The sequence below is a fragment of the Capricornis sumatraensis genome, chromosome 13 (genome assembly GCF_032405125.1).
Source record: "Capricornis sumatraensis isolate serow.1 chromosome 13, serow.2, whole genome shotgun sequence".
Classification (NCBI taxonomy): domain Eukaryota; kingdom Metazoa; phylum Chordata; class Mammalia; order Artiodactyla; family Bovidae; genus Capricornis; species Capricornis sumatraensis.
Window position 1 is genome coordinate 16,490,237 of NC_091081.1, and position 144,179 is coordinate 16,634,415.

The 144,179-nt window shown below is 37.9% G+C and overlaps 2 protein-coding genes across 5 annotated transcripts; one reads left to right on the forward strand and one right to left on the reverse strand.

Moving 5' to 3' along the window:
• The first annotated feature begins 8,043 nt into the window (after positions 1–8,043).
• Positions 8,044–42,586, forward strand: SERINC1 (serine incorporator 1). Its single transcript, XM_068984836.1, has 10 exons — positions 8,044–8,165; positions 25,879–26,040; positions 28,816–28,985; positions 35,120–35,199; positions 35,417–35,554; positions 37,326–37,495; positions 37,603–37,693; positions 39,223–39,367; positions 39,488–39,718; positions 41,049–42,586. The coding sequence occupies exons 1-10, from the start codon at positions 8,127–8,129 to the stop codon at positions 41,182–41,184; spliced, it is 1,362 nt and encodes a 453-aa protein (XP_068840937.1). The 5' UTR covers positions 8,044–8,126; the 3' UTR covers positions 41,185–42,586.
• Positions 42,587–48,451: 5,865 nt separating this feature from the next.
• Positions 48,452–87,784, reverse strand: HSF2 (heat shock transcription factor 2). 4 transcript variants are annotated; one of them, XM_068985086.1, is made up of 13 exons: positions 87,673–87,784; positions 68,564–68,672; positions 68,271–68,398; positions 67,297–67,421; positions 64,964–65,039; positions 61,493–61,554; positions 60,482–60,569; positions 58,653–58,801; positions 57,990–58,229; positions 57,232–57,337; positions 53,099–53,152; positions 49,843–49,924; positions 48,452–49,423 (listed from the first exon to the last, which is right to left on the reverse strand). In XM_068985086.1, exons 1-13 carry the CDS (start codon positions 87,763–87,765, stop codon positions 49,131–49,133), a joined length of 1,605 nt encoding a protein of 534 aa, XP_068841187.1. In that variant the 5' UTR covers positions 87,766–87,784; the 3' UTR covers positions 48,452–49,130. The 4 variants fall into 4 exon arrangements, with proteins under 4 accessions (XP_068841187.1, XP_068841189.1, XP_068841188.1 ...); XM_068985088.1 differs by lacking the exon at positions 57,990–58,229; XM_068985087.1 differs by lacking the exon at positions 53,099–53,152.
• Between the last annotated feature and the right edge of the window lie 56,395 nt (positions 87,785–144,179).

Below are 144,179 nucleotides of genomic sequence, written 5' to 3' on the forward strand. Positions count from 1 at the left end.
TTGAATGGCATCACCAACTCGATGGACATGAGTTTGAGTAAGCTCCAGGAGTTGGTGATGGACAAGGAGGTCTGGTGTGCTGCAGTCCATGGGGTCACGAAGAGTCAGACACGACTGAGTGACTGAACTGAAAATAGCAATATTAGGTCTTTCCAGTGGCTCAGTGGTAAAGAATCCCGTCAATGCAAGAGACTTGGTTTTGATCTGTGGTCCAGGAAGATCCCATATGCCTTGTAGCAACTAAGCTCATGTGTCACAACTATTGGGCTTGCACCCTAGAGCCTCGAGCCACAGATACTAAAGCCTGAGTGACTTAGAGTCTTTGCACACAGAAGCCACCACAGTGAGAAGCTTGTGCACCACAGGTTACTAGAGGGTTGCCCCCACTCTCCACAACTAGAGAAAAGCTTTCGCAGCAATGAAGACCCCGCACCATCAAAAATAAATAGATAAATAAAATTATAGAAAAAAGAGAATTGCTAAGGAAACATTCTCCTTGGAGGAGGAAATGGCAACCCACTCTGGTATTCTCGCTTGGAAAATTCCATGGACAGAGGAGCTTGGCTGGCTATAGTCCACTGGGTTGCAAAGAGTCAGACACAACTGAAGTGACTTAGCACACACAGCACAAGGAAACACTCCATGCAAAACAATTTTAAAAAAAATGGCAGTATGATAGCCAAAATACTTGAAAGAATTTAACATTTACCCTTCTTTCTAACAGATTTGATTTTTATACAAAATATCAGTTAGATGAAACAGATTCAACACCTGAAGTAAATACACAAGCTTAAAACCACTTTATCTTGAAAAATCTAAATAATTTATGCAAAGAAAAGTATGTTGGCTTGTTTGTTTAGCTTGGACTGGATCACCTGAATAACTGAGTTTTCTCTCTCAGCTTTAGATATGTGTCCCGTAGAGGAGCTAGTGAACTCATTATGTGACTTATCTGAATTGAGATGTGCTGTAAGGGTTATGTTATAAATCAGATTTAGAAGGCTTATGAAAGATAATGTGAAACATATTATTAATAGTTTTTCTTTTAGTGTCATGTAGAAATGATAATATTTTGTATATATTGAAAGTGAAAGTGTTAGTTTCTCTGCTGCTGCTGCTGCTGCTGCTGCTGCTGCTGCTAAGTCGCTTCAGTCATGTCCGACTCTGTGCGACCCCACAGACGGCAGCCCACCAGGCTCTGCCATCCCTGGGATTCTCCACGCAAGGACACTGGAGTGGGTTGCCATTTCCTTCTCTAATGCATGAAAGGGAAAAGTGAAAGTGAAGTCGCCCAGTCGTGTCCGACTCTTCGCGACCCCATGGACTGCAGCCCACCAGGCTCCTCTGTCCATGGGATTCTCCAGGCAAGAGCACTGGAGTGGGCTGCCATTGCCTTGTCAATGGTTAGTCGCTCAGTCGTGTCCGACTCTTTGTGACCCCATGGACTGTAGCCCACCAGGCTCCTCTGTCCATGGAATTCTCCTGGCAAGGATACTTGAGTGGCTGGCCAGTTCCTTCTCCAGGTGATCTTTCCCAACCCCAGAATTGAACTTGGGTCTCCTGCATTGCAGGTGGATTCTTTTACCCTCTGAGCCACCAGAGAAGCCCAGTATATTGGGTTGAACTAAATTAATTTTATCTGTGCTTTTTCTTTTTAATGTGGCTATTACAAAATTTTATTTATTTATTTTTAATATAAATTTATTTAATTGGAGGTTAATTACTCTACTATATTGTATTGGTTTTGCCATACATCAACATGAATCCACCACAGGTATACACGTATTCCCAATCCTGAACCCCCCTCCCACCTCCCTCCCTGTACCATCCCTCTGGGTCATCCCAGTGCACCAGCCCCAAGCATCCTGTATCATGCATCGAAACTGGACTGGCAATTCATTTCATATATGATATTATACATGTTTCAATGCCATTCTCCCAAATCATCCCACCCTCTCCCTCTCCCACAGAGTCCAAAAGACTGTTCTATACATCTGTGTCTCTTTTGCTGTCTCGCATATAGGGCTATCGTTACCATCTTTCTAAATTCCATATATATGCGTTAGATGTGCCTTATATTCCTGTTGCAAAGCACTGACTTAGACATTACCTTAATAATATATTTAATAAAAATTCAAAAATCTGATGAATGCTTAAACAGAAATAGTTAGCTTTTTTGTACAGCATAGCAAGTTATATTTTTGGTACATGAATGCTTGATTTTAATATTTTAATATATCTTCATTACATGTAACATTATATTTGATCAACTTCTATGTGAGATCAGTAAATCTTAAACATATTTTGGCTAAGGGTTCTTGAGATGGTGAATGTTTTAGAAGTGCAATTAGCATTTCATCAAGTAATCATTCCCAATGTCTATAAAACAACATTTTAAACATTAGAAACATTTAATTCTCTATCTATTTCATTATTTTGATGGGGAATATTTGCTCTTTGTCTTTAAATATACATATGTTCTACTTGAAATAAGCATTATATTTTTGTAGTCATCTGCTTCACTGGTTTAAATATATCTGACTTTCTGTGAAAATTACTGGCTTAGATTTGGGGAAGAAAAAAAAAGAAAATCTGTGTAGAAAGAAAATTGTTCATTTATATTTTTAGTATTAAGTTAATAATTTAGGGGAGTGTGCCTTTAATATTATTATTACTATTATCATTTTAAATATCAAAATCACTAATAAAACCATACCTTTAATCAGGATATAGTCTCTTACAATTTTAAGTTTATGCTGACCCCTATTGGTTATTATGTCCTAATCTGTTTCTGGCTTATTCTTATAGAACATATGGTAAAATATTTAAACCTGTTTACATTTAGAATTACAACCATAAAATACTTTATAAGCCTTTTCTTTCCTTCTAGATGTAAAATTTTACTCATCCTTTAAGACAATTTATTTCAAGTGCCCAAGGTGTTTTAGCCATCAATAGTTTCAGTGTTGGTCTACTGAGGACAGGGGAACTCAACAGCATAATCCATAATTTACAGTGAAATATAACCTGATTATTTTCCTTTAAAAATCTGTTCTATTTTCACAGTGTTCCATATCTATAGCCCATTAAGAAATTATCTTTAAAGTTTATGCAGAAATTTGTACAAAGGCAGGAAAACCTTGGGACCAAAGGTAAGTCTGACTTCAGTTAACCTTGGCAGAGGGACACTAATTCCAGGTTAAACTGGGAACTTTCGAAGTGATGTGCAAGATACCATACTATTTCCTTGTGGGTATAGCTGAGGAATTACAGGAGGGTAGAAGGCTGTAGACTGCTGGTTTCTGGACATGGGCATCTCCAGCAACAAGTGGTGGGGGAAGAACTGTCTGTGGATGACCACTAACAAACATAGAGTGGACCGTAGCAGCAGCAACCAGCTAAGATAACAGTGGCAATTGTCCTTTAGGTCATTACTGATAATCTGCAACTGGAACTCTGCACATTCCATATGCTTCCAAAAATTGCCAGTCCCTGAATGAGATACTAAACCAATTTCTTCACAGTCTATGTTTTGCAGAGATAGTAAGAAAGGGAAAATCTCAACCTCTTAAGAGTTTCAGCAGTGCTAATTTTCAGGGATCAAAAACTGCAGCAGCCCAGGAGTTGGTGCAGGGTAGTTCCAAAAGGTACAATGTCAGGAAACCCAGAATGTCAGTTCCATATCACTGTAATAATGAACCCTCAAGAAGGAGTAGTGTAAGGCATCCATAACTAATTTTTATTCACCAGGTGGTACTAGTGGTAAAGAACCCACCTGCCAATCCAGGAAACTTAAGAGATATGGGTTTGATCCCTGAGTTGGGAAGATCCCCTGGAGGAGGGCATGGTAACCCACCCCAGTATTCTTGCCTGGGAAATCCATGGACAGAGGAGTCTGGCAGGCTACAATCCACAGGGTTGTAAAGAGTTGGACATCACTGAAGCGACTTAGCACACATGCACATCATTATTTACAGTTATTCTGGAGGAAAAAATCAGTCATGGACTATGCTGTATGAATTTAATCTGAAGCATGGCTTACTCTTGTTTTTCTTAAACTTGTATTTTAATATAACCTGAGAATTAGGGATAATAAAAATGGTCCCCTTACATATCAGATAGTAAATGTCCAGAATATTAAAGAGCAAAGATGTATTTTGATCTTATTCTGACTTGAAACTAGGCATAGATTGCCATAGAAAACATAAAACTAAGTATTTTCCTTTACACTGAAGATATGGTTTTATTCCCATGAAGGTACATTCTGAAAGCAAAATTATTACTTGGGTAGATACTCTCATAATACTTAATGACTGATAGTCAGTAGGTCTAGATTTCAGAGTAACTTACTTATTTGGTTACATTAGGGTAAATTTTGTGCCCAGTTCATCCTGGGTATTACATTGGCCTAAGTTGACTTTTATTAATGTATTATTGAAACTTTTACTATTACCAGGATAACCTTGGTAACCCTGCTCTCCATTTTTCTCAGGTTACAATTATCACAATCATCCTCTACTTGGGAGCTTTGATTCTTTGTTCATCCATATATGACAATGAACCCAGAATGTTTCCTGAGGAAAACCTTAACCCTGACTGTCGTATTCCAGAATTTTCTCAGCCCACTTCTTGTCCATGTCTGTTCTGACCTGTGTCTTGTTCTTACTCCTGAATTTCCCCAGGAGACTATTAATTTTCAATTTCATTTGTTTTAATGCCAAAATCTCTATCTTGTCCTTAATTGGCAACATAGAGCCTGCTCACATTCTTGGCAAAGAATATAACCTTGAGCTCTCTAGTGCTCAGAAAGATCTAGTCTTTTGATCTAATGATCAAAAAGCTCAATTATGGAAAATTATATTTTAGGAGGATGGCCAGGAGTCTAGGCAGTCCATCCTTCATGAGAGATATTAACACATATTTCATGGAGGAAAAAAAGGTTTTTAAAAGTCAAATAAGTTTCCAATGTTAATGTGCAACATTAATCACAATAATATAGTGTGCTGCTGCTGGTAAGTCGCTTCAGTCATGTCCGACTCTGTGCGACCCCATAGATGGCAGCCCACCAGGCTCCCCCGTCCCTGGGATTCTCCAGGCAAGAACACTGGAGTGGGTTGCCATTTCCTTCTCCAATGCATGAAAGTGAAAAGTGAAAGTGAAGTTGCTCAGTCGTGTCTGACTCTTAGCAACACCATGGACTGCAGCCTACCAGGCTCCTCCGTCCATGGGATTTTCCAGGCATTGGAAAACTTACTTGAAACTTACCCAAACTTACTTGAAATCTTTCTGAGGGTGGCTACCTAATACCATCTCAAAAAATTATTATTCTAATATTTTTGAAGACTGCCCATTTGAGATATTTTAAATTCGACTCCTGAATCAGGTCACACCATAAGAGAACTAAACAATTACCATCTTTTAAAACTCCTAATTTACTTACCTTTAGTAATTTGTGCTTTGGCATTATGACTTTGACATGCTATAAGAAGTAGCCCGGGGAAACTGCTCCTCCTGAATTGCTGGTTTGTACTGAAAACATGTATTGGATTGTGTTTGAATACAAATCTTAAAAGCCATCTTTTTAACTCTCTCACAGTTGGCAAGTGGAAAATCCCAAGGATGGCGGAGCCTGGTAGGCTTCAGTCCATGGGGTCGCTAAGAGTCGAACACAACTGAGCAACTGACTTCCCTTTCACATTTCACTTTCATGCATTGGAGAAGGAAATGGCAACCCACTCCAGTGTTCTTGCCTGGAGAATCCCAGGGATGGGGGAGCCTGGTGGGCTGCCGTCGATGGCGTCACACAGAGTTGGACACGACTGAAGCGACTTAGCATATATGTAGCATAGCATACAGCCGGCAAGTAGACAATTTGTTAATTATTTACCTTATAATAATAATTATAATAATTATTTTATAGCTAATAATTATTTACCTAACTATTGATTTACAACGAATGGATATATTGTTCCTTCAGTTTAGTTCAATTCAGTTGCTCATTCGTGTCCGACTCTTTGCAACCCCATGTATCACAGCATGCCAGGCCTCCCTGTCCATCACCAACTCCTGGAGTTCACCCAAACTCATGTCCATCGAGTTGGTGATGCCATCCAGCCATCTCATCCTCTGTCGTCCCCTTTTCCTCCTGCCCCCAATCCCTCCCAGCATCAAGGTCTTTTCCAATGAGTCAACTCTTCACCTGAGGTGGCCAAAGTATTGGAGTTTCAGCTTCAACATCAGTCCCTCCAATGAATATTCAGGACTGACTATCAAGATTTGTTTTAAAGCAACCATAATTAAAACTATTTATTAGGGAGACAACTATAATTAAATCTATGTGTTAGTAAACTATGTATAGACAACCCAATCCATAAAGTTCAGAAATATGGGTATGGGAATTGATGTATGACAGCAATGGTATTACAGATGAGAGAGAAAGGATTATTATTCTCTTATTTATACTAGGACAACTGGTTGTCTATAAGAAAAACTAGAATACAGTCGGACTTGGTGGTATGTTGGCACTAGATCAAACCATTCCTAAATGGTCAGGAATTTCACAAGTGTCTTCTTAAAACACTGATAGATGGGAATTGCCATAGTGGGAGTACTTATACTAGAAATCTGCAAATGCTATGTATCAGGGCTATTTTTCCCCCAGAGAGCCAGTTTACCATCACATCATTGATTGGATTTCACCTACCATACCCCAAAATCAGTTCTTTAAGTGGATTAAAAACTTAAGCATTTAAGAGCAAAACTTTAAAACTGGAAGAAAATATATGGAGGAAAATGTCTTTAAAATCTTGATACTAGTGAGGAGTTCTAAACAACAAAATCATGTAACTTTAGGATCAAGTTTGTTACATTTGACTATAAGAAATTTTAAAACATGTTAAGGTGTCCTCAAAAAGTGTTAAGTCGCTCAGTCCTGTTCGACTCTGAAACTCCATGGACTGTAGCCTGCCAAGCTCCTCTGTCCACAGAATTTTCCAGGCAGGAATACTGGAGTGGGTTGCCAAATCTTCAAAGGATACCACAAAAAGAAAAAGGAAGTCCAGATTGGGGGATGTATATTGCTCCACACATAACAAACAATTTGTATCCAAAAATACATTAAAACCATCTACAAATCAGTAAAGAATAGATGGATAACCCAATTGATGAATGGGCAAAATACTTGAAAAGGCATTTTATTCAGAAGAGGATGCCCCAATGGTAAACTACAAGTTCTTAACCTTACTAGTTATCAGGGAAATGCCGGTTGATAATATAATGAGACATTTCACTTCTCTTTATTAGTTAAATTAGAGTGTGAGAAACCCCAGGCTGATAAAAATGTGACACACAATTCTCACTGCTGGAGAAAGTTTACATTGGTTAAAACCACTTTGAAGAGCAATTTGCAAATCAGTAAATTGAAGACATCCTAGCACAGATTGCCGGTTCGACTCTGACATTCATTCATTATGACCATCTTTTGGTGGAGGATAAGGAGAGATGCAATCGGGAGCAATGGTTTGAAATGTTATTTCTTGAAGACAGGAAAGTTCACGATTATAACGTTTTTCACTTTACCTTTTTTGTAGGTCAAAATAATTTTAAAGATGATTATAGCTTATTGGGTGATAAATGTCTCCTCGACCGCTCGTGACATTCAATAAAATCAATAACATGTTTGCGTTGTTATTCGTAAGTCTTATCTAACTAATTTACACATTTTAAATGTGCAAACTTCTTGTAACATCTTAACAGGACAAGGTATTAAAATGTTAAAACCGCAAACAGTGATAGAATTGGAAGCACCCAAGTGAATAGAAATAAGTGGGCTTCAGGAATAAATCGAGAACATAAGTGCGAAAGTGGGAAAACAAGACGCTTTTTGCCAGCTGAATTAGAAGAGTTATCGCGGAACGACAGAGGCCAGGAATCCAGGGCGGCGCGTGCGGAACCCAGCACGATGCCCTCCCCCTGCCGGCCCAGGCCGCGAAGGAAGTGACGCAGGCTGAGGGGCGGGGTGGGCTCTGCGCCGGAAGTGGGTTGTAGTTAGTAAATAAGCTGGGAAAGGCGAGAGAAGGTGCTGTCTCCATCTTGTTGGCATACGCTCCTCCTGCGACGTTGTGGAGATGGGGAGCGTGTTGGGGCTGTGCTCCATGGCGAGCTGGGTAAGTTGGCTGGTAGCGGCCTGAGGGGTGCTGGCGTGAGAGATGAAAGAGAAAAGCCCCCGAGCGAGCCTGGGTGAGGCCCGGCGGGACCGTGTTACCCCACCCAACAGGGAGGCCTTTCTTCCCCGTTTTCTCCCTGTCTCCCTTGGCCACTCCGCCACAGCTTCGCGGCCCTGAGTCTTTGGAAGAGCCTAGCCGGGTAGCCACGAGGAGCAGTGGCCATGAGTGAGTGACCCGGAGGGGAGGTTTCGAGCTGAGAGCTGGTAGTTTTTCCTCCCCCACCCGCTTTTCGTGAAGGCGATTCCCTATTCTTCCAGGCCCCTTTTTGTCCTTTATGTCTTCTGTCTGCCTGGGCCCTTTCTGCAAAGGCCTTAGGCCTCTTCGTTTGGTGGAGTACCCCATCTCTTCTCGTCATCTCCTCCCAGCGACCTCAGACTGCAGCACTGTCGTCCCCGGAGGCCTCTTTGTCGCGCAGACTGCAGTTAAATGACGGATATGTGGGGCAGCCCGGCAGTAATACTGATATAGTTACAGCCTTTTTAAATAGTCCCAGCTCTGCGAGTGAGTCCTCGAGCTTAATGATATGAGAAAATTATGTATTTCTCAAATATGTGTTTGAAAAAGCTGGTCAGTTCTGTGGTTATCAGATACCTGTTTTTTGACAGAAAGATGCTTGTGTAATTCGACATCTCACTTTTAATTTGGTGTACGTTGCATTTTGATTAGATAGCGTTGTTAGAGTGAAACCATTCTTCATTATAGTGGCAGGATTTTTTTGATTCAGGTGGTACAAATAAATTTGAGTTTGATATAAACACTCCCCCATCCCCCAATAGACAAAAATTGACTTTACAGTTAATAAAGGTATTTGTAATATGGGGCGAGATATTAGGGTTCAGATCTTAGTTCTTTAACCCATGATTTCTAAATTCTGTTTCTAACAATTGCTTGTCTGACTTCCCAGATGACTCCATTATGTACATTAGGTAGCATTTCTGTTGTTTTTGCATATCTCTTTTTAAAAAGTTTTCAATGTGGCTTGAACTATAAATGTTAAATTTTAGTAAAATGCTACATAGAGGTTACTCCAACCCAGGTCATTGTCTTGATTTTAAACACACGCACACATTTTTTTTTTTTTTTTCCTTGCAGCTGGGCGTAGAAAACTGGTATATTTTTCTTTCTTTCAAAGCTGGTATATTTTTATCTCAGTATGAAAGTAGAGAATCTACTTGAAACCATTGAGTATCTCATAAGAGGCATATTTAGGGTAATAAACTTAATGTATTGCAAAATGATTATTATAGAATTGTTTTAATTGAGGGAGGGTGAGATGTTGTGTAATTCTGTTTGTAAAGTCAGATTTTGTCCAGTTAGCAAATGGGCATGTTCTTTATATATTAGGGATACACGTTTTCCATTTTGTTTTCAATTTCTAGACCTGTGATGAGCAGTCTTTTTGGCCTTGAGGACGATTATGGTTAAAAAAAAGATTTGGGGGATTAATAAAAACGTGTGTTTTAAATCGTTTTAGTGAATAATGTTGGAAAAATTACATTCCTATTAAAATTTTTACAACTTAGTTCTCCACTTAGTCACAGTTCTACAGACACAGCCTTTTAGTTACTGTTAATATGAAGGTGCATTGGAAAGGAAACACTTTCTTACCTCCCAGTAATTAGGTCTCTGGTGGTTAGAGAGGCTAGGTGGCTAAGGCTGCTCATCATGGTTCTAGGCAATTCTGGTTATTTTTTCCCCTTTCTTTCCTGGTGTCTCTGTCTCTCTATTTCTGAATTGTTCAGTTTTAGTGCAGTTCAGTAGCAATTAAAAGAGATTATGCCTTGTATTTTACAAATCCCTTTCTTCCATGATCTTAACAGTCAATATGCTCATTTACTTAGAAGTTTTAACATATTGAAATTTAATCAAATATTCAAAAGTGTTCAGGTCATTAACTTAGATCAGTTAAGCCAGAATGAAAATGAACCTCATTCTTTCTTTGCTCAAGTTTCTTTAGACTTAATTGGTTTTTACAAAGATTTTTTTGTTTGTTTCGGGAAATGGTAGAAAGTGTCTGAACTATGAAGAAAAGTGTAAAAAATTACTTGTGATACTGTTGTGTATCACAGAGATTGGAGTGTTTAATTTTTTAAATTTCATTTTGTGGGGTTTTTTGTTTTGTGTTTTTGCTGTTGAGTGGTCTAGAATTAGATTGATCGTAATCCTTGGTTCAGGCATGGCTATCTATCTGATTGGTGATTAAGCATTTTTATAAACACAAGTGGACCTGCCACCTAATCCTGTAACTACAGCATCACCAGCAATTGATGCTTACTTAAGTGCTTTCCCCACCCCAGTCTTAAAATGATGCAAGTGAGTAGTGTCGGAGAAGGCAGCGGCAACCCACTCCAGTACCCTTGCCTGGGGAATCCCATGGGCGGAGGAGCCTGGTGGGCTGCAGTCCGTGGGGTCGCTAAGAGTCGGACACGACTGAGCGACGTCACTTTCACTTTTCACTTTCATGCATTGGAGAAGGAAATGGCAACCCACTCCAGTGTTCTTGCCTGGAAAATCCCAGGGACGGGGGAGCCTGGTGGGCTGCCGTCTATGGGGTCACACAGAGTCTGACACGACTAAAGCGACTTAGCAGCAGCAGTGAGTAGCGCTGACTTTTTGAATCACTGTATTTTGTATACAGTAACTATCATTTTTTGCCCAAGATGTTAAGTGATTGAGAAGAAGCTTGTGATTCCCGCCTGCTTATTTTGTGCAGTCTCTTGCTAGATTTTTATTTTTTAGTACAATGACTTGATTTTGTAGAAATGATTCATAGTTGCTATAAATAGCCAAGCAGTGCAGAGTACAAAATGTAAATGTCACCAACAAAATCCCACCACGTTTCTTCTCTCTCAGTGCATGCATACACATGGGTGAATAAACAAATATTTTTTTAAGGAGTGGTAGCATGCTGAACATATTTTTTTCTGAATTTAACAGAAGAATGTAAAAGTAAAGGAATTGCTGAGTGTTAAATACTTCATCAGGAGAGGTTCTGAAAGAGTTCTCTCAAGAGATGTTTCTAGAGCAGTGGTTCCCAGCTGTCCCCCAGGGAACATTGGACAATGCCTGCAGATACTTTTCATTGTCACAACTTGGGAGAAGGTGCTAAGAGTGTCAGGTGGATAGAAGGCAGGAATCCTGCGAAATGTTTTACCATACACAGGGTAGCCCTCAACAGCAAAGACTTATTTGGCCCCAGATGTCAATAGTGCCATAGTTGAAAAATCCTGCCTTATCCTCTTCAGTTGGCCAGTATAAGAAATGAAATGAAATCTAAGGGTCTTAACTGCACTTTAAAAAATGGATTCAACTAATCATTTTATTTTCACCTCTACCTTCAGCCTCTCTTACGGAGTTACGCGGTGCCACCTATCCCTGATATGTTTGATGATCCTGTACACATTTTATTTCTTAACTTTTTTCCTTTGATGATTTAGAATTTAACTTTCTGACCTGTTAACTCAGTATTAGTCTGTTTTTTTTAATTTGTTTACCTTTTAATTTTATTCCTTCTGTTAAAAATATTTTATTTTTCATTTTATTGGTGTTTCTAAAGTAATTCATATATTCATTTTGCCAACTTTAACTAGAATTTCTTTGTATTATTTTTATATGACTGTTTTGTTTTATAACCATAATTCCCTCAGTTGTTTAATCTTAGAACTAAAACAGTCATTCTTAAAGTATATCCTGGACTAAACTTACTGGAAATGCTGACTGGGTCCCAGCATTGTGGTTTAATATTCTCTCCAGTGATTCTGATGGAAAACCACTGTTCTACTCTTAAGTGGATTCATAGTTCAGAGCATTCTTTCTTTATTTTTTTAACCATAGCTTCCTTCAGTTTTCTTTTTTTATGTGTCATCTCATAATTGACCAAATTGGGTCATCTAATAGATTTTTTTCAAAAAGAATTCATGAATGTTGAAATCCCTGAATTTTTTCATATTTAAAAATGCCTCTTGCTTTCTTGAGAAACATTGTGGACTGGTATACCTGTTCTTTCAGGACTTGAGATATTTCTATGGATTATGTTCTGTCTTACCCTGCCCTGGTGGCCATTTCCTTTTAACATGTCTCATATACACAGCATCAGCAGCTTCTGCCTGGGTGTCTGAAGAGTTTTATTTATCTTTAAAATTAACGAAATATGTCTGACTTTAAATCTTTTATCACTTTTTATTCTTCTAGAAAATAGTGGATTTTTCTGAAGATACAGATTTATTTCTTTAAGGAAATTCTTATTGTATCTTTGAATGTCCTTTTTGTTACATTTATTTAGAGGATTCTCCATTTTAAAGACATGAGTTAATTCCGTTACGTTGTCTTCTTTTTTCTTCCATATTATTTTTCCTATATTTTTGTCATTTTTCTTTAGTTGATTTAATTTACATAAAATTCATGCTTTGTAGTGTGTGGTTCTGTGAGCTTTGACAAATCATGTAGTTGTGTAGCCACTAAAGAACATTTGTCACCTTAAAAAGTTACGCCATCTGCATTCTGGACAACCCCTGGGTTTTTTTTCACAGTTTTGCCTTTCCAGAATGTCCTGTAAATGGAATCATACAGCATATCGCCTTCAGAGTGTGGCTTCTTTTACTCAGTGAATTAGTATAATTCATTTAAGATTCATTCATATTATGGTATCTGTTAGTAATTTCTTCCTTTTTATCGTTACATAGTATTCCATTGCTTGGATTCCATTGCTCTACAGCTTGTCTCCAACAGCTGAGGGTCATTTCCAGATTTTGGAAATGAAGTAGCTGTTAGCGTTCCTATGAAGTTTTCTTGTGTGTCTATAACTTCTTATTTTATTTACCTAGCTATCTTGCAGTGGGATTGCTAAATCATACGGTAAATATACATTTGACTTATAAAAAATTTTCAAATTTATCTCCAAGATGGTCATACCAGGTTGTATTCCCACCAGCAGATATGTCCTTCAAGTCTGTGGCTTGTCTTTTCATTCTCATAGTGATGGCTTTCAAAGAGTAGAAGTGATTGTTCTTTCTGTATTGATCTGCTTTGACACTTTTAGCGAAAGCCTCTTTACCATATTTGTTTTTCTTAACTCTGTTGTTCTGTTATTTGTGTCCATAGTTTTGCGTAAATTACCCTAGTTTGATTAGTGTTGCTTTCAAGTTAATCTTGAAATCAGGTAGTGTGATTCGTCCTACTCTTTCAACATTCTTTGGGCTATTCTAGTTCTTTTGCCTTTCTCTAAAAGTTTTAGAAGCAGCTAGTTTGTTGCTACCAAACACCTGCTGGAATTATGATTGGGCTTGGGTTAAATTTATAGATCAGTTTGGAAAGAATTGTTACCTAAATGAGGAGTCTTCCAATCCATGAACTCAGTTTATCATGCCATTAACGTAAATATTTGATTTCTTTCATCAGTTTTTTTTTTTTTTTAATTTTCATCATTTGAAAGCTGGTGTATATTTTACTAGGTTTATAAGTATTTTTGTTTAGTTTCACTTTCCAATTGTTTGTTGTTAGTGTGCGGAAGTATAATTGATACGTATATACTGACCTTGTGTCCTGTGACCTTATTAAACTTCCTTGTAGTTCTGGTAGCATTTTGTAAGTTCTTTGGGATTTTTCATGTTGACAATTATGTGTGAAGGAAAGCAGCTTTATCTCTTCCTTTCCAAAGTATGTACTTTTCTTTATTTTTCTTGTCTTACTTTATTTTTTGTTTTGTAAATGCCTTTTATCATAGCATCTACAAGATAATTAAAGGTATCCTCAAGTCGAGCATATTCTCTTTGTTTGCTGAAAGTTTTTTCTGTTCTTCAGTTGCTCAGTCATGTCTGATGCTTTGTGACCCTATGGACTGCAGCACACCAGGCTTTCCTGTCCTTCACCATTTCCTGGACCTTGCTCAAACTCATGTCCGTTGAGTCAGTAATGCCATCTCATCCTCTGTCATTCCCTTCTGCCTTCAGCCTTTCCCAGTATCAGGGTCTGTTCCGATGAGGTGGCTCTTCAAATCAGGTGGCCAAAGTATTGGAGCTTCAGCTTCAGCATCAATCCTTCCAATGAATATCCAGGACTGATTTCCTTTAGGATTGACTGGTTTGGTCGCCTTGCACTCTCAAGAGACTTCTCTAACAACTCAGTTCGAAAACATCAAATCTTGGGCACTCAGCCTTCTTTATGGTCCAACTCTCACATCTATACATGACTACTGGAAAAACCATAGCTTTGACTATATGGACCTTTGTCAGCAAAGTGATGTCAGAGACCAAGCATCTTTTAATTTCATGGCTGCAGTCACTGTCCACAGTGATTTTGGAGCCCAAGAAAATTAAGTCTGTCACTGTTTCCACTGTTTCCCCACCTATTTGCCATGAAGTGATGGGGTTGGATGCCATGATCTTTGCTTTTTGAATGTTAAGTTTTAAGCCTGCTTTTTCACTCTCCTCTTTCATCTTCATCAAGAGGCTCTTTAGTTCCTCTTTGCTTCCTACCCTAAGAGTGGAGTCATCTGCCTATCTGAGGTTATTGATATTTCTCCCTGCAGTCTTGATTCCAGCTTGTGTTTCATCTAGCCCGGCATTTCACGTGATGTAGTCTGCATATAAGTTAAATAAGCAGGGTGACAATATATAGCCTTGACACACTTCTTCCCAATTTGGATCCAGTCTGTTGTTCCAGTCTGGTTGTAACTGTTGCTTCTTGACCTGCATACAGATTTCTCAGGAGGCAGGTCGGGTGGTCTGGTATTCCCTTCTCTTTAAGAATTGTCCACAGTTTGTAGTGATCCACACAGTCAAAAACTTTAGTATAGTCAGTGGAGCAGGAAATGTTTTTCTGGAATTTTCTTGCTTTTTCTGTGATCAGCAGATGTTGGCCATTTGATCTCTGGTCCCTCTGCCTTTTCTAAATCTAGCTTGTCCATCTGGAGTTCTCAGTTCACGTACTGTTGAAGCCTAGCTTGGAAGATTTTGAGTATGCCCTTGCTAGCATGTGAAGTGAATGCAGTTGTGTGGTAGTGAACATTCTTTGGCATTGCCCTTTTTTGGGATTGAAATGAAAACTGACCTTTTCCAGTCCTGTGGCCACTGCTCAATTTTCCAAATATGCTGGCATATTGAGTGCAGCACTTTCACAGCATCATCTTTTAGGATTTGAAATAGCTTAGCTGGAATTCCATCACCTCCACTTTGTCCTTAGTAATGCTTCCTAAGGCCCAGTTGACCTCACACTCCCGGATGTCTGGTTCTAGGTGAGTTTTTAAATTTGTTTTATAATGAATGGGTATTGAATTTTTCAAATTACTTTTTTGGATTGTGTGAGATGGCCCTGGTGGTAATTTTCTTCTTCAGTCTGTTAATGTGGTAAACTAATTTGATTGAATTTCAAAAGCTTAACCAAATTTGCTGTCTCCGAGCTCAACCCCACCTGATTACAGTGTATTAACCTTTTGTATGCTTTTTTAAAACTATTTTTAAAAATCGGGTTTAGCTTTACAGAACAATTGAGAGGAAGATAGAGATTTCTCATATATGCCCTGTGTCCCGATATGCATAGCCTCCCTTGTTGCAAACATTCCCCACCAGAGAGGTGCATTTGTTAGTTACTAAGCCTACACTAACTCATCATCATCTCCCAAAGTCTGTAATTTACATGAGTCCTAACTATTTGAATGTGAGCCAGTCTTGCCTTTTGGGACAAATCCCACTTGGTTGTGGTGTGTAATTCTTTTTCCTACATTGTTGGGATTTAATTTGCTAATATTTTATTGAGAATTTATGCCTTTATTCATGAGAAAGGCTAATCTTTTATTATAATATGTTTGTCAGGTTTTGTTATTAGAATGATGCTTATTTTATAGAATAAGTTAGAAAGTATTCCCTCTACTTGTGTTCTCTGAGATTGTAGAGAATTGATGTAAATTCACCAGTGAACCTGCCTGTGCCTAGTGCTGTTTTGGAAGGCTGTTAATTATTGATTACATTTCTTTAATAGAGGTCTATTCAGATTGTTTCTTGTGTGTGAGGTTTAGCAGCTTGTATCTTTCAAGAGTTTTTTCCATTTATGTAGGTTCTCAAATTTGTGGGCATAGAATTGTTCATAGTATTCTTTCATTATCCTTTTCATGTCCACAGGCCCTACAGTGACCTCTCTTTCATTTCTAACATTTGTGATCTGTGTTACCTTTTTTGTTAGTTAGCCTGGCTGGGGGCTTATTTGTATTGATGAAAGAACCACGTTTTGTTTTCACTGGTTTTTCTCTATTTTCTGTCTTTGATTGCATTGGTGTCTAGTCTAGTTCTTTTTTTTCTATTTTCTTTCAGTTTAGTTTGCATTTCTTTTTCTAGTTTCCTAAGATGGAAGCTTAGATGATTGATTTTAGATTTTCTTTTCTGGTAAATGCATTCAGTGCTGTAAATTTGCCTAAAAGCACTGCTTTCACTACATCCCATAAGTTTCTAAAAACTGTTATTATTTTAATTCAGATTTTTAAAAATTTCTCTTGAGACTTCGACTTCTGTGTTTATTTTAGATACGTACATTGCTTTAAGAATTTGGGGGATTTTCCAGTTACCATTTTGCTGTTGATTCCTAGTTGATTTGTAGTCTGAGAGCAGTCAGTGCTCTTCCAAGTTTGATAGTGTGTTTTATTGTCAACAGTGTGGTTTCGGTTAATATTCCGTGTCATCTTGGAGAAGAACGTGTGTTCTCTGGTTGTAGGGTAGAGTGGTCTGTAGAGGTCAGGCACCCATTTGATTGGTGGTGAGTGCAGCTGTCCTTACTGATTTTCGGCTAGCTCAGCCTGTCCATCTCTGAGAGATACTGGAGTCTCTTTAAGCTGTGACAGTGGAGTCATCTTTCTGCTTGCAGTTTTAGCGGTTTTTGCATTCACAGTTTGATGCTCTGTCATAAGGTGCATACATATTTAGAATTGATAACATCTTCCTGGAGAATTGGGTCCCTTTATCGGTACGTAGTGTCTTTCTTTATTCCAGGTAACTTTGCTTGTTTTTAAGTCTGCTCTACCTGCAGCTACACTTCCCTTCATTTAGTGTTCACATGTTACATTTTTCCCCCTTCCCATTTGCTTTTATTCTGTGTGTCTTTATATTTAAAGTGACCTTCTTGTAGACAGTATAACTGGGTCTTGTTTTTTGAACACTCTGACAGTCTGTCTTTATTGAATAAATTTAGGCCTCTGAACTCCAAGGTGATTACTGATAGATTTGGACTGGTATTTACCATATTTGTTACTGTTTTCTATTTGTTGCTCTTGTTTTTCCTGTTGTGTGTTGAGGGAGAAGGGTGTTTAAATTAAGCACTGTGTATGATTCCGTTTTCTCTCCCTTTTTAGCATATCAGTTAAACATCTTTTAACTTTTATGAAGTGTTACTTCTTTTTCGGTTGTTGCCCAATTTATTAGTCCATTTGGGCTCTTGTAACAATACCACAGGCTGGGTGGCATGTGAACAACAGAAATTTGTTTCTCACAGTGCTGGAGGCTGGCAGTCCAAGATTAGGGCGCCCGCATGCCTATCTTTTGTACTTGGTGAAGGCCTCTTCAGGGTTGCAGATGCCAGCTTGCTGATGTGTCCACATATAGTTGAAGAGGTGAGGTGCTCTCCCTGCCTCCTTTATGAGAGCATTAACCTCATTCATGAGGGCTCTGCCCTTTGGACCTAATTCTTCCCAAAGGCCCCATCTCATAACAGCATCACCTTGTGCATTAGATTTTCATCATGCGATTTTCGGTCCATAGCACTCCAGAATTTGAAATATACATTTACAGCTTATCCACTTTGGAGTAACAGCATACTACGACACTACACACTTCAGTATAATGCTATACCACTTTACAGCTAGTGTTAATACCTTATGATAGGAAAACAATCCTAATTCCTGTCTCCTGTCCCTTCTGCATTACTGTCATTCATGAAACACACAAACACACGCCTATGTGTCTACACACATGTATACAGAAGTATGTGTATAGGCATAACATGCATATGCATATGTAACAATACATTGTTGCTCTTACTTTGAGCAAACAAGTTAGCTCAACTAAGAATAAGAAAAGTAAGTTTTAATTTTACATTTATTTATAAAAGTAATTTTATATGTAGAGTTTCTGAATTATATTATTTTCCTCCTCTAGAGAATTTTGAACATTTCTTGCAAGCAAGTCTAGAGTTTGGCAACAGATTCCATTTTATCTGAGAAAGTATTTCTTCTTCTTTTGAAGGATAATTGGCAGAGTATAGAACTATAGGTTGGCGGGTTGTTTTCTCTCAACACTAAAATATTTCACTTTACTCTTGTTTGCGTGGTGTCTGAGGAAAACTTGAATATATTGATAATTCATCTTTGTTTCTCTGTAGGTAAGGTGTTTTTCCTCTGGCTTCTTCCAGGATATTGTATTTTCTGTTGCTTCAAAGCGATTTATCTAGGTGTAGGGGTTTTTGTTGGTGGTAGTGTTTGTGTGTGTGTGGTTTTTTTTTTTTTGTGGAGGGTGGGGTGTGTATGTCTGATGTTAATTTGGGGGAAGTCTGTCATTTAAAAAAATATTTCTTTTCCTTGTGATATTCACATTGTTTTACCATTTGCAGTTATCTGACAGTTCTTGGATATTTTGTTGAACATAATGTCAGTCTTTACTCTCTTGGCTTTTCAGTTTGGAAAATTTCTATTGATACAGCCTTACGCTCAGAAATTATTTCCTCAACCATGTCTGCATTTTTCATTTCTGCTACTGTTTTTTGTTTCTAGCCTATTTTTTTTTGAAGGATTTCATTTTTGCTTCTTGTATGCTGTCTACTTTATTCAGTAGAACCCTTAACATATTATGTTGTTTTATATTTTTGGTTTGATAAACTTAACATCTCTGCTGCGTTTGGTTTTGACAGTTGCTGTGTCTCTTCAGATTGTGTTTTTTGCCTTTTGTAATGTCAGTAATTTTCCTGATAGCCAGACACTATGTACCAGGTAAAAGGAACTTGATTGTGTCCTGGTGGGGTGTGGGTGAAAGAGAAACATTCCATTATTCTCTGATTAGATTTTGGTCTTTTAGCAAGCTTATGCCTCTGGATTGTTTACTTCCTAATGTTTCTCAGTCTCCCCTCCGTCCCCCTATAAATGGGAGAGGTTGGCTTGAATAGCTAGAGTTGAGTACTTCTCTTCCCCTAGGTTATTTATCCTCTAAATAAGTTAGACTCTGTTTAACTAGTTTCTCTTAAGGTCAGGTGTTCAGAAAAAAAGTGTTTTAATATATTTTAAAATGGATCTCTCCTTTCCTACAAGAAGCTGGAAGGAATTTTTCTCTCATGTTTACTATGAGAACCTGATTGAACTAGTAGTAAAATTCACAAATTTGTAGGGCCCTTTAGCTGGGTTTTCCTGGTTTTTTTAACTCTCAGACTTGTCCACTATGAGGCTCCAGCAGATCTTCAATTATCTTTCAGGATTTCCTCCCTGCACACTGGTTCCCAAGTCAGTTTCCACTTGTGGACACTAATAAGCGGTGATTCCCTGTCTGTCTTTCAGTCTAGGGGACAGAGACTTACCCTGTGTTCTCACATAACTTATGGATCTTAGAAGAATTGTTGATTTTTTGAATCTCTTTGCTTTTTTCTTTTCTTTAGGATGGAGTCATGGTTTCTAGTCTCCTTATATGTGAAAATGGAACAGGAGATCTTTGTATACTTTTTGTATTATTGACTTGACAGGATATTAGGGATTATTATTTTTTTTTGTAATGTTCATAAAGGATATCAGTATGTTGTTTCCTTGGTTTTATATCAGTTTTTTGCCTCTTTAGTTTTCCGGAAGAATCTGGGTAGAGTTGGTTTGGTTTATTCTTTAAATGTTCAATGGAATTCACTAGTGAGGCTGTCTTTGCCTGTGAAGGTTTTTAACTACAAATTCAGTTTCTTGACTAGAAACAGGACCATTCATCTTATATATTTCTCATCGAATGATTTTTGGTAGTTTGGATTTTTCATGGAGTTTATCTGTTTTATCTAAGCTGTTGAATTATGCAGTAAAATCGCTCATAGTTTTCTCTTATAATCAATCCTTTGATGCTCACAGGATCGATAATAATACCTTCTCTCTCATTTCTGGTTCTGAGGATTTGTATGTTCACTTTCTTGCTATTTTTTAACCTGATCAGTCTGACTATAGGTTTCTAAATTGTAATGGTCTTCTAAAACTAGCTTCACTGTCTGTCTTCTTTTCTGTTGTTTACCTCATGGATTTATCTTCTGTCTATTTTGGCTATAATTTGCTCATTTAATAACTTAAGATGAAAGCTCTGGTCATTGATTTATTTATTTTTGTCTAACATAGCCACTTAAAACTGTAGGTTTCTTTTAAACATTGCTTTTGGTACATTCCAAAAATCTGATACCTTATTTTCATTCTGTTTCTTTTTTGACCTCTTCTGCTTGTGAGTTCGACTGTGTTATTTAGTTTCTGGAGAAATAAATCCTTCGGTTACTGAACAGTATTTAATTCCATTGTGGGCCAAGAAAACATGTATGATTATATTTATTGAGATTTGAGATTTGTTTTATGGCCCAGAATATGCTCTTTTTTGGTTAAGTGTTCTCTGTGTTTTTGAAAATAATTTTTATTATGCTTTGGTTAGATGGAATATTCCCTGAATGTCAGAGATAATTAATGATATTATTTAAGGTTTTCTATATGGATATTGAGGTTTTTTTCCTACTTCAGTTAATGAAAGAGCATAGATGTGGACTTGTTATTACTCTTTCAGTTTTAATAATTTTTCTTTGATGCATTTTGAGTTCTTTTTTACATGCAGAAATATTTAGGATTGTATGTTGTATGTCTCCTTAATGAATATCCTATATCACCATGTATGTCTTTTATTATAAAATGGCCCTCTTTGTTCCTGATGAAATTCTCTGCTCTGAAATCAACTTTGTCTGATACTGGTATATGTGTGTTTATGTGTATATGTGTGTATATACATACATACACAGACACACATATATACCCATACGTGTATATATATAATTTTCCACCAGTTCTGTCTTTTTGTGTAAGTGGGTTTCTTGTAGAAAAGATAGGGTTGGATCTTAACTCTTTAATCTGACAGTATGCTTATTATTTAGTAGTGTTTAGTTTCTTCATACTTAATGTGAGTATTGATTATGTTTGGGCTTAAATCAACCATCTTTCTATTTGTTTTTTGTTTATCCTACCTGTTCATGGTCTCTTTTCCCTAGTTTTTGCCTTATTTTGGATTAATTGGCAATATCTTAGTGTTGTTTTTTTTTTTCTTTTGGCTTACTAGCTGTGTTGCTCTGTTTTGCATTTTTAGACTGTAGGGTCACTGTAGGGTTTATAGTAGTTATCTTTAACTTATTACACTGCCTTTGTGTCATATCCGTTCTGTTTCTAATTTATACAGTGGTGGAGTTGAATGTCTCCTTTTATAGCCTGTTTGTAACTGTCACATCCAGTAACTGTACTGCCATCTTGGTTATTACCACCCAGAATACTTTGCTATTTTGCTTTAAAAAGGTAATAATCTTTTCTAAGTAACCTTTTATATGTAAAAAAAAATACACAGTTGACCATTTCTTTTTTGTTGTTGTTCATTTCTTTTATGTAGATCCACGTTTCTGGTGTAACTTTCTTTTCACATTTCTGATAGTTTAGATTTGTTATTTTGGGGTTTTTTTCTGTGCCTAAAAATGTCTTTACAAAGATATCTTTGCTGAGTATGAACTTCTGTACTTACAGTTTTCTTCATCCAGTACTGATTTTTGCATTGCAATATTTCTTACTGGAAGTCTGATATCTTTCTTCTTCTTTATATAAGGTTCCTTCATTTTCTGACTGCTTTTAAGATTTTTTTCTGTTTATCATTGTTTTTAAGCAATTTATTTTTTTAAACCATTTTCTTCTTTTAATTCCGTTTATTTCTGTTTGGCTGTGCTGGTCTTTGTTGCTGCACAGGCTTGTCTCCAGTTGGGAGAGCAGGGGCTGCTCTTCACTGCAGTGCACTAGCTTCTCATTGTGGCGGCTTCTCTTGTAGTGACGGGGCTCTGGGACGCCCGGGCCTCGGTAGGTGCAGCACACAGGCTCAGTAGTGGCAGTTTCCAGGCTCTGAAGCTCAGGCTTAGAAGTTGTGGTCGTGCATGGGCTTAGTTGCTCCGCGGCACCTGGGATCTTCCCTGCCCAGGGATCAAACCTGTGTCTCCTGAATTGGCAGGTGAATTCTTTACCACTGAGCCACAGAGGAAGCCCTAAACAGTTTATGATGTAACTTGGTGTGTAGTTTTCATTGCGTTTTTATTTAGGTTCTTGGATCTGTGAGTTTATAGTTTTCATTAAGAACATTTTGGCAATTACTTCCTCAAAAGGACTCTCATGTCTCTATTTTTCAGAAGCCCCAGTTTGACGTGTATTAGGCTATTTGAAGTTGTCTGACAGCACTGATTCTCTGTTGTTTTTGTTCTAGTCTTTTTATCATTTTTTCATTTTGGATTGTTTCTTTTGCTATGTCTTCAAGTTCATTTGCCTTTTCTGCAGTGTACTTTTTGGTTCAGATACTTTACTTATCATTTTCAGAAGTTTGATATGGACGTAACCTTCCATGTCTCTCTTTGACATGCTGTGTTCTACTCTACTTGAGCAAATGAAGTATCGTTACAGTAACATAGTCACCAAGTCGTGTTCAGCTCTTTGCAACCCCATGGACTACAGCACACCAGGCTTCCCTCTCCTTCACTGTCTCTCAGAGTTTGCCTACATTCATGTCCACTGAATCAGTGATGCCATCTAACCATCACATCCTCTGCCGCCCCCTTCTCTCCTCCTGCCCTCCATCTTTCCTAGCATCAGTCTTTTCCATTGAGACAGCTCTTCATATCACATGGTCAAAGTATTAGAGCTTCAGCTTTATCAACATTCCTTTCAGTGAATGTTCAGGGTTGATTTCCTTTAAGATTGGCTGGTTTGATCTCTTTGCAATCCAAGGGACTCTCGAGAGTCTGCTCTAGCACCACATTCGAAAGCAACAATTTTTTGACACTCCAGTCTTTTTTTATGGTCCAACTCTTGCATCCATACATGACTACTAGAAAAACCATAGTTTGAGCATATGGACCTTTGTTGGCAAAGTGATGTTTCAGCTTTTTGATATGCTGTCTACGTTTGTCATAGCTTTTCTTCCAAGGGGCAAGTGTCTTTTAATTTTGTGGCTGCAGTCACCGTCCTCAGTGATTTTGGAATGCCATTTTTATAATTAAATTTAGTTATCTGTGTAATTTTCAGGCTGGTTTTTATTTGTTGACTTTGTTCTTCATTACAAGCTGTATTTTCCATACTGGCATGCCTGCCAATTTCTTATTAGCTGTTAGATATTGTAAATTTTACCTTGATGGGAGCTGGATATGTTGTATTTTTTTTTTTTTTAATTCTTGCTATTCTTAGACATAGGTGAGTTATTTGAAGAGAAGCTTTTCAAAGTTTGCTTTTAGGCTTTGTTGAGATTAGAATGGCTTTTTTAGCCTTATGGCCAGCTTCCGCACCACCTCCCCCCCCCCATACTGTGTAGTAAAAATCTTATAATTTTACTCAAGGATTATAATGTTTTTTCCACACGGATTGGTAGTAATACCACCCCACCCTGCCCCCTAGAGGAATTTAATAAAATAGATGTGCTGATCAGTGCTCTGTGCTGAAGACAGAAATGGAAGCAAACCTCTGCAGATCTCCAGAGTTCAATCTCGGTATAGCTTTCTCCTTTATTTTTTTATGTCCTGTGAACTCTTATGTTCCTTCACTTCCCTAAACTCTCAACTCTGCCCCAGCTGTGTCTCCAGTTCAGTAGACTGCTGGCCTCTGCTGGCCTACACTGGAAACTCTTCCCAGGCAGAAAAACTGGGCCAGTCCTAGACTTCACATTGTTTCATCTCTCTTAGAAATTAAGTATCCTAAATTGCCTGTTGTTAACTGTCTGGAAAACCATTGTTTCATCTTATTTTTCCCCAGGGATTAAGGCAGTCGGGTAAGTCTGGTCACTGTTACTGTGTCTTGGCCTGAGTTTATGGTACTTAATCCAAAATTTATCTATCAGTATTTTTATTTTCAGCAGAGACATTACTTTGCCAACAAAGGTCTGTCTAATCAAGGCTATGCTTTTTCCAGTAGTCATGTATGGATGTGAGAGTTGGACTGTAAAGAAAGCTGAGTGCCAAAGAATTGATGCTCTTGAACTGTGGTGTTGGAGAAGACTCTTGAGAGTCCCTTGGACTGCAAGGAGATCCAACCAGTCCATCCTAAAGGAGATCAGTCCTGGGTGTTCATTGGAAGGACTGATGTTGAAGCTGAAACTCCAATACTTTGGCCACCTGATAGGAAGAGCTGACTCATTTGAAAAGACCCTGATGCTGGGAAAGATTGAAGGCGGGAGGAAAAGGGGACGACAGGATGAGATGGTTGGACGGCATCACCAACTCGGTGGACATATTTTGGATGGACTCCGGGAGTTGGTGATGGGCAGGGAGGCCTGGCATGCTGTGGTTCATAGAGTCGCAAAGAGTTGGACATGACTGAGCAACTGAACTGAGCTGATTTTTATTTCCAGCATTTTTGTTTTGTTCCAGCTTTGTTTTGTTAATTTTTTTTTTAGCAGGCTTTTCCCCTTCTCATTTCTCCTCAGCCCTGCAGTCCTTTTTTTCAGCTTGTTCTGTTCTTTTCTGTTTGAACTCTCCTTTTTGCTTCAGGTGAACCAATTTTCGGGAATTTCCTTTTCTTACTGACTTATGTTTTATTTCAGATTGGATTTTTCAAATGCTTTTTATTTTTTTTCGGTTGGGGCATGTTTGTTTATTTTTTGCTAAAGTGTGTTTGTGTTGTTGTCATGCCATTTATTTTTGAAGTTTTGTATAAATACTGATCCTAACCTTATATGGGTTACTGTAGTGTGTCTGACTTCTACAATACTCCCTTCCTGTGTTATCTGGTGGGTGGTGGAGCTCACCCTAGATTAAGGTCAGTTGTTACTAGAATACTTTCACTTTGCCTTTCTGAGATATTGTTAAATTCCATTACCGGTATTTGCCTCACGTGTTTGGGAAGATACCTTTTCCCCTGGGATCTACTACTAGTTTAGTGTGGAATTCTGTTAGAGAACGCTAGCTCACCCGACTTGTTCTTTTAATCCTATTTTGCCTAATTCTAATAGGAACTTTTATTTGGTGGTTATCACCACCACCAAGTCAGAAGAGGGAAAAGGTGAAAATACCAATTTACTTCTTTTTCTTCTCTGAAGTATCTGAGAAACCTCAGACTTTTGTGAATTCAGCCTGATTTCTGGGGGTTAAAAGGTAGGAGTTGGAGATCCACTTATAATTAATGAATATTCCATTTCTTTTCTCAGCTAAACTTTGGGTCTTGTTGCTATTTTTTTCCCTTTTTAACTGAATTTACTCATTTTGCTTGATATGAAGGGCACTTTTTTTTTTGCTTTATTTTGCTTCATTTTTACCCAGAAGTTACCAAGGTTTATAGTTTATAGATAACTTATGAACCAGATCCCTTTTTAATCAATTTAACTTCATCCTTTTTTGAGTAGATAGAATGTAAATGTTCACTGTATCTTTTAAACTGTACTGATATGTAACCTTCTTTTTCCAGATACCGTGTTTGTGTGGCAGTGCCCCGTGTTTGCTGTGCCGATGCTGTCCTAGTGGAAATAACTCCACTGTAACCAGGTTGATCTATGCGCTTTTCTTGCTTGTTGGAGTGTGTGTAGCTTGTGTAATGCTGATACCTGGAATGGAAGAACAGCTGAATAAGGTAAGTCCTTTTTTTTTTTTTTTTTTTTAAATGATTAACTGAACCTTTAGTGTGTGTGCCTACTAAGTCACTTCAGTTGTGTGATGCTATGGACCGTGATCTGTCAGGCCTTCTGCCCAGGGGATTCCCTGGGCAAGAATACTGGAGTGGGCGGCCTGCCCTCCTCCAGGGGATCTTGCCGACCTGCCTCTCTTAGGTCTCCTGCATTGGCAGGCAGATTCTTTACTGCTGGTGCCACCTGGGAAGCTTGAACCTTTAGTATGTTTATGCGTAAAGTTGCTTCCAGTGTGTTGGAAACAGAGTACTGTGAAAAGGAAGATGATGCTTAATCCCAGTTTTAGTAGCTCATAATTACTTAGGAAAGACAAACACTAAAAGTGGTTTATGAGATTGTGATGGTGGTGCAGAAAAGTGTGCTGTGATAATAAGTGGAAATAGATAATTTCCAGCCAGGGAAATGTCAGAATTGCTGTGGGTCTCGTGGAAAAAGTGGCATTCTAAGAATCAAGAAATTTTTATATTCAGAAATTGAAAAACAGGAAGCAGAATGAGGATAAAAGCTTTTTGAGCCAAGTATGTATGCCTTAGGAAGATTTATTCGATAATTAGGAAAAAAGGCAAGCAGTTAAGTGTGGAGGCTGTTAAAATGATGTAATCAAGAAGGACATAGAGCGCCTGAAATAGATTCCTTGAACATAGAATTGACTGGATCTGGATTTAAATATAGGCAGTGATAGAATAATAAACGAGGTTCTGATCCTAGATAACTGAGAGGAAACTGTTGCTGTCAACTAAGAAAAAGAAAAAAAAGGTATTTTATTAAACTTATCACCTGCCCTGCCCTCCGCCCTCCTCCTGCGCCCCCACACCAGGGAGTCAGGTTGTGAAAGAAGATGGGGAGAATATAATCTAGTTCAGTTCATAGTATGTTGCCTTGGCGGTACGTCACTACGTTTGTATCTCTGTATGTGTCCAACAGGAAGTGAAAAATTCGAGTGTGTCAGTCAAACCAGGGATAGAGATGAAGTTCAAACTGTGGCAGCATATGCTGAAGAGGAGGACGATTTGGAGTGAGCAGAGCTAGAACTTTGACAAAAGGGGGTTGGTGGAGAAAGGGAAGCTCTAACGGAACAGTGAAAGAAGTGAACCAAAAACATGTTTTGTAGATCTTAGGAGCAGAGCTTTGAGAATGACAGGATGATAATGTCTGTAAAAATGGTGTAAGGGAGTGTGAGGATTAAGTAGTAGCCATTGGATTTGACAACCAGTATATGTCTAGTGTCTGAAAAAAGCTGTAGTTTAAAGAATGCTGGACCTAGGAGGTTTGGGAGGGAAAGTTATATGGCTGTGAGGAAACATATGCAGTGAGTATAAACTGCTAATTTGAGGATCTTTGTGATGAAGATGGCAAGTGTTAGAGGGAGGCTGAGTTTAAAACATTTTTAGAATGGAGAGATTTAATCATTTGCTTTTTGAGAAGTCATAAGGGATCTAACTCGTAAGAGATGAGAGAGAATGTGATCCAGAGACAGCATATAAAAGTTAGTTTACCTCCAAGGAAAGATGAATGACAATAGAAAATTTGAGATTGAAAAAGTATTTATGTTAGATAACTTGCATTTTAAACCATGATTATCTGCTTTTGACTTTGGGGTAAAGAAAAATCATGCAAGTTTGGAAAATGAGCTTTATCACAGTTGTGAACGTAGCATTGTACATGCCATAAATAGATGCTCAGTTAATTTTACTTAAGTCCTGGGTATAAGCAAAATGGTTTTGTCATGAAACCAGTTGACTTCTTATGAATGGTTTTAGTTGAAACTATTAGTTTGTTTCACTCATTTATTTCACTTAAAAATATTTTGAAAATACTTCCTTGTACTCTGTTTTCAGTGTGATTTTCTGAAATGGTCTTCAGTCTTTATCAAGATTTTAAGTTAGAAAAATAAAAATACAGCCAACCCTTTTGCTGTTAATCCAATTCTATCTCTGATAGCTCAGTTGGTAAAAAATCCACCTGCAGTGCAGGAGACCCTGGTTCAATTCCTGGGTCTGGAAGATTCACTGGAGAAGGGATAGGCTACCCACTCCAGTATTCTTAGGCTTCCCTGTGGCTCAGCTGGTAAAGAATCCATCTGTAGTGTGGGAGACTTGGGTTCTAGCCCTGGGTTGGGAAGATCCCCTGGAGAAGGGAAAGGCTACCCACTCCAGTATGCTGGTCTAGAGAATTCCATGGACAGTCCGTGGGGTCACGAAGAGTCAGACACAACTGAGTGACTTTCACTTTCACTTTACTTTCAGATCTATCCATTATCAAAAATAATATTTGTAGAATCAGGGACCAGATCTCAGAATGAATTTAATAGCATTGGCTTTGAAAAGCCATCATTGTTCTCTTTAGTATTTAGAAACTGATTGAATTACTCTGTAATTCTTTAAACTTTTATTGATTGTGTTTTTCTTTTATAACATGTGATTCAGCATATCACAGTGAAATGTAAGTTCTAAAAAAAACTTAGAATAAACTTGAATAAGTCTGCAAGTTAAAATAAGCATTCACTTTAGGATTGGCATTTGTAGTTTATCCTGTGTGCATATAAAGTGAAAAAAGGGTTAAACTTCTGTTTATGAAAGTGTGTAGACTTACCATGATTACATTTCAGCATAAACTGTAAAAAGCGAACGTCAATTTTCTGAACCTTAAGCTATTTAATTACACAGAATTGTCATTTTTCCTTGAAAAAATTCTCGATGAGAAATTCTTGTTTTTTTCAGATTCCTGGATTTTGTGAGAATGAGAAAGGAATGGTCCCTTGTAGCATTCTGGTTGGCTATAAAGCTGTATACCGTTTGTGCTTTGGCTTGGCTATGTTCTATCTTCTTCTCTCTCTCTTAATGATCAAAGTGAAGAGCAGCAGTGATCCTAGAGCTGCAGTACACAATGGGTAAGTATTTTAATAACCTTCATTTTAAAGTCTGGGTAGTCTCTTCTCAGTAATTTTGAGTCTGTCTAAAGAAAGTTTAAAATAAACTTGAACAATCTGTAGAATTATTTTGTTCATGAATGACAAAGTAAGAAAATCCTCTTGTCTCTACCAGAGAATGTCAGAATTTAGAAATATAAATACTAAATAGTAGATTTGAGTCACTTATTGCTGTGCATAATATTTAGTAAAGTTTACCCTTGTGAACAAACAGGTGTAAACTGTGCAGGTCCACTTAGAGATTTTTTTCCCAACAGTTAATAACTATGGTATTAGCACACTCCATGATCTCTGATTGACTGAATTCACAAATGAGGAACCTCTGATACAGAGGGCTGACTGTAAGTTAGAGGTGGATTTTCAGCCATGCAGAGAGTTGGAGTCCCTAACCCTAGCATTGTTCAAGGTTCAACCATGTTTTCATCCTGAAAAGAAGATTTATCACATCTGTGACTAATGAGCTTATTCTTCCTCCTCTTAGCCTTCTGTAGGCCAGTCTCATTACATAAAACTGAACTCAGTTCTTTACATGTGCAGTGCAGCCAAAGTGAAAAACTTTATTGCTTTGAAACAAGGTGGTTGATTTTCTAAACGGTTATAATGGACAACCTAGACACTTCAAGGTTCCTTTTTGTCAGTCGCCTTTAATACGGAGCAATGCATCTCATACTCAGTATTGAATGTTTTGAATTTTATCACTGTTCCACCCCATAAATAAAAATAGCTTTAAGTATCTGATATTGCTTATCTATTAACATACACTATCAAAGATGGGAAGAATCAAATAAAATATTAATGAAAAATGATGTTTTGTGCCAGGTTGATTTTTTTTTTTTTTAATTCTCTTAGTCATAGGTTGTTTTGATTATTTAACTTTAATTTTTTTGCACTGTTAAAACATCTTTATTAAATGTATTTTTAAACAACTCTCAAAATACATTACAGGATGACTATCACAATCATTTCCTGTGATAACATTCTTCTCAAAGTATGTACTAAGCACTCTTACATCATGCTAATGATTTTTTTTTCTTTTTTTGCAATATAATTGATGATATTGTGTTAGGTTTAAAGTGTACAAAATGTTAATTTCATATGTATTATATATTATAATATGATTACCATCATATATTAGCTAACACTTCTGTCACATCACATATATTTCTTAGTTGTGATGAGAACAATTAAGATCTCTTAGCAACTTTAAAGTACATTTTTTTTTTCAGATTCCACATTTTGGTAATATAATTTTTTTTTAATTTGGATTATCTCATTTTAGCATAATTCCCTGAAGGTCCATCAGGATCATGTTGTTGCAAATGATAGGATTTCCTTATTTTTCGTGGCTGAATAATATTCCATTGTGTCTCTATACTATGGTCTCTCTATTCGTCTGTTGATGCACACTTAGGTTGTTTCTGTATCTGCAAGTTAGGAATATTCTGCCGTAAACATGGATGAGCAGATACCTTTTCAGTGCCCTGTTTTCCCTTTCTTTGGATATATACCTAGAAGTAGTATTGCCAGACTGTATGGCGGTTCCATTTTTGTATTTTTTCAGGAACCTTCATACTGTTTTCCATAGTGGCTGAATTAGTGTACATGCCCATTAGCAGTGCCTAAGAATTCCTATTTCACCACGCTGTCACCAACGTTTGTTGTTTCTTACCATCTTGGTGGCCATTCTATGGTTTTGATTTACATTTCTCTGATGATTAATGATGTTTAGCACCTTTTCATATGCATGTTTGCCATTTGTATGCCTTCTTTGGAAAAATATTTAGTTTTGTCCATTTTTTAATTGTTTTTTTGTAAATTATTGAGTTGTATGGGTTCTTTATATAGTTAATTTGGTATTAACCACATTTTGATACTTGGTTTGCAAATATTTTCTCCTATAGGTTGTCTCTTCATTTTGTTGATTGTTCTGTTTTTTCTGTGGAAGGTTTTTTGTCTGAAGTATTCCCACTGGTTTGATTTTTACCCTTGTTGTTTGTACTTTTGTTGTCTCCCCCAGAAACTCATTGCCTAGACTAATGTCAGGGAGTTTCTTCCTTATTTCCTTCTTCCCAGTATCAGTAGCTTCCAAGTAACTTTTATGGTATCAGATCTTAACTCACTGACTAGGGGATTTTTGCTGGAAACATAGGCCTGTGCCTGGCAATTTTTATTTTTGTTGACCTGATAGTTCTGTTATTTAATTAGCACTTTGCAGATTATTACATTCAGTAGTTACACCTGACCTGTAAAAAAGCATCATGCATTTCATTTTCACTTTGCATGTCAGAATCAATCACTAAGGTTTATTTTGTCTTTTTGTTGGTCTAATATTCATATTGTCTGAGTCAGAACTATATTCTGAAGAACTGTCATCTTCTGAGATACTAGTATTTATGTTGCTTGGACAGTCAGAGAAAGTATCTGCATAAAAGTCACCAAAAAATTCTTCTTTGTTCAAAATTTCATTATGCATCATTTTTGAAAAATTTTTGGTCATAAGCTTGTGTTTATAACATACACAAAATTGGAGCAGAACCCTAACAGGGAAATGTGAATGAAAACAACAATCATAAGTCTGTAATGAGCCTTTATCAGTTTTAAGCTCTAACTAAACACTGTGATGTTAATTGTATGGCTCTCTAAAAGCATATGATTCATCTCCTAGTCAATAACACTCGGGTAACAAAAGACATGTTAATATATCTCCAGTCAACAATGTGTTGCTGATGCTGCTAAGTCACTTCAGTTGTGTCCGACTCTGTGCGACCCCATAGACAGCAGCCCACCAGGCTCCCCTGTCCCTGGGATTCTCCAGGCAGGAACACCGGAGTGGGTTGCCATTTCCTTCTCCAGTGAATGAAAGTGAAAGTGAAGTCGCTCAGTCGTGTCCAGCCCTTAGCGACCCCATGGACTGCAGCCTTCCAGGCTCCTCCATCCATGGGATTTTCCAGGCAAGAGTACTGGAGTGGGGTGCCATTGCCTTCTCCAATAATGTGTTAAGTGTCTTCCAGTCAGTTTGAGTCGATTCTGTGAATGGTGTAAGAAAGGAGTCTGGTTTCATTTTTCTGTATGTGGTTATTAATGGCTTTCCCGAAACCGTTGGAGAAACTGTCCTTTCCTACTGAATATTCTTGACTCCCTTGTCAAATACTAGTTGATCCAAAATGCAAGGGTTTATTACTCTTCTGTTCCATTGCTGCTGCTAAGTCGCTTCAGTCGTGTCCGACTCTGTGCAACCACATAGACGGCAGCCCCCGTCCCTGGGATTCTCCAGGCGAGAACACTGGAGTGGGTTGCCATTTCCTTCTCCAGTGCATGAAAGTGAAGTTGTTCAGTCATGTCCAACTCTTTGAGACCCCATGGACTGCAGCCCACCAGGTCCGTCCATGGGATTTTCCAGGCAAGAGGACTGGAGTGGGTTGCCATTGCCTTCTCTGCTGTTCCATTGATCTGTGTGTCTATTTTTTATGTTATTACTGTTTTAATTAGTATAGCTTTGTAGTATAGTTTGAAAGGAGTAAGTGTGATATTTCCAGTTTTGTTCTTCCTTCTCATGACTGATTTGGCTATTTGGGGTCTTTTGAAGTTACATACAAACTTTAGGATATTTTTTTCCTGAGTTTTTGTAAATGACATTGAAATTTTTATAGGGAGTACTTTGAATTGAAAGGTGGCTTTGAGTATTATGGACATTTTAACTATTTTTCACATCCACAAATGTGATTCCATTTGTCTTTTTCAGTTTGTTTTATTCATCCAGCCACTGGCTTTTGGTTAGCAAATTCACTCCATTAGCATAATTATTGATTTGTAAGGACTTGTTAATGCCATATGTTAGTCATTGTTGTCTGGTTGGTTGTATTTTCATAGTTTCTTTTTTCTCTGTTAACACCTATGTAAATTGGTGACTTTCTTTGTAAACTAGTGGTATATTCTGCTTCTCTATCTTATCTACTCTAGCTTTTCGCTTTGTGGTTACCATGAGGTTACATAAAACATGTTATAGATAAAAGTTAATTTTAAGCTGATAGCAACTTTAAATGTATAAAATAGCCCTACATATTTATTCCTTTTATTTTTTTGATGTCACAATTTACCTTTTATAATACTCATTGTGTTTTAATACTTTTTAAAATCTTTTTACTACAGTTCACTTAACACACCACCCTGTTAAAGAATTTAGACTTTCATGAATCTGTGTATTTACTTTTACCAGTGTGTTGTATGCTTTTGTAGGCTTTCGTGTTATTAATTAATGTCTTTTCATTTCAGTCTGAAGAATTCCTTTTACCATTTTTTACAAGACAGGTTAGTGGTGGTGAATTCTTTGGATTTAGGGAAAAGCCTTATTTCTCTTTCATATCTGAAGGATAACTTTGCTGGACAGAGTAATCTTGGCTGGTGGTTTTTTCCTTTCAACACTTTGAGTATGTCACTCAAAGTCATTCTGCTCTCTCTTGGCCTATAGATTTTCTAAGAAATCCACTGAGAGTCTAATGGAAATTACTTTGTAGATCAGAATCTCTTGCTTTGGACCCCTCTGGCTACTTTTAGGATTTTCTTGTATTTGATTTTTGACAGTTTTATCCTAAAGGTTTTTTTTGCATTGAGATGATGATACTGTGATCTAACTAGCTTTGTGAACTTTGATGTTCATGTCCAGATTTAGGAAGTTCTCAGATATTATTTCTTTAAATTAACTTTCTGCCCCCTTCTCTTCTTCTGAAACCCTGATCATTCTAATATTTAAATTCCATATATTACTGAGGCTTTCTTCCCTCTTTTTCATTTTTTTCTCAGTTCACCCCTGATTGGGTTATATCAGAATGCCTGTCCAGTTTTTCTGTCTTCCATTTGATCTACCCTTCTGGAGATCTCTGGGCTTCCCTTGTGGCTCAGCTGGTAAAGAATCCGCCTGCAAGGTGGGAGACCTGGGTTCGATCCCTGGGTTGGGAAGATCCCCTGGAGAAGGGGAAGGCTACTCACTCTAGTATTCTGGCTCAGAGAATTCCATGGACTATACAGTCCATGTGGTCGCATGGAGTCGGACACGACTGAGCGACTTTTACTTTCACTTCTAAAGATCTCTATTACTTTTTTTTTTTTCCATTTCTTTTCTTGAATTCTTAAGCTTCAGAATATATTTGGTTCTTTTCTATGATTTCTATCTCTTGGTTAAATTTAGTGGTTTTTGCTTGTTTTCATTGAATTATTTTTGTATTTTCTTGTAGCTCATTGAGTTTCCTCAGAACAACTATCTTGAATTCTTTATCTGCTAGATTGCAAGATTTTTATGCCTTTATGATCAGTCATTGTAGGATTATCGTTATCTTCTGGTGGTGAAATGTTCATATTCCCTATAGTTTTGCATTGCTGCTTTCATATATGAAGTAGCAGACACCTCAAATTTTTGCTAGTTGTCTTCAGCTAGAGTTACTAATCTGTTACTTTGGGTTTTTTTTTTGGATTCTGGACACCTCCTTTGCACTTCCTACTCTTTCTGTGTTAGAATTCTTAAGATATTATGTCTTTTCTGGTTGTTTCAGTTCATCTGACTTGCTACTGGAAATCTGTTTTCCAGACTTTTGTGTTTTCAACACCTATTCCTTTGTACAGTGTACCTTATTTACACTTCCATATATTATCTCACTCATTTAAGTAAACCTGTGAAATGCATCTAATATTCTCATTTATTAGAATGAATTAAAATAGCCATGCCTCCCTGGTGGCTCAGTGGTGAAGAATCTGCCTGCCAGTGTAGGAGATGTGGGTTTGATCCCTGGATGAGGAGGATCCCCTGGGGAAGGAAATGGCAACCCCTTGCATATTCTTGCCTGGAAAATGCCATGAACAGAGGTGTCTGGTAGGCTGCAGTCCATAGGGTTATAGAAAGAGCTGGACACTGAGGGACCAGACAACAACAACACAACAAAATAATTGACATGTGGTGTCTTCTCGTTTTCAGGATATCCTCAGGTGGAATAGAGTAGTCACAATAAAGTGTAGCTATTTTTTAAGAGCAACTCTCTAAAGATTTCATATACGAAACCACTTGTTGAATGAATTATTTACTAATAAAAAATAATTTGTTTTAGATTCTGGTTCTTTAAATTTGCTGCAGCAATTGCAATTATTATTGGGGCCTTCTTCATTCCAGAAGGAACTTTTACAACTGGTAAGAAATCTTTTTTTTCTTTGTGTGATGTTGATATTTTATAAGGAAATTAAAAATAATTGTTGCCTGGAACTGTAACTATTTGTTTTGTGTTTTCCTTCCTCAGTCAAGACATCTATGTAATATTTTATTTTTCTTTCAGTGTATTGATTGTGGAAACAATAAAAAGTGAAGCAGTCACTCACTTGCGATTTTTTAAAATTTTTTCTCCTTTCAGTGTGGTTTTATGTAGGCATGGCAGGTGCCTTTTGCTTCATTCTCATACAGCTAGTCTTACTCATTGATTTTGCCCATTCGTGGAATGAATCATGGGTTGAAAAAATGGAAGAGGGGAACTCCAGATGTTGGTATGCGGGTAAGTTTTTTGTCTTATAGAACATCTTCAAGATAGTTGAACTATGAAAGTGAAAGCAGGTAGTAGACTGTGGGGAAGTCATGATTTTTATGGTAGAATTTACTGTGAAGAGGTTTTTTAGTTTAAGTTTGTGAGTGGCATCCTGTCACATTGTATGTTGCATGTCAACTAGGAACATACCCAAGAACGAGGCAATCATCCAAAAGACTGGGAATGGCTAAAATAGAATTTCCAAAGCATATTGCTGAGTATATGTATATTTTATAGCCTGATTTCCTGGGAGGCTTCTAAGTAAAAGGGTAAAAAGTAAAATATTAAAGAGATGAGGACTACTAGAATAGATGATCTAACAAACAGTGGTACAATTCTGAAACATCAGCAAGCCGGAAAAAGAAACAACTCTGAAGCATTTTATGTAAGTGCAAAGAATGCCTTTATGTGTGACACCTTAGGGAGTTTATTATCGTAGTGTATGTAATGTGTGTTGATAATGATGAGGTTGAGTCCTATGGTTTACTCTAAAACAAGAATCAAAATCCGGGTGCTTAACAACCGGTGACACAAATGAGGAGAAACTGCATTTTCAGTCCTTTTGCAAATGAAAGGGACTGTGGTGAGTTAGAGTGTGAAGGCCATTACACTGCTTAGCTCCATCCAGTAATTGCCTTGTGGAAATGTGAGCCCTGTGTTGCTTAATTTTTCTGAAGTTTTTCAAAAGAACCCATAGATCTGGATTTTTATGTGAAATAGTCTGAGCGTCAGCTAAAAAATATTGTAAATATTTTTAAAATATTTTTAAATCAGAGTGAAAACTAAGTCAGCATATCTGCTATATTCATATTTTCTTTCATACAACTAGTTTGTGATATTTGATCTCAGTGGTTAAAGAATTTGATATTCAAAAAAATAAGCTTTAATCATTTGGAAAATTTACTTACACAGAATGTTTCATTTTTTAATGTTAAATCTAATGTAAGAGTCTCTGGCTCTTGCCTGCTGTATCTCCAGGGCCTTTGTAGGTATTCAATAAATATTTGTCTGATAGAGTATTTGTTAGTGAGTCACATCTACATGAATACATTCATATTAAGCATACATTGACATGAAAATTAAAAGTGTGTGTGTGATAGAAGAAACTTAGGTTGTCTTATTAAATAATGACAACTTGAATAGTTTTTTTTTTTTAAGATTTTAGTTGATAAAGCAAAGCATTGTTCTGTGGGCTTAGCATTAACAAAATAATTTTCTTAATGGCTGTTTACAATTGAATGATATAACTTAAAACCCTTGAGTAATAGTCTCCTAGTTAATTTTCTGTATTTTGAAAATAATGGCTAATGTATCTGAATGTGTTTTAGACACTCTGTATGTAAATATTACTTTAAATGAAGATCATATTATTTTATTACCCTTAAAATGCATCATAATCGTGAGCTGTGTGTAAAGGCTGGAGTAGGAAATGGCAACCCATTCCAGTATTCTTGCCTGGAAAATTCCATGGACAGAGGAGCCTGATGGGCTATAGTCCATGGGGTTGCAGAGAGGCAGACGTGACGGAGCTTGCACGCACACGTGTAAAGGCTACAAAAGTCTTAATGTGGTAGAGGCCAGAAGTAAATCTTTAACTGCTTTTATAGGCTGTGTAATGCTGATAAAATGTTGCTTAAAATAATATTTTTGAATAAAATAAGATTGTTTTTAAAGCAAGCCATATGCCTCATTCCTAACATTAGTGAGAAAATCTAACTGTCAAAATGTCTTTCTTTCACAGCTTTGTTATCAGCTACAGCCCTGAATTATCTGCTGTCTTTAGTTGCTATCGTCCTGTTTTTTGTTTACTATACTCATCCAGCCAGTTGTGCAGAAAATAAAGCATTCATCAGTGTCAACATGCTCCTTTGCCTTGGTGCTTCCGTAATGTCCATACTGCCAAAAATCCAAGTAAGCTTGGATTAGTTCATTCTTTATGAAGCTTCTGTTTTTCTAAGGGTTCCTAAACCTTGAATGATTGCAATGTTTTTCTGTTTTGCTTAATTATTTTTTTGTAGGAATCACAACCAAGATCTGGTTTGTTACAGTCTTCAGTGATTACAGTCTACACAATGTATTTGACATGGTCTGCTATGACCAATGAACCGGGTATGTTCTGTTTGCTTGGATTTGCTTCTTTTCATGAATCCCGCAAGCTTTGTTTTCACAGATTGTCGTTTTGTAAAATTAAGCTCATAGAGGAATGAAGAGAATGGAAATATTTCCATTCTCATGTTTCATTCTCATATAATACCATTTTCATCTTTGATGTACTGCTATATTTTTTCCCTTAGTTTCTTCCTTCACTAACAAATCTATAAGGAATTATAGGAAAATTATAGGAAATATACCTGATTTGTATGGTGCATGTGATAGTATATGTAAAATTAAAAACTATTAAAATGTTTGTTGAGTCTGTTTTAATTAGTATAGATTTTTTAAAGTTCTTTTTGTCTGTGATTACCTTACAGGTGAATGTAATTGGTCTTTGTAATCTTTTTATAGGCCAGTTTTAGTGCATTTTTTGGAAGTATAAGCCCATATATGTTATTTGGGGTGAAACAAATTGGAAAATAAATGTACTGCAGTACAGTCTGCATTTGGTTGAATCCATAGATAAAAATTGCTAGTATGAAAGGTTGGAATATAGAGGCCAGCCATAAAGTAACATGCAGATTTTCAGTTGTGTTGTGGGTTGCCACTGCTAATCTGCTTGTTCAAGGGTCAGCTATACTATTTTTTGAAAAGGGAAAAAATGGTCTCGTTTCCTCAGAAAAATTACAGAATTTTTGACAGAAAAAAGGTTTCTGACTCTTAGATTTCATTCCATTTATAAATTTCATAGGTGCTTTATCACTAGTTGGAGAAAAAGTTTTTTTAGTGTACTAGAGAAAGATTCCTTATTTTTGTCCAGTAAGTGTCTAGAAAAAAATTAATAGGAATTTGCTTTAGGGATTATCCTTATACAAGTGGCTTCAAGATAAAAATCATTTTTCAGTGATAAGGTGGCAATTGACATATCTGGCATTGTGGGAGGTAAAAAACATATTTGGGACACTTAAGTGAATACCAACCCCATTTTAATTCTTTCTTACAAGAGTTGAGAGGCTGAAGAAGCATTAGGTCACTATGATTTATGTACTCATTTCCACAAACTATTTGCTAAAACTCTAGTAACTGATTTTATGTGTAAACTATCTTGCTTATAAAACAATGTAGTTTGACAAGTTGATAAACTTCATAAAATCACTATTGTTATTTCATAGTATATAACAGAAAATGCAGTGCATCTTAGTTTAGGATATCTGAATTTTATTCTTAACTCTGCTTGAGCTTTACTATAAAGTAAAAAATTTACTAATTTCACCAATTTCCTGATCAGTAAAAAGCTTAAATGTCTCAATTCCTGCATGAGGTTGAAAATGAAATTGCTTTTCAACCAGTTCGATAAAACTAGCATTATATAATGTAAGAGGTCTCATTATTAATAAATACAAGTTGTCTTATTTTGTTTGTGCCTTTTTCTAACAGTTTTTTGAGTTTGCCAGTGTATAAAGAGTTAAAAGGAACTACACTGTCCTCTGAAAAATTTTTTGTACTTTTCTAACATTTTAATTTGACCCTAATTTACATTATAGAAACAGAATGTAACCCAAGTCTACTGAACATAATTGGATATAATACAACAAGCACTATCCCAAAGGAGGGGCAGTCTGTACAGTGGTGGCATACTCAAGGAATTATTGGACTAATCCTCTTTTTACTGTGTGTATTTTATTCAAGGTAGGAAAAATTATGGGTTTTATTTTCTTGAAGCGAAGTCCAGCTATTATTCATATATGAATGTTGTGTTTAAATTCCTTTTTTTTTTTTTCGTTTCTTTTTAAACTGTCTTTCATGTAGCATCCGTACTTCGAACAACAGTCAGGTTAATAAACTGACTCTAACAAGTGATGAATCAACACTAATAGAAGATGGTGGAGCCAGAAATGAGGGATCACTTGAGGATGGTGATGATGTTCACCGAGCCGTAGATAATGAAAGGGATGGTGTCACTTACAGTTACTCCTTCTTTCACTTCATGCTTTTCCTGGCTTCGCTTTATATCATGATGACCCTTACCAACTGGTACAGGTACTCATGTTTTATGAAAACTTTCCATGTGGAAATTTGGGTGGCTTTTTTTGTGATTCCATTGTAAAAACGTGGTATTGAGTACTTTTTATCAGTATATTTCAGAATTTAAATGAATAGTGAGATCAGTGTGAGAAATGCAGACTTTATTTCCTTGCTTTAGCAATAACAATCATTAAAGTAGTTCCAGAGCTTAAAAGATTGAAATAAAGTTTCACAGACCTACCACATTGCTTAGGGAAGTACATGTTGACAGGGATCAAACACAGTGATTTCTAATACGGACTAACTAGTTCCCAACATAGTGTAGAAAGAGATACCTTTTTTTAACTGTTTTTGTTCAAACTTTGTCATTAAAAGCTTTGAGGATTTCAAAATTGAAGTGTGAATACATTAACACAGATGGATTCTTAGAATCCTTTAAAACTAATTTTTGCTTTTATATCACTTCAAAACTGATAAACCTCTTTTTGTTAAGAGGAAGGTAGTGGTCTATATTTTGTCTTTAAAAATTCTGATTTAGTTCAAAGGATTGCTGAAAGATTGAAGATTGAAGTTGAACTGTATAGTTAGGGTAGTTCTATTTTTAATACTCTTTAATGCATAATATCCTTAACAATTTGTAAGAAAACTTTGAATACCAAGAAAAGATGTTAAAAAAAAAAAGATTAATTTGTTTGAGATCAGCCTCTGCTGGCATTTATTATTTTAAAAAAAAAAAATATATATATATACTTAAAAATTCCTACACTGCAGCATATTAAGGTACAAGAACTATTCCAAATAATTCTCAGTAATTCACAGCTTTGGCTGTCAGGTAATAATAGTAAATTTTAAAGATAAAAAGTATTTTTGTTATGTTTCATCAACATAAAAATCAGCTAAATTTGGGATATATTTCCTTCCCAGTTTCTTAAATCTGAGAAGGTAGAGGGAGCTCATGTATATACTTTGAACAAATTATGTTCTTTGTACAGTTTAGAATTGATGTCTTTGTTAAATAATGTTTCATTTATCCAGAGGTCAGACTCCCTTTCTCTGCTGTTCCATTAATTAGTGAGCCAGAGATACATACAGATTCTCTGAGCATTATGTAAAGGAACTACTTCACAGGCCCATGTCTTCTGCTCCCTTAAAGGAGATTTTTTTTTTTTAACCTTCGTATTAGCTGTCAAAGTGGTATGGAAAACAAGGCAACAGAGATAATCCAGCAACTACATATCTGTTATCACAGATTATATACAAAGAATACTTCTAAAATAAGGAAATCTGCTGGCTTGATGACCAATAATCCAACTTGTCTCTGCTTTCTGTTTTCCTTAAATATTAGGTATGAGCCTTCTCGTGAGATGAAAAGTCAGTGGACAGCTGTCTGGGTGAAAATCTCTTCTAGTTGGATTGGCATTGTGCTGTATGTTTGGACACTGGTGGCACCACTTGTTCTTACAAATCGTGATTTTGACTGAATGGGACTTGAGGCATGAAAGTCTCACTTTGATCATCATTTATTGGAAATCAGCAGTATTCCCAACTTTTGTGAAGTTGTGTATGTGTGTGCTTCCCATGTAACTTCTCCAGTCTTCTGGCATGAATTAGATTTACCGCTTGCCATTTTATTCATTATAGTCTTGCCAAGCGCATCAATATGCGTTTTAGAATGAATCAAGAGTTGTATGAGTATGTTGGTGGTAAGTTAGGAGAAGTGGACATTGTTAGGTTTATTCTCTGCTCTGTACCTGTGAAAAGAGTAAAAACAAAACTGCTTGGCAGTTTGATTTTTTAAATTGTGTTAGAACATAAGCTGTTTTAGAAAAATACAAAAAATGTATGGCTGCCTTTTGAAATATTTCATGCCTTGTCCTACAGGATACTGCAAAGAACATGGCTGTCCTAAAATTTTAAAAACTGTATAAACAAGTCACAAATGCCAATTTTCTAAAAACTTCTCAGATTTTTCCCTTGATATGAAGGTAAGGAACATATACAGGTATGGAGTATAACAGTGTAGGTTATGGTGGAGACGGAGACACAGAAATTTCAGAGATTTGCTAGTGGTGGGTACTAAATTGAATACCCAGGTAGGTTGTAATGTACCCTGAGTACAGGTAGTCTTTCATACTAACATAATGAACTTTGTTTTGGTCATTATAAACACATGCAGATGTGTTAAAATGTGTTCAGTGGAGAAGTTAGGAACTCTGAGAAGGATTTGGACAAAGATTTTGAAAAGGATAATCATAGGTTAGAAGGAGGTTGAAAATCACTTTGAAAGTTTGTTTTGAAAATCAGAGCTGATAAACTGAAGGCTATTAAAGCCTATTTTTCAGTTTCTTCCTGTTCTGTCAAAAGTTTAACAGTGAAGAAACTGAAGCTCAGATAGCTAATCAGTGGCAAAACTGGGAAATCCCACATCTGTCAAACACAAATGGCTTTTTTTCTGGAATTCAAAAATAATTTCTATTCAAATACATGCATAATAGATTTTGCACCATTGTGAGTGGTAGATCATTTATGTGATGTGAATTGCTGATGTCTAGTATGCCTTCTACACAAACTGAGGCCAGGAGAATGATGGACTGCTGTAAAATAAACTCCTGCTTAACAGTATACTATTCGGCTCAAAAGATGCTTTTCTGTTTGCTGCCACCTAATTGAAATATATAGGTTATTAAAATCTTTCAACTTGAAAATCAAGCAGTATCACTGTTAACTTAGAAACTCTCAGTTGTGTCATTAGTGTCTTAAATCTTAAAATCTACATTTGCTTCTTTTAAGATATTTATTAATGTAAGCAAAATATAACAATTCCTCACCTTTTATTGTGTTGGTATTGTATTCCATGATCTCAAATGGCTGTTTTATCTTTAAATAAATGAATTCAGAGAAAATGTGTGGTATATATTCTTTTAAATTCTGGAGAATATAATTTTAGCAAATTTAGGTGGTGTAATACTCCAAACTACTTTCTTCCTGTGTATATTAAAAAAAAACAAAAACTGACATTGGAGGGTTTAGTGACCATTTTCTGTCTTGAAAAAACTGAATTGTTTTTAAGGTGGTCTTTACCCTTTTAGTAAGTAAAGTCACTCAGTCGTGTCCGACTCTGTGACCCTGTGGGCTACAGCCCACCAGGCTCCTCAATCCATGGGATTCTCCAGGCAAGAATACTGGAGTGGGTTGCCTTTTCCTTCTCCAGGGGATCTTCCCGACCCAGGGATCGAACCCCGGTCTCCCGCATTAACCTCTGAGCCACCCTTTTGGTTCTGTTAATAACCCCTGAAGTGAATCTCAAAGATAATGTAAGTGTTACTCTCCTAGAAGAACTAGACCAGTTAAGTCTGGAGAATAATTTTAATTCATTTGATAGATATTCTAGACTTCTGTGTTCTCCAGGCCTTTTTTCCTGAGATGCCAATTGATGCTGCTTTTTTCTGACACTTCAGTATTAAAAAAAAAAAACATTAAAAAAATGTTCTATCCCATAGCAGCAAAATACCAGAAAGAAAAATTAGAGAAATAATCCCACTTACGTTCGTATCAGAAAGAATAAAACACCTAAGGAGGCAAAAGACCTGTACTCTGAAACCTTATGACACTGATGAAGGAAATGAAGACAAAAACAGATGGAAAGATATACCATGTTTTAAGACAGATAAAATCAACATTGTAGAATCATTATACTACCCATGGCAGTTTACAGATTGAGTGCAATCCCTGTGAAATTATCAATGGCATTTTTCAAAGAACTGTAACAAAAATGTTTTTAATTTGTATGGAAACACAACAGACCCCAAATAGCCAAAACAGTTTTGAGAAAGAAAAGTGAAGCTGGAGGAATCATGTTCCCTGATTTCAAACTACTACAAAGCTACAGTAATCAAAGCAGTACAGGACTGACACAAAAACACATCAAAGGACCAGGTTAGAAATGCCAAAAGTAAACCGAAATGCTTCTGATGGACAATCTGCTACAAAGGATGCAAGAATACACAATGGAATACAGTCTCTTCAGTAAGTGATTCTGGGGAAAAGATCAGTCTCCCAGAATAATGGAAATAAAAGTAAACTGTTGTGACCTAATTAAAGTTTTTGCACAGCAAAGGGAACCATAAGCAAGACAAACTACAAAATGGGAGAAGATACTTGCAAATGATGCTACCAATGAATTTAATTTCCAAGTAATACAGCTCATGCAGCCTAATATTTTTTAAAATCTTGTCACTATGTCGCCAGTGTTACACCCTTTTTAGTTCTGTCCTGTGACAGTAATTGTTCAGTCAGTCATGTCCAACTGCAGTCCCATGGACTATATATATATATATATATATATATATGCATGCCAGGATTCCCTGTCCTTCCCCATCTCCTGGAACTTGTTCACACTCATGTCTGTTGAATCAGTGATGCCATTCAACCATCTTGTCCTCCGTCACCCCCTTCTCCTACCCTCAGTCTTCCCCAGCATCTTCAGTGAAGATGGTCATTCATCCCCAGTGAATCTACAGGGTTGATTTCCTTTAGGATTGACTGGTTCGATCTTGCAGTCCAAGGGACTCTTGAGTCTTCTCCAGCACCACAGTTCAAAAGCATCAATTCTTCAGCGCTCAGCCTTTATGGTCCAACTCTGAAATCCATACCTTGACTACTGCAAAAACCATAGCTATGTGACATGTGGACATTTATCAGCAAAGCGATGTCTCTGCTTTTTAATACACTGTTAAGGTTTGTCATTGCTTTTCTTCCAAGGAGCATCTTAATTTCATAGCTGTAGTCGGTATCTGCACTGAATAAAGTCTGTCACTGTTTCCATTGTTTCCCCATCTGTTTGCCATGGAGTATGTGATGGGACCAGATGCCATGATCTTAAGTTTTTTGAATGTTGAGTGTTAAGCCAGCTTCATTCTCCTCTCAAGAGGCTCTTTAGTGCCTCTTTGCTTGCCATAAGGGTGGTGTCATCTGCATAGCTGATGTTGTTATTTGTCCCAGCAATCTTTGATTCCAGTTTGTGTTTCATCCAGCCCAGCCTTTCTTGTGATGTACTCTGCATATAAGTTAAATAAGCAGGGTGGCAATACACAGCCTTAACGTTCCTTTTCCCGATTTTGAACCAGTCTGTTGTTTCCATGTCCAGTTCGAACTGTTGCTTCCTGACCTGCATACAAGTTTCTCAGGAGGCAGGTAAATTGATCTGGTATTCCCATCTTCTAAGAATCTTCCAGTTTGTTGTGATCCACACAGCCAAAGGCTTTAGTTTTTCTGGAATTCTCTGGCTTTTTCTGTGATCCAATGGATGTTGGCAATTTTCATCTCTGGTTCCTCTGACTTTTCTAAATCTAGCTTGTACATATGGAAATGTGTATTTATAATACACATTTATGTGGAACTGGCTCACCAATTAGAGGCTGACGAATCCAAAATTGGGCTGCTTGGGTTGATTTTGAGACTGTGTGGTAGATATTCCAGAAGTTTGGGGCTCAGTCTAAGTCGTAGTTAGTATCAACAATGAAAAATCAGGTTCATACACTGAAAATGGCACTTAACCTGATCTTCCCCAAAACTCAATCCCATCTAGTTATGGCAAGAAACAGAGTGACCCCAAATTGAGGGACATTACAAAGTATCAAGCCAGTACTCCTCACAACTGTCAAGGTCTAGCTTATGTGTATTGTAGTCTGTCTGAAGCCAATTTCTTGAAATTTACTTTATGACCTAATCTGCAATTGATTCTCAAAGTATTTTTACCTATGCTTGTTTCATGTAGGTGCTAATTCTCAAATGTAGCATTTTATGTATGTTTATCGTGAGTGTCATCTGGTCATCTCAGCCTGTGGACCTTCTGTTCTCACACTTCAGCTTCTAAACTGAGTATACCAACCCTATGAAGCACTTAATGAAAGTCACTCAGTCGTGTTTGACTCTTTGTGACCCCATGGATTATATGGTCCATGGAATTCTCCAGGCCAGGATACTGGAGTGGGTAGCCATTCCCTTCTCCAGGGGATCTTCCCAACCCAGGGATCGAATCCAGCATTGCAGGGGGATTCCTTACCAACTGAGCTATCAGGGGAGCCGGAAGCACACAGTGAAACACCCTAAAAGAACATTTATCTCTAAGTCACTAGCTCTCTTATAGGCTTACTTGTATCCCAACTGAGGCAAAAGAAACTTGGAGGTGGTTATGAAGATGAGGGGGTACATACCTGTAAACCGTACTGTGCTGTTTTCCATATAACACACAGAGACTTTTTGCAATAAACACAAGTTTATGTTATTTTTAAAAGAAGCAGTTTCCAGGTCTTCAATTTCCGTGTGTACATTTTCCTAAAGTGATGTGCTTGAAAAGATGTCTCAGAACAAGGCATCATCCCTTTTAACAATTTCTCTCTCCACACTTGAAACAAATCAAATAATTACTCCTCTTAATTCATCCTGAATCTTAATACCAAGGCACTTCAGATAAACTTGCTAAACACCCAAGTAGAGACAATTTTAAACACTGGTAAGAGAATGACACTTATTTTAAAAATCCTTTGCAATTCAGGTGACTTATATTTCTTTTCTTTCACTGAAATAATCAGGATGATCTAATTAAATTACCAGCTAATACAATTTTTAAAGTACTTGAATGAAATTTGAAGGACTTCATATTTGGTGACATTGCTGTAACAAAATTCCTTCTATTTTCATCTCTTTTTGTGTGTGTTAAAAAGGTTTCTTAGGACTTGATAAAAACAAATTGATGCTCTTAATATATTAATATTATAAACCTACCGCCAGATAATAAAACATTTGGGGAAAAAAGTCCCTGAGATCTGTTTACCCCACAAAAAGATGTATTTCTGATAAATTTTTACTTTTTATGTTAACAACTCAAAATTTAAACCACCTTAGTGAACAGTGAAATCTCTTGAACAGATCAATCCCCCAAAATTCAGAGGTAGAACATAATGAAGGTTTGCTCCCCCCTCACCTGAAATCTAAAGGAATATCCAGGATCGATGGATGGCTCTCCTCTAAGTGGTGATCCAGGAAGCCAAGTTTCCTCCTCCTTGTGTGTATACTCAGAAGCCACATACTCCTCTGCATCAAGCTAGCAGATGAGTAAAAGGTGAGGAGGGTTGCATGGGGGAAATTTTCAGGCCAGACCTGTAAGTTCTGAACACTGCTTTTCCTGATTTATTAGAATTCAGTTACATAGCTACCCTGTTTGTAAAGATGGAGATAACATAACTGCATGATATGAAATGGTTCAGCAATCAGTTAACAGTCTCTGCCACATACCTATATACTGTTGTGATCAACTGTGTATTTATAATTGGAGACAAACTTTAATGCTTGGAATTTTAAGGTTATAGGAAGTAATTTCAAATTTAGTTGCAGAGAAGTGCAACAGTTACTGTCAATGTATGACTATCATGCATAATAAAAGTAGTATAAAATTCTTTGGAGGAAGTAGAATGGATAATGATGAACACCAAATCACTATGGTATTTAGATATACATTTAAAAGCATGTTAACTTTTTTAAAATGGCAGTATTACCAGTATCCTAAATTCCTCCTGGCTACTTAAGGTGAAAGTGAAGTCGCTCAGTCGTGTTCAACTCTTCACGACCCCATGGACTGTAGCCTACCAGGATCCTCCGTCCATGGGATTTTCCAGGCAAGAATACTGGAGTGGGTTGCCATTTCCTTCTCCAGGGGATGTTCCCAGCCCAGGAATCAAACCCGGGTCTCCTGCATTGTAGGCAGATGCTTTACCATACTTAAAATGAAAAAGTTTAAATGTCACCTTAAAAAGTACTAGGAGATACAAGGTTTTCAAAATTATATTTAAAATACTTCTAGAGTTATCCTTAAAGGAGAAGAAACTTAATCATATCCCCCAGTGATGAAGGGAAAAAGAAAAAGTCTCTGAAGCTCTCTCTCCTCTAACTCTTGGCACTTTATGCAGAACACTGTTTTGAGTTCTTGAATTTGTTCACCAAGGTCCCACAGTCAGAGCCAAGTATTTTAGGATCTGCTAAGGAAGGGTTTCTTACCCCTCTGTGCTAGGCTTTATTTGAATTTTTATATCATGTATGAGAAATTCCAAGATACTGAGAGAGAGTCTATAGCCAATAAGGAAAGCCATCTCTGGAAAGCCATCTCTAATTTCTCATCAAACAGCCCTATTTAAAAAAGCGTTCAGATACTAGCTCACTGCTTCCAGTACTCTGCTCAAAGGTAGAATTCTTCAGGTGACAGTTCTCTGGCCTTGCATTAAGTCTCTCTAATCCTTCTGAGCAAATGTTTCAAAGGGAAAAAAGTGATTTAACTGTTTCTCTTTTCTCTCAAGGTGAAAATTAAAGGCACTTTGCATCCAGTGGTAATGTTCGTACCTAATTTGGACAACTGGAAGCATACTTTTCTCAATTCTTTATTAGAAACATAGAAAGTAAGCCAGTATAATTTTTAAACAAAGAACTTAAAACACATTAAATTAGGAGTCATTATATTTTCCTCCTTGTTGCAAGACAACCTATCCTCTGAGATGAGGCAAAAAGAACTTCCTATGCTTCATGTTTAGAATAATGGACAACAGACAAAGCTCACAGTCTACATCTACCAACTTCATATGAAAAGGAAAGACTCACATGTGGATGTCACTCCAAAGAAGACACGTAACAGACACTAGATACGCAACATTCATAATATTTATTTTACTAAATAGTATGCTTCAAAAAAACACAAAACAAACCAGAAAACTTTTACTTAAAACTAGTCCAGTGAGCTGGATGGGTTGACACCATCCCATCCCCTTCTGTCTATAATATATGCAGCTGAAACTGTATCAGACAGCAAGCACTCAAGTATATGTTGCCTTCCTTTTGAACATGAATGAACTTCTCTGAACCAAGAGAGACAAATGAAGTTTTACAAGATACAGGCACTTTATGTTCCCAGTTTTATAAAGAAGCCATGTGAAAAATACTCAATAAAAGCAACTGGAACAGAGAAAGCTTTAGGAGTTCTACCATTAGTTATAGTGACTTACACTCAATGCAAACAAGACAGCATCAAACAAGTAAAACAGACAAACGGAAAGTTTAACTGGGGTTAATGAACATATACGTAAAAAAGAAATCCAATTTAGTGTAACTGGAGAAAAATGGCCATTTGAATCCAACTTAAAGATATGCCAATAATGTGATTTAACACATCAAATCTTTATGTACCTACATAATTGAGTAACACCTGAAAGCTTTGCAAGAGTGGGTGGTTAGTGAGAAAAGCAAAAGGTGCTTTTGATTCCACAGTTATCTGATAAAATGAAACAAAGAAATTTACAAAAAAAAGTACCAAATGATACTTTAAAATAAATAGTTCATCATTTTGATGAATATATACACATAGAGTCCACTTCCTGGGCATTTAGCTATCTAAAAGTGGCATGTCACTATCCAGAGGTGCAGGAGCAAGTTCACATAAATAAAACAGTGTGGCTTCACTAGCTTCAGCTTCAGTCAATGGCTCCAGGCGAACAAGCTTACTTTGGGTTGGTTCTGGGTCCAAGCTGCTATCCAGAAGCTCATCAACTTCTATGGGTTTATCTACAGAGGACATAACTTCTGACGATGCGGTACTCCCCTGTTCAACAGAAGAAGCAGGGTTCCCATCGAGGAATGCAAGAAGTGGAAAAGCAGTGTACTGGATAAGCTGCTTATCTATAATGAAGATAAGAAAAATGCTTTTTTACCACCAGCTTATACAGAGTTCAAGCTGAAGGTGGAAAAAACAGAAGTAGATGTGCATATGTGCAATTATTACTCTTATATACAGTCAAACATGATACTTTGTGTCAGTAAATTTGACAATATTTAAGTCAAAAAATGTAGTCTTCACTAATTAAGAAATGAGGGTTCTTTCAGTTCTTCTGAAGTTAAATAGGGTGGAAAATTACAAACTTTAAGAACTCACCACACCAATTTCCTTTATATGCTGGAACCTTGATTTGTTATGAATAAAACAAAGACTAATACATACCCATGTTCAATAATTAAGCATGGCAAAATCTTCCTTTGCTCACGTTAGTTTCTACATAGAAACCTTAATTTTAAAAAACGAATACTACATTTATACCTACCTGTTTTGGGTTTAGATTTTCTCCCCTCTTCTGAAACTGGCTGAACTACATTGTTCTTGGTTTCTAATCCTTTATTCTCAGACTAAAAGAGAAAAAATAGTATAAAAATCCTTGTCTCATATTTTTTAGGTTCCTGAAAAACAGCAAAACATTTAAAATTGGTACAGTATATGAATACTGGTATGTTCTCTAACATGGGAAAGGGGAGCATCAGGAGAGATGAACTAGAGAGAGAGAGAGAGGGGGAAGGAGAGAGAGGGAGAGAGGGAGAGAGATGTAATCAAATTGGCTAAGAAAACTATTGCTGTCACCAAGTGGATGAAACAAAGAACTTGAACTAGGATGCCAGTAAGTACAAAAAAGGAGGGGCATTTCAACAGTAGAATAGACAGAATTTGTCAAGAGTGGAAGATGGTAATGAATCAAAGATGGCTAGTTTCAAATTGCTAATGAAGAGCTGATTCTTTAAACAATTTTAAACAGTTTTGACTTAAAATGTATTACACATTTCTTTTCGCTCACAAACAGAATATTTAGCATAAGTAAACATATTTATAGTAGCCCAGGATGACATGATGACATCCTTAAAACTATATTTGGAAGCCTCAAATATGAGGTGATATTTCTTCATTTCCTTTTTGTGGCTCTTTCAGTTCTTTTCTGTCATTTAAATTACTTCTTTTGACACTGTCTTCTCTCCTTACACCTGACTGTAAGGGAATTAAATCTTTAACGTTAAGTTCTTCAATGCCCTTTTCAATCATGTTCAAACTGAGGTGCTGACGTTCACAATTTTTCCTGAATAGTTGTTAAGTCCCAGATATCTGCCTGTTTGTAAATTATATACGGTGTAACAAACATACTAATTCCTAAAATTTCCCTGATATCAACATAAAATTAAGCAGTACAAATTTCCAAAATTTACAGATAATAACTTCATGACATAGAAACTACTTAAAACTTCCCCCCCAAATTATTTCTCATTTAGCATTCACAATTAAAAAAGCATTAATGCAGCTAATATTTCCTTTGTGTTTCTACTTCCTGTGCTAAGTTGCTTCAGTTGTATCTAACTCTTTGCAACCCTACAGACTGTAGCTTGCCAAGCTCCTCTGTCAATGGGATTCTTCAGGCAAGAATACTGGAGTGGGTTGCCATTTCCTCCACCAGGGGATCTTCCTGCCCAGGGATCACACCCAGGTCTCTTATGTCTCCTGCATTGGCAGGTGGGTTCTTTACCATTAGCACCACCTGGGAAGCCCTAAATATGTATTTTTCAAGGATGCCACTGTTGTTATTCTAATATGAGAACCAGGAAAACAAATGGGTTTCATCTCCCAAGCAAATTTTTGCTTATTCCTAGCAGCCACTGAGACTGCTATACTGAGATTGCTATACTGCATACTGATTCATTAGCAAAGAGTGCTTTAATACACATCGTACAATACTTGTCACTGGCAAGGGAATGAAAGCTGATGTGCCAATTATTTAAAATTAATCAGAATTCTAAAACATGATAAAAAGTCACTCTCAATTTTAATTTTTCTATAGTATTGTAGAATACTATAGAATTTGGGCTTCCCAAGTGGCTCAGTGGTGAAGAATCCACCTGCAGTGCAGGAGACATGGTTCAATCCCTGGGTCGGGAAGATCCCCTGGAGAAGGAAATGGCAACCCTCTCCAGTATTCCTGCCTGGAAAATCACATGGACAGAAGAGTCTGGTGGGCTACAGTCCATAGGGTTGCAAAAAGAGTCATACATGACTCAGCAACTGAACTAACAGTATTGTAGAGAATATGCAAACTTGCCATTTAACTGTTATTCCTGAAAGCTTTGGGGAACAAGATGACGACCCAAGAACAGAGAATGCCTTAATGTCTAACAATAAACAAACAGTACAGCACATTCAATAAACATATGCATGGTCCTTGTTCACTCAACCTAAGGTCTAACATTCAGTAATACTGTCTTACTAAAACACAATCGGATTGCGGTCCATAGAGTCTTATAATATAAACCTAGACAAACTATAATCCACATGCCAAATTCAGCATTCTACCTGTTTCTTAAAAAGTTTTACAGAAGCACAGCCACACGTATTCTTTTACGTGTTGTCTACTATGGTTGATTCTGCAGACCTTAGTAGTTGTGAAAGAGAATACCTGGCTTCCTGGAAAGCCAAAAATATTTAGTCTTCAGAGAAAAAGTATGCCAACCCCTGATATAAACCATCCAAATACCGAATATATAACCAACTTCCTAGTTCAAAAATTCACAAGTACCTTCAACTTTTAAGTTACCCAAGCTATAACTCTGAAAATGTGGTGAGGCTATCCTCACACATGACAATAGTTAGAAAAATTCCACCTCCTCACTCTAACACCTCGTATTTATTAGATACATGTTCATTTTTTATTAAAAACAAAAATAAAAATTAAATTTTGATTCTACTAATCTAAAAAATTTGTACAAATTTCAGGGGAACTGATTTACCTTTTTATTCAATGAAAAACAGGAATTATGAAATGATTTGGTATAAACACAAGATAAATGAAGTACACACTTACTCAAGTCAATAAGTCATACAAAGTAACAGACTGATTTCTAAATGTCCACTCTAATAACTTGATATTATCCTTATTACTCACTGAAAACCAGTTCTAAAGAATCTGTTAACTAGTGCTAATTCCAACTATAGTTACTATGTTTAAGAAAATAAAAACTCCCCTTAAGAAAGTCCCAAATCCATACTTCACTGATTCAACTCGCCTTCCCTACAAATAATACAAATGCTTCCCTACAAATAATACATATGTTTTTACTATATGCTAATAAAATGAAGGAACTTGTTTTCAATATGAATACCCTTAAATTTCAACAAAAAATGCTGAGATGTTATTTATAGATGGAATAAGAATGTAAAATGAAGACATCGAAACATGAAATCGTATTTTAATAATTTCTTTCAGCAATATACCTAAGTATGCCAAATTTAGTCAGTTTATCTTCCAGCATATTGAATGCTAATTTCACATTCACATTTAACAGCACAAGGCACAGAAGAATTGGGCAATGATTCACCCCATAACCAAAAGCGAATTTTTTATCTAGAATTTTATTATCTCGATTACATGTATTAGGTAAGAATATAAAATGCTTTTTGTAACTGGGAGTGACACTGCTCTCTATTTACTAGGACTTTTTTCTTCAAATTCTTACAGCTATGGGTCCTGAGCAACATGAATTAAAACTTACTTTTGTATTATTGATGTAATCTGTGGGATTCATCTGCACAGAACTAGTGAAAAGCTGAAAGACCAAACAAGAAAGATGATAAGTTTAAAAAGTATTTAAAAAAATTTAACTGTGTGTTCAAAATTTTATACAGCTATGTAGGGTGAAGAGATGTAGTTCCTGCACTAGGAAGTTTCCATATAGTAAAACAAGTTTGGAAGAGAAAAGCAAGAAAGCAGAAAGAAAAACAAACAAAAGCAGAGCAAGCTAGCCCATGCATTAGATGTTTTAAGAATTTCTACCCTGTAATAGTAGTAGGGTAAATCACTTGAGACAAATGGTGGTTTTCCCACCTCCCCTCTCCTTCATTTATTTTTTCCTCCCTAAATGCCTTTAGCCTTAAATGGCAACCAGGGCTGAATTCCTTGCCCTTACAATGATCCTTCACTGACTGACTACCTGCTAATTATGTGATAATTGTACAGAATCTGCTCTATGAGAATGGTTCCTAAATTACACCTCAGGTGGAGTGCTCTAATCAAATGGTATAACTCCACGTTGATTATTTCACATAGCAAGGGAAGCCACAGATGCTAAGACCACTGCTTACTGCACTCCTGAGACCAGGTACTTTACAAACATAATTTTTGTTTATGTCAAAAGCTTCAAAGTCATCCTTTCCACAGGGATTTACTGAGCATCTAAGAAATATTTGACATCATGAAGAATACAAGATGACACTGTATCTGCTCTCCAGGAGCTTACAATCTAAAAGGCAAGATAAGAACAACATCAAATAGCAACATATGATCAGATACAATCCAGTATTATAATAATTAATGGATGGTGGGGCTCAAAAGTACTAAGGAGCTAAGAGAAAGAGAAAATAAAATAGAGACACACAGGATGAAACAAAAAGTATTGATAAAACTATGTGACATGTATCAGTTCCTGGAAAATGGTTAGGACCTAGAAAAGAGAGGATGTCACACAGCATTAGCAACAATAGAGAAGAAATGGTTGTGACGTAAGTTCTACAAATGAAATGACTAGTCCAAATGACACAGAAGTTCTGACCTGAATAGTTAAGTTGTATACATAAGGTTTTAAAAAATAAGGCAAGGCCAATGGACAGGACATTCTGTCCACAATAAGCGTCTTGGGAGTGGCCTGAGTAATGAAATATACTGACTAAAGCATTTTAAGAGAATGAGCACACCAAATGGTTCGCAGGACAGAATGAAATGCAGAGGCTCCTTCACCCTCTATAGACACTCATTCCTCTCCTTTCAAGTTCCACATTCACTGTAGCCCTAAAAATATCCTCAGCTCTTCCTTTCCTTTCCTTTTCCTACTTTCATACCACCTACTGATCCAGGAAGAAGAAACTCAGTTTCTTAACTATAGGTAGGTTAACTATACACATCACTGCCAATCTCTACCAGTTCAGCTTGCACATGCCTTGGAGGCCTGACCAGATTTTGTCCCTACTGACAGTAGCACCTGAGGAGGACAAGCAGTATAAACTGCTCTCTCCTCCTTTGCCCCAACCCCCCTATACACTGACTCGGGACACCTTCATGTATTCCTAGCAGATGCATGGTCTTAAGTAGGAAAAAGTAGATCATATATGAGGAACTGACATAGTTCAATTCCAAGGTCAAGTCTCTCCTACTGATTCCACATTATGTCACTTAGTACTGAACTCTGCAGCAAGAACCCATGAACTTCTCAGTATACTTATTCACACATACACTTATCTTTTCCATTTCAGAAAACAATGCAACTTATGAGTAATTTTTCATTTATAACAACACCTCATAATTCAAGATTGAAACAATGAAGGTCTTAGATGAGGAAGGCAACAGTGGAAACAGAAAGTAGGCGTGGTTTGTGAATGCTATTTTGGAAAATACACACCACTTGGTAAATGGGGAGATTATCCTGTATCAGTAAAGAGAAGTCTGATACCACTACAGAAAATAAAACTAAAAGGTAGCTACTTTAGAGAATAAACAAAATTTTGGTGTTAAACACAAATAATTTAAGGCAAGATGTAACTGATGATCCCAAAGGCATGGAATTGGAATTCAAGCGAAGTTTACTTTAAAAAATATTAAGAGCTGGAGATACACTTTTGAGAGCAATCCTACAAACCAAAATCCCTTGAGAGGCAAGACAGAAAAAAGAAGAGGCAGAAAAAAACAGGATAAAAGACTCGGTACTTTGAGGAATAACCACAAGTATAAGATAGCAAGAAAAAGAAAAGCTCTTAGAAGAAACAGAATGGTTAGGGACACAGGAAGAGAACAAAGAGGTCCAGTGCCTTTAAAATCAACATAAAAAGTTTGGAAGAAAATCATTAGTGTTAAATAACAAGTGTCAATTATTTATAATCTTTACAAAAGCCCTTCATGTCAGGCATTAGCCATATTTAATAAATGGGGAAACTGAGCAAGGGAGGTTAATTTTTCCAAGATTAATAACATAGCTAGTAATTAACATGAGCCAAAAATGGAATCCAAATCTGTCTGATTCAAAACAAACCTTCTTCCACTATCCCAGTGGCCTAATTTAGGGTGAAAAAAAAGTTGCAGCCTATTTACAATAGGTAAACCAAGGCAGCATAGAATTTGAGTAAATAAAGATATTTACTGTCAGATTTACTTGACAGATATATATATATCTGTCAAGATAATCCAGAACTTCAAAAGAAAATATGGAATAAAAAAAATAATAACAAACACAACCACTCATTTGTACAATTTTGGAGTATAAGGATTAGAGGAGCAGAATGGTAAACAAGCAGAACACCACATCAAAACGTTTTATAAGATGGAGATTACCTGTACCTACTGAAGGCAGTTGGGAAAGATCAAGGCTAGAGATAGAAAAATAGAGTGGCAGAGGGCAGGTGTACAAACTGGCTTTAAAGGGGAAACAGGTACTTACTTTCTAAGAATTGAGTCTGTACAGCTGATGAGAGGACTAGGGCATGGTGAATTATGGTGAATTATGCTCTGTGAATAGGGAAGAATTGGCTAGATAAGGTCGTGAGGACAAAAGAATGTGCTAACTTTTCCAAAGTTAAATGACCTAGTTGAAGACAGAGGATTTGTAGAGAGTAAGGATTATAGGATTTTATTTCCTTCTACGTGATGTAAGGGACAGATACTCTAAAAGGTCTCTAAATTCAGACTGGGAACAAAGACCGTAGAATCAAGAAGGGCTATCAAGTTATTGTTAACAAGTCGAAGTATGTCATTAGTATGAATGTTAAATTTACTAGAGAGTAACATGGAAAGGGAATCTTCTAAAAACGTGAAATCCATCCTATGAGGCACTAATCATTTAGGAAAAATAACAGTCATCTGACACTGACAAGGCTTTCCAGGGGGCTCAGAGGTACAGAATCTTCTGATGTGAGAGAAGCTGCATTTTAAGGGAAAAACATACCAAAAAAAAGGAACAAAAGTTTTCAAGAAAAAAACACAACAGAAAATGGAAATAGAGGAAAGAGCAAGATTCTTCTGGATAAGACCAGGCCACATAGGAAGCTTTAGCTAAGGGAGACATGACTGGTAGGAACAAGAGAAAAGAAAGCAAGGAAGGTGGTTAGTGCTAAAAATGATAGACAAGGATTCAAAGTCCAGACAACACTGGAATCAAGTTCATACAGGTGCTTGCGAGGACTGGACTGGGGGAATCTTGGGACTCAAAATATAAAAAATGTTTAAAAACAGCAAATATGACAACATATAGTACATTTGACTGAAAAATTAATTCCCAAATATTGAGAAGTGTCTCCATGATCTTTTCTACAAACTTCTACTAATTTCTATTCAATGACAATTTATTCCAGAGCAAAATGTAACACAGCAACAAGTCCAGACAAGACCTGGACTTAACAGTACTTTTGAAAAGAGTTGATATGTTGTTACAGAGGGATTAACTGAACTTCTACTCAGAGACAAATAGTGATCACCCTCCTTCACTGTCCTGAAACCATCTGTCCATTCTAACAAAACCATTTCATTTAAAATAAATGAAATGCAAAAACAGTATAGAATTCAAGAAAATGATGCACTGATTTATAAATAATATTCACATATACACAAACTGACAGTACAACAAAGAATATTCAAAGTACCTACATCAACCAGGAGATCTGGGTCTATGCTGAACTGTCTTCCTGACAGCATGGCTTGGAAGTCCTCTAAACTGCAATCAATACTGTCAAGATAATCCAACAGCTCAACCCTAAGGAAAAGATATCCAAAAAAAAAAATCAAATATAGGTTTCCTGGCTTTTATGTTTATAATCACACTGAAAACTTGCTAGGCAAAATATTCCTAGCAACTGCTGAATCCTTACCAATTCTTAACCTTAAGAGATCCTATTCAGAACTTAGGATTCAAAAATTCAGTTAATTGAGAACCTATAGCCTTTATATAAAACTTTAGTTTTTAAAGAAAAAAATTCTGCAATAACACAGTCTGACTTTATCTTTTTCCTCTGTATTATAAATTATAAAATGTTTCACCTCTTATTACTGGTCTTTGCTACTAACTTCTTGTTTTCTTATACTATAAATAAGCTCCTTAATAGAGATTGTGTTATTCCATAGTCCTGACAAAAACATAAATACACAAAAACACACACACTTTGAAGACATTCAAAAACAAGTATTTCATTAAATAAATCTAATAAAATGACAAGAAAATCCCAAGACTGCTCTTGGAATAATTAAAGCTTTCTCAAAATAACATTTTCAGAGTTCAGTCCAGACCAAAATAGAAGGTTGACTACCTGGGTTCATAACCTGAAAGTAAAATCATTCAAAGAGAAAAAGAACATGTGAAGTAAAAAAGAATGCAAATAAATTTAAACAGCATCCAGATGAGTACTCACTTTCCTAAAAGATTGATGTTATCATTTAAAATGGAATCCATCATGGTCACGGGATCTTCTGTGGTCAGACTAGATGAGCCATTTAGCTGGACGGCACTAGACATGAGAGGGCTGGAGCCATCACTGTCTGAACTTAGGGGTTCTCTGGCTGGCTCACTTTGATCTCCACTCTGGATGACAGGTGCATATTCATCCTCATTGTCATCTTCAACAATGACAATATCAGGGTACTGGCTACAGCTAGATTAGCAATGTGAGAAATAACCAATTGCATTTTCAGACTATTTCAATAAATTCACCCTATCCAGTCATTCTCTAGGGAAACTCTCCCCCTATCCCCCGCAAAGCACCTGACAAAAGGTTTAATTTTCTTGAGTGTGTAGTTTAATGACAAATATTGATACTTCATACAATGTAAGAGAACAAAGACTCAATTAAAGGTCTTAAACTCCAAACCTTAAAAATGAGAATTCTCATTACTTTTTGCTGAGAGTCTTTCACTGGAAGGAGGGAGGTACTTGGTCGAATAATTTGGCTTAACTTTTCAGTTCAACAATTAAAATATGGGTGACATATTAGTTCATCAAAGAATAATGTAGTTTTAAATTTAGATCTGTTAAGAAAAGTAGTATTTTCATAAATGTTACTTCACAATCTCCTTACTTGGAGGGATCAGATATAACATCCTCATTAGTTTCTGGAATAACTGGGATATTTTCTTCATCTGCATTATCATCAGTAACGTCATAAATAATGATATCATCTGAAATCCGCTCCCTTGACTTTAAACCTTCAGTCCTACTGTGTGGAACCTAAAAAAATCAGGTAGAAAATATATCAGAAAACAAATTTATTTTGACTACCAAACAACATATCATTTAAAAAATGGTACCTGGGCTTTGAGATACAATGGTAAGCAAAACATAGAAGTACCAATTCACAAAGGTGTAAAGTATATTATCTGCATGCTACTTAACTATTTCTTTCACTGTAAGGGACCGTAAAGATGACATACCTCAGAATGTTTCTAAGAAAAGATCTTCAAATTTTAAAGTATTTCTTATACCCAAAGAGTTAAAAAGCTTAGGACTTCAGAAATCTCAAGCATAACCAGACGGCCACTGGGCTGATGGAAATTACATCATCTTCAGCTACTCTCGTTAGACACGTTTTATTCTGACTCATTAGATGGTTTCTTTAACAGGGAAAAAAAAAAAACCACTTCAACTATCCTACAGCTAGATGTCAGTTTGGCTTTTTAGCAATGATTTTTTTGTTTAAATTCAGCTACAGATTTATTCAGACCATAGGTACACTAATAAAAAAGCATTCATTTCTTCAGAGCAAACTTTAGTAATTATTATAATGCAAAATTCTATCAATTTCAGCACTAGATAATAGGGAGGTATAAAATATAAATCAAATTAAATAATGAAATCTTCATTCATTTACATTAATCTTAAATCCTAAAAACAGGTATCACTGATTATTTAGAAACACTGGGAAGAGGAACCAGATGTCTGGGTGACTCTAACTTGCCTGAGAACAAAAATCTCAACACCCTAATAATAAATCTAAAACAGTATTCAGAATTCTAGGACTTTAAAGTTACAATGATAATCAGATATTAATAAGTCTGGATTCAACTAATCTTCAACTGGGTATAAGTTTGATAATTTATCCAGAGTTTGTAATAAAAATTAAACAAAAATATATTTTGCAGTTGCTATACTAAAGGAGTCTAGTCTGTGTATATTTATAGTAAAAGCTGGAAAAAACTTAAAATAACCAATGGACAAGTACATAATTACATTATCATAATATTCAATTAATCCCACAGAGTAGTTAAGATGAACTAAATCTCTATGTTTAATAAATCACAAAAGACCAAGTGAAAAAAGCCACAGTGCAAATGGATATGTATAAAATAATATTTGTATAAAGTTTAGACATATACAGGCTTTCCTTGGTGGCTCAGACGGTGAAGAATATGCCTGCAACTACAATGCAGGAGACTCGGGTTTGGTCCCTGGGTCGGGAAGATCCCCTGGAGAAGGAAAGGACAACGTACTCCAGTATTCTTGTCTGGGACAGAGGAGCCTAGAGAGCTACAGTCCATTGGGTAACAAGAGTTGGACACGACTAAGCAGACTTTCACAACAGAGGTATACAACCTAATACCAAATACTGTTCATGGATTCACACATCAAGCAGTCATGGGAATAATAAATACTAATTCAAGATAGCGATTCATCTCTGGATGAGAGGCGAGAGTGAGAGTGAAAGAAAAACGAACTTGGAAATAGGCAGAAATAACTGTATGTATAACAGTTTATTTCTTAAAATAATCTAAATAATAAAAAAGTAACGATTTTTAAAAGCTGGAGGATGAGCAGTTAAGATTATTCAGTAAACTTTTTTAAATGCATGAGATACAGCTGTATAAAATTTAGCTTGAGATAATAAATAGAAAACAGAATTTGAAAAATTACTTTATGATGATGATTATCAGCTGGTTCTTTTACTATGTGCTGAAACAAATTCTTCTTTTGGGCTCCATTAGTGTTCAGAAGTAGAGGCCTGAAAATCAGAGGATATATATCAAGTTTGGTGAAGCAAACATACAAGCAGTTTAGGTTGCTTCTAATAATTTACCCACATATAAACACATTCACTTTAACAATGAATAAAAAATTTCAATAAGGGTCAAAGAAATTCTTGAAAAAGATTACATCTTAAGAATAGAAACTGGGGGATGAGTGTGTCTAGAACTTTTATTTCTCCATTCTTCTGTACTATCTGTTATAATAAACATAATAAATTACTCTCCCCAAATACACTTCATTGTGACTGAACTACATAACTCTTTACAGTACTTACATAGTTTAAAAAAAAAAAAGGTAGTATCACAAAAAATTAGTAGAAGCAGTTATTTTCACAGCATAAGTTGTAAGGATAAACAAGGTCTGCTAAAATCCTCAGCCTTACAAGATAATCTTTTTAATCTTTTTCTCCTACTCCTATTCCTTTGTCCACTGTTTTTCTTGTTTTAATTGTGACAAATGCAGTTATTCATATTTATGGGTATTACAACCCATCGTCAATACACAGGTTTTTAAAGACCCTTATGAATGGATTAAACATGAGATAAAAATTTAAACAAATAAAAATTTTTTGTTTTCTTCGGCATGTATCCTCTTTTAACAGTTTCTCTCATGAGGTCTTCTAATACTACAATAATTTGCTAATGTAAATGAAAAATGAATTCTTTATCAACCATATGTACGTAAAATGACCATTCAGGCTATCCTGATCTCTCAAAAACAGCAAGATGACAACGGTAGAAACAACGCCACTCTTGAAATGTTTAAAGATAATAAACAAGGGAGGACAGTTCATCTGGGACAACAGGGATATTAAGCAAATAAAGGCCATTCATGATTAAACTCTAACATGTTTGGTTGTCTACAGATAGGTGAAAATGAATTATCAAAAAAACTTACCTTTTACGTTTTAAACTCACAAGTTGGTTATTCTGAACCAATGTAACAATAAACTGGACAATCTAAAAGGAAAATACAGGAAATATCCCATCATAGATTTCTAATTCTTCCATCTACATTACAAGTCTTATAAAATTAATTCAGGTACTATATGTCCTCTATTCTTAGTCACATAAGCTTTCACATTTAATAACACTTTAAATTTGGATGCATCTTATAATGATACTTAAAAAAAAACATACCAGCTTCCAGGGAGAATAACCTGTGATAAAGCTGCTGCTACTTAAGATATAGAAGTACCCCTGGTGGCTCAGATGGTAAAGTGTCTGCCTACAATGCGGGAGACCCGGGTTCAACCCCTGGGTCGGAAGATCTCCTGGAGAAGGAAATGGCAACCCACTCCAGTATTCTTGCCTGGAAAATCCCATGGACAGAAGAGCCTGGTAGTACAGTCCATGGGGTTGGAAAGAGTCGGACACGACTGAGCGACTTCACTTTCACTTTCAGGACATCCATCTTCCCATATGTATCTATATCTAGCTTCCTCCCCTGCCACCCACCTATCTATCTCTCCGATATTCAGTTCAATTATTTGTCTTGGTGATAAATACTAAGCAAGCCTGGATATAGATCCTTACTTTTAAAATTCTTTCAAGAAGATTATGATGCAAAAGAAAACTGATGTTTGACAGATATTTTTCTTATACCGGGTAACACAATTAGCAACAAAAGAGATTGCCAACTCTCTCAGATCATAATGTTTTCAAATTATAAAAGTTATTGGCTAATTCTAGAAAATTACTGAGACACTGAACATCTGTCAAAGCTTCCAGATGACAATCACAGGAAGCTGATCTTCAGTCTCATTAAATTTAGAAAAAACTATTAAACAGATCCAGACATACAATCAATTTTTTATATTTTATGACAGTGTTTCTTAAAATATGGTCCATGGACCAGCAGCACTGGCCTAGGAGCTTTTTAGACATTCAAATTATCTATCCTACTCCAGAAATGCTCTAAAATTCTGAGGAGAGGGTCCAGCAATGTGTGTTGTTCACTAGCAAGAGCTCCAGGTGATACTGATGTGAATGTGAGAATCACTGGTTCAGGGTATGCCTTGGAATTGTACTGCCTAAAGGAGTTAAAGAAGTAAACTATGAAAATCAGTATATCACTGAGATGCTATGAACAAAGCATCAGTATATCAGTATATCACTGAGATGCTATGAATAAAGCTATGAATAAAGACAACTATCTAGAATCTTTGCAGAAGAGTTCCTTGCACAAGCTTATAAAATATAATTACATGATTGAAGAGAACTGACAACTGAAAACACATAATGTATAGCTTTAATATTGAACACTCTCCCCCAAATGAGGCTACTAAATAGCTTGCCTTACAATCAATATTAACTTTTCCACAGAGAAAATACAAATATTTTAATTGAAGAGTTAGACAGCATTAGTCTATGATGCTTTCAAACTGTGGTCTCTACAGATAAGTCAAAATGAATATTTATTGAAAGGACTGACGCTGAAGCTAAAGCTCCAATACTTTAGCCACCTGATGTGAAGAGCAGACTCAGTGGAAAGCCTCTGACACTGGGAAAGATTGAAGGCAGGAGAAGAAGGGGGCGACATAGGATGAGACGGTTGGACAGCATCACCAATTCAATGGACACGAACCTGAGCAAATTCCGGGAGACAGTGAGGCACAGGGGAGCCTGGCATGATGTCCCCTTGGCATGGGGGTCACGAAGAATGGGACACAACTTAGTGACTTAACAACAGAGTCTATGCAAAGAAGGTTAGCCACTAAATTTACTTGTTTAAAAGGAAATGCTGACAGCTGATGAAAAGACAACATTTAACCTTAAAGATATGTATGAAACAGTTTAATTATTTTCGTTAATTTATAAAAAACTGTTAGGGAAAATTCCAAAAGCATTAGTTAGCAGAATTTATAAGAACATGAAATGCTGGTTAAATTTCTCCTGAAATCTGTTGTAAGCTTCAGCTCTCTTTTGACACTTTGGCACTATGTTGTACAGAGTCTGTTTCCTGAAGAAGATGAGGCATTTAACATTTATATCACTGGACTTCTGTACCTGACAAGTTCTCTAACAGATACCTCCAATATATTATTCCAGTTAATCCAAGGCTAAAGAGGAAATGGCAGAGTTAGAAACAAATTCCAGGAATAGGGAAAAAATTATCAGCAATCTATCATGCATTATGGAAACTTCCTAACCCCAATAAAACACATAGGTTCAAACTCCAATTTGAGGAGACAGAATGTTTGCTTTCATGAAAAAAATGAAATACTAAGTATTTTACCAACTATTCTTGCTTTCAAGGAAAAAACAACAACAAATTATGAAGTATTATATGAGTTAACATTTAACCAAAACATTATTTTGTATTGTGTATCTGAAAAAGATACACAGATTTTTTTAAAATAAAGCATAGGTTAAGATACATCTATCATTTAAAATTAGGTATTCCTAAATAGGACTTTAGGTTGGAATCAACTATGGACATTTTAAAAATACATGTACTTGGACTAAACAATAAAAACTGAATCTTACATTCAACCTTCCCCTGAAACTTATTTTTAAAAATCAGTGTATCTATTTTGACTGTAGGCCAAAGGGTGCAGCTACCATTCATCTCTGCATTCTAAACCTCTCCACTGCATCCAGACCCTTCCCGTCATACTCCTATTTTTAGCTAATGGCCTCTGAGTAGGAACAAACTGAAGCTCTCCCACCCTCCCCCCATAAAACCTGTTGCTTAAACTTAAGAGTACAGTTTACTCATGAGCAAAAAATAGCTGCCTTAATTACTTTTATGTTTCACCTCTTATTAACATATGAAAGCTGATATGAGAAGATTAAATCACAAGGACACAATGCAGCAAGGAGATTTTCAGTTCCCCCAGTAATTTTCAGCTCAGATACTAAAATTCAGGATTTATAGTACACCACTACCTTAACTGCCTTTCTGCACAGGCTAATAATGACATACTTTGATAACTAATTTTTTTGTTTGGTTGCTTTGAAAATATTCGTCATTTATCTTTCATGACCGTATCTTTGCCTTTTAGAGTAAAAAACAGTAAAACAAAACCAAAAAACTTGACTCAGTCTTTTATATGTTAAAAAATTAGTAGTGTATTAACTATGTTTCTAAGAATGAAGTATATTAAAGCTGTCATATCAGGCAAAAGATCTTACTAAAAGCTAAAGAAACATTAGCTGGAAGTATAGTATGATTATATTTAGCTAATGAGAAATTTTTTTTATTCAAAAGAACATGTAACACTTGGCTTGATTTCATAGTTTTACTTCTGTGTACTCAATATATATAAGAAACTAAGATCAATCACTGACTATTCAACAGAGGGTTTTTTCAGGGTCAAAAATGATACTCATTAAATTCAGATTATAGTCAGAGAAAAACACTCACCTTTCGAATAACTTGTTGCTGTTGTGCATGTTTTGCTCGTAATTCAGACACCTCCTTCCAAAGGGACTCATTCTCACTGTTATCATACATCAAAAATAAGAATTTTTTAAATTCAGTCAGAAAAGCCAGATCTCAGTATCTTTAATTAAGAACACCAGAAAAATGAACTAGTTTTTACTATGTATCTTCGTTAAGAGTAGGAAAATTTTGGTTCAATTACACAGAATGGCAACTAACCTTGACACAACGCAGAATCTTTACTTTGTTAACAGTAGTACCCTGTACTCGTGGCAATACATATATTCAAAAACTAAGACACACACCTACATCCATAAAATAGTAGGCCATTTACTCCTCTGACAATCTGGTAAATTATTTCTTGTTTTAAAAATTAACTTTTCAAATATGGTTACCATGAGAATTCTGGACTTGTGCTTAGGAAACAATTCTTTAAAAACAGTGACATTTACTCAACACTTGTTATGCCAGGCACTATTCTAAACATTTTGTGTGTATTACTTAAACTTTTCTAAAATCTGTCAAGAAAAGAATCATCTCTTACTCAGCTAATTAAGACGACTTACTCAAGATCATACAGACAATTTGCTAAGTGTTGATTACCAAGATCAATGATCAGTGATTACTATCAAGACTATAAAACAGTCTAAAGATCTGTCTCAAATACAATCATATAAATGTTTGGGTTTTTTAAAGCATACTAAAAATGTGTTCTGTTTTGTTTGTTTTAAGGCATACCCGAATAATGACAGAGACTTTCCAGGTGGTGCTGTGGTAAAGCATCTGCCTGCAATCCAGGAGACGCAAGAGACAGAGGTTCAATCCCTGGGTCGGGAAGATCCCCAGGAGAAGGAAATGGCAACCCACTCTAGTATTCTTGCTTGGAAAATTCCATGGACAGAGGAGCCTGGTGGGGCTACTCCCATGGGGTTGCAAAGTGTCAGATACAAGCAAGCACACACACACACAAATACATTACAAACCAATTACATGTCCAGTAGCAATAGCTTTATTTTTTCCCCTCACTCATCTTCTATGGAAACTGCAGTTATTAAATGTTAATAGCAATGATAATTTTGAGTAAGACATGAAAAATTCATCTATTAAATGCTTTAATTTTTGCTCTTTTGTTAATTAACTTCCACAAAAGCAATCTTCCTCAATCCAGACTACTACAAAAGATACTGAATTTAAATACTGAAGTATAGGAAATAAGATTTTAATACTTACTAATAACTGTACTTTCTCTGACTCAGAAATATAAATATACTGTCATTTGCCTACTAAAGATAAGTAGGAGAATGGTTACCATGAAGATTTACAGGATAAATTTGGGATCCCAAGCCTTAAAAGCTAAACCTGAGATTCAAGGAACTGAGTCAAAGGACACTTTAGTAGACACAAGATACACACAGTAAACCAACATAAGAGTTTAAATAAAACATGCAGAATGAGTAAGCTTAAAATTAATGCTTATTCACAAAGGGACTCAAAGTTCAAGGTTACTCTCAATGAAAATACTTAAGAACAGCTAAACTAATGACCCATGTTACAAATGGGAGAGACAATACATAAAATAACTGCTCTTTAAGACCTTGGTGCCTATTTACATTGAGAAGAATTCTAGCTACTTACTAAGAACAGAAATATAGGTCTACTTTATATACAAGTTGTTAATGTGGCATTAGAATAATGGTGCCAAAAATTCCAGTTAAAAAAAAAAAAACATTTTTCTGTAGATAAAAAGTATGACTATGACCTTCTCAAGTCTATGTAAAGTATCAAGTAGGGCAAGTCTCTTGTGACCTTTCTCCCCTATTTTTTGTGTCCTACTTTTTCCTAAAAGATAGGCCACACAGAAAATGTCTTAAGAAATTTCTATAGAAGAAAGGACAGGTGACATATGTAGTTTTTATGGCTTGTGGTCCTCACATGTGCGTGAACAAATGAAAGGCAACCTAAACAGAATCATAATTTCCTACACCAATTTAATGATCTATTATTTCATCAGTAAGACTGTGCATCAAATTGTTTTGATTGCCCAAGTTTATATATATATTCTTTTCACCACCATTATGAAAACATAATATTGGGTAAAGTCTATGGCTACCAATAAAAATAGAGGGAATTAATACTTTAAAAAAATGGTTTTTGATCTTGGCTCCAACAACATAATCTAGTTACCTAAACCACCAACCTCCAAACCTCAACACACACACACACACACACTCAAACACCAAACCTCAACACACATACACACACACACACTCAAACACCAACCCCTGTTATGATGATTATATTTGGAAATACTTTACCTTTTTAATTCAGAAAGCCTGGACTCAATTGTTTCTTGTTTTATTTGAACCTTTTGAGCACTACTTATAATTTTTGTTAAATCTTCCTGACGAATTTTATTTTCTTCTGGTTTTGAAGATGAAACCTTTCAAAAAGTAAATGTAGGAAATTAAACAAATACTAAACACTGTGGTTATAACTCAAAGTTTTCTTGTTATAATCGGTTTTGTAGCCTGTCAAGAAGGTAGGATCCAGTTCCAAAAGCCCAGGAAAATAACAGCATTCATGGCTCAAAGAGAGGATGAGGAATAATCTATTTATTTATTTTCAATGTGGAAAAGTTTCCACGAACAGAAGCAACTTAAGGGCTTTTTTTTTTTTTTTTTTAATTTCCTTCTGCCAAATTTCCTGTAATTCCCCCAAGCCTCTTTATTATCACATTCCACTTTTAATTAAATTTACACAGAATAGCTGCACACTAACTAAGGCCATGTTTTTTCATGGTCCACTACACTTTTATCCCCACCTCCCTTTGTGGATTTAGTCAAAATATCTCATTTCAGCAAAAGATATCATACATTCAAAAATGTTATTATTAAATACCTACTATATATATGGGACTTAACCTTGGGCACAGGATATTAAGCAGTGAATTACAGAAAAAGGCCCTCTAAGCAGCTGACTTTCTAGTAGGAACGTATGTTTTTTAAGCTAAATTATAAGGAGTGAGCCATCATAATACAGTTGACTCAAGTCAGAATGTAAATATTTCCTTCCCTCTAAAAAAGTATTTAAAGACTGAGCCCTGTACAGCTGAACACAGAGGAAAAATCAGAAAATACATAGAGGGCATACTTAAAGCATTATTAGGCTAAATTGTCCCCAACAAAATCTGTCTATTTCAGTACATTTTTACTTTCAACAAATTAAATATGTCTTGACCAAGTATAATACACATTAATGCCCTAATTAAATCATGTTAACAATAACTCACCTTCCTTTTAATGTTCTCCAGTAAATCATCCTGGCCTTGTTTGAAGTAAGGATGTTGAAATTCAACAGGACCATCTCGTTCCTGCTTCACAATTCCAGAATCAATATGTACTACTTTACGAAAACCATCTGAAATACATTCAAAATTCAGGTAAGTTAAACAGACAAAAGTAAAAAACTTAAAAATTAATGGTGCTTCTATGAATAAATTTTCCTTTATCATCCCAATGGGAGGAAAATGGTTTAATCAGTGACTGATGACAGTACTCCAATTAAACTGTTGTTCTTACTTACACATATTCAATTGCCTCACAAAGCTTGCCATGTTATTGTGCTTGAAGTATTTGGGAAGAATTTCTTTTGCAAATCTTTGTTCATCCAAAACCAGAAAACTCTGGCCATTCTGAAAAAATTTGAAAATATCAGTGTTAAGATCCTCCAAAAGTAGGTGACACACATCAGCCTCACAACTTGGCAGCCCTTCCATACACCTCAGACCATCATTCTGTTTCTGTTAACAGCAACAGTAACAAAATGAAATGATGTTCTAAATTTCAATTAAGCTCCAAACTGCAATGGAGCATTTTGATGTCAATCTCAGAAGTTTAGGAGTACATCTCAAATCAAAAAATGCATCAGACTCTATAGCTAAATATTAAAAAGACTTCCTTCATCTATAAAAAAACAGAAAGAAATACATTATGTAGCCAGTATAATTACTTAACACTTTTTAAAGTCAATGGAATTAAGACAAAGATGAGATAGATGCCATATTTTATTGGTTAAACATAATTATATCCTTATACAATCAAAGGAAAATCCACAGGAGAATTCAGCAGGATATCTGGCTACTAATTAATACATTAACAACAAAAGGGTCAGATGAGAAATTACAGAAACAATCTCATTCACCTTTGTATCAAAAACAATGAAACATCAAGGAATGAATCTATCTAAGGAAACAAAAAGCCTGCACTCCAAAAGCTGTAAGACAATGATGAAAGAAATCGAAGATTACACAGATGAAAAGATATACCACGTTCTTGGATTCAAAGAATCAATACTGTCAAAATGACCACAGGACCCAAGGCAATCTACAGATTCAATGCAATCCCTATCTAATCACCAATGGTGTTAGTCACAGGATTAAAACAAAACAAAACAAAACAAAATCTTAAAATTTATATGGAGACATTGAAGACTCTGAACAGCCAAAGCAATATTGAGAAAGAAAAACAGAGCTAGAGGAAATCAGGCTCCCTGATTTCAGGCCATATTACAAAGCTATAGTCATCAAAACAGCATGGTACTGGCACAAAAACAGAAATATAGATCAATGGACAAAATAAAAATGCCAGAAATAAAACAATGAACCTATAGTCAATTAATCTACAACACAGGAAGCAGGATTATACAGCAGAGAAAAGACAGTTTCTTCAATGGTGCTGGAAAAACTGGACAGCTACATGAAAAAAAATGAAACATTCTTTAATCTCATACACAAAAATAAATTCAAAATGGATTAGAGACATAAATGTAAGGCTGGATACTATAAAACTCGACATAAATCAAAACAATATATTTTTTGAGCCCTCTCCTAGAGTAATGAAAATATTAAGTTGATGAAAAAGCTAACTGTGGTTTCAGACTATGAATTTTAAATCATTATAACTAGACTCAAACACATCTTTAATCAAAATATTAACCATTACAAGATTACAATCAACACATTTTTGCCAACAAGAAATAAGTTTATTCCTGTAGCATAAAAAACCATGCTTCACAACTGGCATTTTCTGCCTCCTGCTGGCTGTGGGAGTGTTTTCCCAGCAAAAAGTTGAGATGCTTGAAGAAGTAGCAGTCAGTTGGCAAGAGGTCAGGTAAATATGGAGGATGAGGCAAAACTTCATAGCCCAATTTGCTCAACTTTTGAAGTGCTGGTTGTGCGATGTGTGGTCAGGCGTGATCCTGGAGAAGAACTGGGCCCATTCTGTTGACCAATGCCAGCTGCAGGCATTGCAGTGTTCCATGAATTGCATCAATTTGCTGAGCACACTTCTCAGATGTAATGGTTTCACCAGGATGCAAAAAGCTGTAGTGGATTAGGTGGGCAGTAGACCACCAAACAGTAACCATGACCTTTTTTAGGTGCAAGTTTGGCTATGAGAAGGATTTTGGAGCTTCTTCTGGTTGCTGTATAAAAACCACCTTTTGTTGCACCTCATAATCCGATCAAGAAATGGTTCACTGTTGCTGCTTAGGATGAAGGACAAAAATACTTTAAAATGATGATTTTTTTGATTTGTGGTCAGCTCATGAAGCACCCATTTATTGGCCTTTCTCACCATTCCAATTTGTTTCAAATGCCGAATGATCACAAAGATGATCGATGTGGAGTCCTTTGACAATTTCTTGTGTGGCTGTAAGAAGATCAACTTTGATGATGGCTCTCAATTGGTCACTGTCAACTTCCAATGGCCAGCCACTACGCTCCTCACCTTCAAAGCTCGTCTCCTTTACAAAAGTTCTTGAACCACCACTGCACTGTATGTGTGTGTGTGTTAGTTGCTTAGCCATGTCCGACTCTGCAACTCCAAAGACCACAGCCCATCAGTCCCCTCCATCCATGGGATTCTCCAGGCAAGAACACTGGAGTGGGTTGCCATTTTCTTCTCCAAAAGAATTATATAAAGAAAGAAAGTTAAGTCGCTCAGTCGTGTCCGACTCTTTACGACCCCATGGACTGTAGCCTACCAGGCTCCCCCATCATGGAATTTTGCAGGCAAGAGTACTGGAGTGGGTTGCCATTTCCTTTGTTAGCAGTTCCTAGGCCAAATGTGTTGTTTATGTTGTGAGCTGTCTCTGCTGCTTTATGACACATTCTGAATTTGAATTAAAAAATTGCTCAAATTTGCTTTTTGTCTAACAGCATTTCTAGAGCCTAAAATAAATATAAAATAAACAGTAAGTAATATTCACTGCAGCACTATTTACAATAGCTAAGATATGGAAACAACCTAAATGTCCGTAACAAATGAATGGATAAAGATGTGGTACCTATATAAAATGGCTATTACTTAGCCATTGAAACAATGAAATAACACCATTTGCAGCAACATGGATGGACCTGGAGATTACTATACTAAGTAAGTCAGACAAGGAAAGATAAATACTATATGATACCACTTATATGCGGGATCTAAAAAAAAAAAAAATGGTACAATGAACTTATTTTTAAAACAGAAGCAAACTCACAGACTTAAAATGCATTTATGGTTATGGGGTAAGAGGGAGGAACAGATTGGGATTTGGGGATTGACATGTACACACTACTATATTAAAAATAGATAACCAACAAGAACTTACTGTATAGTGCAAGGAACTATACTCAATATTACATAACAACCTAAATGGAAAAAGAATCTGAAGAAGAATGCATGTGTGTGCTAAGTTGCTCAGTGTCCAACTCTTTGAAACCCCATGGACTGTAGCCCACCAGGCTCCCCTGTCCATGGCATTCTCCAGGCAAGAATCCTGGAGTGGGTTGCCATTCCCTTCTCCAGAGGATCTTCCCCACCCAGGGATCAAATGCAGGTCTTTATGCACTGCAGGCAGATCTTTACCATCTGAGTCAATGTAACAACCTAAATGGGAAAAAATCTGAACAATAAATACGTGTATGACTGAATCACTTTCTGTACACCTGACACTAACAGGACATTGTTAATCAACTATGTTCTAATTTAAAATAAAAATAAAAAATAAAATAAAATCACTAGTGTTTTTCTATATAAAAATAAACAATTTGAAACTTCCTCCTAAATAACCAAAAACAGTATGGTACTGGCATAAAGACAGACTGACCAATGAAAGAGAATAAAGAGCCTAGAAATAAACCCTCATATATACATACAGCCCAAAAATTTCTGACAAGGGTGCCAAGATAATTCAACAGAGAAAGAGCCTTTTCAACAAACAACATCAGTAAAACTAGATCCTCACATGCAAAACAATAAAGCTGACTCCTCACCTTATACCACATATAAAAATCAACTCAAAACAGATCAAAGGCTTAAACATGACAGCTAAAAGGCTACAAAATCTTAAGAAAAAACACAAGAGAACACAAGAGGGAAAAGCTTCATGACAATGTATCTGGTAATAATTTCTTAGGTAACACCAAAAGCACAGGGACCAAAAGCAAAAACAGACAAATGGGGCTATTTCAAACTTACGAACTTCTATGTAAAGAACACTATTGAGAGAGTGAAAGGACAACCCACAAAATCAGAAAAATGATTTGCAAATCATGTATCTGACAAGAGTTTAATATCTGTAACAATTATTTTTTAAAAAAACTCCTATAACTCAACAACAAAAAATAAACTATCTGATTAGGAATGGGCAAGGACTTGAATGGGCTTCCCTGGTGGCTCAGAGGTAAAAAATCCACCTGCCAATGCAAGACACTTGGGTTCAATCCCTGAGTCAGGAAGACCCCCTGGAGAAGGAAATGGCAACCCACTCCAACATTTCTGCCTGGGAAATCCCCACAGAAGAGCCTGGTGGGCTACAGTCCATGGACACGACGAGTTGGACATGACTTAGCCACTAAACAACAAACGACTTGAATAGACACTGTTTTCAAAAAATATATACAAATGGCCAATAAACACAGAAAAGATGCCTAGCATCACTCATCATCAGGGAAATAAAAACCAAAGCCACAACACAATACCATTTCACTCATTAGAATGGCTATTAAAAAAAAATACAAAAACCTAGAAAATAATTGTTGGTGAGGATGTGGAGAAACTGGAACCCTTGTGTACTTCTAGTGGGAATATAAAATAGTGCAGCCACTGTGGAAAACAGTATGGTGGTTCCTCAAAAAAATTAAACACTTTTTGTTGGTATTAATGACCAATATATCCAAAAGAATTAAAAGCAGGGACTCAAAAAAGGTACTTGTACACATATGTTCATAGTAGCATTATTCACAATGGTCAAAAGATAGAAGAAACCCAAATGTCCACTGACAGACGAACAGGTTAACAAAATGTGGTACCCACATACATTGTACAATGGACTATTATTCATCTTTAAAAAGGAAGGACACTTGCCACAATGTGAATGAACCTGAAGACACTATGCTGAGTTAAACTGGTCACAAGAGGACAAATACTGTATCATTCCACTTACCTCAGGTATCTGGAGTACTCAATTTCATAGAGACAGAAAGAAGAATGGTTACCAGGGGCTAAGAAGGAGGGTATTAGAAATTATTATCCAATGAGTACAAAGTTTCAGTCTGGGAAAATGAAAAACATTATGGAAATGGATGGCAGTGATGATCACATAACCGGTGAATATACTTAATGTCACTGAACTGTACATTTAAAAATGGTTAAAATGGTTACAAATGGTAAAAATGGTTAATTTTAAACTAAAATGGAATAAAGATTCCAACAGTATAAAAATTCAAGAATTTTAAAATAAATTTTAAAAATACACAAGACTGGGACTTCTGTGGTGGTCCAGTGGTTAGGAATTCACCTTGCGATTCAGGGGATGGATCCCAAGACAGGGAACTAAGATCCCCTATGCCAAGGAGCAACTAAGCCCACATGTGTCAACTACTGGGCCCTCATGCCACAACTACAGAATCTGTACCACAAAGAGAGATCCCAAGGCTGCAACTAAGACCCAACACAGCCAAATAAATAAATACTTCAAAACAAAACAAAACAAAACAAAAAACACCACAGGACCTTTAAGAAAAAATTACAGAGGTTCAAATAGTGTTATAAAGATGTCAAGTCTCCTTAAGTTAACCAATACATTAAATTCTGTCTCAATTTTAAAAAAAGTTTTGGAGACAAGATGAAGAGGTGCTACCATGACCAAACACTAGGCACTAAAGTTAATTTCATAAAGACAATTATGTAACAAATAGGCAAGAAAATACTGAAAGCAATGGAGAAAGAGAGATGTTAATCCTATCCTACACAGATAACAGAATTATAGTGTTTACAAAATTTGATACCAAAGATGGATACTAAAGTTGGAACAGCTGAATAGACAGACTAGAGAGAACAGAAGCAGCAACAAATCTGAGAATTTGGTAAGTAATAATTTAGGGTAGCATTCAAACCAGGAGGAAAAATTAGGAGAAAAGGACTAGTTAATAAACTTTCCATTTGGAAGGAAAAAAAACAGAAGCTCACTGATAACTGAAAGCAACCTCACTTTTTATAACCAAGCTTCTGAAAGCACCATTAAAAAAAAAAAAAAAAGAAGTCATAAAGGTAAAAATTTAAAAATTTATTCACGGAGACTGCTAGCTGCCTACCCTACCTTCAGATTTCTCTACTTTCTTATTTTTAAAACTAAAATTGTATATATTTAAGGTGTACATGAGTGGGCTTCCCTGGTGGCTCAATGGTAAAGAATCCACCTGCCAATGCAGGAGACACGGGTTCAATCCCCTGAAGTAGGAAATGGCAACCAACTCCAGTACTCTAGTCTGGAGAATCCCATGGACAGAGAAGCCTGGTGGGCTACAGTCCATGGGATTGCAAAAGAGTCAGGCATGATTTAGCAAGGTGTATATGATGATCTGACATATATTCTCACACATGGTGAAATAACTATTACAGCCAAGCTAAGTCACCAACCTGAAAAGCTTCAGCACAGCAAAGAATAATCAACAGAATAAGATGGCAACTTAATGGAATGAGTGGAAATATTTACAAATACATATCTGATAAAAGGTTAATATACAAAACATAAAAAAGAACTCTCACAACACTAAAAAGAAACACCCAATTAAAAAACAGGCAAAGATTTTGATCATACATTTTTCCAAAGACATACAAAAGGGCAGCAAGTATGTGGAAGATACTCAAAATCACTGATGAGCAGGCTTCCCAGGTTAATGGTAAAGAATCCATCTGCCAATGCAGGAGATGTAAGTAACATGGGTTTGATCCCTGGGTCGGGAAAATCCCCTGAAGGATGGTATCACAACCCACTCCAGTATTCTTGCCTAGAGAATCCCATGGACAGAGAAGTCTGATGGGTTAAAGTCCACAGACTCACAGAGAGTCAGACATGACTGAAGCAACTTAGCACACACTGATTATCAGGGAAATGCAAATCAAAACCACAATGAGGTATTACCCTATACTTCTCAGGATTGTTATTGTTCAGTCGCTCAGTCATGTTCAACTCTTTGCAACCCTGTGGACTGCAGCATGCCAGGCCTCCCTATACATCACTATCTTCCGGAGTTTGCTCAACTCATGTCCAATGAGTTGGTGACACCATCCAACCACCTCATCTTCTGTCATCCCCTTATCCTCCCACCCTCAATCTTTCTCAGCAGCAGGGTCTTTTCCAATGAGCTGGCTCTTCTCATCAGACGATCAAACTAGCAGAGCTTCAGCATCAGCCCTTCCAGTGAATATTTAGGGTTGATTTCCTTTAGGACTAACTGGTTTGATCTCCTTGCAGTCCAAGGGACTCTCCAGAGTCCTCTCCAGCACCACAGTCTGAAGGCATCAATTCTTCAGCGCTTAGCCTTTTTCATTGTCCAGCACTCACATCCATACATGACTACCGGAAAAACCATAGCTTTCACTATACAGACCTTTGAAAGCAAAGTAATACCTCTGCTTTTAAATATGCTGTCTAGGTTTGTCATTGTTTTTCTTCCATGGAGCAAGAGTCTTTTAATTTCAAGGCTGCAGACACTATCCACAGTAATTTTGGAGTCCAAGAAAATAAAGTCTGTCACTGTTTCCATTGTTTCCCCATCTATTTGCCAGATGTCATGATCTTCGTCTTTTGAATGTTGAGAGTTTTAAGCCAGCTTTTTCACTCTCCTCTTTCACCTTCATCAACAGGATCTTTAATTCCTCTTTGCTTTCTGCCATAAAAGTGGTATCTGCATATCTGAGTTATTGATATTTCTCTCCACAATCTTGATTCTAACTTGTGCTTCATCCAGCCCAGCATTTCACATGATGTACTGTGCATATATGTTAAATAAGCAAGGTGACAACATACAGCCTTGATGTATTCCTTTCTAAATTTGGAGCCAGTCCATTGTTTCATGTCCAGTTATAACTGTTCTTTCTTGACCTGCATACAGGTTCTCAGGAGGCAGGTCAGGTGGTCTGGTAGTCCCATCTCTAAGAATTTTCCACAGTCTGTTGTGATATACACTTGTCAGAATGGCTACTACTAAAAAAAGATTTAAAAAAAAAAAACAAGTGTTGGTGAGAAATGTAGAGAAAACAGAGCACTTGTGCACTGTTGGTGGGTATGTAAATTGGTAATGTCATTATGGAAAATGGTACTATATATTTCGTAGTACCAGAAGTACTATATGATCCAGGGGCCCTTTCTGAGTATACACCAAAAGGAAATGAAATCAGTACATTTAAGAGAGATGTGTGCTCCTGTGTTCACTGCAGCATTACTCACAATAACCTCACAAAACAACCTAAGTGTCCATCAAAGGAAGAATGGATAAAGAAACTGTGACATATATATATATATCTGCAACAACACAGTTCAAAAGTATCAGTTCTTCAGCGCTCAGCTTTCTTCACAGTCCAACTCTCACATCCATACATGACCACTGGAAAAACCATAGCCTTGACTAGACGGACCTTTGTTGACAAAGTAACGTCTCTGCTTTTCAATATGCTATCTAGGTTGGTGAAAACTTTTCTTCCAAGGAGTAAGCGTCTTTTAATTTCATAGCTGCAGTCACCATCTGCAGTGATTTTGGAGCCCCCCCCCAAAATAAAGTCTGACACTGTTTCCACTGTTTCCCCATCTATTTCCCATGAGTGATGGGACCAGATGCCATGATCTTCGTTTTCTGAATGTGGAGCTTTAAGCCAACTTTTTCACTCTCCACTTTCATCAAGAAGCTTTTTAGTTCCTTTTCACTTTCTGCCATAAGGGTGGTGTCATCTGCGTATCTGAGGTTATTGATTCTCCCAGCAATCTTAATTCCAGCTTGTGCTTCTTCCAGCCCACCGTTTCTCATGATGTACTCTGCATAGAAGTTAAATAAGCAGGGTGACAATATACAGCCTTGATGTACTCCTTTCCCTATTTGGAACCAGTCTGTTGTTCCATGTCCAGTTCTAACTGTTGCTTCCTGACCTGCATATAGGTTCCTCAGGAGGCAGGTCAGGTGCTCTGGTATTCCCATCTCTTTCAGATTTTTCCACAGTTTATTGTGATCCACACAGTCAAAGGCTTTGGCATAGTCAATAAAGCAGAAATAGATGTTTTTCTGGAACTCTTTTGCTTTTTCCATGATCTAGCAGATGTTGGCAATCTGATCTCTGGTTCCTCTGCCTTTTCTAAAACCAGCTTGAGTATCTGGAAGTTCAAGGTTCACGTATTGCTGAAGCCTCGCTTGGAGAATTTTGAGCATTACTCTACTAGCGTGTGAGATGAGTGCAATTGTGCGGTAGTTTGAGCATTCTTTGGCATTGCTTTTCTTTGGGATTGGAATGAAAACTGACCTTTTCCAGTCCTGTGGCCACTGCTGAGTTTTCCAGATTTGTTGGCATATTGAGTGTAGCACTTTCACAGCATCATCTTTCAGGATTTGAAAGAGCTCAACTGGAATTCCATCATCTCCACTAGCTTTGTTCGTAGTGATGCTTTCTAAGGCCCACTTGACTTCACATTCCAGGATGTCTGGCTCTAGATGAGTGATCACACCATCGTGATTATCTTGGTCTTGAAGATCTTTTTTGTACAGTTCTTCTGTGTATTCTTGCCACCTCTTCTTAATATCTTCTGCTTCTGTTAGATCCATACCATTTCTGTCCTTTATTGAGCCCATCTCTGCGTGGCTCTGTTATTCATTTCAGTTCAGTCGCTCAGTTGCATCTGACTCATTGCGACACCATGAATCGCAGCACACCAGGCCTCCCTGTCCATCACCAACTCCCGGAGTTCACTCAGACTCACATCCATCGAGTCAGTGATGCCATCCAGCCATTTCGTCCTCTGTCGTCCCCTTCTCCTCCTGCCCCCAATCCCTCCCAGCATCAGAGTCTTTTCCAGTGAGTCAACTCTTCATATGAGGTGGCCAAAGTACTGGAGTTTCAGCTTTAGCATCATTCCTTCCAAAGAAATCCCAGGGCTGATCTTCAGAATGGACTGGTTGGATCTCCTTGCAGTCCAAGGGACTCTCAAGAGTCTTCTCCAACACCACAGTTCAAAACCATCAATTCTTCAGGGCTCAGCTTTCTTCACAGTCCAACTCTCACATCTATACATGACCACAGGAAAAACCATAGCCTTACTAGATGGACCTTAGTTGGCAAAGTAATGTCTCTTTAGGAAGTAGCTATTAAAATTTTAAAGTGCATTCATCTTTCTCTGTCTTAAAAGAACTTTTCTCTACCTTTGACTTCTTCTTAACCACCCCATCTGTCTTTTTATTCATTACTTAAAACTTCCTTCTCCAATTCAGGCCCAGATACTTACTCTCACTAAAAACTGCTTTCAGTTTTTCTCAGTTTACTGAAACTTTTTTCTAAAATGTCAAACATCAAGTTCAATACCCTCTTTTCAGTTCTCAACTTCCTACACCTCTCTGTAGCATTTCATTTGGCACTATAGACACTCCCCTCCTTAAATGCTCTGCTCTCATGGCTTTGAAACTATACATTGGGTTTCCTATCTCTCATATTTCGTTTGTCTTCCACCTGTCTAGAGAAAGTTTTTTTTTTTTAGATTTCTATCTTTTATCATGATACCTTTATACTCTTTCCTTAGGCAATCTCAGCCACACCAGTGTATCTAATTACTAACCTTATTACGTATAATAATTATCACATCTATGCCTCTGCCCCTGAACCATATCAAATTTCCCCCTTGAATTATCAATCGTTAACATTTATACACCATGTTCAACATTTATACATCATGTTCTTCAACTTACTGAGTTACAGAACTCAATATTCTTTAAAATTGAGACAGTGTTCTCAACCTATTGTCTATTTCAAACCTATCATCCCATTCCCCCAACATCAACTTTTTCCTGTATTTTCCATCCTGGCATGCCCTGTGCCCTCGAAATTACTCAATTAATTTTGTTATCAATACCAATATGGTAAATTAAAACCCCTCAATTGTAACAGCTAATAATTTAAAGAATATTCAGATGCCTGTGGATGTACACTTACAGAATCCAAATCAGTAAAACAATTAGCTCACTGTTTTATTATCAATATATAAATGTTACTTGTATTTTCTAATTACCAGCGATAGTTCAATTTATTTTAAATAAATTGAATATAAAATACCTATATTTTATTTTTAGCTTTATTTAGAAATATTATAAATGATATTATGAAATATCTATTATATATTATCTATTATGTTATATTGAGAAGGAAATGCCAACCCACTCCAGTACTCTTGCCTGGAAAATCCTATGGACAGCGGAGCATGGTAGGCTGCTACAGTCCATGGGGCCGCAAAGAGTCGGACACAACTGAGTAACTTCACTCACTCATTATGTTATGTGTTATCTATACCTATTAGTATATATAATTATATATTATATCATAAAATATCTATATTTTGAGTATAAAACATCTTTAAAGTCTAACTATGATGTACAAGACCTAACTGCAAAAAACATTAAACTTTATTAAGCAATAAATGAATTTAGAAACACACCCTGTTCATGGGAATACTCAATATCATAAATATATCTATTTTCCCTAATCTGATCTATACTTCTCAGTATAATTTCAATTAAAACTCCTAATAGATTTTTTTAATAGAACATGATTTTAAAACATATATGGAAGAAGAGCAAGAGTAGTCAAGACACTCCTAAGACTAGGTTGCCCTCCCAAAAGCAAGACTTTTTACAGAGCTACAGTAAATAAGACATATGACATGGGAAAAAGGATAAATTATCCAATGGAACCAAATAGAGAACTTAGACCCCCAAAACACAATTTATCTACATATAATTTTGCTTGTAAGACAGGTAGCAACACAAATCCCTAGAGGAAGAACAAACTATTCAATAAGGGGGTTAGAACTACTAAATATTTATGTGGAAAACAATGAAATGGATCAAACAAAAATCAATTCCAGGTGAATTAAAGATTTAGGTACAAAATGCAAACCTTTAAAACTTTCAGAAGAAAAAAAGAAGAGATGGAAAAGTATCTCTCTCTCTTTGTGATACATCCTGAAAAAATGAAAACTGTGAACCACAAAAAGGCAGATATATCATACTAAAATTAAGAACTTATACTCCTCAAAATAAAGGAAAAAAAAAAAGACAAGCCACACCCAGGAGAAGGCACAGGCAACACATACATTCAAAAAATACACAAGAATTACAAGAAATTTCTACAAATAATAATAGATAAACCACCCAATAGAAAAATGGTCAAACATTTCATACAACAGGAAACACAGATGGCCAATAAATATGAAAAGATGTTTGAACACATTAATTATCAGGGGAAATATAACCTTACTGAAACAATATTTAATACTCACTAGATAGGTAAAAATTCAGAAAAATTAGAATATCAAGTTTTGAAGAGACAAATTAATAGAAAATCTCATGCATGGCTCATAGGAGTACAAGATGATCTAACTTTGGAAAATAATTTGATCTTGAAGTTGAACATTTCATATCTTATTTTCCATAAATTCCACTCTTCAAACTACCTTAGAGAAATGTTTGCCTATATACACCAGAAGAGAGACATCACTATTCATTTCAGCATTTGAAATCATTGATCACCTCTTTCTTGAAACTATTTTCTTCCATTAACTGATATGACATCACCCCTTGTGTTTCCTCCTTTCTTACCATTCCTTCTCCATCTCTTTTGCTGTTGTTTTTTTTTTTTTTGTCTTTATACTCTCTAAATATTGGAATACCCTATCTTTCAGGTCCTTCGATCTTCACTTGTCTTGCTGAATGATCTCATCCAGTCCCATGGCTTTACCACCTGCATCCTCCAAACTCCACCTGGAATTGCCAGAGTTTTACATTATCTAAATAACCTATTCAACACTGCCACTCAAAAGTCTTGGAGTATAGAAGTCATTCATGTTGTTCTCCTTTCCAACACTGCAGTTCCCTACCTACTTTGAAATAAGGTGTGACCATATGACCGAGTATGGTCAGTAAAATGTAAGCAAAACAGAACTCTCTTAAGGTAATACTAGTTATCTATTTGTAATCTCAAAGTTAACGTGGCCAAAGAGAATCCCACCTGTACTTCTCTGAATCTTTCCACATCTCAGCAAATGGTACCATCATCTATCCTTTGCTCAGACCATATATATGAGTCATTCTAATTCTTTTCTATCCCTCAACTCCAGACAAATTTATCAGTAAGTTCTGTGACTTTGCTTTTAACATAGATATATCCAAAAGTTTCTCACCACCTCCACTGCTATTATCCTAGTCTCAGCCACACTATTTTTGATACATAGAGGAAAACTATGTCTTCTATTTAGTTCCGTTTCCAATCTCCTTACCATGCCCTAAGGCCCTTTAACATCTGCTTCTGCCTACCTCTCTCTCCATGATATCTAAAGATAATCCAACCACATGTGCCTTCTGCAATTGTACGAACATGCCATGCCCAAGGCCTTTACATTTGCCATTCCCTTTTGTCTATCTGACCTATCTTTTCTAATCACTCAGATCTCTGCTCAAATGTCACCTCCCCAAAGAGGCTTTCCTCATCACTCTATTTAAAATATAATAAATTCCAGTTATTTTACAGGTTAGTCATGAACTTACTGCTCCAAATTCATTCGTTAGTGTCTGCTCTACAAATATGGAGCTGAGTCTTAAGTCTCTCTATTTTTTGTCAAGATGTTAAACTTTGTCATAGAAGATACTATACAGATATTATAAGAGGAAGGGGCTTCCCCTCCTGGTTCCAGTGTGAACTTAGCATGTTCCTGCTGTGTAGGTTCTCCAGCACATAGCTCTCGCAGTGCATGGGCGGCAGAAGCACCCTAAGGCCAGCTTCCCCCAACACTCCCTTTCCTTCGGGAAGCTTCAAATTGGAGTAGTTCTGGCCAGACATCTCCCCATGAACAGCTTTCCTCAGTACTCTAGAGCACAGACAGATAAGCATATTCTTAAAGGTTCAGGTAATAAATATTTTAGGCTTGCAGGTCATAAAGTCAGAACTCTGCCCCTGTAACAAGAAAGCAACTACGGTCAGTAAGTAAATCCAGGGAGCTTGGCTGTATTCCAAATAAACTTTACTTATAAAACAGATGGTTGGCTCACAGACCATAATCTGCCAACCCCTGCCCTAAAAGGCATATTTCCCACAAGTTCTGAAGGATGGATTTCTGGTAAGTTCCACGAGTGTGGTATCAGTGACTTCTCTGCCATTCAGTGAGATATCATATGGAGATAGTCTCTCTCCAACAAGGTCTCAGAAGTTGGGGGGAAAGGCTCTTTATTGGGCACTGGATCTTAAGCCTACCAGTGATGGCTGCTTCTTAAAACTACTGTTCTTATATTCTTTAGAGTTTTCTTTAGTCTAATTCTCCTGATATAGTCAGTTAATCCTATTAAACTTTCCTCTGTTCAAAATACTTGTGACTTCTGTCTCCTAATTAAACTGATACATTCTCCTTATGCTGCTTTATTTTGTTATTTATCACTAACTGAAATTATATTATTTGCATTTGCTTACTTTTTAATTATCAGTGTCTTTCATTACAATGTAAGCTCCATAAAGACTGCTAGTTTTTTCACTACTGAATGAATTCCTACTACCTAGGCACACTGTCTTGTCATAAGAGATTCACAACTACTACTTGGGAGTGACTGAATGATGAGTCTTTGGTCACAGTGGACCAAATTATATTTTTATAATTTCAACTCTTGGATTATATATAACAAATGAAAAAAATGAATGCCTCTTGTTTATATCTGCTCTCTCAAACACACACAACCCTAACTCACTCATATTGTTCTGTGTCTGTTTATGTTATTCCTTCAGTCTCTACTTCAAAATTAGTAAATAAGCTTTTTGAACACAAAAATTCCACCTTACGGCTATTTAAACTTGTGAAGTTTAAGTACTGTAAAAAAGAACTCTCCTGATACATTTTACAAGTATCTCAGAAGAGTGAGAAGGATGGTAGCCTCTCTTTAGGCCTTACCTAAAGTTTCCAAAGAGTAGTAATAACTGTTTCAGCTAAGATTGGTACTCTTGGTTAAAAATGTCCAAAATACTTTTAATAATAATACTTCAGCCCCATTATTTTAAAACAGTTTTCAAAACAGAAATTGGTATTATTTTTTAAACAACCAGTCTATAATTTCTTAATGTTTACCAATCATTCCTTGTGAGTCTTGCTCATTCTCTCTTGCGTGCGTGCATGCTAAGTTGCTTCAGTTGTGTCCGACTCTGTGATCCTATGGGCTTCAGCCTGCCAGGCTCCTCTGACAATGGGATTCTCCAGGCAAGAATACTGGAGTGGGTTGCCATGCCCTTCTCCAGGGGATCTCCCCAACCCCAGCGACTGAACCCATGTCTCTTTTGTCTCCTGCACTGGCAGGTGGGTTCTTCAGCACTAGCATCACCTGGGAAGTCCCATTCTCTCTTACATATACAATAAAAAAGCACTTGCCAATGAATCGGTCAACTTTTCTGTAGGCTCATCTAAAGTGGATTTAAGCTCTATTCTGCTATATTTGTGGCCTTTCTTGTTTTCACTGGAGAATACTGTAATAATACAATGTTTGCTGGGAAGTTCAGAACAATACCATAACATTGGTAAATCTAAGGATCTATTGTTCAAATTCATCCGAAACAAGTAGGAGACACTGGACAAATTTTAGTTTTGCTTCATTTCCCTCCTATTTCCTTGATTTGTTTCTGCTGACTTGAGATGGATAGGGAAATAGAAACTGCCTTAGGGCCCAAAAAGGGGAAACAAATGAGTAAGAAGTCTTTGGCGGAAATCACTTCTTGGTATTGTCAAGCAACCTGAAGAATTGAGACAAAGCTAACAACCCTGGTAAAACAATGACCTCCAGTTCTTTCCTTCTAATACTGCTTCACTTCAACACACACTGAGTATCATGTATCAGTAACAGTAAAGGCTGTTCCTCACTATCAATGGCAAGAACTTCCATTCAGCTTCCACAACCTCGTCCCTGAATATCAAGTTTCCCCAGTTGCTACCAAGCTAAACCTGCGCTTTCTGTTTAGGGCTCTGTTACATTTAAAACAGCTTTAATTTGTCCAACAGTACTATCTCTGTCCTTGATTCTAATAAAAGACTTCCTATCAGAGCCAAAACAGCTACATAAAACTTTGAAGTTATAGAAATTTAAGAACAAACAAAAAAGAAAGGAAAAAGAAATATCAATGAGGAACTTTGGGGGATGTACAATTTCTACTGAGTCTGTAACAATTTTGATTGGTGAGAATATTATATTTTTTTAATGACATGAATGGGGATATTTCATTTTTGTTATATTACAAATTTCAAGGAAAATTAAAGCTATGTAAGTCTTCAGGAATATTAAGCCAAACTTTTCAAACTGCAGTTGCTAAGAGTTTTCTCCTCTTGCCTTATACTCAAGCTACAGGAGTAAATTATTTTCCACAAGTGAAAACAATTGCATAAAAGACAGCCTGGTTTCCAAAACATCTGCTATTTCTAAAAAGTCCTAATATGATTTTCACTCAGATAGTATAAATGCTAAATTACCTCAATAGAAGTCCAGCAAAACAAGTTTGAAGGAAACCAGAAACAACCATAAATAGCAACTTTTGAAAGATGAGAGTAAATTATTTTGGTTTTTCCATCTAGCATCATTGTTCAATTAAAGTTTTACCTCATTGTTAACAGTGTTTTTGGAAAAATCTGTGGGAGTGTAAGACAGCTTTCCTAAGCTTAGCCCTAGACAGCATTAATGCAGAATTGTTCACTAACTTGTGAAAGTAACATTTTGATATAAGACTAAATATTCTAACAACTTGTATTACGTGCAGTGCTATTGATGGAAAATGATCTGGCAGATCAGAAATCTGTATTAGAACCCTACCTCCAATAATGGTTGGCTTTGTATTTACAGATAAATAATCTAACCTGCCTAAGTCTCAATCCTCATCTATATAATGAGACTAAATCAGATGATCTTTTAAGATTCTCTTCAAGCATCATTCTACCTTATTCTTTCCTACCACTTCCACTACATAGTCCATGGATTTCACTGCTTCATCAAACATTAAGTACCTACTGTGTCCCTTGGCACAGATACTGTTCCCTTTCCTCACTGAATTTATGTTTTAATTGTCCCACCACGTATTAAAAAATGAGTAGCTAAAAAAGAAGCTTCGATTTAAAGGAAAAACTGAGAATGATTTTTAAGTGGCTTGTTTATTTGGCTTAGAATTCATAAAATGATGCTTTTATGGATTAGTACGAAACTCTACAGGGGCTTCCCAGGTGGAGTAGTGGTAAAGAATCTGCCTGCCAATGTAGGAGACATGGATTTGATCTCTGGGTCAAATCAGGAAGATCCCCTGGAGTAGGAAGTGGCAACCCGATTCAGTATTCTTGCCTGGAAAATTCCAATGGACAGAGGAGCCTGAAGGGCTGCAGTCCATGGTGTCACAAACAGTTGGACATGACTGAGCGACTGAGTACCAGCAGCATTAAACTCTACATATTTGATACTGCCCTCCAAAAACATTATTAAAATATTCTGACTAATGCAAATCTATTAGACCTGCCACTGACATACGGCTTAAGACCAATTACCAATATATTTAGGTACCATTTCTTGGCAATAAAAACAAGGCACATCCAAGACAAATAGGTGTGATAAAGTCAGCCCAGAGTGGACAGACTCTCAGTTCAATCTCTTACATGCAGAAGGCTGAGTAACAGCAGTCCGTGTTGATCCATCCTTGTCAACTTTTAATCCTTATGACTGATGAAAAGCACGAGACATATGTTTATTTTTAAGTGTATACTGGTGGCTGGCTTCCTTAGTTTCACCCCTTCTTTTTACAATTGCACAGAATTCATCAAATGTTTTAAATACAACATCCAGTTCATGACACTGACCTTGAGGAAAATTAAATCCTATAGAGAGGTAAAGAAAATGAACAAATGACAACATGAAAGGCAGAATATGGTATATTGAGTAGCCAAAACTCAATATTCTGCCCTCTGTCAATATGAAAGTAAATAATAAAACTGAAAATAGAGGAAAGAAATAAAGAAGGGAGCAAGAGGTAAGACAACATTTACTCAACACCTAACAGGTGTCAGGCACTGTGCAAGCAGTTTTCACTTACTCTTTTCCAGACCTCTAAACCAAGATAACATCCAAAACAGATGAGTATCTACGATAAGAGAACTCCACCCCCCTTCACAAAATGATTCCATAGCTTAATATTCTAACGCAAACGCTCTGTTTATGTAATAATCATTCTAATCAAAATCAGTATGTGGAACTAGACAGGGGTCTTGGAGTAACTACGTAAACCATTCATCAGCCACTTGGGCCAGATGAGATAAGAAGCCTGTTTAGTGTCAGAACTGGGATCAAACCAATTATCAAGGCATCTATCTATACACTACACTGCCGGCAAGTGTTTAGGGAAATTTAGTGATTCGTTTTTGCTCTTCACTATGTTACTCAGCACCTGTCCATTCGCACTTTTATTAAAATAATCATTAAAAAATCCACTTACACAAATGGCTCAAAATCGTCAAAGAATAATGTGTCATTTTCTATAACACGGTATTTTAAAAACCTACTGATAAGCAATGCCGTCCTCACAATGATCTCAGATGCGAGGCGGGCTGTGTGTCTGTTTTCAGGGACGAGAATCAGGTCGCGGAGGTGAAGACTGCCTCGCAAAAACCCCGCGTCGAAGATCCCGGCCGGGCTGCCCGGCCCCCAGCGAGCCGCAGCCCGCGAGCCGGGCGGGAGGACGGAGGATGAGTGTGCAGTAACGTGGCTCCCGCGCCCTGGGCTCGTGGGCCGCCCTGGCTCGGCCGGGCTGGTTCCGAACGCCGCCCGGGTCGGACCGTTACGGGGTCTCCCGGGCCGCGGAGCCCCGCGCGGGCCGCCCCTCCCCCACCGCGGCCTGAGCCCGCGGCGCCGGCCGGGACCCCCGCCGCTCCCCGCGCGAACAATACCGGGGTCCCCCGCGAGGCCGCACGCCGAGGCCCGCGCCACCCCGCCGCCCCCGCGCCGCGGGCCCTCGCAGAGGGCGTCGAGCCGCAGGCCGCGAGAGACAGCCCCGCGGGAGAGAGCGAGAGAGGAGGACGTTAGTCAGGGGGTTCGGAGGCCGCGGTGCCCTCACCCTTACCTGACTCCAGGTGATAAACTCGTTGGTGTGCGTTTCCTCCACAAGCGTCCACAGCTTGCTGAGGAAAGCCGGCACATTCGAACTCTGCTTCATTGTTAACGAGGCGCAGGAATTCCAGATTCTACACCCAAACGCGGCGGTAGCGGCGGAGGCGGCGGCGGCGGCGGCAGCTGCTGCCCGAGAACGCCCACAACGCAGGCGCAGCAGCTCCCGGGCCCCGCCCCCCTCCCCGGCCCAGCCAGGCGCGCTGTGAGGCGGGGTGGCCGGGCAGCCGCACGTGACGGACAAGTCTCCAGTTCGGCCCGTGCGCACTGGTCCCGCGCGGGTCGCGTTCTCGGCCAATGCCAGGAGCCGACCGCACAACAGAGAAAAGCGATTGGATGCTGTAGACGGGGAGGGGTGGGAGCAAAGGGGGGGCGCTGCCCTCTCATTCGCCTTTTATGTGGGAGCTCTCGCCTTAGCGGACCTTGGGCTTGGGAGATTGTGTTTGGTTGTTTCACGTGGGAGCGTCTTTGGGTGTTTGGGCTATGGCTGGAAGGCTACAAAAAGTCCTCAGGAGCCTTTGAGTCATAAGTTTGGTAGGCAAGGTTGTAAGCTGCGCTAGTCAGGCAGGAGGAAGTGTAATAATTCACGTGGGGAAAAAAACAGCTTTCAAGCATGACTTGCTAGGCCCCAAATTGAAACTGTCTTAAAAATAATGACCCTTTTCCTTAAATTCTCATCAAGGAAAAAAACCATTCCTTTAAAATACGCTTATCAAAAATAGAAATTTAAATAACACACTCCGCATGTACTGCAGTGATCCAAGAACTGTAATAGGCAGCTTACATGTTTAATTCAACAGACACAGAATGCCCCAGTGAAAAGGCCCATCATTTATTCTCTTTTAATCATTTAAAATAATTGTTCCTGTAGGTACTTTACAGATACGTTCTTAAAACAATTGTTCCTGTATGTCCTTTACAGATTTGGTATGGTGGAAAAAATATTAGGCAAGGAGTCAGCATATGAGTGTAGACCCAGTTTCAAGGACACATCAGTGGATATTTAATTACACTGATGGTGTGTGTAATTTAAGCAATCTCTTACTCTGCTCCAATCTTTCCCTTATTCTCATCGGGAATAAAACTCTCTTTTCACCCCTGTAAGTTAACATCAATAACATAATAGGTGTGAAAATACTTTGAAAATATAAAGGATTGTACAGAGTATTAAAAATTTTTTATAAAAGTCAAAATTTGAATATAAGAATGTACAAACAAGTTGGAGATAATGAACATTTTATAAGTAATTCAATGTGGAATTGTTTTACTTCCTGGATACATGTAGTTTAATACAAGAAAATATACATATAATTTCCAACAAGCATATATTTATTGAAATTTGTTTTTGTGTTTAGCAACTATCTGTTTGCTAAAACAAAATCAGATGTATGGAGTGAGATATCCAATAAATGAAATAATATTTTATGGTCATTTATATAAGAGAACTTTCTAGGTGGCATCAGTGGTAAAGAATCTGCCTGCCAACGCAGGAGACATAACTGATGCAGATTCGATTCCTGGGTTGTTAGGATCCCTCGAGGAGGGAATGGCAGCCCACTCCAGTATCCTTGCCAGGAGAATCCCATGGACAGAAGAGCCTGGCAGGCTTGTGTCCATAGGTTGCAAAGAGTCGCACACGACTGAAGCAACTTAGCACAGCACATATATGCCCAGGGATTTACATATATCATTTAGTCCTCACAACAACCCAGTGCAGTAGGTCGTCTTAGCCCATTTTTCCAATGAAGATTCTGAGACTCAGAAGCAAATTTACCTGTATCACAGCTAGTGAACAAGAGAGGGTATTTACACCCAGGCTTTATAGAGTTCGAAATCCCATGTTCTTTCCATTGTATGATGATGACACCATCTCACAACTCAAGATGTTTATATTCTGATGTAAGAAACAAGAGGAACACAATGATCATCATTAACATTTTAAAAAGAGCTATATTTGTAATAAAACCATTAATGACAAGTTTAGAAAGACAGAGTTGAGTGAGTTAAACAAAGGAAGACTTCTCAGAGGATGGGGACCTTAAATTGGGTCTTGAAGTACAAATGCAGTGGGCCTGCTAAAAAGAAGATAACACTGAGCAAAGATGGGAAGCCAAACAGCATGGTCTGTCTGTGGAGATTGACAGCGCAGGAGGTAATGTCGGAGGCCCTCTTTCATGGCACTGTACATTTGCATTCGAAAACAAAACAAAATGGTGTGGTTAGACACAAAGACTCCTCTTTGGGTGTTCCACCTGTGTAGTTGTAGGCCTATGTTTAATAGGACCTCATACTTCATTTAATGCTCCTCCTGTCACCATCTTGAAATTCTTATATTTTGAACAAAGGACCCTGCATTTTCATGTTACATCAGGCCTCTCAAATTACATTAACTGGTCTGCCTCCAATATATTACACTTATAGACCAGTGGTTCTCAAATTTAAGCATGTATCCGAATCACTTGGAGGTGGGAGATTGTCAATAGAGCAAATAATCAAGTATCACTTATAATGTTCATGAGGCCGGCTATGGGATTAAGTTATTAACCAGATAATGTGATGAGAGCACTAGGAAATAAATAATGTGTCTAAAATCAAATGTCTGGAGTTTGAATGGAAACCATGTATTTTATAGTCTGAAACATACATGCTTTTTTTCTTTTATACCGATGTACCTTGTACTTTAGCCTGCATCAAAATCACTGAGGGCATCTGAAAAAAAAATCCATTCCCCTGCTTTACTCCACACCTTGCTCGGCTCAGTAGATCTGGGGTTCAGGGTAAGAATCTGTATTTCTAACAAGTTCCTAGGTAATGCACATGGCGTTGGCCATGGGATCACAGTTTGAGAACCAGTGTTATAGAGGAAAAATAAGGAAGCTGACTTTCCCTTGCTAATATTACAGACGTATTGCTATTCACCCTTCACCTCAATGAAATCTAGAATTTCCAGGAATAGTTTTAAGTAATATGTTTTCTTTTTCTATGAACATAATCCTTAATATTTATTGTAATTAATAAACTCTGAAAACTTTAGAGATATTTAGGGGAAAACAAAAATCATTATTGGCTTAATTTCACTTAAATAATAAAACTGAGAAGAGAAGAAAACCAAACCACAATTATTTGACACCTACAACATCCCACAGATAGCAGAAGAAACATATTTCAACCGGTGTCAACAGTTTTGAGATGTTTACAATATCAGAGGATAAAAATGTCACTTTCTTAAAGTGAATTGCCTCCTGTTGACTAAAAATTAGAGAAGTTGGAAAGTTCCTGTGGTTCATTTGCAACCTGGAGTGTAAGATTTAGAAGATGCAGAATAACATTAGAAAATATGAGTGACCCAGGCCTTTGCCTAGGAAATAGAAAAACATATTGTGATATGCTTTGATGCTTCAAAGTGTCTGATTCAAATTGTAAAAATTATATCTAATTCATTATAGAAAACTAGTTTGAGTCAGCAGTGCAACCAGAACTAGCTTGCAATTATTATTTTCAAGAAAAGCAAGATAGGAGCCAAAGGTAAACTGCATAGAGGCTTCCATCTACATTCCTGTCTGAAATTATTTTTTATCAATTTTGAAATGGCTTATGGGCCCTAAACAAATTACTCGACACCTCTCAGTCTTAGATTCTTATATATAAAATGTGAGTAAAAATACCTGATATATTCACTTCACAGAGTAGTTTTGCGAATCAGATAAATTACTTCTTCCTCTAGTCCACCCTCTTCTTTCTAAGACACAAATCTAAAAAGGTCACTTTCTGACTTAAAACTGTTCCGTGGCTTCTTATAATTTTCAGAATAAATCCAAATCCCTTGAGAAGGCATAAAATGACCTTCTGTGATCTGGTGCCACCTACCATTCCAGTCGTTATCTACCAGTCTTCACAAACATCTTACCCTTAACCACACCCAGTTCTTGCAGTTACCTTACTGATCATGTGCTTTCACACCTCCACATATTGGTTTGGTCAAGAAGTTCATCCGATTTTTTCTGTAACATCTTATGGAAAAACCCGAATGAACTTCTTAGCCAACCCAATATTTCCATGAGCTGTTGCCTCTGTGTGGAGAGTCTTCTTCTTCCCTATTATTCCTAACCTTCAAGGTCAAGTACAATTCCACAGAGAAGTTGCCTTTCTCAGTCAAACTCTCCCTGATTACATCATATTGCAGTATTTATTTATATGTACTTTTGTCATACTAAACCAGGAACATTTCCAACATAAAGACTAAAAGATTACATTCATTCTCATCTACAATGGCTATCACAGTGCTTGTACACATAAGACTCTCAGCAAGTATTTGTTGGGTTAATCAGTGAATGCATCAACAGATGAGTGCTAACCCTCCTTTTAATCTTCCATGACCCCTAAATTTGGATGACTTGTTCCTCTGCTGTGCCCACACAGCATGAGGAGCTTGACCTTCATGGTATATCTTTCCCAGCAATGCTTGCCAGGTTGATAGTTGTGCTTACATTGTTCAGTCTTATATGTTTAGTAGTAAACACAGTGCTATAATATAGGAACAGCTCAATAAATATTTGTTAATGAATAATTTTAGTTTCTGATACCTTTTGCATAAAATATACTCTACCCAATAATAAGGAAACACCCTATTAGTAGGGCTCAGTCTGTACAAATTTTCAGTTTTTAGGAGAAGAGAATGAAGAGAAGAGGAACTTAAGGATAGCTCAGCTGAAAGGCATGTGATTGAGGAGCACTTAGTGGAGTAAATATCAGAATCTTGGAAATGTCAGAACGAAATGGAATGTCATAGAGTCCCAGGCTTCAGGTCATCTGCCTTTGAAACAAGCAAACCTTTGGTGAGAGTGGCAGAGAGTGCTTCAGTTCAGTTTAGTTCAGTCGCTCAGTCGTGTCTGACTCTTTGTGACCCCATGAATCGCAGCACGCCAAGCCTCCCTGTCCACCAACTCCCGGAGTTCACTCAAATTCACGTCCATCGAGTCCGTGATGCCATCCAGCCATCTCATCCTCTGTCATCCCCTTCTCCTCCTGCCCCCAATCCCTCCCAGCATCAGAGTCTTTTCCAATGAGTCAACTCTTCACACGAAGTGGCCAAAGTATTGGAGTTTCAGCTTTAGCATCAGTCCTTCCAAAGTACAGCCAAGACTGATCTCCTTTAGAATGGACTGGTTAGATCTCCTTCCAGTCCAAGGGACTCTCAAGAGTGGTTAAAGACCCTTTAATAAGTTTTCAAATAAATACAGGGCCAGCACATTATGAAAGTTAATTTCTTAAAATTTTAAAGAAGGTCAAAGAAGAGGCTTCTTTTTTTTTTTTTCTAGGACTGCAACTTGAATGTAAAAGGGACTGGCTGGAGGAGTTTGTTAAGTCGGAGATGTGTAGGTACCAGCCTTGTGCTGGTGCCACTCCACGTGAAAGTTCCATTGTGTGCCACCTATGATAGAATCTAACCAACCAACAACAGTGACAAACTGGTCCAGATTTGCCCAGGACTTGACCATTTAAGTACTGCAAATCCTATGCCCCAGATACTACTTCACCCCTAGGCAAACCTGGATGGTGGGTCACCTTAACTCCAGCCTCTTCAAGCTACCGATGTTTTACAGGAAGCAGGAACTCATCAAACTAAACCAGGTGACTTGTATAGCAGCTGGTGTGTGCTGTGTGCTGTCACTTCAGTCGGATCTGACTCTGTGCGATCCTATGGACCATAGCCTGCCAGGCTCTTCTGTCCATGGAATTGTCCAGGCAAGAGTACAGGAATGGGTTGCCATGCCCTCCTCCAGGGATCTTCCCCACCCAAGGATTGAACCTGCATCTCTGACATCTCCTGAATTGCCAGGCAGGTTCTTTACCAGTAGCGCTACCTGGGAAGCCCATATAGCAGCTAGCAGAAATGAAAGATCTGCAACTTTAATGCATTTCTTAGCCTTTCTGGATGCAAGTTACTTTTCCTCAGAACCCCAATAGGCACCTGATAAATAGAAGGAATATATGAACCCCACAAGCCAATATCCTGGTGGAGCCCCAAAACCATGCTGAAAGGTGATAAGAAAGAGAATATAAAAGGACTGCAAGCAGTAGAAAAAAATATGTTCTAGTTTCTGTTCACCTGGGACTGGTTTTGCTCCCAGTGAAAGTGGTAGCCAGGATAGAAGGTGTTTCGACTTCATCTTTCTAGATACCGTGTGTGTTAGTTACTCAGTCATGTCCTACTCCTTGTGACCCCATGGACTGTGGCCCACCAGGTTCCTCTGTCCATGGAATTCTCCAGGCAAGAATCCTGGAGTGGGTTGCCATTTCCTTCTCCAAGGGATCTTCCCCACCCAGGGATTGAACCCAGGTCTCCTGCATTGCAGGCAGATATATAGTGTGGTTTTATTCAAATAAATAGTGGGACTTTATTCATTTTAGACAGTGGGGTTTTATTCATTTTATTCAAATCATCTGACGGTGGGGATCTGAGCCCCCTCAACGATTAAATGAGTTGGGTTTTATGGCTTGTGGGGGCTTCCCTAGTAGCTCATCTGGTAAAGAATCTGCCTGCAATACAGGAGACCCTGGTTCAAATCCTGGGTTGGAAAAATGTCCTGGAGAAGGGATAAGCTACCCTTTTCAGTATCCTTGGGCTTCACTGGTAGCTCAGATGGTCAAGAATCCGCCTGCAATGTGGGAGATCTGGCTTCAATCCCTGGGTTGGGAAGATCCCCTGGAGGAAGGCATGGCAACCCACTCCAGTATTCTTGGCTGGAGAATCCCCATGGACAGAGGAGCCTGGCAAGCTGCGGTCCATGGGGTCGCAAAGAGCTGGACACGACTGAGCGACTAAGCACAAGCATAGGGCTTGTGTACAGAAATGTGCCCATACCTTGAACATAAGACTGAATGGGAGAAGTCTGTTTTCAGTGAGGAGGTAGCCACTCTCAGAGATGTGTGTGGTGATCTGAAGGGTGTGTAGGAAGAGGTAGCAAATGTTCGTTATCTGTTTAATTTGAAGCTGAGTGCTATGAGCAGCATCGAGGGACGAACTGGAAAGGGAAATGTCCTTTCTAGTCTCTGAGCTCACAGTGCAGGTTCCGAACAGTAAAGATCAAATTAGGATAGAGTTGAATCAAACTGGAATCAAGATTGCCAGGAGAAATATCAAGAATCTCAGATATGTAGATGACACCACCCTTATGGCAGAAAGCAAAGAACTAAAGAGCGTCTTGATGAAAGAGGAGAGTGAAAAAGTTGGCTTAAAGCTCAATATTCAGAAAACTAAGATCATGACATTTGGCCCCATCATTTCATGGCAAATAGATGGGGAAACAGTGGAAACAGTGGCTGACTTTATTTTTCTGGGCTCCAAAATCACTGCAGATGGTGACTGCAGCCATGAAATTAAAAGACACTTGCTCCTTGGAAGAAAAGTTATGACCAACCTAGACAGTATATTAAAAAGCAAACACATTACTTTGTCAACAAAGGTCCGTCTAGTCAAGGCTATGGTTTTTCCAGTGGTCATGTATGGATGTGAGAATTGGACTATAAAGAAAACCGAGTGCCGAAGAATTGATGCTTTTGAACTGTGGTGTTGGAGAAGACTCTTGAGAGTCCCTTGGACAGCAAGGAGATCCAACCAGTCCATCCTAAAGGAAATTAGTCCTGGATATTCATTGGAAGGACTATGCTGAAGCTGAAAGTCCAATACTCTGGCCAGCTGATGCGAAGAACTGACTCATTTGAAAAGACCCTGATGCTGGGAAAGATTGAAGGCAGGAGGAGAAGGGGATGACAGAGGATGAGATGGTTGGATGGCATCACCGACTCAATGGACAAGAGTTTGAGTAAACTCCGAGAAGTGGTGATGGACAGGGAGGCCTGGCATGCTGCAGTCCATGGAGTTGCAAAGAGTTGGACACAACTGAGCGACTGAACAGAACGGAACGGAAGATAGAGTTGAATGACTTCTGACCTTTCAGAGAAAAGTTTTGTAATGTTTGAATGCAGAATCACATTAAAGAGCTGCTAATTAGTGGCAGAATTCATGACTAGAAATCCCTTATATCTGGTGATTGTTACACTTGCTATAATATACTTTAAAATACTGCTGTCGTGTCCGACTCTGTGAGACCCCATAGACGGCAGTCCACCAGGCTCTGCCATCCTTGGGATTCTCCAGGGAAGAACACTGGAGTGGGTTGCCATTTCCTTCTCCAATATAGTATGATAGTTTGGTGTAATTTACCACCTAAGGGTAGTTTGAACTATGGTATTGGAGAAGACTCTTGAGAGTCCCTTGAACTGCAAGGAGATCTAACCAGTCCATTCTGAAGGAGATCAGTCCTGGATGTTCATTGGAAGGACTGATGGTAAAGCTGAAACTCCAATACTTTGGCAACCTCATGCGAAGCATTGATTCATTGGAAAAGACTCTGATGCAGGGAGGGATTGGGGGCAGGAGGAGAAGGGGACTACAGAGGATGAGAGGGCTGGATGGCATCATTGACTCGATGCACATGAGTTTGGGTGAACTCCAGGAGTTGGTGATGGACAGGGAGGCTTGGCATGCTGCAATTCGTGGAGTTGCAGAGTCAGACGCAACTGAGTGACTGAACTGAACTGAAGGGGACTTAGTTAACATTTGAATTACACTAATTAGGTATGCAGACTTCAGGGGTGGTTAGTTAGCACTTGAAAGATAAAGCAAAGCTCATTCTCCAAAGTCTTTATCCTAATTTTATTAAAAAAACAAAATTAACCAACACCAAAAGTTTTGTTAATTAGAAAAATGGATGTGGAAATGATTTTTCCTTCGTGAAATGACTGAACTTCAGGTGTCGATTAGAAACAGAAAGCCAGTAGGCTCTCTGCTTTGAACTATACTGGGCAACAAGGTATAGTGAGCCAGCAGCCTCTGCCTTTGGGTAGGGGCTCTAACCTTAGGACTCTTCTAAATCCTCTATTCAGGGTACTTTTCAGACTTGTTCAGAATATTCCGGTAGCCTAGATCAAAAGGAAAAGGAGAGGCTCACATACATATTTTAAAGCCTTTGAAGATCACAAATCAAATAAACCAACTGTAAAACCAAGGTAGAATTCTTCCTACCCTGAAAAATATAGCTTCATAATGACATTTGAAAGATAACTGTAAAACTATAGTTTTATAAAGTCACTAAGTTGGCAAAATACCCAAAAGACCAAATTTAATTATTACTGTCTGGTGACTGTTGAATAGGAAGTGTTTTAGATGACTAACATAATTATATATAATTCATAAATCATTATGTGTTTATTCTATGAACTTTCTTTCTTGCCTTTATTTCAGAAAAATCATTAGGTTGTTATCAAGATTTTTACATAATCTGTGTTCTAACGATAATGATGATAGAATTAAAAAATGTAATTGTATTCCAAGCATGATTGCATTTAAAATCCAAATTTGAACATATTTTATAAAATGTATTCTTAAGTAAATGTAAAAGATTTAAAATTAAGGTTATATTAATGTTTTTAAGTTACAAAATATTATGAGTTATGTAATCGAATTTTAAACGCTTCTACCTTTTGGCTATTGTGAATAATGTTGCTATGAACATTGCTATAGAAACATAGTTTTATGCATTTTGCTTTTCTCACTTGACAACACAGGGTGGAAATTCTTTCGTCATCTGGCATAGCTGTACTTGATTTCTTTTAATGACTCCGTGATATCTGTGATATGTGTACAGCACAATATATTCAGCCATTCTGTTACTGGTGGGCATCTGCTTTGTTTCAAGGCTTTTATCTATTTATTCACTCTGGAAGCTGCTGCTGCAAAAAAAGAAAAAAAACCCTAAACATAAGTTATTAAATACTCGTGCTTTTATTTCTCTGGATTAGTGAGTTCAGATATCCATGTAAAATTTGCATGGCAAATCTATACGTCCTATTATTGTACCGGCATAGAAAGAGAAAGTCCTGCTGATTAAAAAGCCCCACATCTAAGCTGACAGAATGCTATTGTATACGTAGGCAATGCTATGACGCTCCTAGCAACCAGAAATATCAACACCACGTTTCTATGGCAATAAGCAAATGTTTAAGCTTGACAGAGAATACTCTAATATGTGGTGTTCAGGGAAGTTTTGACTATTAGAAATTAAAGGAGATACCTTTGTTCTTAGATATTTGCATAATATATTAATGCAAAGCCAGGAAAATGTAGATTTATTACATGTGATTTTGTGAGCACAGGTGGCTGAAGATACATTCCATGTTACTACTGGCCCTGTTTAATTCTGGTTTATTTTTCACTAGATTAAATTTAAAATTGGTAATTATCTCCTCCAGTCCAACTCAGCTATGCAAAAAGAGTAAAAAAAAAAAAAAGAATTAATGTTTACAGAGATGTTTACTGAATTTGAGGGCTTTCCTGGTGGTTCAGATGGTAAAGAATCCGCCTGCAATGCAGGAAACCCGGGTTTCATCCGCGGATGGGGAGGAGCCCCTGGAGGAGGGCATGACAACCCACTCCAGTATTCTTGCCTGGAAAACCCCATGGACAAACGACCTTGGCAGGCTACAGTCCATGGGGTCACAAATAGTTGAACACCGCTGAATGACTAACACTTTCATTTTTTTCACTTATTGAATTTGAGACCCAAAGAGGTGTGATCATATTCTGACAGATTCACAATCAGTGTGACACCTATTTAGTGTTTTGATTCAGAACTTTTTCACTTTAAAGCTGATGTCTTTCCACCACTTTGCTTAGGATCTACCCTTCTAGAACTCTACAGGAATCCAAACCAAGCCTGGTATCCCAGGTCTCCTATCTGTTGTGCCTGGAGTGAGTGTGTGGTTTTCCCTGTCCACAGTGGCAATCTTCTCTTTCAACTCTTTTTACTCCTCCGGACCCATAACTGAAATTCACTGATAGTCTTATGACTTGTATTCTAATTCCCATGTTAGGCCAGAGCCCTGCCTTGGCTACCCATTCCAGTCCTTAGCTAGGATGGCCTCAGACCAGCTTAGACCCTCGGAGGATAATTAATGGGACTAGTATAATAAGTAAAATAAATTTCTGCTTTTTCCGTGATGACTGCTTTGATGCTTTCTGAAAATATCAAAATCTGCAAAAACAAACAAACCCCAAACACAAATGAAATCATGTTTTGATTCTCCTGTTTTGCCTAGTGCTCAGTTAGGAAACTGGATGCTGCATTTTGAGTTTTGCTTCAACCAGACAGATGATTCAGATCTTGCTAGGTGTTAGGGGCTGGATTGTGTCCCCCGCCTCCCCAGATTTCTCTGTTGAAATTCTAATTATTAGGACATCAGAAAATGACTGTTGGGAGGCAGAGCACTTAAAGAGCTAATTAATGAGGTCAGATGGATGGACCCTGATCCAGTATAACTGGTATCCTTATAGAAGAGGAGATTAGGGCGCACACAACACACTGACCAAGGCCCAAGCATGCAAGGACATGATGAGAAGGCGACCATCTGCAACCCAAGGAGAGAGGCCTTGGAAGAAACCGAAACAGCCAACACATTGATCTTGGACTTCTAGCTTCCAGAAGAATGAGAAAAAAATTTCTGTTGTTGAAGATAACTATTTTGTGATAGTTGGTTTATTATTAAACCTTTATTTATTAATCTTATTATTAATAAATATTTCGTTATGGCAGTTTTAGCAGGCTATACCTTAGGTGAGCATTACAGCAGCCCAGCTACTCCCTGGGTTCCCTTTCTTGGGCAACAGTACTGGCCCCAGTAAGGAAGAAGTTCCCTCCACCCACTGAACACTGCGATGGATCTGCTGGCCATCCACTCCCATCAGGTCTGCAGCCAGCTCCCTCTGCTCCTTTGGTTCTTTCTATTCACTCTTCCTCCCCTGCGTACTGTTATTGCTGGAAGCCCTGCTTCTGAGAGTGCTAATCTATTTTCTGCAGGAAGTCTGTGACCTTCAACTATACCAAAACTTGAGCTCTCGTCAAAAGTCCAACCACTTATCATATCAAAGCAACTTTAATCAAAATATTTACTAACCTAGTTGATTTATAATGATTGGAGAAACTGATAAACGCATTATCAGTTCAGTTCAGTCGCTCAGTCGTGTCCAATTCTTTGACCCCTCATGGATTGCAGCATGCCAGGCTTCCCTGTCCATCATCAACTCCCGGAGTTTATTCAAACTCATGTCCATTGAGTCAGTGATGCCATCAAACCATCTCATTCTCTGTCTTCCCCTTCTCCTGCCTTCAATCTTTCCCAGCATCAGGGTCTTTTCAGATGAGTCAGTTCTTTGCCTCAGGTGGCCAAAGTATTGGAGATTCAGCTTCAACATCAGTCTTTCCAGTGAATATTCAGGACTGATGTCCTTTAGGATAGACTGGTTGGATCTCCTTGCAGTCCAAGGGACTCTCAAGAGTCTTCTCCAACACCACAGTTCAAAGCATCAATTCTTTGGCACTCAGCCTTCTTTATAGTCCAACTCTCACATCCATACATGACTACTGGAAAAACCATAGCCTTAACTATGTGGACCTTTGTTGGCAAAGTAATGTGTCTGCTTTTTAATATGCTGTCTAGGTTGGTCTTAACTTCCAAGGAGTAAGTGTCTTTTAATTTCATGGCTGCAGTCACCATCTGCAGTGATTTTGGAGACCAAAAAATAAAGTCAGCCACTGTTTCCACTGTTTCCCCATCTATTTGCCATGAAGTGATGAGACCAGATACCATGATATTTGTGTTTTGAATGTTGAGTTTTAAGCCAACTTTTTTACTCTCCTGTTTCACTTTCATCAAGAGGCCTTTTAGTTCTTCTTCGCTTTCTGCCATAAGGGTGGTGTCATCTGCATATCTGAGGTTATTGATATTTCTCCCGGCAATCTTGATTCCAGCTTTTGCTTCTTCCAGCCCAGCGTTTCTCATGATGTGCTCTGCACATAAGTTAAATAACCAGTGTGACAATATACAGCCTTTATGTACTCCTTTCCCAATTTGGAACCAGTCTGTTGTTCAATGTCCAGTCTAACTGTTGCTTCTTGACCTGCATACAGATTTCCCAATAGGCAGGTCAGGTGTTCTGGTCGATGGCTGTTAATATTTTCATTTTAATAACCAAAGGCTTATGGTGACATATTATGGCATTGTTGTAAGCCTAGGTGAATAGAAAATTATTTCTTAATAACAAAATTAAAATTTACTCTGTGATATTTGTCATTAGCTTGAAAAGATTTAATGAATAAGCAGTACTTGGTGTGTAAAAAGAAAACACTTTATTAACCCTACTCCAAGTTATCAAAGAAATGATCCACTAAGGGGTCAATAAAAAGTTTAGGTTGACCTTTAAAAATCAAAGAACTTTAGTGTTATTATTTGTCCCCTCAATAAACATGTGTCTAAGATTTTCCACACCACCCATTAAAAAAATCATTTATTTCACCTTTGAGAAATTTCAGTGTAATGATTTGAGACTTTATAATAAAACTACAGAGTTCTAATATTTTATATTAGTTAATTTTTTACATTTGATAATTTTTGCTAAATTTCATTGGATAATTCTAGACATATGCCTTTTGATTTTTATTCCCCCTTTGTATGTATTTCCATAATCATTTTGCCTGTGTAATATAAATGTTTATTCCAAAAAATTATGTCTTCAATTCATCTTACTTCTATTAATGGAAGATGCTATAGAAGAGCACATATTAGAATTTTGGTAGACATGGATTTGAACCCCAGCTTTGTCATTATTAATGACAGAGTGACTGTCTGAGCCTAACTCCCCAAATCTCATAAGGTTGTTGTGAAAATTTCAATTAAATAATGAATTCATTGTGGATAGATATGTAACAGCAAATATCTGACAAATGTTCCCGGATACTGTCAAGTAACCCTGAGACAGCTATTTATTTATTTGAGCAGTTCTCAGATTTCTTTAAAGCTTATTTATAATTTTCAGTTTCCACTAACAAGTGTGCAGACTTACATGTCATCCTAGTCACTTACTCACTTCTAAGACGTGGAATACATTGATCAGTTTACCTGATGTTTCTTCCAGTGTTTCTCAAGTATCCTCAATTATATTAGTTTCATGGACAAATCAGTCAAGTATACAATACTTTGTGGGATGTGCCAAAAAGAATATGTGATCCAATGAAGATACAAAATGAAAATACATAATTAAGAGAATAAATATTAACTAGGTATCACTGTCTAGCAGCACAGTGAAATTAAAGTCAGAATGAGTTGGATTAGAAAAAATTTCATGGAAAGAGTGTAGAGCACTATTTGAATTGGCCTCAATTAACCCTTAATATAACAAAAACGCCAGCAATAAGAGATAGTATGATAGCTCTTAATATGTTTTGGGGACCATTGTTGCTTAATTGCTAAGTTGTGTCTGACTTCTTTGTGACCCCATGGACTGTAGCTCACCAGGTTCTTCTAGTCAGTGGAATTTCTAGGCAAGAATACTGGAGTGGGTTGCTATTTCCTTCTCCACGGGATCTTCCTGACCCAGGGATCGTACCTGAGTCTTCAGCATTGGCAGGAGTATTCTTTACCTTTGAGCCACAAGGGAAACCCTCTGGGAACAGCACTTTTATTAACTCACTTAATTCTCGAAAGACCCTTATGAATTAAGTACTATTTATTCCATTTTACAAAGAGGTAAAGAGGCAAAGAAAGGATGAGAATTAGTGGTTGTGATACTCAGTCTTTCCTACCAAATCTACAGAAGTGGAAGAGGTTAACTGAAAGGCAGAGTCTATTGTAAGTATTACAGATGGACCATCCTCATTGTGTGACAAAACATACAACCTCCCTGGTATTCTTCCACCTGAACCCCGTACTTTAACACGATTACATTTTCCCCTCTTTTACTTCATGATATTGTTCACAGCCACGGGGTCACGAAGAGTCAGACAAGACTGAGCGACTTCACTTTCACTTTTCACTTACATGCATTGGAGAAGGAAATGGCAACCCACTCCAGAGTTCTTGCCTGGAGAATCCCAGGGACGGCAGAGCCTGGTGGGCTGCTGTCTATGGGGTCGCACAGAGACGGACCCGACTGAAGCGACTTAGCAGCAGCAGCAGCATTGTCCACTTTGCTTTCTATTTACATTCATCCATATTCCTCCATCCCTCAAGATTCTTCACAAAGGTTGTGTCTTTAGAAAGAGTTTTCATGTTAATCCTCAATATCCCGCAGAAAGATATTACATTTTTCTGATAGTACTGATATTAAACCACCTTGGTATTTATTTGCATCTGTTTCTTTGCCTTCATAATTGTTTATGTCTATTTTTTTTTATCACATCATGGCATGTGGAACTTCCACAACCAAGCATCAAACCCATGCCCTCAGCAGTGGAAAAGGAGAGTATTTAATCACTGAACCACACCAGGGAAGCCCTATTTGTGTCTATTTCTTACTATATTATAAATAACAGAGGAAATGAATAATGTCTTTTTATTTTTTCTTTTCTTCATTCATCCCTTGTTGCTACCCCCAACCCTCTTGCCTGGTACCTATTTTTCGTACTGTAAGCATGCCTTAAGCATTTATAAAAATTAAAGTAAATTAGTGATTATAGCAGCTGATTTTGTTCTTTCCACTTCACAAAAGTGGGAAAGAGGTAGCATGTTAAATAAATGTGAAAAGAACGAAAAAAATCTAAACAATTGCTAATTATGAAAAAAGATCGCTAATTATAAAAGAAGAAACTTACAGATGGAAGAATATGATGAATGAAACAAGGAATAAATTATAAAAAAGAAATAAAGAGCAATAAAAAACAGAGGTTGAAATTAAATGTGACTGGAAGAAAACATAAAAATAGAAAAGAGCACATGGGCTTCATTTGGAGAAAAAGTTGTGGAAACGAAAGAAAAATTAAAAGGAAAATACAAAGGAAAAGAAATATATAAAAAGAATGTGAGAAAAACATGAGACAATAGAGAAAAGAGAAGTGGACAGGAATTTTAAAATGTCTCAATTGTGGGAGTAAGTTTGTACCCTCACAAGTCTTTCTTAATAGAAGTCCTGAGTTAAATAATTTAATTTGGCTTCACTTCCCACCAGCAAGATGGTAGGAGGGGCAAATAACGTTTAGAATCAAACCCCATACCTGCCAGAAATGCTCAGAGGGCTCAAACAAAGCTTGTGCACACCAGGACCCAGAGATCCCACAGAGACTGAGCTAGAACTATGTTTGAGCATCTCCTGTGGAGGTGTGGGTCAGCAGTGGATTGCCACAGGGGCAGGGGCTCTGGGTGCAGCAGGCCTGGGTGTGGCATAAGCCCTCTTGGAGGAGGTCGCCATTAACCCACCATAGAGCTGCCATAACTTACACAGGACTGGGAAACAGACTCTTGGAGGGCACAAACAGAACCTTGTGCGCACCAGGACCCAGAAGAAAGGAGCAGTGACCCCACAAGAGACTGATCCAGACTTGCCCGTGAGTGTCCAGGAGTCTCCGGCAGAGGCGTGGGCCGGCGGTGGTCTGCTGCAGGGTTGGTGACACTGAATGTAGCAGTGCGTGCATGGGACCTTTTGAAGGAGGTCCCCATTGTCTTCATTACCTCCGCCATAGTTTGGCCTGAGGTCAAATAACAGGGAGGGAACACAGCCCCACCTTTCAACAGAAAGTTGGATTAAAAATTTACTGAAAGCTATGATTAACCTAGAGAGCATATTCAAAAACAGAGACATTACTTTGCCGACTAAGGCCCGTCTAGTCAAGGCTATGGTCTTTCCAGTAGTCATGTATGGATGTGAGAGTTGGACTGTGAAGAAGACTGAGCGCCGAAGAATTGATGCTTTTGAACTGTGGTGTCGGAGAGGACTCTTGAGAGTCCCTTGGACTGCAAGGAGATCCAACCAGTCCATTCTGAAGGAGATCAGCCCTGGAATTTCTTTGGAAGGAATGATGCTAAAGCTGAAACTCCAGTACTTTGGCCACCTCATGTGAAGAGTTGACTCATTGGAAAAAACTTTGATGCTAGGAGGGATTGGGGGCAGGAGGAGAAGGGGACGACAGAGGATGAGATGGCTGGATGGCATCACGGACTCGATGGACATGAATCTGAGTGAACTCCGGGAGATGGTGATGGACAGGGAGGCCTGGCGTGCTGCGATTCATGGGGTCGCAAAGAGTCAGACATGACTGAGCGACTGAACTGAACTGAGCATGGCCCCACCCATTAGATCAAGACCCAGTTTTCCCCTCAGTCAATCTCTCCCATCAGGAAGCTTCCATAAGCCTCTTATCCTTCTCCATCAGAGGGCAGACAGATTGAAAACCACAATCACAGAAAACAATCTAATCACATGGACTATAGCCTTGATTAACTCAGTGAAACCTATGAGCCATGCCCTGTTAGAGCCACCCAAGACAGACGGGTCATGGTGGAGAGTTCTGACAAAACGTGGTCCACTGGAGAAAGGAATGGCAAACCACTTCAGTATTCTTTCCTTGAGAACCCCATGAACAAGATGAAAAGGCAAAATGATAGGACACTGAAAGATGAACTCCCCAGGTTGGTAGGTGCCCAATATGCTACTGGAGATTAGTGGAGAAATAACTCCAGAATGAAGAGAAGGAGCCAAAGCAACAACAACACCCAGTTGTGCATGTGACTGGTGATGGAAGTAAAGTCTGAGGCTGTAAAGAGCAATATTGCACAGGAACCTAAAATGTAGGTCTCATGAATCAAGGCAAATTGGAAGCGGTCAAACAGGAAATGGCAAGAGTGAACATCAACACTTTAAGAATCAGTAAACTAAAATGGACTGAAATAGGTGAATTTAACTCACATGACCATTATATCTACTACTGTGGGCAAGAATCCCTTAGAAGAAATGAAGTAGCCCTCATAGTCAACAAAAGAGTCCAAAATGCAGTACTTGGATGCAGTCTCAAAAATGACTGATCTCTGCTTGTTTGCAAGGCAAACCATTCAATATTACGGCAATCCAAGTCTATGCCCTGACCAGAAATGCTGAAGAAACTGAAGTTGAATGGTTCTATGAAGACCTACAAGACCTTCTAGAGCTAACACCCAGAAGAGATGTCCTTTTCATTACAGGGGACTGGAATGCAAAAGTAGGAAGTCAAGAAATGCCTGGAGTACAGAATGAGATGGCAAAGGCTAATAGAGTTTTGCCAAGAGAACACACCGATCATAGCAAACAACCTCTTCCAACAGCACAAGAGAAGACTCTACACAAGGACATCACCAGAAGGTCAATACTGAAATCAGATTGATTATATTCTTTTCAGCCAAAGATGGAGAAGCTGTATACAGTCAGCCAAAACAAGACCAGGAGCTGACTGTGGCTCAGATCATGAACTCCTTATTGCCAAATTCAGACTTAAATTGAAGAAAGTAGGGAAAACCACTAGACCATTCAGGTGTGACCTAAATCAAATCCCTTATGATTATACAGTGGAAGTGAGAAACAGATTCAAGGGATTAGATCTGATAGAGTACCTGATGAACTATGACATTGTACAGGAGACAGGGATCAAGACCATCCCCAAGGAAAAGAAAGGCAAAAAGACAAAATGGTTGTCGGAGGAGGCCTTACAAATAGCTGTGAAAAGAAGAGAAGTGAAAGGCAAAGGAGAAAAGGAAAGATATACCATTTGAATGCAGAGTTCCAAAGAACAGCAAGGAGAGATAAGAAAGACTTCCTCAGTGATCAATGGAAAAAAATAGAAGAAAACAATAGAATAGGAAAGACTAGAGATCTCTTCAAGAAAATCAGAGATACCAAGGGACCATTTCATGCAAGGTTGGGTTAATAAAGGACAGAAATGGTATGGATCTAACAGAAGCAGAAGATATTAAGAAGAGGTGGTAAGAATACATAAAAAAACTATACAAAAAAAGATCTTAATGACCCAGATAATCACAATGGTGTGATCACTCACCTAGAGCCAGACATCCTGGAATGAGAAGTCAAGTGGGCATTAGGAAGCATCACTATGAACAAAGCTAGTGGAGGTGATGGAATTCCAGTTGAGCTATTTCAAATCCTGAAAGATGATGCTGTGAAAGTGCTATACTACAATATGCGAGCAAATTTGGAAAACTCAGCAGTGGCCACAGGACTGGAAAAGGTCAGTTTTCGAACCCAAAGAAAGGCAATGTGAAAGAATGCTCAAGCTACTGCACAATGGCACTCATCTCACATGCTAGCAAAGTAATGCTCAAAATTCTCCAAGCCAGGCTTCAGCAATATGTGAACCGTGAACTTCCAGATGTTCAAGCTGGTTTTAGAAAAGGCAGAGGAACCAGAGATCAAATTGGCAACATCTATTGGATCATCAAAAAAGCAAGAGAGTTCCAGAAAAACATCTACTTCTGCTTTATTGACTATGCCAAACCCTTTGACTGTGTGGATCACAACAAACTGTGGAAAATTCTGAAAGAGATGGGAATACCAGACTGCCTGATCTGCCTCTTGAGAAATTTGTATGTAGATCAAGAAGCAACAGTTAGAACTAGACATGGAACAAGAGATTGGTTCCAAATTGGGAAAGGAGTACATAAAGGCTGTATATTGTCACCCTGATTATTTAACTTCTATGCAGAGTACATCAAGAGAAACACTGGGCCGGATGAAGCACAAGCTGAAATCAAGATTGCAAGTAGAAATATCAATAACCTCAGATATGCAGATGACACCACCCTTATGGCAGAAAGCGAAGAAGAACTAAAGGGCCTCTTAATGAAAGTGAAAGAGGAGAGTGAAAATGTTGGCTTAAAACTCAACATTCAGAAAACTAAGATCATGGCATCTGGTCCCATCAGTTTATGGCAAATAGATGGGGAAGGAATGGAAACAGTGTCAGACTTTATTTTTTTGGGCTCCAAAATCACTGCAGATGGTGATTGCAGCCAAGAAATTAAAAGATGCTTGCTCCTTGAAAGAAAAATTATGACCAACCTAAATAGCATATTAAAAAGCAGAGACATTACTTTGCCCACAAAGGTCCACATAGTCAAAGCTATGGATTTTCCAGTGGTCATGTATGGATGTGAGAGTTGGACTATAAAGAGAGCTGAGAGCTGAAGAACTGATGCTTTTGAACTGCAGTGTTGGAGAAGACTCTTGAGAGTCCCTTGGACTGCAAGGAGATCCAACCAGTCCATCCTAAAGGACATCAGTCCTGAATGTTCATTGGAAGGACTGATGCTGAAGCTGAATCTCCAATACTTTGGCCACCTGAGGCGAAGAACTGACTCATCTGAAAAGACCCTGATGCTGGGAAAGATTGAAGGCAGGAGGAGGAAGGGAAAGCAGAGGATGAGATGGTTGGATGGCATCACTGACTCAATGGTCATGAGTTTGAATAAACTTCGGGAGTTGGTGATGGACAGGGAGGCCTCGCGTCCTGCAGTCTATGGGGTTGCAAAGAGTTGGACCTGGCTGAGAGACTGAACTGAACTGAAATTCCCACCAAGGGTTGCAAGACTTCATATGAGGATTCCAGACTCTGCACTGGTTGATGACACGATGACTGTCATTGAGGTGGTGAGAAATTTGCAAGTGGTATTTCCAAAATATTTTTTAAAAATAAATTGACAAAATATTTTCCTAATTATATTTTACCAAGAAATAATATTTGGCAAAAACGCACTTCATTAAAAGTAGTTAGCATTTCTCATACTATTTTTGAGAATAAGGAAATCTCTCGATTATTTCCGTCAGTATACTTTATCCGCCCTCACAGTGAGAAGCTTTGCCTATGCACGCCTGCCAAGAGTTCCAGGGTGGTTCAGCTGTGGTGGTGAGATACTGCACTCACCGACACTCGCAGCCTCGCCTGTGCCCTCGACTCCCTCTGCTGTTCACAATGCGTTACTGCTGAGATCTGGAAATGCACCTGTTAGTTTTTCTCTTGTAAGAAAAACTTGTCTATTAAAGAAAGCTGAATATCATTGTCAAAAGCTCCAAATGGTGTTTAATATGATTAATTTCCTAAATTCCACAATCACAGCACTAGAATTGCCCATTCTTAAAAAAACTACCTCTTTGAATATAGTGCCTCAGAGAGTTGTGTTCCTTAGGATCAGATTTTTCTCCCCTTGGTTAGTATCAGTTTTATATTAACTATTGGTAAAACATGAATACATAGCAAGTGGTTCTGTTTGTAGGTATTTTTTTAAGTGTCTAGATAATGGAGAAGGCAATGGCACCCCACTCCAGTACTCTTGCCTGGAAAATCCCATGGATGGAGGAGCCTTGTAGGCTGCAGTCCATGGGGTCGCTGAGAGTCAGACACGACTGAGCGACTTCACTTTCACTTTTCACTTTCATGCATTGGAGAAGAAAATGGCAACCCACTTCAGTGTTCTTGCCTGGAGAATCCCAGGGACGGGGGAGTCCAGTGGGCTGCCGTCCATGGGGTCGCACAGAGTCGGACACGACTGAAGTGACTTAGCAGCTGCAGCAGATGATGTTAAAGTCACATGCTTTCTCTGAATATTTCAATGACTCACAGAGTTTTGTAATACTCTTAGAGTGTGGTTCAAATTTATTTAAGCACTTTTTAAAGGCTATTTTCTTAAATTTTAAAAGTGTGGTCATTTCTGAGATGCCAAGAAACCATTCCAGAGTTATAGAATAAATCGCATTTATAATAGGTATTACAATAACTATATTATAGAGATGGATACATTTTAATTTCTGAAATAACTATTTCCACGGTCACCGATCTACTGAGTATTAAACAATCCCAAGAGGAATAAGTAAGCACCATAAGACAGGCCATTAACATCCTAAAACTGAGGCAGGGCCACCAGTACAGAGAGGACAAAGACAATGAAAGAGAAAGAGGGGTAGGTAGGTTGCGGGGCGGGGGGTGGGGTTTGGGGTGGGGAGGAATGAAAGGAAATGAAGGGGGAAAAGAAAGGAACAGTCCATGTACATAGCAAGGAGGAATAGAGCCACTAAACATTTTTACATGGAGATCATACATAGAAGGATGAGAATTTGGGTTAGTTGCACTCATGTTGATCCTTAATTCGATTTGACTTTATAGAGATCTTTACTACTGTTATGGAGAAGGCACTAGCAACCCACTCCAGTACTCTTGCCTGGAAAATCCCATGGACGGAGGAGCCTGGTGGGCTACAGTCCATGGGGTCGCAAAGAGTTGGACATGACTGAGAGACTTCACTTTCACTTTTCACTTGCATGCACTGGAGAAGGAAATGGCAACCCACTCTAGTGTTCTGGCCTGGAAAATCCTAGGGATGGGGGAGCCTGTTGGACTGCTGTCTATCAGGTCGCACAGAGTTGGACACGACTGAAGCGACTTAGCAGCAGCAGCAGTTACTACTGTTACAGCACAGCTTAAAAATTCATCATATAAATCCAAATTTGGCACCTTTAAGCTTTGGAATTAACCTTAATCAATGGTAAATCATGATTTTGAAAGTTATTATAAACAAATACTTTTTCTGTTATCAGAGCACTACTTATTCTTTTTTAAAGAATTAAAATAATGTGAAGGGTAAGTAATTAAAAGCCCTGTGACTCTCTTCCACATATTCATCAGTATTACTCATCAAGAGGCCTCAAATATACATACACATATTTGTATGTGGTGCTTACAATATATTAGGCAATACAGTTGTCTTTCTGTACTCATGTGTTAAGATCCATGGATTCAGTCAATCCTACATCCAAAATATTCAGAGAAAATTCCAAAAATCTCCAAAAAACAAAATTTGAATTTGTTATGCACATATAACTATTCACATGGTCTTCACATTGTATCAGATATTTTAAGTAATCTAGAGTTGAGTTAAAGTGTACATGAGGATGAGGTAGGTTATATGCAAAATTCACATGATTTTACATAAGGGACTTGGGTATCCACAGATTTTGGTATCTGAGGAAGCTATAGAACTAATACCTTGAAGACACCAAGGGATGATAAGAGATTTATGTGTATTAACTCATTTAATCTTCACAATAAACACCTCACAATAGTATGTACTATTATCGTTCTTATTTTACAGATGAGGAAATAGGTATTGTGGTTGTTTTAGCTCTCACAAAGTTAATACATCTTCTCTGAGATATGTCTAAAATCTGCTGATATATCTATTGCTAGATTTATCCATCTTATTCTTTATTGACTTCTTGCTATGCTACATTAGGATTTAGCTTGTTTTTAGCAGGCTTTCCAGTATTCCCCTGCTTCTCAATATATTTTTCTCAAAAAAGCCCACTTTACTGTGTTGTATTTCGTTTAGTTTGCGTGCATGCATGCTAAGTCACTTCAGTTGTGTCTGACTCTTTGCGACCCTATGGACTGTATGTAGCCCGCCAGGCTCCTCTGTCCATGGAATTCCCTAAGCAAGAAGACTGGAGTGGGTTACCATGCCTTCCTCCAGGGGATCTTCCCAACCCAGGGACTGAACCTGCATCTCTTACATCTTCTGCATTGGCGGGCGGGTTCCGCCCTAATGCCACCTGGGAAGGTCTTAGTTTTTTAGGTAGTATGATTTTTCACTACCTTGATTTTTTGTTTGTCTAACTATATAGAGTATCTACAAGGTATATCCTGAGTATCTTTTGACTCCTCTCAGTAAACATGGACAGTAAGTTTTCCTACTTTCTCTTCCACCTTCACTTTTGGATACTGAACTTATATTTTTTTTCAAGGTTCACACCCGTTACATTGTACTCTATAACCACAGTATTTTCCTACTTTGTCCATAAGTTGATTCTGAAATAGAAAAGTCAATAGACAATGTTATTAATGATTGTGTAAAATATAAATATTGTTGACTGAAGAGTCAAGAAGTGTCTTGTATTTAGCTTGCCTTTTACAGTTGTTTCTTTCTTGTAGAGTTTCTAGTTGGTTATTTTTTTTTCCCTTGAATCGTTTGCCTTTATTACATTTTACATTCTGTTGAGACTGCCCATCATATTTTCTATGATGCTGTGGGCTTTTTTCCCCCACCAAATTCTCCTGCTTGGAGATTTGCATCATCCTCCAGGCCTAGCTAGTATGACTTGCTGTTATGGTGCTCTGTTGCCTTGCAGTTTACGGTCATTGCCCTTCTGAGTAGGAGCTGCTCTTTGCTGGCATTTTACTTTTTCTTGGCTTATCCCTTCTTCTTTTTTTTTTTTCTTGACGTATATCCTAAAAGGAATTTCATCAGAAAGCACCATGGTGGCTAACCTTTCTGATCGCATACACGTCTAAAAGTGTTTCTTGTTCCCGCCCTCACATATCATGGATGATTTTGCTGTACATAAGCTTCTAGAAAAATCATTTTCCCTCAGAATTTTAAACATTCATCCACTGTTTTCTATCATCTAGTATGGCTGATAATATTGATGACAGTCTGGGTTTTGTTCCTTTTTTAAGGAACTTATTTTTATTTCCACACTGGGAGTTTTAAGTATATTCTCTTGATTTATTGCTTAGAGGTTTTAAAATGAAATGACTCTGAATGTCTTCCTTTTAGTCATTGAGCCAGACATATTATGTGCTTTGTCGCTCAGTTGTGTCTGACTCTTTGCGACCCCATGGACTGTAGCCCACCAGGCTCCTCTGTCCATGGGGATTCAGGCAAGAATACTGAAGTGAACTGCCATGCCCTCCTCCAGGGGATTTTCCCAACCCAGTGATCAAATCCAGGTCTTCCGCATTGGAGGAAGAGTCTTTACCATTTGAGGCACCAAGGAAGTCCTACTATGGGGTGTTTCATCCTGCAGACTTTCACTGAAATACTTGAGCTGTAGGAGATTTCTTCTAGGATGATTTATTATTATCACATCTCTTCTATGATCTCTGTTCTTTCTTTCTAATGTTGGGCATTTGGGAATAATTATGTTTTGTTTTACATTTTTTGATTTTTTGTCTTTTAGTTCTACTACACTGGGAGAGTTTTAGTATTTGCATTTTAACTTGACATATATTGTAACACATTTGCTTTCTTTCATTGGAGTTTTAATAGCATCCTGTCCTTGTTTTTTATTTGTTAAAAATGCAATAGATATGATATCTTATCGAATATTTCTTAGGATGTAATAAGAAGTTTTTTTTTTAATCCACTTGATGAATTGCCTCTGTTTTTCCTAGAGTCATTTTTTGCTTATTTTGATCTTTCTCATTCATAGTATAGGGTTTTTTTTTCCTTCAGATATTTGGTGGTTCTTGCTTGTCCATTTATAGCAGCTGAGTGAGTTTTTGTCAAAGGCGGTTACTGCCCTGACAAGCTTTGTTTTCAGGTGTGTGGGTGGGGAGCTGCAGGTTATAATTTGGGACTCAAATGTCAGAGTTGCAACTCCCACACAAGCTGCCCTACTTCTTCTCAAGCATTGTATTCAATGTTTATGGAGAGGAGTGGTTACTTTACTCCTTCCTTCCTCCCTCACCCTCTACTTCCCTTCTTCCTTTTCATTGTGTCTCTTTTCCTCCCTTCCTCCCTCCCTCTCCTTTCCTTCCGTCCCTCCTCCTTCTATTCCCTTCTTCCTTTCTTTCTCTCTCTCTTTTTCACCCACCTTTGGGATGAGTGTGAATGCTAGGTCATTGGACCTTTTGAGAAAGACACTCGATGAGAGAGGAGGGTGTGCAGGGACATAACATGTTTTCCCTAAAGACTTTCAATGAATTGCTTCCTTTTTTTGGCCAGGCCTCACTTCTACTTTCCACTGTAGTTGATACAGTGTACTCAGGCATCTAGATTCCACTGGGCAGATTAGCTTTCTACTGCAGCCCACTGTGCGTGCATACTTGTAGCATCTTCATTTGCTGCGTTACTCACTAGTTCATCACCATTTGCTCCCCCCCCCCGAATTTGTTGCAATCATTTGTTGAGTGCACTGCTTTCGACCCTCTTTTTCATTGTTCATGTATAGTTATTTTTAAGTATACCTCTGTGTTATTTTTACTGAGTCTTGGGAAACAAAGGAGATAAATGTAAGTACTCTTATCTTTCACCTTGTTTTTTTTTTTTTGGACTGAAGACAAAAATGGTTTTTGTCATTTGTCTATTTGTTCATTGAAGAAATATTATTGAGGGCTTACTAACTCTATTCCATGCACTGAAAATATAATGATAAGCAGAACCAGAGAGTTTTTCTGTGCTGGTAAGGATGCCAAAGCGCGCAGATAAGAGCCAGGATGTGGCCTAATCTTAAAGGGCAGGTTCCCTGAGAAAGTGAATTTGAGTTAAATTCTGAGGATAGCTGAGAATGAGGTGATTGTATTAAAATGGAGGAGGAAGTATGTTCTAGAAGAAGCAAAAGTATTTACAAAGGGAGATAAATTTGGATGTTAGGACAGTCGCCCAGTTCAGAAATGTTGGTTGTCTGAACTAGGACTGCAGAAGTGGAAACAGACAGGAGTTGAGAGTTATTTAGTGGTCTGGACAATGCAGTGAAGAGCAGGGAAGAGGCAGTTTTTAAGGATGACTTTCAAGTTTCACGTTGTCGTAGCCTAAATAAACGGGAGCTGCGAAAGAAGCAGACTTACGGGAAAGAACGTGGCGGTTCCGAAAATGTTGAGTTGAAGTGTCCTTGAGATGTACAAAGAGAGACGCTGAGCCGGCTTTTTTTTTTTTTTTTTTAATTGGGGTATAGTTGCTTTACAGTGTTGTGTTACTTTCTGCTGTACAACAAGGTGAATCATCTATATGTGTACGTGTATCTCCTTCCTCGTGGCCCTCCCCTCGCCCACTCCCCGCCATCTAGGTCACTACAGAGCACTGAGCTGAGTTCCCTGCGCTATGCAACAGGTCCCTACTGGCCATGTGCAAACCAGAAATGCTGGGGAGGGTGTGGAGAAAAGCGAACTCTTGCACAGTCACTATGGAGAACAGGATGGAGGTTCCCTACAAAACTAAAAATAGAGCTAACGTGATCCAACAATCCACTCCTAGGCATATATCCAAAGAACATGATAGTTCAAAAAGACAAATGCCACCTAGTGTTCACCGCAGCACTATTTTCAGTAGCTAGGACATGGGAGCAGCCATCCACAGTGGAATGGATAAAGATGCGGTACATTTATACAAGGGAATATCGCCGAGTTGGTTTTTGAGTATGTAGATTTATTATATAAGCTCTGTATTGAAAGGAAAGGTGAAAGTGTTAGTCGCTCAGTCGTGTCCAACTCTCCAGACTCCTCTGTCCATGGAAATCTCCAGGCAAGAATATTGGAATGGTTAACATTTCCTTCTCCAGGGGATTTTCCTGACCCACAGATTGAACTGGGATCTCCCACATTGCAGGCAGATTCTTTATTATCTCAACCACCAGGGAAGCCCAAGATCTGTATTACAGATATTAATCTGAAGTGGGTGGCATATAACTACTAACTGAGACTTTTAGTTTTGAATGAGACTAATTAGGGAGAGAGTATATGGTGAGAAGAGATGAAGACATAGAGTTTTAGTCTTGATAAAGTATTTTCAGTATAACATAGTAAGAGTAAGGAGCGTTTTCTCATTAAAAAATTGTGTTTATAAGTAATATTAATTTTTCCTAGAAAATAAGTTGAATATATGCCAGAAAGACACAGTTGAATATTTAAAATGTTTACCCATAGAAAGTAATGTAACATTAATTTTTAATTAATTTTAATTTATTATTTAATTTATAATAAATTTGTAATTTATAATTAAATAATTTATTTTATAAAATATATAATATATATTTAATTAGTTAAATATATATTGAATATATTAATATAATTAATTTATATAAATATTATAATTAGATGATTTATTGTTTAGTTTATTATTTAATTTTTAATTTAACAAATTCTGCTATATAGAGGCTATGAGACCCAGAAAGATATTTGATAAAAATGTTTGGTGATGAAATTAAATTCTTTTTCCTTCTCTTTTTTTGGTATGGAGAATAAAAGAGAGGAAGGTTTTTCCTTGTATTTTAAACTTTTTGTTGGTAACATAAGTGTTACATTAAAAATTTTTTTTTCTTGTTTTTTTTTTAATTTTTATTTTTACTTTACAATACTGGTGTTGGTTTTGCCATACATTGACATGACTCAGCCACGGGTGTACATGAGTTCCCAATCTTGAACCCCCCTCCCATTTAATTTTAAATAAATAATAGACTTTGGTTTAATGTTCGAAGAAAATCTAGCTGTCGGCTTTCCAATTTATTAAGGGAAACTAGGAATTTGCCTAGGTGGTTCAGGGGTAAAGAATCTGCCAGTGCACAAGATGCAAGAGACGCAGGTTTGATTCCTGGGGTGGGAAGATCCCTTGGAGTAGGAAATGGCAACCTACTGCAGTATTCTTGCCTGAATAACCCCATGGATGGAGGAGCCCAGCGAGCTATAGTCCAGGGGGTTGCAAAGAGTTGGACATGACTGAGCAACAGAGCAGACACACATGTAAGGGAAATTAGTTTAAATTATGTTCAAGAAAACATTTTTTAGTAACTGCAAAAATGAGTATGCTAGACTTCAACTGGCATCTACTTCATCTCAATAAGATTGGAAGTCATATTTCCGTAGGAATACCTGAAAATCATCTCAGGTAGATGAAAATATTATCTATGTATAATTTCAATGATGACATTGTTCACTCAGCTTCTATTACCAATACTATGTTCATTATAAATTTTACATATTTCCTCTAGATGGTGCACAAAACACAGCTTCTTTTGTTGTTGGAAAATCAACAGAAAATCCCTAAAGCTTTTCTTGATTTTATCTTGCATCTGAATAAAACCAAATCTTCTCTATCTATATACTCTAATAACTGAGATGACATTTTGTCATATCTTTGAGATAGTGGCATGTATATAATAACTGTTTAGAGTATACTAAAATGCAGGTATATATACAGTTTTTCTTGGTATTATTATAAAATTAATTTCTAGCCCTCAATGAAGAAAAATTTAATATATCTTATCCATTTCTTTCAGCTTTTCCAAGTGAATGATAAGTATCCAAATATTATCACGTGACATCCTTAAGCGTACAACTATCGACATAGAATGCAAACTAGGTCTAGATTCAGGTACTTCAGACTAGCTCTTGGAGGTGTGTACTGCTACTGACATTAAGCCAGTCCCATCTCTTCCCTAACATCAGTGAAAGATACAGGACGTCTGAATGCCTGATCTACACAGTTTGGATTATTTTTCCTCTGTTAGTTGCATAGGACAGAAGCTACCACAAGAGTGCAGGGCAGGCTTTTGCAAGAAATGATAAGGTAAGTGGATTGGTATGGCTAGACAAGAGTCCCTTTTTAGGTGTTAATCTGGGTTTTAATTTTTAAAACAGCATTGTTTTTCTAAAAGAAGTAGCAGTGTTCAAATAACCCTAAAATGTTTCTGTATTACACCTGAATAATTCTTTAAGATTGCATTTTGTTTTCTTTTGAATGACTAGTAGACTCAGAAGTTTAAGACTAAAACTTAGTATAAAACTCATTACTTAAGTAAGGTCCATGTTTTTCAAATTAGTATCTTCTTTGTTCTTCTCTCTATGGTAGATAATGTGGTGCAGGTAATTTATGAGCAATCCATTTTTAGGAAATATGAAGTATTACTATTACCATGATAAACATTTCTTGAGACCTACCTATTCCAGGGTCCAATATTTTCAGCAAGACTTTTCTAAATCCCAAATCCATAGTGTAGACAATAACTAAAATACTTCTGGAGTTCAGAGTTCTGTTGAGACCTCAGGCCCTCTGTTGAGCCTTGAAGAAATGGGATGAACAAAGGTTCAGAGGAAGAAATTCCTTCTTTCCCCTTACTTTTCCCTTTAAGTTTCTTCCTAACCATTATCCTCCTGATCAATAGAAGAAATTCATGATATTCAGATCATAGAAGAAATACATGATAATACAAAAGAAAGTTAAATAATACAGAATTGGATAACATAAAAAAATTCCCCCTTCTTATTCCCAGCTCTTCCTCACACATTGCCTAGAGGTAGCCAGTGTTAAGACCTAGCTGAGGGTATTCCCTGATATTTTTATACATAAATATTTATATATTTTACACCAATGAGATATAACCACTCATCTATTTGCAACTTGTTCTTTTTATTTTTGTTTACAAAAATATTTAGTAAGAGATTAGAAGATTATATTAGTAAGCTCTACAATTCTAACGGTCTTTACACAAAAAATGATCTCTCTCTTAATGTACTAACAATATTCAGCCTTCCATTCTAGTTAAGACTTGCACAGCTGTGAGCACAGAAAGAGTGCCTGCATATTTATTAAAAATTTTTATATTTTGGCATAATTATATATTCACAAGAAATGGCAAAGATATGTACATGAAGGTCCCATGCACCCTTCACTTACTCCTCCCCTATGTTATCATCTGGAGTACAGTGTCAAAACCAGAAAATTGATATTGGTACCGTCTGCAGAATTTATTCAGACTTTACTAGCTATATATGCAACCATTTACGTGTGAGTGTGTTTGGATGTGTACTTCAGTGCAATTCAATCACAAATGCACCTACCTGCAGTTACCACCAGAAATAGAGTACAGAACTTTCTGTCACCACAAGGCTCCCATGTCCTGTTTCACTTGCAACCTCAGTCTCTCATCTTTGGCAATCACTAACCTGCTCATCTCTATAATTTTGTTATTTCATAAATGTTCTATAAATAGAGTTGTATATAGTGGGCTGCAAGGAGATCCAACCAGTCCATTCTGAAGAAGATCAGCCCTGGGATTTCTTTGGAAGGAATGATGCTAAAGCTGAAACTCCAATACTTTGGCCACCTCATGCAAAGAGTTGACTCATTGGAAAATACTTTGATGCTGGGAGGGATTGGAGGCAGGAGGAGAAGGGGACGACAGAGGATGAGATGGCTGGATGGCATCACTGACTCGATGGACATGAGTCTGAGTGAACTCTGGGAGTTGGTGATGGACAGGGAGGCCTGGCATGCTGTAATTCATGGGATTGCAAAGAGTCAGACACGACTGAGCGACTGAATTGAACTGAATTGACTGATAGTTTTAAACTTTTGAGATTTTTTTTTTTAATGTCACATAATTCCCTTGGGATTCATTGATGGTATTGCAGCAAATTTTTCTTTTTACTTAACCATGCATCATAAATAATTTCCCATATTAACACATATAGGTCAATTATATGTGTTTGTTAGTTTCCAAAAGTGCAGTGTACCATTGTGTAGATGCATCACAGTTTATTTAGTTGGTGAGTGAAGTGAAAGTCGCTTAGTTGTGTCCGACTCTTTCTGACCCCATGGACTGTAGTCTGCCAGGCTCCTTTGTCTATGGACTTTTCCAGGCAAGAATACTGCATTGGGTAGCCTATCCCTTCTCCAGGGGATCTTTCCAATCCATGAATTGAACCAAGGTCTCCTGCATTGCAGACAGATTTTTTACCAGCTGAGCTACTAGAGAAACCCCATTTAACTGGTCACTTATTTGTTATTTGACCTCTGGATTGTTTCCTAGGTAATATTTTTAATAGTAAGTAAATTTGTATATATGTATGTGTGCAGGCTTCCCAGGTGGCTCAGATGGTAAAGTGTCTGCCTGCAATGCAGGAGACCTGGATTTGATCCCTGGGTCAGGAAGATTCCCTTGGAGAAGGAAATGGCAACCCACTCCAGTACTCTTGCCTGGAAAATTCCATGGACAGAGGAGCTTGGTAGACTCCAGTCCATGGGGTCACAAAGAGTCGGACACGACTGAGTGACTTCACGTTCACTTTCGTGTGTTTGTGTTCAGTTCAGTCTCTCAGTCGTGTCTGATTCTTTGGGATCCCATGAATCGCAGCACGCTAGGCCTCCCTGTCCATCACCAACTCCCGGAGTTCACTCAGACTCATGTCCATAGAGTCAGTGATGCCATCCAGCCATCTCATCCTCTGTCGTCTCCTTCTCCTCCTGCCCCCAATCCCTCCCAGCATCAGGGTCTTTTCCAATGAGTCAACTCTTCGCATGAGGAGGTCAAAGTACTGGAGTTTCAGCTTTAGCGTCATTCCTTCCAAAGAAATCCCAGGGCTGATCTCCTTCAGAATGGACTGGTTGGATCTCCTTGCAGTCCAAGGGACTCTTAAGAGTCTTCTCCAACACCACAGTTCAAAAGCATCAATTCTTCAGCGCTCAGCCTTCTTCACAGTCCAACTCTCACATCCATACATGACCACAGGAAAAACTATAGCCTTGACTAGACAGAACTTAGTCGGCAAAGTAATGTCTCTGCTTTTGAATATGCTATCTAGGTTGGTCATAACTTTCCTTCCAAGGAGTAAGTGTCTTTTAATTTCATGGCTGCAGTCACCATCTGCAGTGATTTTGGAGCCCCCCAAAAATAAAGTCTGACACTGTTTCCCCATCTATTTCCTATGAAGTGATGGGACCAAATGGCATGATCTTAGTTTTCTGAATGTTGAGCTTTAAGCCAGCTTTTTCACTCTCCACTTTCACTTTCATCAAGAGGCTTTTTAGTTCCTCTTTACTTTCTGCCATAAGGGTGGTGTCATCTGCATATCTGAGGTTGTTGATATTTCTCCCGGCAATCTTGATTCCAGCTTGTGCTTCTTCCAGTCCAGCGTTTCTCATGATGTCCTCTCCATGTAAGTTAAATAAGCAGAGTGACAATATACAGCCTTGACATACTCCTTTCCCAATTTTGAATCAGTCTGTTGTTCCATGTCCAGTTCTAACTGTTGCTTCCTGACCTGCATACAGATTTCTCAAGAGGCAGGTCAGGGGGTCTGGTATTCCCATCTCTTTCAGAATTTTCCACAGTTTATTGTGATCCACACAGTCAAAGGCTTTGGCATAGTCAATAAAGCAGAATTAGACGTTTTTCTGGAACTCTCTTGCTTTTTCCATGATCCGATAGATGTTGGCATTTGATCTCTGGTTCCTCTGCCTTTTCTAAAACCAGCTTGAACATCAGGAAGTTCACGGTTCACGTATTGCTGAAGCCTGGCTTGGAGAATTTTGAGCATTACTTTACTAGCATGTGAGATGAGTGCAATTGTGTGGTAGTTTGAGCATTCTTTGGCATTGCCTTTCTTTGGGATTGGAATGAAAACTGACCTTTTCCAGTCCTGTGGCCACTGCTGAGTTTTCCAAATTTGCTGGCATATTGAGTGCAGCACTTTCACAGCATCATCTTTCAGGATTTGAAATAGCTCAACTGGAATTCCATCACCTCCACTAGCTTTGTTCGTATTGATGCTTTCTAAGGCCCACTTGACTTCTCATTCCAGGATGTCTGGCTCTAGATGAGGGATCACACCATTGTGATTATCTGTGTCATGAAGATCTTTTTTGTACAGTTCTTCTGTGTATTCTTGCCACCTCTTCTTAATATCTTCTGCTTCTGTTAGGTCCATACCATTTCTGTCCTTTATCGAGCCCATCTTTGAGTGAAATGTTCCCTTCGTATCTCTAATTTTCTTGAAGAGATCTCTAGTTTTTCCCATTCTGTTGTTTTCCACTATTTCTTTGCATTGATCGCTGAGGAAGGCTTTCTTATCTCTTCTTGCTATTCTTTGGAACTCTGCATTCAGATGCTTAGATCTTTCCTTTTCTCTTTTGTTTTTCACCTCTCTTCTTTTCACAGCTATTTGTAAGGCCTCCCCAGACAGCCATTTTGCTTTTTTGCATTTCTTTTCCATGGGGATGGTCTTGATCCTTGTCTCCTGTTCAATGTCATGAACCTCATTCCATAGTTCATCAGGCACTCTATGTATCAGATCTAGGCCCTTAAATCTATTTCTCACTTCCACTGTATAATCATAAGGGATTTGATTTAGGTCATACTTGAATGGTCTAGCGGTTTTCCCTACTTTCTTCAATTTAAGTCTGAATTTGGTAATAAGGAGTTTCTGATCGGAGCCACAGTCAGCTCCTGTTTTTGTTGACTGTATAGAGCTCTCCATCTTTGGCTGCAAAGAATATAATCAATCTGATTTCAGTGTTGACCATCTGGTGATGTCCATGTGTAGAGTCTTTTCTTGTGTTGTTGGAAGAGGGTGTTTGCTATGACCAGTGCATTTTCTTGGCAAAACTCTATTAGTCTTTGCCCTGCTTCATTCCTCATTCCAAGGCCAAATTTGCCTGTTACTCCAGGTGTTTCTTGACTTCCTACTTTTGCATTCCAGTCCCCTAGAATGAAAAGGACATCTTTTTTGGGTGTTAGTTCTAAAAGGTCTTGTAGGTCTTCATAGAACCGTTCAACTTCAGCTTCTTCAGCGTTACTGGTTGGGGCATAGACTTGAATTACTGTGATATTGAATGGTTTGCCTTGGAAACGAACAGAAATCATTCTGTCATTTTTGAGATGGCATCTAAGTACTACATTTCAGACTCTTTTGTTGACCATGATGGCTACTCCATTTCTTCTGAGGGATTCCTGCCCGCAGTAGTAGATGTAATGGTCATCTGAGTTAAATTCACCCATTCCAGTCCATTTTAGTTCACTGATTCCTAGAATGTCGACAGTCACTCTTGCCATCTCTTGTTTGACCACTTCCAATTTGCCTTTATTCATGGACCTGACATTCCAGGTTCCTAGGCAATATTGCTCTTTACAGCATCGGACCTTGTTTCTATCACTAGTCACATCCACAGCTGGGTATTGTTTTTGCTTTGGTTCCATCCCTTCATTCTTTCTGGAGTTATTTCTCCAGTGATCTCCAGTAGCGTGTTGGGCACCTACTGACCTGGGGAGTTCCTCTTTCAGTATCCTATTATTTTGCCTTTTCTTACTGTTCATGGAGTTCTCAAGGCAAGAATACTGAAGTGGTTTGCCATTCCCTTCTCCAGTGGACCACATTCTGTCAGACCTCTCCACCATGACCCGCCCATCTTGGGTTGCCCCGCGGGCATGGCTCAGTTTCATTGAGTTAGACAAGGCTGTGGTTCTAGTGTGATTAGATTGACTAGTTTTCTGTGAGTATGGTTTCAGTGTGTCTGCCCTCTGATGCCCTCTTTTTGTGTGTTTGTGTGTGCCTATATATATATAATATATATATATACATATAATCTAATTGTGTTAGATTTATAGCACAAGTTCATAGAATTATAACAGATGCCTTTTAAGTTTTTGAGAGAGTGCCCTTTAAGGGCATTTTGTGAATGCCCTTAAGTTTTGAGGCTAGTAATAGCCTCCAAACACTGAAGTAATTTGTGTTGTCAGTGAATTAGAGTGCCTTTTTCCTCACCTCCTTGTTAACACTGAATGTTATCAATCTTTTAATTTTGTCTTTGTCTATCTGCTGGCTTAAAATTGTATTTCATTGTTTTAACTAATGTATCTCTAATTGTGAGTAAGGATATACCCATTTTTGTTTATTAACGATAATTTACATTTCACTTAGGAGAAAGAAATATAAGCATACCTTCAGGGAAATATGAGCAAAGCAGCTTGTAGCTGAGTCTTTGATCTGGGAGTCAGTAGGCTATTAGATTTGAGATGTAGGTGCCAGATTGTGACAAAATGATGAAAAATTTAGTCTAAAGGCGATGGTGAGCCATTGAAGTGTTGGTGTAAAGCTGATAATGTAATGTGTCAAATCTATTGTAACTGAGAAACTAGAAACAGGAATCCAATTAAGGTGCTACCATGGTGCTTCCTGATCTAAATTGATGGGAGTCTATTCTAGGCATGACTAGGGGGTCCTGAAAAGATTGATAAGAGGCGCATTCTTAAAAAAAAAATCAGTAGGAAACACCAACAACAGATTCTGTGAGAGTGGACTCCAGGTTGATGTCATGACCTTGGGAAAGAAGGATTGGGAAATGATGTACTTTATAGTAGAAAGAAAACTGGAGGCAACTGATTTGGAGTTTAAGAACTGGATGGAGGTATTTGCTTTTGCTTTAAATAAGTCAAAGACTTCCCTGGTGGCTCAGACGTTAAAGTCTGCCTGCAATGCAGGAGATCAGAGTTCCATCCCTGGGTTTGGAAGATCCTCCGAAGAAGGGAATGGCACTCCACTCCAGTATTCTTGCCTGGGGAAATCCATGGACAGAGGAGCCTGGGAGGTTATAGTCCATGGGGTCACAAAGAGTTGGACATGACTGAGCAACTGACACACACATTATAAATCTAATGAGCAAATGTTACTCCAGGGCAGACAACGTGCTGCCACCATGTCCGTGCTTTCATATACCGTGTGTTGCTCCAAACGCTTTCAGAATCCTGTTGTTTTGCATTGAAAATGTTGAAAAAAATTGGAATTCATGGGGAAGGTAATGGGAAGAGAAGAGAAAAGCTGTCAGGGATTATGCAAGATGTGAGAAGGTTAAGGGTCCCCAGGTCAGCAGACCCAGCTTACAGTTTTGGCTTCTCTTTTTTTTAGCTTCATGACCCTGGGCGGTGCTTAATGCCCAAACCTTCATATCCTTAGTACCCTTAAGACTTAGTACCCTTCTCTCAAAAACAAATAGTATTAGCAACTGTCTCAAAGAACTGGTACATCAAGAGAAATAGTCCATGTAATAGTGGTCCTTGCATATAATAAATCTTAATTATGTTTGTTATTGCAATTATGATTGGATAAAATTGTATAAGTTTCCCAGGTGGTGCTAGTAGTTAAGAATCTGCTTGCTAATGCAGGAGATGCAAGAGACATGGGTTCGATCCCTGAGTTGAGAAGACCACCTAGAGGAGGACATAGCAACCCACTCCAGTATTCTTACTTCTGTCTCCTGTGGACAGAGGAGCCTGGTGGGCTACAGTCCATAGGGTTGCAAAGAGCTGGACACGACTGAATGACTAAGCAGCAGCAGAAAAATTGTGTTTTCAGTTATACCTCTTTAATTTCCCCTGAAGAGGATTCTGCCTTGTTCACTTAGCCTCTTCCCCTCAACCACTTGCCGAAGAGATCCTTGCATTTCTAGTAAGGATTTTAGGTTGTTTGTGAGGCCAAGTAATGAGAACAGGAGCAGAAATGGAAAGGATAAAATCGGTGGGCTGATTCTTAAGGAGAAAAGTCATGGACATTTAAGATGACATCCTTCAGGATATCAAAGTCTGTTGAAAATTTTCAGGAGCATCAGATGTTGTTTAGTCACTCAGTCATGCCTGACTCTTGCTATCCCATGGACTAGAGCCCTACAGGCTCCTCTAGCCATGAGATTTCCCAGGCAAGAATACTGGACAGGGTTGCCATTTCCTCCTCCAGGGGATCTTCCCAACCCAGGGATTGAACCTGGGTCTCTAGCATTTGCAGGCAGATTCCTTACCACTGATGCATGCGGGAAGCCCCGCATCCAGATAGAGAAGAACCAGACACAAGAGGAGGCAGAAAAAAAAAAATCTCTGGGTTAAAACATTGGGAATTTAGTGACTGAGAGTTTCTGGAAACCTTGGGGGGAGTGAGAGAATTCAGGAAACAGAAATTCTACTCTGTTTTTGTGGACCATGCATTTAGATGTCCTATTTATGTTCTTTGATGAATGTAAGTAAAGGGTTTGAATCAGAAAGCTTACATTCTCTGTCCATAGTCATGTGCTACTGATGCTGATAGTGGTGTTGCCAGGCAGGAGTTTGGTTGGGTCCAACTGGTACCAACCTATCACTAAACCCATCCATGTTTACACAGTAAACTTTTCCTTATTGCTGCTATGATTATGCTGTTCTAGGGGTCACAATCACATATCTCATTTATACAATTTTGCTGCTACTGCTTAGTTACTTAGTCTTGTGTGACTCTTTGCAACCCCATAGACTGCAGCTGGCCAGGCTCCTCTATCCTTGGTATTCTCCAGGCAAGAATACTGTAGTGGGTTGCCATGCCCTCTTCCATGGGATCTTCCGAATCCAGGGATTGAACCTGCGTCTCCTGTATTTGCCGGCGGATTCTTTACTACTAAGCACCACCTGGGAGGCTTATACAATTTTATCCAATCATAATTATAATAAACTGGTGCCAACCTATCACTAAATCTTATCCATGCTTATACAGTAACTTTTCCTTATTGCTGCTGTGATTATGCTGTTTCAAGGGTCACATTGAAATATCTACTTGGGTCAGATGAATACCAGACCTGTCTGGTGTGAGGCATTACGGTGCTGGTTCAACATTTAGAATCAGAGAGATCTAGAGTTTGAAGGGAAGCAGTGTGTAACCTCCATCTGAGTCTTTCCTCTTAACTCTGATTCAGTTGGGACAGACAAAGAAGTCTAGCCAGGGAGAATCTAAATGTTTTATTATTGCCAGAGCTGCTAGGACACTCATCTTGGGTATGTAGCAAAAATACTGAACCCCATAAATATTGAATCCCGTAAATATCCAGACTTTCCAACCCACAGGCCTGTCTGGACTCTGGCAGGCCTCCTCCCCTGGGGCAGAGATGTAATGGTTCAGTTGTGTTAAGGAGAGAGGATAATGTGTACTCTTTGTAAATAAATTGTTCCCAAAAAGGAGGCGAGGAGGAGAAGGATCTCAGCTCTCTTTGTCTGGTTCTTGTTCCCAAATGTGTCAGTCGGGTATACTAAGTTCTCCCCATTCTCTATTTGCCACATTCCATGAAGATTGCTGGGAGAAATATCAATAACCTCAGATATGCAGATGACACCACCCTTATGGCAGAAAGTGAAGAGGAACTAAAAAGCCTCTTGATGAAAGTGAAAGAGGAGAGTGAAAAAGTTGGCTTAAAGCTCAACATTCAAAAAATGAAGATTATGACTTCTGGTCCCATCACTTCATGGGAAATAGATGGGGAAACAGTGGAAACAGTGTCAGACTTTAGTTTTTGGGGCTCCAAAATCACTGCAGATGATGACTGCAGCCATAAAATTAAAAAGACGCTTACTCCTTGGAAGGAAAGTTATGACTAACCTAGATAGCATTTTGAAAAGCAGAGACATTTCTTTACCAACAAAGTTCTGTCTAGTCAAGGCTATGGTTTTTCCAGTAGTCATGTATGGATGTGAGAGTTGGGCTGTGAAGAAAGCTGAGAGCTGAAGAATTGATGCTTTTGAACTGTGGTGTTGGAGAAGACTCTTGAGAGTCCCTTGGACTGCAAGGAGATCCAACCAGTCCATTCTGAAGGAGATCAACCCTGGGATTTCTTTGGAAGGAACGATGCTGAGGCTGAAACTCCCATACTTTGGCCATCTCATGTGAAGAGTTGACTCACTGGAAAAGACTCTGATGCTGGGAGGGATTGGGGGCAGGAGGAGAAGAGGACGACAGAGGATGAGATGGCTGGATGGCATCACTGACTCGATGCACATGAGTTTGAATAAACTCCGGGAGTTGGTGATGGACAGGGAGGCCTGGCATGCTGCAATTCAAGGGGTCGCAAAGAGTCGGACACGACTGAGCGACTGAACTGAACTGAACTGAACTGAACTGAACTGATGGAGCTACTGTTTTTGTTGTTTTTAACCCATTGGGTTAAAATCATTAAGTTTTAATGTCTTAACTGTTAAGACTATGGTCGAGATTTTGCTGGCAGCCTGGTGGTTAAGATTCCATGCTTCCACTGCTAGGGGTGTGGGTTTGATCTCTGATTGGGAAGCTAAGATTCTGGATGCTGTGCAATATAGCTAAAAAGTAAAAAAAAAAAAAAATTAATAAATAAAAGATACTCTGGCAACTACAATGAGTGTTATCAACACAGATGTCCCCAAATTGAATATAATTGCCTTCTCTGTATAACATTTTCAGGGAGATTCTGGAGACATAAAGCTTTGGGTCAAATTATATTGCTGAAGTTAGTGTAAAATCAAAGGACCTTAAGTCTCCCCCAATTTTTTATTCTCTCTCTGGTTCCTGGGTTGAGTCAGGTTTTCTTTAGCATCTGTGGCTAGATTTCCTTCACCAAAAAACATGTAAGAGTTGTAAGAGTTAAGTCTCCATATCCTAATCTTTAAAAATAGTGTTCAAATAGTTAACAATAAAAAATCATCTGAGCACCAAGCCCTCATTCACCCAGTTTAGAAAATGGGCCAACTCCCATCTCCTAGAGCATGATCCCAGCAAAAGTGTGTCTCCAGGGCCTTTTACTTAGTGTTGCCAAAATCTAAGTAGTATTTGGGAGAAGAAAGTTACATTTTACTCTGTTTGGACTTCCTGCAGTTCCTGTCCACCCTTAGTTCTTTCAAATCCTCAAATGGGAAAACATGAAAGCCTAGGATCTCTTCTAGCAAGAGACAATATTGTAATTTTGTCACAGTCCCGTGGCCAGAATTGGGGAGTGGAATGTATACATGTGGGCTTCCCAGGTGGTGCTGGTGGTAGAGAACCCATCTGCCAACGCAGGAGACCTAAGAGAAACGGGTTGGATCCCTGGGTTGGGAAGATCTCCTGGAGGAGGGCATGGTGACCCACACCGGTACTCTTGCCTGGAGAATCCCATGGACAGAGGAGCCTGGCAGGCTATATAGTCCGTGGGGTTGCAAAGAGCTGGACATAACAGAGTGGCTTAGCACACATGCCTATACATGTATCCATGTACTCTGTATTTTTTTCTCCAAGCTTAGAAGCTATTATGGTGGCAACCTTGACCCATAGTTCTCATTTGAGGTGTTTTTCCTTACCTTCTGAGTATTTAAACTGTTTCAATTTTCATTTTCTTTTTGAATCATATGCTTCTGGTACTCCAGAGCCTAATGAGTGTGGACTCTGTTCAGAGCTACAGTCATCTGATGTCTTGTCAGCAGGCATTTTCAGACCTGTACCTGTTTTTTCCTTTTAATATGAACTCCCTAATTCCAGAGACTTGTTGCTAGGGAAGATTTGCCTGGTACCTGCCTGAGAATCACTTTTAATAGATTTCTCAACTGAAGACCCTTCTGATAATTCTGAAACCTGTACCTCTTGGGGCCTATTCTTTAGGACATTGTACTTAGTATTTAAAAGTTCCAGATCTCACGTAACATTATTTTCCCATGAATCTTTTTCTGTAGTTGTAGAATATTTGTCTCTAGTTTCACTTATCTCTACTGTTTGGTTGCATCTTCAGAGAATCTCAACTGAATTTTTAATCAATTTCTTAAGCATTTATTTGCCTTTTTTCTAATACTGTTTGCTTGATCTGTTCACTTTTTTTCTTTTTAATTTATTCTTTTTATTTCTACCCTATTCATCCAGATTATTTGTAGCTGCTAACAGCGGTATAGTGAGATTACAGGACTGCCAAAACCTAGGTTGCCAAATATTTCTTCCCCAATATGTTTTGGCTTGATTAATCCTACCCAGGAGTTACTCTTCATCAGAACAACATCTAACTCAGACTTCATCTGCTTTGGTCCTGCCTGACTCCACTTTAATGTGCTCCTTCTTGGCTTTGCCATCCCCGGAGTTGTAATTTCACCCATAGTTCTGGCATGTGCTTTCAGGGCACTGTACCACTCTGAAACTCACCTAATAATTCTTGGAATATTTTACTGTGATAAATCCCCATGTTCTCCTCTCAAATCTGTGTGGATTTTTATGTTCTTTAACAATTTAGCATTGTTGTCCTCAAGAGTTTGTTTCCCAATTACATTTACAATGGAGTCAGTATTTGTAGCTTAAGAAACCACTTCTTAATAGTTTCCAGGATCCTGGCCTCCTTCGGGGAATCATTCCTTTTGTTCTTTTCTGAGTTTTCACTTCTGTTTTCCTCTTTCAGTTGTTGTTGGGCTCTAGTAATCATCAGATATCTCTTCCTTTTCTAATGACTTCTTTAACAGCAAACAATACTGGGTGCATCTCTTTCTTTTTTATGTGTTTCTCTTCCTGCCCTCAGAATCTCTCCATTGTATTTGTTTAGCCTTTCTTCCATATTTCAGTTTTCCCTTGTGAAGATGTCTCTCTTTCTCTAGCTTAGTCTCCTCTTTTATTGGTGTCCTATTTTCTACTTGGAAAATGAGTTTGAAAAGGCAAACTTGAGTTAGAAGACATTGAATGCAAATTCTATCCTATAGATCACTGTAATGTGGCTGCACGCTGGAATTACTTTAGGAGTTTTAAACAAGACAAAATCTAGGGCTCATTTCCAGAGATTTCGAGTTAATTGATTTGATGGCAACTAGACATGGTGTTTTTAAATGTCTCCCTAGATGACTTTAATTCTCAAGAACAGTGAAGAATCTGAAACTTTACTCTATTTGCTAACTGAAATCTTAGTCTGCTACAGTTTCAAGGATGCTGGCCTAAGACATGAAATTCCTTAGTTAGAGATAAAGGACAAGTTATTGTTCATAGAAATATTAGTATATTACTCAAAGAAATATCAGCTATTACTCATAGAAATATCGGTATTTTGGGTGCTAGTTCCTTGAGCTGTTATTCCCATAGGGTGATGCAGAGAGGGCCAAATGAGGGCAAAACTCAAAATCTCTGGAAATGAGCCCTAGATTTTGTCTTGTTTAAAACTCCTAAAGTAATTCCAGCGTGCAGCCACATTACAGTGATCTATAGGATAGAATTTGCATTCAATGTCTTCTAACTCAAGTTTGCCTTTTCCAACTCATTTTCCACGTAGTATGTTTCATTACAGAAGAGGATTCCTAAGTTTAGGGGACCTGAATATTTTACATTACAAAGTAGCATGCCTACACTTTGCTCCAGGGGAAGAAATGTTATTTCTATCTTCAATAGAAACATCTTTGAAGGGATAATATGGAAAGGTAGTCAGTGCTTTGTTTCATGGGATAAACCTGTGGTAGACCTGAGGAAAATGGACTCTCAACAGAGTTGAGACCTCATCTATTGACAAAGATGAATCCTGAAATTGTTTTAAGCAAATGAATAAAAGAAATGCCTTAAATAACATATTTAACTGTGAAAGAAAGAAAGCAGACTCACAACTTAAAAGCTATCATACTAATTCAGGATTTTCCTAGGTGCTGTGCTGTGCTATGCTTAGTTGCTCAGTCATGTTCAATTTTTTCCGGCCCCAGTGACTATAGCCTGCCAAACTCCTCTGTCCATGGGAATTCTCTAGGCAAGAATACTGGAGTGGGTTGTCATGCCCTCCTTCAGAGAGTCTTCTCAACCCAGGGATTGAACCCAGGTCTCCCGCACTGCAGGTGGATTCTTTACTGTCTGAGTCACCAGGGAAGCGCCCCCCCCCCCCCAACACTAATTCAGGCAAAACTTGAGAAAGGCTTTGACTAGGTGGTGTAGAAGACAGAGATTGACACAAGAAGAAGTTTTAAAGAAAAAATCGATAAGCATGGATTATTGATTAGATGTAGCTGAGAAAGAGAGCCACAATGAAATAGAGTTTTCTTGGCAGGAAAGTTAATTTTGTAATATTGTGTTGCTTCTAAGTTGCTTCAGTCGTGTCTGACTCTCTGTGACCCTGTGGACTGTGACCCACCAGGCTCCTCTGTCCGTGGGATTATCCAGGCAAGAATACTGGAGTGAGTTGCCATGCCCTCCTCCAGGGGATCTTCCCAGCCCAGGGACTGAACCTGCGCTTTTATGTCTTCTGCATTGCCAGGCAGGTTCTTTACTACTAGTGCCACCTGAGAATATTCCTCAGCCAGAAAAATTTGGAACCTTGCCATGTGGGGGGGACCTCATGAAAGGATCTAGAGAGTATTAAGCTAATGAAATAAGTCAGACAGAGAGAGATAAATATCCTATGATTTCTCTTATATGTGGAATCTAAAGAACAAGACAGACAAACAAAGCAAAATCAGACTCACAGATACAGAGAACAAACAAGTGATTGCCAGAGGGGAAGTGATGTGGTGGGGAGAGATAGGTGAAGGGGGTTAAGAGGTGCAAACTATCAGTTGTAAAGGTGAGGAACTATGGGATGTATTTCAATAACACACAGCATAAGGAATGTGGTCAGTAATATTATAATACTTTGTATGGAAACAGATAGTTCCTATGCTTATTCTGGTGATCATCTCATAATGTGTGCAAATATCAAGTACTGTGTAGTACACCTGAAACTAACATAATACTATAAATCATTTTAATTAAAAAAATTCCCATTTGTTTAAACAGTTAAAAATATAGAAGTTTTTGCCCACTAAGAAAATAATACTTTTTCTTCTTTCTTGCCTTCTTTCTTTTTTTTCCTGCTTTCCTTCCTTCCTTATCTTCCTACATGTCTGGAGAAGTAGCATGGCACACAGGAGAAAGTGCCTTCAACTTTGGAATTGTTCAGACTGTCCATCAACAATTATTGATCGTACACATGTATGTGCCTGGCACTGTTTCTGGAGCTGAAGGTGCGTGCGTGGTAAGTTGCTTCAGTCGTGTTTGACTCATTGTGACCCTATTGACTGTAGCCCACCAGGCTCCTCTGTCCATGGGATTTTCCAGGCAGGAATGCTGGAGTGGATTGCCACTCCCTTCTCCAGGGCATCTTCCCCACCTGACCCAGGGACTGAACCCGCATCTCTTATGTCTCCTGCCTGAGAAACCCTGAGGATACATTAGTAAATTATACAATATAGGCCCTGATGGAGATAATATTCAAGTGATTGAAGACATTATTTGATGTCAAAACTCTAGTTTTCTCATCTCTAAAGTGGAGTTTTCCTAAAACAAAGGTAAGTGACTTAATGAGGTAATGAATGATAAGTTCTTGAAACATAACACATACTCATGAAATGGTACTTATTACTACTAGTAGTATACATATTTTTAATCTATGACTAGGCCTTTTCACTTTCTGTGTTGAAATTTACTAAATTCCAGGTAGAACAGGTAGAAGGTTCCTTGGCAATAGGTTTAGTTTTCATGAGTAGCTTTCTGGAGATACCCAAGCAGGTAACTCAAAATTACCCACTGGAAATTGATTATAAATCTTCTCTAAAAGTTCTCAGAAGCTAACATTTTTCTTCTGAATGTGTTGAAAACACTTTTCCTTTCTTTGCCTCACTGCTGTGGTTAGTCACTCAGTCGTGTCTGACTCTTTGCAACCCCATGGACTGTAGCCCGCCAGGCTCCTCTGTCCATGGGATTCTCCAGGCAAGAATACTGGAGTGGGTTGCCATGTTCTTCTCCATTGCCTCACTGTACACAAGGTCTTTTTGCCTCATTAGTGGCGAATTCACTTGTCACATTAGTGACTTTGACAATGTTCTTGGTATCAGTGGGTAAGTTACTTAGTATGTGGCCATAAACCAAGTGCAAGCTACAGAATTTCTGTTTAAGCTGGAGCATTATATTTATGGTTTCTACCTTGTGGTACGTTTAACCAAGCATTGCGAACATGAGGAGAAAGTACCTACTAGATTTTTTCTGTATTAGTCTATATTAATTTCATTTTACAACAGCAATATGAAAGCCAAACAAAATAATTTCTAGTTGACTTATACAGTTGTTGTGAGTTATTTTGCTTTTGACCTTGGGTCTTAGAAGAGCCACCTAAAGTATAGTCTGTGATAACCCCTCAGAAATGTGCTGCCTAGCAGGCTGCCATGCTTAAATAATATAGTTTTGTTATTTCACTCAGCAGTAATGTGCCTTTGAGCAAGAGGAATCTAACACCAAACGCTTCTTTCTGAAGAAAGTAAAGTTCAGGGTCTTAAAGGAGAGGAATATCTTATTTTAAGAGATTCCGATTATTGAATAGTATGTGGATTATTGCCTTCTCAGCAAGATAAACGAGTAACTAACACTGTATCCTCTTCCGGTAAGTCAGAAAGTGATTCTGGATTGAAAGTAGATTTGAAGCCCTTCTCTAACATTTTCATGTATGTCTGAGGTTTTTGGTAACTGAATATATGACTATATTTGGAACTAATGCATACAGAGAACTCTTGGGTTTTTGGAGAGGCCATCAAGAGTTCATAGATCATTCTGTCCAGACAGTTCACTTGATGACAGCTTGATTTCAATCAGGTTAACATAACTTAGCTCTCTCTATGTGCTGAGAGTGTCATGAAGAGACACACACTGTTCCTTGGTCACAGGCTGTATTTGAGTTTCTGGTTGGCTATTCCTTACATGCTTGTGTAAAACTGAAGGTTGGAGCAAACACATCTATTAACAGAAATCAACATCAAGTTTCATCTTGTAACAGTTCTTCGGAATCTCATCTGTGAAATCATCTTATCACCAACTATTCATTCTAATAAGGAAATGTAGGGGGAAATAAGAGAGCAATTAAATGCATTTCACAAATATGATGCACTGAATAGCATGGGGATTTTGCTAAGTTACTTAGAAGAATTTATTACTTGTGTGTCATCAGCGATGTTTTAAGGAAAAAATAATCATGGTGCTGTCTCAGAATAGCCTACCTATTAAAGTTATTACACAAGCAGTTTTTCTGTAGTTATCAGCCAATGCAATTAAATGAGCTTATATGGTCTTTTCAGTAAATGGAATAAATCATTGTCTAATTCACATACTTGTTTGATTACCTACAGTTACTAGCGGCAGCACACTTAGGTTTGAATTCTCATACTCCTCATTGGCTCAGTTGAGTCATGATAGCCTCTAACAGAAAGTCAATAATATCTGCTTCCTAAGGTTGCTATAAATATTGTATTTAATGCCCTCAGCATCAAAACCAGGAACACAATAGCTTTTCAATGAATTGGGTTACTTTTCATCCTGAGATTTTTTCGGAAGTGTAGCAAGGGGGATTCATCTACATTTGGGCTTTTTGCCATTACAATGAATATTTGCAGTATTAAAACTGTCAGAAAAAAGATCATCCAAGCCACTCTAAATTTACTGATGGAGAAAACATCCAACAGAGATATAGTAATTCCTGACGTTGGACATAAATGTGAAATATCTTCTTACCTTTTATTAGCTCAGAAGAAGTCTATATAGTATATTCCTCAATGCAAAAAAAAAAAAAAAAACCCCAAAACTAATAATTCTTCTGATTGAGGTTGATTTTGTTAATTTTATAAAGGCATTTTATAAGAAGCCTTGTTATTTTTATATTCTATTTTATTTCTATTTTCTCTATTTAAAGATGCACACATAAAAAAAGTTTTTTAGCAAAACCCAGCACCCACTCCTGAGAGTAACTGGGAGATCAAGCAAGCCTTGGCTTTTATCTTTCTTTTCTATTGATATATTTCTACTGAGGCTTTGAGAGGTTAGATGTTCAAATTTTCATTCTTCCTGTCTCATTATTTATGCCTAGTCTTCTCCGCTGGGACTCGCTACGGAAAGTAGAAAAAGGCGAGGGAAAGAATACATTGACCTGGATTCTAAATCCTTACTCTTTTGTGCAAAACATTTTTTTTTTCCACCATCTCTTGATTTATTTCCCTGTCAGGCATCCAATAAGTCTTTTGCACAAAAACCATACTAGCTTTGAAGCACTCAAATTAGTGTTTTGGTTTTCAGTGGGAAAGGACAAAATTCATGTGGGTTATTGCTGGAACAAGATGTACATTTGAGACTCTGGAATTCTATGATTTTTTTTTCTTTTTTGGTAGCAATGATCATGGTTGGGTTATAGCATTTGTGTTGTTGCTTGTTTAATTTATCTTTACATGGAATTGAAGTCTGTACACAGAATGGGTTTCAGCTTGTTGGAGCATCAGCGTTGGCAACTTAGAATAAGGAATTATTCTTTGAAAACAGTTCTGAATCAGTATTTTACAACTGAATTAGTTCTGTGCTCCTGGGAAATCTTAAAGTTCTGACTTCTTGTAAAAACTGCATGAAACTTTTCCTTGATGGTAGCAGTTCTCTAAGAACATTACTAAGGTGACAGTGTATTTGAGCCATTTCTGATTTTTCATTCTAATAGTTACTGAGCATCATTTAGGTTTCCCATGTCCTTTCAAATTGGCAATATATTATTTCTCTGTCACTTGAATTTAATTTGTTTTTAGTGATTTGCTTCAGTAGCTGTTACATTTTACCATAGGAGTATCTCAGGTGAAAATGAATGACCAGTATCTTGTAAATGAAACATACAAAGAAGATACGAATGATAGGATGAAATATATATATATAAATGGTAAAGATCAAAATACAATTATTGTTAAATTTGGTCTCAGTGCTGAGACCACAGCTAAGGAAAAAATTTTTTGTGGTAAACAAATCGTTGAACTAGAAGACACAACATTTGACTTTAGATTCAATTCTGCCACCAATCTGCTGTATGATTTTGCTTATTTAAACTATCCGGGCTTAGTTTTCTCATCTATAAACTGAGTGTGTGCTCCCTAAGCTATTTTTCCTGCTTTAACATCATGATTTGGGTGGTAAGAAGCCCAGAAGCATCCAAGAGTACAAAAGATTTAGTTTGAAATGCCATTAGAACCTAGGATGGAAAACAAGGGTGAGGGTGGGCTTGAGTATGGACATCAGGTCTCTGGTCGGACTCAAGAGGGAGTATATGGCCCACTAGAGGATTTGCAGTCTGATCAGTCTGGACTTAGGGAACTGACAAGAGCCATAAAGGTAGACAAATGAATAGAAAGACAGATTTAAAGCACTCATTCCTACACTTTACCACCCCCAATCCCTCATACGTTTCCTGTTCAGATAATAACAAACCCCAATTATATCTGGCTTGGAAACTGGAAGAAGAGAGAAGAAAGCAAGAATATATTGCTGATGTAAACTGAATCTAGGTAAAAAAGAAGACAAACTAATCCTTGCATGCATACATCAAGCCATTTTTCTTTTCCATTTACAATTTTTAATGAAAATTGCTGTCTTTTATAGAATTCAGACATGGCTTTTATATCTAAGATGACATATTGTGAACCATTCCTTGAAATTCATAATTTTCCTGGTGTTGATGATTTTATTTTGAAAAAGCAATGTCAAGTTAATCACATAAATATTTTGACCCTCCATGTCTCTGAAGTTGGGCCTATAAACCAGAAATCTGATATTTCCACAGAAGCACGAGGGGTCATTTTACTGAGTTTTCTCTAGAACAAAAATATGTAAGCGATAACAGACAATTTAAATATGACTTTTATAAGTGAAAAATGAATGGGAAGGATCCAGCTCCTAGGCAAAAATTAAACTGCCTATTGGATATATCCATTTGAAGGTCATGCCATCAACTCATCTTCTGAACTCTCCTCCTTTCTCTTAATCCCTTTTATGTTTCTTATTGTCAGACATCTAAGCCTAAAACTCAAAATTATTCTTCATGTTTTCCTGTCTCTGGCCTGTTGTAACCAGGTAAGTTCTAAGGTCTGTTGATTCTTCATTCGACCTATTTCTTTTCATGCACGTCTCCCAAGCTACCATTGCCTTCTTAATTTTGCTCTATATGTTCTAATTCAGAGGTTACTTCTGTACAACCCTTCATTGATCTTCTCGTTCGGAATTTTGTATTTTGAAAAATTCAAAACACAAGTTTTGAAAGTTCATGAAATAAACGGAATCTATAAATTGGCACGGTACTTTGTTAATTTGGGGTTTCCCTTGTGGCTCAGATGGTAAAGAATCTGTCTGCAATGTGGGAGACCCAGGTTTGATCCCTGGGTTGGGAAGATCTCCCGGAGGAGGGGCTGGCAACTTACTCCGGTATTCTTGCCTGGGGAATCCCATGGACAGAGGAGCCTGGTGGCCTAGAGTCCATGGGGTTCCAAAGAGTTGGACACGACTAAGAGACTAACACCTTTGGTTAATTTATCTATATTTTATAAATCCAAGACATATATGTAACTACAATAGAAGTTCGATCCACATGTAACAGTCAGCATAACCACACCAAGAAAATACACTCTTAGCATTGCGTACAGTTCTCCACTTGTGAACCACACGTTTTGGGCCTATTCACTGTATGCTATGCTATGCATGCTAAGTCGCTGCAGTCGTGTCCGACTCTGTGCGACCCCATGGACAGGAGCCTTTATGGACAGACAGCAGCCCACCAGGCTCCTCTGTCCACAGGATTCTCCAGGCAAGGATACTGGAGTGGGTTGCCATTTCCACCACTATTCTAATCCCTTTGCGTGAAATACTAATTTCATTGTGTCTAGGGCAACTATGTAATTTACTGTTCAAACTGGATCACTTTGAACAATGAAAGGGAGGATATTAATAATTATGATAATTATGTCTGATCAGTGGTGTAAACTAGAACTGTCCCTGGCAATGTGGGGAGATTATTCCAGACATGTCACTCTGAGCTATAACCTCACTGCCTTCCATAACCAATGAATAGAATTAATTTTTTTAACTTGGCATTCAGTAACTTTATATTACCCTTTTGTATCTCTCTGATGGGTGTACTCACTGATCTCCTCAAATCTTTTGCTTAAACTTTTCCACCCTTGCACCTTTGCTAACACTGTTTTCTCTCCTTTGAATGTTATCCTCACACCACGTCACCAATCTAATTCTTATACAAATTTTAAAGCAGAGTTTATCCCTCCTATTTCTGATAAAGCCCCCTAATTTAGTCTGCTGGTATTACTTTCCCTTCTCTAATCACTGGTTGATCACATGTAAGCTTTCTCTGATAACAAATTTTTTAGGTTTAATTATCTGATAACTCTTAAATGGATTTCAGATTCTCCAAAGGCATCTTTCTTAACTTATCCTTCCTTTTGGTACATCAGTGTCTTCGTTTATTCTCTCTCTTCACTCTTATTATCTGGACAAGAAGCTCTGGAGGTGATGTCAAAATGAAGGAACAGAATCAGAGGCAAGAGAGTATAAAAGATAAGATGAAATGTTTCTTCCACTAAGATGAAAAACATGGCAGCTGGAGAGATAAAGTGACAAACTGAATGGCTGCACCAATAGTTAATAAAAGGGGTGTTGGGATGTGGTGTCATAAAAGTGGGTCATGGAGAAGAGAATAAGTAGGCTGGGGAGGAATCATGGGAAAAGTTAGGAGCAGTGCAGCAATAGAATTCTGAACATTGTCTAGCCCAGGAAATTAGTTATTCAAAATGTGCCCCATTCCAGACGCACTGGTATCACTCGAGAGCTTATTAGAAATGCATATCTTCAGTCCCTGTTTTAGAGTTGCTGACTTAGAGTCATTTTATTAATAAGATTACTAAGCGATTCCTTTGGGAGAAGGCAATGGCACCCCACTCCAGTACTCTCGCCTGGAAAACCCCACGGACGGAGGAGCCTGGTAGGCTGCAGTCCATGGGGTCGCTAGGAGTCGGACACGACTGAGCGACTTCACTTTCACTTTTCACTTGCATGCATTGGAGAAGGAAATGGCAACCCACTCCAGTGTTCTTGTCTGGAGAATTCCAGGGATGAGGGAGCCTGGTGGGCTGCCGTCACTGGGGTCGCACAGAGTTGGACACGACTGAAGCGACGCAGCAGCAGCAGCAGCAGCAGCAGCAGCAGCAAGCGATTCCTTTGGGAAGCCCTGGCTTAACATATCCATTTGTCTTTGCATATAGATTTTATAGTCAAGCTGGGTCCTGTCACATGGGTGCACCTCTCTGAGTTAAATATTCATTGGTGACCTTCAGTATATCCAGTAATAAAGGTAGGTTGACTAAATGCTGAGTTGAAATCTAGTTTTAATTCCTCACTGGTTCCTGAGTGCTTCAAATGATGGCGTAGGTCTTGTATAGACTTTCACAAAGGTGGAGATGGAGGAGATTTGAGCTCTATGTGCGTTAGAATAATATTTTTCAGATAACAAACTGTGGTTTAATAAGAGCTGGGTGGAGAATAATGGAAATAATCTAATTATGGATGAACCAGAGTTTTCAAGTTATCTGTTCATGTCATGATGATCTGTAAGGCTTTTGACCTCAAATATCTTCTTGCCAGTTTTAAGTGCTTCAGAACAGCAAAACAGTTGGCCATCTGGTTTTACTAAACACTTTCTCATGTACAAAGGACAAGATGTATTACTTGGAGCAGCTAGAACTGCACTGTTGGAAGAATTTGGGACACTTCTTTGTACAAACTATTTCTCAAAGACGAAGAGCTTGGCCTGTATCAAAAATTAAAGAAATTCTTTGTTGAGAGTACTTCTGATTCTTTTTTTAATATGCTTCAGTTTTCTGTAGCTATGTATAAATAAGCATTTCTTTAACTAGAGAAGGTGTTTCACAGTTTGAGTTACACATAGCCACTTACCTTACTTAGCCTTCCCTTCATGGAAAAGAAAACTTTGCAATCCAAATCTTTAGGTGAGTTTGGTTATGTTTTTCTGCTTGCTTTCATGATTGAATTGGAAATGACACTTAACTAGTTAAAATTTTGTTACTTAACAAGAAAAAATGAAGTCACAGGTTGAAAAAGACTAATGATAAATTTTTTTGTTTTTAATGATAAACATGATAAAATATTGATTATATTGCCCTATAGAAAAAAGGCAACATAAGATCATAGAAAGTAACAAAATTCAATATATGGTGCTAAACATATTGTTTTCACTACAGATGTAACAAACTCAGAAAACACAAAACCTTTCAACATTACTAATTTTACGCTTAAAATAAATAAATCTTTCCTCCCCGTGATTTGATCGAACTAGTTTTCAGCAGACTTTCTTTTTTCCAATGATCCATGTACAATTTGCCATAGGATGCTTTGATCACAGTTAATAGGACAAAAATATCAGGTCAAAAGTACCAATTTTTACTTAGGAGGACAGAATCAAACAGATGTCTGCTGGTGTATATATTTGTTCAATCTCAGGCAAGATTGTTTAGCAAATACTTAGTTGATTGTGTTTCTTGACTGTTGTATTTGATCTAATTGCTTGTTTAACTAATAATTTGCTCTTGAGGCAGTAATATACAGGCATTTGTCAAAATATTACCTATTTTAAAATACTGGTTTAAATGTAATTTCACAGAAGGAGCAGGATATTTAAACTGGGGCTCAAGAGATCTGGAGGAAAACAGTTGTAATGTCCTCAAATTTAGTTAGATTGGAGTTAGAATTATTTGTAGAGAATTTGTGACCTCATGGACTCCTTACTCATGTACAGGCACACCTCAGAGATACTGTGGGTTCAGTTTCAGACCATTGCAATAAAGTGAATATTGAGTAAACCAAATCATTAATGTTTTGGTTTCCCAGTGCATATAAAAGTTATGTTAACATTATATTGTAGTCTATTAAATGTGCAATAGTATTATGTCTAAAAAAAGTATATACCTTAAGTGAAAATATGTTATTACTAAAAAATGGTAACTATCATCTGACCCTCCCACCCCTGATCTCTAGGAAGTTAAAGACTGTTCATGTAAGAGGCCCAATTCTTGATGCTTTCAATTTCTATTCTTGTACTGGTTCTTTTCAACCACAATTCTAACTAGCTTAGAATCATGGAAAGCTTATTATGCTGATTGATATTTAAACTAATTTGGTGGTAAATGTGGAAAATGTCTCTTTAAATTCCATGAAGAAGAATACTAACAAAAATCATTTTATGGGTTTTCAAACATTTTTTTTAAACCAGTAATGGTGATACATTTTTGAACACTAAAAAACAATGAAATGTTATATTTAAAGTCAGACTCAAGGCAATTAGTTTGAGTAGAAAATTTTATTCTAAAACCAGCAAAACAACTGGGCTAAAAAAAATCCAGATGCTGAGTTAGTACAATAAAGTGTACTGTACTGTTATATGCAGGAATCACTGACTTCTATAGAGAGATCCCTGCAGTGAACACACAACTCATAGCTTACAATGAAGTAGCAATTCAGGGAAAAGTGTCACTCAAATACTGTCTCAGTTCAGTTCAGTTCAGTCACTCAGTTATCTCCAACTCTTTGCGACCCCATGAATCACAGCACGCCAGGCCTCCCTGTCCATCACCAGCTCCCGGAGTTTACTCAAACTCATGTCTATTGAGTCGGTGATGCCATCCAGCCATCTCATCCTCTGTCGTCCCCTTCTCCTCCTGCCCCCAATCCCTCCAGGCATCAGGGTCTTTTCCAATGAGTCAACTCTTCGCATGAGGTGGCCAGAGTATTGGAGTTTCAGCCTCAGCATCCGTCCTTCCAATGAACACCCAGGACTGATCTCCTTTAGATGGACTGGTTGGATCTCCTTGCAGTCCAAGGGACTCTCAAGAGTCTTCTCCAACACCACAGTTCAAAAGCATCAATTCTTTGGCACTAAGATTTCTTCACAGTCCAACTCTCACATCCATACATGACCACAGGAAAAACCATAGCCTTGACTAGACGGACCTTTGTTGGTAAAGTAATGTCTCTGCTTTGGAATATGCTATCTAGGTTGGTCATAACTTTTCTTCCAAGGAGTAAGCAGCTTTTAATTTCATGGCTGCAATAATCATTTGCAGTGATTTTGGAGCCCCCCAAAATAAAGTCTGACACTGTTTCCCTATCTATTTCCTATGAAGTGATGGGACCAGATGCCATGATCTTAATTTGCTGAATTTTGAGCTTTAAGCCAGCTTTTTCACTCTCCTCTTTTGCTTTCATCAAGAGGCTTTTTAGCTTCTCTTCTCTTTCTGCCATAAGGGTGGTGTGATCTGCATATCTGAGGTGATTGTTGTTTCTCCTGGCAATCTTGATTCCAGCTTGTGGTTCTTCCAACCCAGTGTTTCTCATGATGTACTCTGCATAGAAGTTAAATAAGCGGGGTGACAATATACAGCCTTGACGTACTCCTTTTCCTATTTGGAACCGGTCTGTTGTTCCATGTCCAGTTCTAACTGTTGCTTCCTGACCTGCATATAGGTTTCTCAAGAGGCAGGTCAGGTGCTCTGGTATGCTCATCTCTTTCAGAATTTTCCACAGTTTCTTCTGATCCACACAGTCAAAGGCTTTGGCATAGTCAATAAAGAAGAAATAGACGTTTTTCTGGAACTCTCTTGCTTTTTTCATGATCCAGCGGATGTTGGCAATTTGATCTCTGCTTCCTCTGCCTTTTCTAAATCCAGCTTTAACATCTGGAAGTTCACGGTTCACATATTGCTGAAGCCTGGCTTGGAGAATTTTGAGTATTAATTTACTAGCATGTGAGATGAGTGCAATTGTGCGGTCGTCTGGGCATTCTTTGGCATTGCCTTTCTTTGGGATTGGAATGAAAACTGACCTTTTCCAGTCCTGTAGCTACTGCTGAGTTTTCCAAATTTGCTGGCATATTGAGTGCAGCACTTTCAGAGCATCATCTTCCAGGATTTGAAATAGCTCCACTGGAATTCCATCACCTCCACTAGCTTTGTTCGTAGTGATGCTTTTCTAAGGCCCACTTGACTTCACATTCCAGGATGTCTGGCTCTAGATGAGTGATCACACCATCGTGATTATCTCGGTCTTGAAGATGTTTTTTGTACAATTCTCCTGTGTATTCTTGCCACCTCTTCTTAATATCTTCTGCTTCTGTTAGGTCAATATCATTTCTGTCCTTTTTGAGCCCATCTTTGCATGAAAATATTCCCTTGGTATCTTTAATTTCTTGAAGAGATCTCGAGTCTTTTCCATTCTGTTGTTCTCCTCTATTTCTTTGCGTTGATCACTGAGGAAGGCTTTCTTATCTCTCCTTGCTATTCTTTGGAACTCTGCATTCAAATGTGAATATCTTTCCTTTTCTCCTTTGCTTTTTGTTTCTGTTTTCACAGCTATTTGTAAGGCCTCCTCAGACAGCCATTTTGCTTTTTTGCATTTTTTTTTTTCCCATGGGAATGGTCTTGATCCCTCTCTCCTGTACAATGTCACAAACCTTCGTCCATAGTTCATCAGGCACTCTGTCTATAAGATCTAGTCCCTTAAATCTATTTCTCACTTCCACTGTACAATCATAAGGGATTTGATTTAGGTCATACCTGAATGGTCTAGTAGTTTTCCCTCCTTTTTTCAATTTAAGTCTGAATTTTGCAATAAGAAGTTCATGATCTGAGCCAGTCAGCTCCCGGTCTTGTTTTTGCTGACTGTATAGAGCTTCTCCATCTTTGGCTGCAAGAGAGAGAGAGAGCCATGATATTATAACAGATCATTAGAGTTGGCTCTTTGGTTTCTCAGTGAAAAACATCATGAGGCATGTATACTGGTTTTTCTATTGCTTCTACGACAAATCATTACAAATTTAGGGGCTTAAAACAGCCTTACAATTCTGTAGGATAGAAGTCTGACACCAGTTGCTGGGCTAAATCAAGGTATTAGCTGTACTATATTCCTTTTTGGAAGCTCTAGGGAAAAATCTGCTTCCTTGCCTTTTTTAGCTTCTAGAGATTGTTCACATTCCTTAGCTCCTGGCCCCCTTTCTCCATTTTCAAAGGCAGCAATGCTATATCACCATGATGGTTTTTCAAGACTCAGGTCTCTCTCTTCTTCTGACTCACTCTTCCATTTTTAAGGACTTTGCAATTACATTGGATATACCTGGATAACCTCCCTACTTTAAGATCAGCTGATTAACAACATTAATTCCATTTGCAGATTTAATTCCCCTTTACCCTGTAAACCTAACATATTCACAAGTTATAAATATTAGGACTTGTCATTGTTGGGGGCATCGTTGTGCTTACCATAAACAGAGATGATGGCAGCTATGAGAAAACAGGTGGTAATGCTAGGGCTACGTGAAATATAATTCTTTGGGGGAAACTTGGTAATACTGCGAAGATGGCCCAGGGTCTTGCTCTACAAGGTCTGGTCCATGGGTTGGAACATGGGCATCACCTTGGACTTT

Excerpts from the sequence above, each read along its gene's own strand:
- SERINC1 (XM_068984836.1), top strand. The coding sequence starts at position 8,127 with ATGGGGAGCGTGTTGGGGCTGTGCTCCATGGCGAGCTGG. Across the intron at positions 26,041-28,815 it reads TGGAAGAACAGCTGAATAAG|ATTCCTGGATTTTGTGAGAA; the intron begins GTAAGTCCTTTT and ends TGTTTTTTTCAG. Across the intron at positions 35,555-37,325 it reads CTCCAGATGTTGGTATGCGG|CTTTGTTATCAGCTACAGCC; the intron begins GTAAGTTTTTTG and ends TTTCTTTCACAG.
- HSF2 (XM_068985086.1), bottom strand. The coding sequence starts at position 87,765 with ATGAAGCAGAGTTCGAATGTGCCGGCTTTCCTCAGCAAGCTGTGGACG. Across the intron at positions 61,555-64,963 it reads AGCAACAAGTTATTCGAAAG|ATTGTCCAGTTTATTGTTAC; the intron begins GTGAGTGTTTTT and ends TTTTCCTTTTAG. Across the intron at positions 60,570-61,492 it reads GTGAGTTTAAAACGTAAAAG|GCCTCTACTTCTGAACACTA; the intron begins GTAAGTTTTTTT and ends TCTGATTTTCAG.